Genomic DNA, 144,179 nt, shown 5'->3' with positions numbered 1-144,179 from the left:
ATATAGGTTTTCTGTTTCTGCCAATCTTCTGCATGAATATTAGCAAGACTGAAGAATGACCACAAGCAGACACCTAAAGAAAAACAAGAACAGAATAAACATGTGTGACACTTCCCCATCTTTTAACCATTTCTAGCTCTCAGAGTCTACTAAACCTGATGTGTTTTATTTAGTAATCTAAGATCACTCTTTTACTAGTGCTTATCAGGTCTCCCCTTATTTCCATGTAAATTTCTTGCCTCCTCACCATCCTTTGTCAATGAGCTCCCCAGTTCTGCTTCTCTTTGCATGAAGTACCACGTCCTTCTTTGTGTTTTGAACCTGGATCCCAACAGCCTCATTTGATTACTCCAAGTCTATTTACCGCAGAAGAAACAGGTAACTCTTAATCCCTAGTCAAGCTTTCCATGCCATTCATAATTAGACCTCTGTCATACTTTCCCCACTACCCATTGTCCCTTTTCCAGGTGGAAGAGCGCCAGCCCATTCAGTCACTCCTCAAACAGAGCTCTTGCTTACATTGATGATCCTCCTTGCCTTCTCCAAACATTTCCCAGTTATAGTCTGAAGATGAGGTACCAGGAATGCAGATGGTGCTCAAGCTCCTAGCAGAGCCTTACATTTGATTTGCTATTTAGACTGCTACTGAGCGCTGAGATGATTTTTCATGGAGATGTCTATCATAACCACATAGTCTCATTCCTGATCAGCAAGGACCAACTCAGTGCCTATCACTGTGAAGCTAGGATTATTTTTCCCCATACGCATCACTGTACATTTGCCTACACAGAATTTTATCTGCCTTTTCATTGCACTGTCAGTCAGTCTTGTAAGGTCCTTCTGCAACTCTTTACAATCAGTCCTTTTCCTTACTGCCCTGAAAAGCTTCGTATCATCGGCAAAGTTGATCACCTCACTGCTCACCCCCTCTGCCAGGTGATTTATGAGAGTGTGGAACAGCACAAGTCTCAGGACAGATCCCATCCAATAGTGACTTCTCTCCATTCTATCAGTTGGCCAGAGACTCTGCCCACTGTTTCCCATTTTTAACCATGCCAGGATCTTCCCTCTTATCCCGTGACTGTACAGTTCCCTCTAAAGCCTTCTGGAAATCTAACCTAACCAAATAGACTCACCATTATCATTGTGCTTGTTTACCCCTTCAAAGAAATTAGTTTTCTACGGCAAAACCTTTGTTAACAGGAACCATGTTGACTTTTCCCAAGGAAATTTTTTTGCATTTATCAGGCATTCATTGATTCAATTCTTTGTTACACTGTCTATTAATTTGCCTAGTACAAATGTCAAATTTACCAGACCACAGTTCCTTCGATACCCTTGTGGAAACTGTTTTAAAGAATGGCACCATGCTTGCTACTCTCCAGACTTCAGGTACCAATGGAAGTTTAAGTGAATTATACAGTGCCATAAGTAATTCCACTATTTCTCTTGAAAGTCATGAGTGAATACCACTCAATTCTGGTGATTTGTCAGCATTCATTCTGTATATCTGCAACACAATTTCTGCCAGTTATTTAATAGGAGAGATGCTAGTCTGTCTTTGATTTCATTTCTTCTAATTCAATGACTCTCCAAATTGTATTCTCTACTGGGATTGCTAATTCACTTCTAGGAAAATCATTATAATAGGCCAATTACAATAGCAAATATAAATGCTGTACTCAAAATTAATAAATTTATACTCCTTGCTGCTGCTCCTTCTTCCTGCTGTTTCTTTTGTACCTATATTACCCATGAATGCAGTTATGATCACATACTACATAGGGTCTATGGGCCTTTATGGCAGATGTAGATCAACTGATCAGTTAGCCTTGCACAACCTGTGCCTTCCTCAATCCTTCCTCCAAAAACAGCATCCCAAACTTACCCTAAACCTGATTGGATCACAAAACTCTTTGGCTCATCTGTCATACAGCAGTTACACTGCAGTAAGTCAGACTAAGAGGGTGTCACAGAACTTACCATCATGTTTGAGGAAATGTAGGAAGCCAGATTTCTGGGGTTCACAGACCCAGTCCTGGAGTAGCTGTATCTTTTGCCAGGACTCTCTGAATCCCAGATTTCAGAAGGAAGCCATGTAATAATGTGTTTTCCTCTCAGCATCACTGAAAATGAAAATGTGTCCTTCCCTTCTTTTTGTGCAACTAGACCACTAGCCTTGATTTCTGGCTGCTTCCCTTGTCACAGTAGCAAAGGTCAGATTGTGTCCATGGGCCAGGTTGCATGTCACGCTGTCCTGTTAAAAGAAGGCAGCTTGTCCTAATAGATAAGGATGCAGAATTAGGGATGGTGCTGGCATGCAGGGATAAAATGGCTAAGGGTCTCATAGGCATGAATGTGAAGTGTGCAGGAAATTGTGATCGTTGATAATACAGCATCACCCCACATCCGTGCAGTGTGGTTCTGTGTGAAATTATGGGTTTCTATGGGGTGACATTTTTATTCTGTAAGTATTTACAAGAGTGGAGGTCAGGGCTAAGCTTACAGCCTGACTAGAAATGCCTTTATCTCCATCATCCATTTACAGTGCTGATGAGTGACCACCTACATGCAGCCTAAGAAAGACAAGATGACAGCTCCTCCCTTGGCAGTACTTCAGATCTTTGTTGCCTGCTGGATAAAATGGGCATTTTCATAGGAAAAACATTTTTTTTTCCAGGAGCATTTTGAGTTTTACTTAATAAAGAGAAAAGTGGTGGTGATGGGGAGGTAAGGGGGTTTGCATCATTGGACATGACTAGATCTGAATTGTAACCCGAACCTGATTAATTATAATTGATTTTTTTTGACTGAACAGAAGATAATTTATCTGATACTATTGCCTATAACATATCTGGATATGATGCATACACCTGTAAAATGCTTTGGCAGTTGTGAGCAATCTCATTTCTACACGTTACTGCAGGTTTTGGCCACTGCTGATGCAGGGCTTGCAGTGATAGTGTCCGTAATGATGGGAACTAAGACGCGTTTTGCTTCCTCTGTGGCATTTGTGTTATTCACTTTAATGCAGAGTTTTTGGGACAGTAACTTTCCTCTTTCCTCCAAAAGAGGAGTCAAGAATCATCTGAACTGGAAGAAGAAGGGAAAGAGATGAAGCAAGTAGGCAAGTGGGGTCAGGCTGAGACTGTGGTTTGAAATAAGGCAGCTGAGAGAACAAAGGATTTGTAAGAAAGACAAACAAAAGATGGTGTGCACTCAAATTTGAAAGTGAGAGAGTCCAGGGCTCAAGGAACTAGAATGACAGCCAAGGACCTTACATAAGGGTGTGTGAAGCTGTGATTAGAGACAGGCAGGTCTTTGGATGAGTGACAGGGAGCAGATGAGCACATATATTCACTGGTAACAGTGATGTCACAGTGTCAAGACAGAAGAAAATAAATGCTGTGTGTGAACCATTGCCTTTGCTTCATTCAGCAAGATACAGACCACTGCATCTACTGAGGGAAACAGGGTCTGGCATTTTCCTTGACTGTTGTTTCACTGCCCTCTTTCAGTGTGATTGTAAGGCAGACAGAATGCCTCCTCGGTGGATAAATTCTGCATACAGGACTTGCCTTTGTGGCTGCCAAGTCAAGGAGCAAGCAAAAGATGTGAGGAGTAATTTGGAGATTACCATTGGGCATTCCCAGATGTGGTGATCTTGATGGAGCAAGCTAGCTCTCCTGGGAGGTGGCAACACTTAGAGAAGTGCCTGAGTCAGCTCGATTTTGCCTAGGTTTCCAACAAGACCCAGAATCTGGGAGATGCAAAAGGCCCTCAGAGGTACCTCCAAAAACATCTTTTCTTGGGCAAGGGCTGGAATGGAGCCAGACATCGCACAGAAAAGGAGAAAGTCCTTAAAATGCATCCATCCTTTGGTATCTGTAGGGCCATGAGGCAGCAGCAGCAGGTGTGATGAGACACACACTCTATAGACCCACACTATAGACCAGCACTATACTGATCTCTAGCCATGAGATCACTTCAATTTGATGTAAGCTTGAGCAGCCTTGGCTGCTCTGTCACAGAACAGAGGGACCACCCCTGCAGGACTAGGAGGAGGGCATGCCAAGTTACGTTCACATGTTTCCCTGTGGCAGGTGTTCAGTGCAGTACTGCAGTAATCACCTCTGAGGAGGAAAAGGTGCACTTCTGCAAGTGCCTGTAAGCTGTCCTAAGAAAGCTGCACAGCTGTATTAATTCCACATCAAATATTTCATATGAACATAATAAAGTCCAAGAGTGCAACCAGTCTTTTTGACATAAAAAACACACCACACTTTAAAAAATATTGAATTTATTCATATGTCTAGCCTATTTAACAGAGGATCACACTGGTAGGAACAATCACAAATATCTAGTTACACGGTTTCATCAGGTTGTGGCCTGTACAATGTTTGGTTTGAGTCAAGCACATACTATGGCATCACCAATAAGGACAATGATTGCTGTTCAAAGCTCAGTTGAGTCCCATCTCCTTGGTCAACTTTCAAGCCCAATAACTTCTTCTCCCACTGCGTGTGGGATTCTCTACAAAGAACTTGTATTCTCAAAGTCTGAATCCAGCAAACAGCCTGAAGCACATGCTCCATCTAAAAATTCCGTTTACCTCACGTACTTTATTTGAAAGGCTTCAGGTTTTCAGTGCAACAAACAAACAAAAACCCCTTACCATCCACAATTTCTCAGAAATGTTGGCCCAAACTTGTATAAATCAGCCTAGGTCCAATAAGGGAGCTGGAATTACTTATCTCACCACATGATCTGGCCTGTAATTCCCAACTGTCTTCCTTGAAATAACGCATCGGAGCAAGGTTTCACAGCAAAAGCAAACCAACCCTGTAACTAACAAACATCCCTGCTGTTTGTGCTGGCACACAGTATGGTCTAAAGTCTCTGACCTGCGTGCCATGTATCTGAAGGGTACCCATAGACTTCTGCAGCATATTCACACCTTTCTAAAGGCAGCCTGCACTTCAGTTGGCTCTGAAGACAACTGCCCTTGCAAGTAGGGTCCATGGCAGCTCTGGCTACCCATGGTCAGCCACATGGCCTTGCCACACAGATGAGGATAGACAGTGACTCAGAGAAGTCCCACATTGCAAGCTGATCTGCACTAAAACATAGAGTAGGTCTCTGTATTGTTTGCGCCCAAACAGTATGAACGTGGAGTGAATGTTGCCTCCTAAGAACTGCGGCCTCACATCCATGCTCAGGACTACTGAGCAGACCTGCTCCAAAAGCATCTTTGGATCTGGCACTTCACGGTTTCTTGAAGCCCAGTCCTACAAGCCTGTTTGAGTCACAGGTAGTCAGGAAGTCACAGCTCATCAGAGGATCAGACGCTCAGCCAGCAGCCATGAGGAGGTATTACAGTCCTAGCCTGTTACAGATGCCAAGAGCTGCCAAATTAGAGTGAGCTGCCTTCTACCTCTTTTCCCTCACACATTGACTGTGAGGACTGCCAGACAGGCTAAAAGTCACTCATGAAAATGTAGAGGGTGTTATTGATAAAGAGTCCTAGGAAAGCTGGATGCCCAGAATCCATCAGAGTACCTCCTGAAAATCCTAGTCGTCATGCTCAGGGTATCCTTTACTCCACTCTTCCTCTCAGTCTCTCCCTTCCCAGAATCAATTCTTTCTACCTACCCTCCGACTCTCCTATGCAGAGAGCTGGCAACACACACAGCGTGGAACCACCTTTGGTTGTGGACATTTGGCTGCACGACTGACCTTTGCTGCTGCCAAAGGGAGGGGATTCCAGGCCAGAGCATCCCTCTCTGCCCTTCACTTTTCAGTGCTAATTGGGTCTTCTATCAGTTTCAGCACGGCACAGCATGGACTTGTGGAGCTTGAAAAGCAACAGAGGTTTTTATCACAATGGTGCAACGGGAGAAGACTTCAGAGCATTTTCTGGGAATGCTGCATACAATTATATTACATTTTGAGAACTGTCTGGCTATTGTGCCTTCTAAATCACATGAAAGACTACAAACAGTGCTATTTCAGTGAAGCTCTCTACAGCCACTGAAACTAAGTCACTACCTCCTTTAGAGCAGGCAATGGACTCACATGTTCACAACAAGAATTGACTGTACATACGCTAAAGCAAGACACTTCATAGGTAAATGAGAAATACCTGTAGTTTGGGCCCATCCCTTAGATATCAGATATTATGCATGAACAGGATGATTACTACTTGTAGAGCTATGTGAAACATCTACCATTTATCATCTAAGTTATGAAAACACAGTTTTAAATAGCACAGTAATCCAAGGCCAAAAGACAGGCAGACAAATGGACAGACTTTGGCCACTTGTTCAATTCTCTAGAGAAAGCTATTTGCTCTTCTAAGGGCTGACCATATGCATTTGCCAAGACTGGATCCTCCATTTGAAAAAAGGTTTAAAATAAGTTTCAACAACAGAGTCTTTTGGAGGTGCCCTGTGTCAATTTCCAGCTTCCCACAGGACTTGGTGCTTGTCTGGGGCTTTTGATGAACAGCTCATAAATTGCTGCTATTTAGCCACAGGCAATTGAATCCTGCTTTAGTTTTCCCAGGAATGAGACACATTTGAATCTTGTATGGGATTCTCCCTGCCTCCTCCCTCCAACCCCTGTTCACATCTAGTTTCAGTTTCCTGGAACTAAGAGTGTTAAACCCTTTAAAAACAACAGCAGCAAGAAAACCGCAAAGCAAGGAAACCAGTTTCCTGTCCATAAATGTTGTATTCCCTGCACACAGGGAAACTTCACCAACTCTACAGTAAGAAGATGCAACAACCTCTTTTGCAGCATCCTGACATGACAGCCTTGCAGCATCCAGAATCCAGCCTAGCAAGAAAAAAAGTGTTACGTATTAACAAAATGCCCAAGACAAATGTGTTATTTTGCATGGATCACAGTTAAGACATGTCAACCTAAGGGTTCATTTCTTCATGAGAATGTTTGAAGGAACTGAATTTGAGGTATCTTGTCAATATAACTGCAGCTTGCTACAATTGGAAAGTGCTACATTTATTTGCTTACCTTGATGCCTAGTGGGATTTGATTTATGGGAGAGTTTTCCTTACAGCTGCTGGGAATTATACACATCTCTTCTTGCATGAGATGAAATATGCACATTAGAAGGTTGCAAAGTTTGGTAAGATGCATTGCAGTGCTGTGCTGCTCCAAGGACGGAGACCCAAGGTCTGACCTTTACTGTAACTGGGACTTTGTTAATTCCTGTCGTCATTTTCTTGGTGTCTAATTTTAAGTCCTTTTAAGATAGATCTATATTAACAATTTGGCTTATAACCCTCTTCCTCCATGTCAGGCTCAGGAAAGTCTATCAGAGCAAGAGAGGGAATTTTTTTAATTATTTTTTTTTTTAATCAGATCTGAAATGATTTATTGAGGCAACAAATGGAAAACATGTTGGGTCTGCAAGGATTTTTCTTCATTTAGAGACTTCTCCATTGCCACACTTTGATGCAGTCCATTCTAGCTGCATCTAGGTTCATCTGTGCTGGTGACATATGAAACCTAAAGGGCTATTCATAAGTTATTAAAAATATCTGCAGTCCTCCATGACAAAAGAGAGAGAAAGGGAAGACAGAAGTGACTGGAATAAATGTGGCACTTGGGGCTTCCTAAATTGGTCAAAGTCTGTTACAATCTGAAAAGTCACATAACAGTTCCTCATAACTCAAGCAATACTTTTACATTTCTTTTTCCGTCTGGATGTCAACAGCGCAAAGCCGCAATTCTGCTAGTCTAACATGCCCCTAAAAGTTACCTATTGCATTTTTCTTTACACAGGATGGCTTACTATGATACTGTACTGGGTTCGCATGGCAAGGTTTTGGTAGCAGGGGGGCTACAGGGGTGGCTTCTGTGAGAAGCTGCTAGAAGCTTCTTCTATGTCCAATAGAGCCAATGCCAGCCAGCTCCAAGACAGACCCACTGCTGGCCAAGGCTGAGCCCATCAGCGACGGTGGTAGCACCTCTGTGATAACATATTTAAGAAGGGGCAAAAAAACCCCTGTGCAACAGCAGCTGGCTGAGATGAGTGAGAATATGTGAGAGAAACAACTCTGCAGACACCAAGGTCAGTGAAGAAGGAGGGGGGGAGGAGGTGCTCCAGGCGCTGGAGCAGAGATTCCCCTGCAGCCCCTGGTGAAGACCATGGTGAGGCAGGCTGTCTCCCTGCAGCCCATGGAGGTCCACGGTGGAGCAGATATCCACCTGCAGCCCATGGAGGACTCCATGCCAGAGCAGGTGGATGCCCGAAGGAGGCTGTGACCCCATGGGAAGCCCATGCTGGAGCAGGCTCCTGGCAGGACCTGTGGACCCGTGGAGAGAGGAGCCCAAGCTGGAGCAGTCTGTTCCTGAAGGACTGCATCCTGTGGGAGGGACCCCACACTGGACCAGGGGAAGAGTGTGAGGAGTCCTCCCCCTGAGGAGGAAGGAGTGGCAGAAAAAACCTGTGATGAACTGACCGCAACCCCCATTCCCCATCCCCTTGTGCTGCTGGGGGGGAGGAGGTAGAGAAAATTGGGAGTAAAGTTAAGCCTGGGAAGAAGGGAGGGGTGGGGGGAAGGTGTTTTAAGATTTAGTCTTTATTTCTCATTATCCTACTCTGATTTGATTGGTAATAAATTGAACTAATTTCCCCAAGTCGAGTCTATTTTGCCCGTGACTGTAATTGGTGAATGATCTCTCCCTGTCCTTATCTTGACCCACGAGCCTTTTGTTATATTTTCTCTCCCCTGTCCAGCTGAGGAGGGGAGTGATAGAGTGGCTTTGGTGGGCACCTGGTGTCCAGCCAGGGTCAACCCACCACAGATACACGGTTAGAACATGATATTAAATTAATCATTTTAGGACTCCTGAATCCTAAACAAAACTCTGAGGTCCAGACTTAATTGTGTGAGTAGTTGACAGGGCTACTCATGAGCTTAAAGAAGCATGTGCCTGCCTAAATGCTCAAGCCTTGCATTGCAAGGAACTTACACCGTTTATATTTTCACACAGTGTTTTCTACCAAGACAATTCCATTTCCCACTTAGTACAGGAGTGTGAAAGCAGCTTATTCCACCATGAAGACCATACACTTTCTAGTTCTTGTGCTCCTGCAACTCCTGCTACTGCTCTACAATGACCCAAGTAGCCAGAAAAAGAAGAGTAAGACAAGGCTATAAAAAGAGTGTACCTGTGAGAAAGCCCTGGGCCAGAAGGTTGGTCGCAACATTGCCAAAGCCCGCAGGAGAAAGAAAGAAGTGGCAGAAACATCAGAGACAGGAGAAGTTGTCGTGGTTTAGGCCCAGCCAGCAACAAAGCACCACGCAGCCGCTCGCTCACTCCTCCCCCCAGTGGGCTGGGGAGGAGAAAATACAACAAAAGGCTCCTGAGTCGAGACAAAGATAGGGAGGGATCACTCACCAGTTATGGTCACAGGCAAAACAGACTCGATTTGGGGAAAAATAAACCAATTTAATTTGTTAACAACCAAATCAGAGTAGGATGATGAGAAATAGAACCATGTCTTTAAAACACACCTTCCACCCACCCTTCCCTTCTTCCCGGGCTCACCTTTGCTCCCGACTCCGCTACCTCCTCCCCCCCAGCGGCGCAGGGAGACAGGAATGGGGGTTGCAGTCAGTTCATCACACGCTGTTTGATGAACATCCGGGCCCAGCCACCTGCTCTGGCGTGGGGTCCTCCACGGGCTGCAGGGGAATCTCTGCTCTGCCATTAACCTCCATGGACTGCCGGGGGACAGCCTGCCGTCTCACCACGGGCTGCAGTGGAGTATCTGCTCCAGCACACCTCCTCCCTCTCCTTCTTCACTGACCTCAGTGTCTGCATGGTTGTTTCTCTCACATCCCACTCTTCTCTTCACTGTAGCTCTTCTTCTTCTTCTTCCTCCTCCTCCATCTTCTTCTTCCTCCACCCTTTTTCTCAGCAGTCCTTTTTCCCCTTCTTAAATATGCTATCCCAGAGGCGATACCACCGTCGCTGACTGGCTCGGCCTTGGCCAGAGGCAGGTCCAACTTGGAGCCGGGGAAGCTTCTAGCAGCTTCTCACAGGAGCCCTTCCCCCGCTACACAAACCCAACACAGAAGTCTACAAAGGGAACAAGATTTGTCAAGAGCTCTATTTAGATTCAGAAAGGATAAAATGGTAGTGGTCATAAAATATATAAATATAAATATGTATATGCATGCTAATACAAATACAAATACAAATATAAATATAAATATAAATATAAATATATATATATAAACACATTCACACTTACACAGAAACTACATATATAGGCAATGACTACAGACATATATAGATATGTAAAATATTACAAGTGAGAATTCATAAAATGCATTTGCCTTTCAAGAGGTTTTCTAGGAAAAAGCTGGCTCTACCAACAAAGTGCATGGCCCATTTGCTTTGAGTTCACCAAAATTGTGAGAAATCTCTGATTTGCAGGCTAAGTCTGTGCTGACCTTCAAAGCAAATTTCCCTCATGGAATTTTCTTTCATGTAAGCTTTTTCCTGCAGATTTATATCTCAGAGAGTGAAGTTTTCAATCCAGGGATTACAGAAAGTGAACAAGCCAGTAGAGATGCAAAGGCCGTCTCATAGTTTTCCAAATATTCAGAGGAACAATAACTATATACTAGTGATTGTTTGGAGTTTGATAAGTCAGAGACCGCATCAAGCAATTCACAGGCAGAGACAGATGTCCGCAACAGCTGCATTAAGTGAACCTCTGACAAATCACTGTATTTTCCTGCACAGTGAACAATCACAGTGGGGTTTGTTGTTCTGATTCTACTCTTAGTTTTATACTGATGTACCTGATGTGGATCCTCCCCAAAGTCAGTAGAGATGTTCCACTGGAAAAGAGTAGAGGATGAGAGTCTACATATTCAATACTTGATATCTAGGATCTCCTTTTATCCACCGTGTACATTAATAATCCAACAAATGCTTAGAAATTGTAAAATATACTTCCTTATAGCTTGTTTCCCTGATCTACAGGGAGAAAATCCATGCTCTTCCATCGTTTGTAAATCTATTTAGTAAGGCTCCTTAGCAGCAAGCAAGACTCCTCTTGCACTGGAAGTATTGCATGGTTAAGGTATGTAATGTCATCTGCCTGTCCAAGTGAGGATTATGCAAAACATAAAATCAGTAGCAATAGAAATGGTCCCAGTAAATAAAAAGAGATATGACATAATCATTCAACGTTGAAAATATGGTGAAAATCCCAAAGAGTATGGCCACGGGACAGCAAAACTGTCATTTTAAATCTTTCAAATAAGCAAGGGATTAGCTAGTATAATACAGCACTCAAGGACTGATATGAAACGAGGGGCCAGATCCAAGTCTATAATGGTGTTTGAAAGCACCATTTAAATAATGATTACTATCACTCACACAGAGAAAGTGATAGGAAAGATTTTGACTGGGCCAGAAGAATGCAGAGGGACCAAAGAGGATTCTTCTATGCCTGTAATTCTATAAATGTAAAAGTAATAAAGTTTCTAGAAGGAACTGACATGAAGTAAGGCAACTGTTGAAGCATAAGATAAATGAAATACTAAAGTACTCCTTGTCGGCCTATGACTTACTCATTACTCAGTCATTGCTTGCTTACTTTAAAGTACTATTTTAATATAAAGTATAAAACTAAATCAAGACTTTCCAAAGTGGCCAGTGAGGTTGGATGCTCAGCTTGACACTCTAAAGGGACTGAATTTCAGAAAGCAGAATGCAGGTCCTGTACAGGCATCCAGAAACAAAACCTACTACATTGATGCCATTTTTGAAAAAGTGGGCCTCATATATGTGTAGAGGGATGCAAAGGATTAATTTTGGGGACCCATTTCTCTATACCTTATTGCCTTTAACTTTGAGAGTCTGATACTGATGCCTAAGTTCATAGTAAATAGCTCCTAACTCCTCAGTGAGGCTTTCTGAAACCAATGACATGAAAAAATGGACTATGCTCTGGAATGGGATTTACACTCACCTGTGCAATTTTTCAACCCCATTTCATACACCTCCTACATTTATGACTTGAAAAGCTGCAACAATCCTCATATTTAAAAAAACCTGCTGCCTCCTGCTACCACACAAGATCCTTGAATCCTTCTCAATGATGGATGCAATCCCATTCAAATTATATGTGTAAGTAAGAGGGAGATCTACACATGGGAACAACTACTGGCAACTTAACTGAGAATACTTTAAGGCCTTGAGGGATTCTGTCATAGTTGAAAACACGGGGGATAGCAAAAATATGGGGAAAGTTACTTTGAGTGGATGTAACTCCACTGAAGCAAATTTTACTCGCTTCTGTTATAATAAAGAGACACAAATGTGGCAGCCAGGCTATTATACTGTGCAAGGATAAGGGACAGGTGATTAAACAGACCAGATCCAATACATTTATAGTGCCCATCTCAAAACAAAGCAACAGAATCGTAAAGCGAGCAACTCTGTTTCTAATGAGAGGATAAAGCTATGAAATCCTTCCAGTGTCCTGCTACAGCAAAGAAAAACTGAGGCAATGGACATATAAAATCAGATGATGTTATGGGTCAAGTGGAAAGACACAGCATTGCCTCACATGAGATTGGTAGTTTTAGCTTGACTAAGTGAATCAAAATAGTCAGGGAAATTCCCAATACTCCATTGTCCTTCCTCAAATTAAATTCCCAGTTTAACCCCACACAGTGCTGGCCATATGCAGCTCACACTTGTCTCCCTGGGAGCTATTTGGAACTCCCTTGAGGAATCTCAACTTTCAAGCAAATGTTCTGTTTAATTCTGACATTAAAAGTTAAAAGGACATTGTTGGATTTAATGTCCTTTATGACACTGTGCAAAAACTACATTAACTTGCTCCAGAAAATGGCTCACGTGGCCAAGTTCCATTTCCATTCCCTTCTACGTGCCTAAATCCAATGTGGCAAGGCTAAGTGCTTGTCCTCAGCTGCCACCAAACTCTGGAGACTCACAAACCATAGAAAACACTAAATTCCTCCACATGCCTACGGCAATTGACAGTGCCACTCAGGGCTCTCATGCTTCAGGCCTCCCCAGCACATACCACCAGCCCATACCTCACTACATGTATTGCTTAAAACCTTAAGCAAGAGGTCCAGCTTTGAGCATGCTGACAGGCCATGCTCCACACCTAGCATGCTGACCACTGCTACTTTCTCTCCCATCACACCAGAAGGGGAAGAGCCAGTGAGCGTTAGTTGCTTCCTTTTATAAAACAGCTCAGGGGTGAGGGCATTCATCCAGGATATCAGATACCTTGTTTCTGTGCTCTCCTCTATTGCAGCTGCCTCCAAAGAGAGCTCCAAAGCTCCAGGCATTAGCAATTTGGCCACGAGGTGCTCCCAGAGCTGCCTGTTTACATGGTCCTTGCAAAGTGTTATCATTTCAAGATCCACTGGCAGAATGACAAAACAAGGCAGATCTGCCAGGTTGCTGGTGGAAAAACTCTCACCCAGGAAAAAAGGAAGGAGCGAAGAGCAGGATGTCTCATTCCCTGCTCCAGGGACTGCTCTGGAGCCATACTTCCTCTTCCGCATCATTAATCCCATGTCCCACAAAGCTTCAGCAGCAAGGAGAACATCCTGCTGCACCCCTAAACCAGCCTCCTCTGCTGCCTGGTGGCCAAGGGGCTCTCCTAGCAGCGCGAGTCCTGCTCACTGCACAAAAAGAAGCTGCCCTCTCTCTCATGTCTTGAAAGCCAGTCCATGCTCAGCTAAAAAAAAAGGCTGTATATCAGGGGAGGTTTCTGCCCTGTGAGTCCTGCTTCTGCACAGCCAGGGTGTAGAGCTTCATGAACCTTGTGGAGTGTTCATGGCACACCCCGGCACTGGCTATCTAGACAGCTCTCCAGTAGCAAAGGAAACCGCTTAAATACTTTAAATGCCGAGGCAGGCAATTCTCCTTATGCAAATGGAGCCTTCATGGCCAAACTCACCTCTGCCACAAGCTGCCAACACCCTTTCACAGTGCAGGTCGCACATCCAAGTGTTGCCTTGTCAAGTACCTCCGTGGCCCACAGGATGGCACTGTGCCACCCCACAAAGTCGTCACTGGCTTTTGCTGGCGTTTCCTGACAGCCACAGTCAGTGTAAGGCAGACTTTTTCACATCACAGGCTTTTCCTTTGAATTTTCAGGCTTTCCAGAATTCAGCATAATTCTACAGATTCTCCCATGCCAGCACACCAGCTGATCCTGTGTGTCTTTGCTCAGAAAGATCACCATCTGCTTTCTGTGGGCATTTTGCTTGAATAAACAACAGTAAGCTTAACCCCAAAAAGGGTTAGCCTAGTAGCTACACAGCAACCTCCAGAACAACTGCTTCTTTTTGCTGCTGAGAAATTGTATTTGGTAAGCCTGAAACTAATTAATAACAGCTATTGCTTACAAGACACTTTATAAGTCCAAAGTACTGTACAAAACCAAATTCAGTTAACAGTCTTGCTAATTACCACATCATTTGCATTCTACTTAAGATCACCATAAAAGCTTAGTAACCTACAGCTACCAAACATGGACTGAAGGGGGCTCAAGCCTTTACATGCACATGCATGGACACACTTGACACATACGCTCCCGCTCAATTGATACAGCCTCCACAGTTTCGCGATCCCCTCCCATTTATGGGTCAAAGATGGAGCCAAACCACAGACATTAAAATTTGGACTGCGCATCAGATTTCAAAGCCTTCTCAACAGTGTTTGAGGATCCTAAGACACAGGGTTTAGATTTTTCCCTAGACTCACAAAGCATCCCTTCAAGAAAAATACTCTGGGAGAACAGCAGAGTCAACGACTTTAAATTAAAATTCAACAAGTTATGCTTGTCCTTATTAAAATTTTTGGAAAGGATCACCAAGGTCAATTATTTCAGCTTAAAGTAGCTGAGAAGATGAAGTAACTTGAGTTTTACTCAACTTGAGTCTTACTCAACTTGAGTCTAACCTTCCTTATCAGCTTGGACTTCAGTTGCTAGCCTTTGCTAAAGCCTTACCTGTTTTATCTTCATTGATGTTTTAAAAGCTTTTTTGCAGTATGCATATACCCAGGGAACCAGCACACAAATTCACAACAGAATATTAGAGCTGGGTCTACAGCAGAGGCAAAGACAACAGTTGCTAAGGACAACAGGCTGCTGGGGACAGCAAAACAGCCATGGTCCTGCCATCTGCTCTGCTCATACTTGAGCCCTGGGAAGCCAGGGTTGCAGCTGCTGATGAGAAGTGTGGAAAGGGGCTTGGGGACAAGGAAACTGCTGCCATGGTTGTGGCAGTGGTAACAGTCACCTCCACTCCTTACCTCTCCCCTCCTCCCAAGGGCCTCCAGGGCCCCTCTGGCTCAGCTCTCCCCTCTCTCTCTCGCTCTTCCTCCCCAAGGCTTAACTCTGGACCCACATATGCAGCAATATTCAGTTTTGCCTTCACAGCTGAGGCACATTGGGCTGGCATGGTAAAACCTTAATAAACTGAATGCAACTGCATTATTTTATAGGAAAGTTGCCACACTTTGATGAAGTCATGGAGTTAAAAGAAAGCACCATGAGGGAAGGCATTGCTTTGGTGGACTCCACACGTGGAGGTGTGGATGGAGGTGGCACGGTGCAGGTCATACACTCAAGGGATCACCAAAGCAACAATCACCTGGAGACAAGGAGTGTGATCAAAACCAGCATTGTAAATACAAGCAGCAAGTTCATTTACAGCTCACCAGTCCCTAAGAAGTGGGTGATTTGGGTTCAAAGGGTCCTTTGCTCCTGGTGCTCTTTCACTCTCAAGTACTAATCCACCTTAGAGCAAGAGGCAGGATTTTCAAACGTACTTGCTATTGGTCCAACTCTGTTTCACTAAAATCACTAGAAAAAATTCCCAATGACCATGGTGTGGTTAGGCTTTAAGAGGCATTTTTTTAAATGCTATCTTCTACCTAACTTCTGGGAGTGAGATTTACAGTATCTTCTGAGTGCCTGGCTGATTAGTTTAGTATTTATACTCCCACTATAGTTGCCTGAAGACCCAGTAGTCAGGTTTACAATTATTGATGGAAAGCATGGAAAGAGGTGTAGGGGCACAGGGAAATACTAACAGAGGCAATGTCACTGAAGCAAGTAAAGAGGCTCAACATTCCATTTATCCTGTTTCCAGCTGTGAAAATAATGATGCCCTTTATGGAAGTTACAACCATGTGAAATCAGACACAGGCTTACAGAGAAGCTGACTGAAGGTCCCACAGTAACCAGCTGCCCCAGCTGCAAACCTAAGTCCAACTTCCCAGCCCTGCCTCACACCATCTGCTTGTGCTTCCCTGTAGGAAAAAGGGTCATTTGCATTATCTGGAGAAAAATGAGTTTACCAATGGATACATTGATTGTTCCTATAGATTCTTATCACTGATAAACACCCAACTGCATGCTGAGGAGAGAAAGACTTTATTTCCCTTCTACAGTTGGGGAAATCGAGGCGCAGGAAAAATGAAATGTCAGATCAATACCAGGTCCAGACCCAGAATGTGCCTGTGAGCATCAGTCTGTCCACAGACTGGTATGGCGCTGTGGCAGATCTGACAGTCAAAACCCAAAAACATTCAAATGGGAACTTTAGTTATGCTTCAAGACACTGAATTTTCAAGACAACAGGTCTCATTTCCTAACCATACGGAAAATTGACCAGCTGAAAAACTAAAGACTTCTAAAACACCCTGTACCACCCTGCCTAGTTGGCATCAGAAGAAAAATGTGCTGATGTATGAATACCAGCTGAGAATTTGGCTCCACTTGCCTGAAACCAACTCTCTGCTTCAGCAGGGGTGTTAAAATATTTCGGCCATCAAGAAAACTCTTCATGCATCATGGTGGGCACAAAGACATGACAATGGGCCCTCTCCAAAAATGTAAGTGACTCAGGCACCTAAATATGCTATAGGACAGGAAGGAATTTGCAAGAGGATTCATCTGGGCCTTTTCGCGTATGCTTGCCTCTGAACCACGAGGAGCCGTAATTGCTATTCCTCGTACAATTGCTATTGTATCCTCGTATTCCTCTGAAAGACCATAAAGGAACAAAAACTAGCAAAACATTTAGGAGGATTAATTCTTAAAAATGCCAGTGGAAATCTGTAAAAAAATGATCTTGCCAGATTCAAAGTGCAGATTTGACTGCTCAGCACCAGTGAGCTGCTAGCATCCAAATCACCTTCGTGCTTGGAGAGCTAATACAAATCTATGAGAGAGATGATGAACTCCTCCCATCTCCAGTGTATGTTCTTCTGCTGCTTTAATACCTTGGTCCCTGATAGCAATTCAAGGGGTGAAAAAAGAAAAACCTGCATAAATTTACTTCTTTTGGACTTCTTTTTTCTTTTGGAAAAGTTGATGTCAGCCTCTTATCTCCATGGCGCATTCAACGGGCTTTCAATTTACCTTGCAGTAAGTCAGCTCTGAGCTTTGTCACATAGAAATATTTTGCACACCTTTAATTGTAAGGCAGCCTGCAAGGGAACAGAAAGTCACGAATAAGGGGGTTGCACTGAATATTTTGTGTCTGAGCCTGAAAAACAGAAATCAGATTAGCATGGCCAAAGCATTGGCCCAAAGCCAACACAGAGCTAGGTAACAGCAGGACTTGTTAGCATTTGGATATTCCATGAGTCTCATGTGCAGGGCCAAATGTTTTTCTGTGTTTGTTTGATCCTCACTGTCCATATGTTAGTTACTACTGTTATGACAGTAATATAACACAATGTGCTTAGGGAGTAGGGGTCCCCAACTGTGCCTGACATTATATAGGTATTAGGTAAGAGATGGGGCATACTCAAAAAGATCTCCCTGCCTAAATGGTTTAGGGAAAAGGAGCAACTAAATGGCATAATACTGTCCCATTTTATTGCCGAGGCACTGAGATATGTGGGACATCCAAAGGCCATGTGACAGTACTGGGGACTGTCTCCTTGACTCCAAGTCCAATATTTAATTACAAGACCTTCCTTATTAAGTGGTCTCTTAACTAATGAAAAAACTTACACAACCTTTTGATGCAACTTACTAATAAGCAGAAATACCAGGGTCAGAAGTACCAGTGGGTGTTTTTTCTGCTAGATAGGTTACATGATTGGGGGATGGAGGATGGAGAGGAAAGCTGCATCAGTCACCAAAACCCATCACAGCTATATCACAGCTGCAGCTGGCTTGATCAATATGTATTCAGACATCTTCTATGGAAATGTTGATTAATGGTTACTATGCAAAGAAGAGCTCGCTACTTATCTTCTCTGAAAACCACTTAGCTAAGTGTTAACGGCAGTTCACAAATCTGCGCAGTTTTTTTTAAAGAGCCAACGAAAAAAGGTAAGGAGGTGAGCTACAGCACACTGCAGATAGCACCTTCTACTTCCATTCTTCCCAATACACCCAGAAAATTATCAGTAATCTTTTTTTTTTTCTTTTCCTATTACATAATCTATGAGAAAAAAGATCCTAAAACATTACCTGCTGAGTGGAAACGGGGGGAGCTCAGAATTCGTAATGACATATTCTAGCAAGTCAGACTGTATTGTAAAAGCAGTCTGGACTCATTAAACACCTTTTTTACCTGTGCAGGTTTTCCAGTTGCAGAAAAGAACAACTGGCTTGCCTCTGCAATAGCCAAAGCACAGGAAGATCCTTTCTGTCCGTACTAATACATGCTGTAGTATCCATACCATTTGGTCTGTCATTTCATCTCTTTTGGAGCATCTGAATATCACCTAACTGAATTCAAGGAAGTATTGGAGCTGACACTGGAGCCACACTGCTAGTAATCAGGAACAACCAATGGCTACCACTACATTGCTTGGAAAAAAATTTTTCAAAAATAAACTCTCCTAAACCAAGGACAATCCCCTCCCTTCAAAAAAAAAAAACCAAAACCAAACCAAAACCAAAATCAAATTCACATTATATCTTTCATTACAGATCAAAGTAAAAAAGACATAAATGCAAGATTTTGTATTTTACCTTGTTTACATACGTTTCCTTAAAAAAAAAATTAAAAAGCAAAAACATTCAGAACATTAAGAAAATGATCACACACATTACAAAATTTTCCAAATATGCATTTTCTAAAGAATACCAAAATGAGCTGAAATGAAACTCCTCTTACAAATTTTGCTGATTTTGAGGAAGAAGCATCTTTTGATGGAAATATGTCTTACAGAAATGTTTGCAATCCACTGTAGAAAACTGTAATAGATCATCAAATAACAGACTAATGGATAAGCAATACTGAATACCTCCCAAAATGTTTCTGAAAGTCACTGTGCCATCTCCAAGGACAGACTACAAAGATCAATTGCTTTGTGGGTATTATTTCATAAGCATGAAAGCCCATAGTCTACAGTACTAAAAGGAATGTACCTGACTACTATTTCTGATACATTAAAATATGAGCATAATTCAGAGCTTGAGAAATATACAATATATTTTTGGTACTTATCTAAAGAAAAATTACAGTGATAAAGTAGATGTTCTAAGTTCGGCCATCTGACACCAAATGGGACCAACAGGTAAATATCTACTCTGTACCTTTCTATTTTATGTACTGATGATGAAGTGGGATTCAAACACAAAGCAGGTCTATTCCTCCATCACTGACAAGTGAGCTTGTGCATAGAGCTCCTTACTGTTTAATGACAGCACTACCCTTAAAAATATAAGCCCATTATGAGAATGCAGGTCTTGACTGAGGAAGGTTTAAAACTGAAGCATGGAAAGGGCAAATAGAGTCAGAACTTGGTCACAAGTTAAGAGCATGTTAGCATTTCACACACTGGATAGAGTGTTCTTGAGCTCTTTACTTTGCAATGCAAAGCCAAAAAAAAGAATATGTGTAAAAACTATTTATGCATAAATAAATCAGACTGGCTTGAAGATTCACTATAAATGCATCTCCCATGCTTCTTACATATCCTCATGAATCAAAATAATTTACTTGTAGGATTTGCTCCTGTGCTATTTAACTGTACTCCCTGTCAAAGTCAACACCTCCTTGCTAAAAGACATGTTTGCCAGGGCCAAGAATATGAAGATCTGTTCTGTAGCACTAAAGAAGGAGTCATGGGTTCTGCTCATTTAGACTTTTGCTTTCCCACTACTCTCCACAGCTAACTGTGCCTTATTCTGTTCCTACTATAAAATCACAATGTAATAATGCTTTCTCCCCATCAGAAAGTTCTTCACGCTCCAAAGAGGTATGTACAATTTTAACCACATAAGGCCTTTGACCAGCTTTTTGCTCTGTGTTTGTGTGGTGATTGCTGCAGTAGGATCTTCACCAGTAATATGTTACATGCCTCAAGACCAATGCTCTGTACACAACAGCAGTGCACATGATACAACAACAGTAAATTAAGAAGCACATAAACATATGCTGATGGTGGTTTCTTCCATCAATTTCAAAGTGAACTGAGCTCAGAAACAGATGCGACACTGTATTCATGGTTCAAATGAAACTCACTGGCTCACTCTATATTTGTTATAATTCCTTTCTAATTTGGCTTACTGCCATAATAAATCAAGAAATTATGCCAAGCACTTGGGGCAAGCCCTTAAAACAACTTATGGACAACCGGATTTGTGTGCACCATCCTACTAATGTCATTAATAAAGCTCAAGTGGTGTCCATATTTGCAGGCTTTCATAATGTGCATGGTTATTTGTAAAATTTCCTTCGCTTTGCTTTTTCTTTTTTTCTGCTTAAAGGAGAAAAAGCAGAGCTATTTCAGAGTTAAAGAGCAGAAATAGCTAGCCAAAATATAGATACAAATCACAAGATGATGGTTCCCTCACAGAAGTGAACAAAGAGCAGCAACAAGCTAGAAGGCTCAAGGACACAGTATAAGGACGGATTCTTCTTGGCACTTTTGTGACATGGAGCTGGATGGATGGGTGAAGCTCCCACCTTGGTCAATGTCTGTTCTATCTGCTGAGCTTAAGGGGATATTTTGTGACTTTTCCACAGGATGAAATGAACTGAAAGAGGTAAGAGAGGAAATGTGAAGCTTTATTCTGTCTCTGTCAGAACAGTGCCTGGAATAGGAAATTATTCTGCTAACCTCTTCAGGCCAGAGCGGCCATTGTTATCAACTGCTCTGACCTTCCATTCAACAAAAGTTGTTGAAGATCATGCATCGCTGTTGATTTCTGCATCCAAATCAGATAACCTGGCTGAGCTGCAGCAGAGCTGGCTCAAGGATTTTCTCAAAATTAGGTGCAATGCACTGTTCCAATGATTCCAGGGAGCTCACAGTAGTGAGGAATTACCAGAGACCCCGGGAAGGAGGAAGGTCAGCATAGAACTGGAGAGCTCTGGATAGGGAGAAAGGACCAAACAAGGTCAGCAGAGGTTCCAGGTTGAGGGGAAGAGCAGGGAACATAGATTGGTGGTTTTTTAAAGGGCATGAACTTCCCCTCTGCCTCCAGACTAGCTCCTAGAGTGATCTGGTATCCCCTGCCCCATCCTACCCCACTCCTAGGACTTCTTTCTCTTCCTCCAGTCCCATAGAGAAAAAACATCTCCCAAGACTCACAGGTCCTCCCCTAGTTTTCCCTCCTACCCACACACCCCAAGTATTAAATAATAAAATCACCAGCATTTGGTGTTTTGTAGCTAAATCAGTGCAGTATGGCAAATGAGCTGGAGGACACAAGAAATGAGGGAAGATCTTAAAACTTCTCATCTATTTGGCATCTCAAATACATCCCAGGTGTAGGAGAGGATTCTAGCAGACAAAGTCACTGAACTCAGGCTATTTCCATTGCATGTAACTACTTCCACATTATCTCTTTCATAAATTTAACAAAGTCCATCTGAAAAAAAAAAAATTGTTTTTTGCCTTCATTTCTCCTATTCAACCTGGAATGAGCTTTAATTTCTCCTTGTTTGTCTGTTATATTAGAAATCACCTTCTTCTTTCCAGGGTAAATTTATTCATAGCCAGTTTATGCTCTATTCTTCAAACACCAACATTGCCTTTTAGCTTAAATAGCTCTTATCTCTTTTGGCCACTCTGCCCCCAGTATTTTAGTAACTATAGGTCTTGTCAATCTTCTGCTGGCCTAGAAAAGTCAGGCTCTTCCAGCTTCCTCTTGCAAAGCAGTCTCCATTCACCTGATCATTCTTGCTGTTCTTCCGTGCATCCTTCCTGACCAAATTTAGGTCACCAAAAACGCACACAGCATTCCAGATGAGGCCTTACAGAATTAACATTTCCCAGGTGGTACTGAACGTGCTCCTTCTGAGACTTTCAAAGACTTAACACCTGCAATTTTTAAGGCTGCATTACTCTCGTGGCTCTGTAAGTGACACTGGCACTCTGGTTGATCTTAGCACCCCCAATCTTTCTTTTTGTCTGTCTTCCCCAACTGATAAGCTTGCCACCAAAATCCCTGTCACAACTTTAATTTCTGTGCTATTTAATATCTTTCCATTTCTTTAAGTCAATTATTCAGTCACGTAGTTCCGTGTCCTAATCCACAGTCTTGATGATGACGCTTAGGTTGCTTCATTGCTGAATTTCATAGTCTCAGCTCTACTGCTAATATTTTAAACAACCCAGGACTAATCCTTGAGGAACTCCTTTAAGAACTTCCCTCCTGTCTCACACTGCTTATTTACTCTGTTCTTTACTAACTCTATTTCTTCTAGTCACCCTCATCTGCCCCATCTCAAGTGGTATTTTTCCATGCAGCATGCTAATGGCTTTTACATGAAGCTTTTTGTCCAGTTTCAGGGAAGGCATGACTGAGATCAGCAGAGCTAGAGTAGGAAAGAAGTAGCCCAATTTGTTTAAATTTAGTATTGCCTGAAAATGGAGACTCTGAAGCCAGCAGATGCATAACCAACCTGCCAGGACTGCAACAATTTTCACATAGCCATAACAGCAAAAAACTGTAGGAGGGGTAGAGTTTGTCTCCATGTCTAACTCTGCTTCCCTTCTGTTATTATATTACTTAAGACTTGCAATTATATTTCTTTAGGTTAAAAAACTCTGTCTCCTTGGAAAACATATCCAAGCAAGAGGAAGCTGATAGAAATCGGAATGGGAAAGCAGTCAAGAATCTAGGACCAGCAACTGCTCCATTCAACATGGGGAATCTGGTGACCACACATGCCCCAGACCAGCTGACTTCTGCTCCAGCCAGGCACGGGGGTGTGATATCAAGGACACAAAAGAGCTGAGCATGGCACAGCAGACAGGCACTCGCCTTCCCCTTATGGTATGGTAATGGTGCACCTTCCTGAGAGCACCATAGCAGACAGGCAAACAGAAAGACTGTGGTCCAATTCTGCTTTCACCGGGGATAAATTTGGAGTCAATTCACTGACGTCAGTGGAGTTATTCCAGAATTGCACCAGTGTAAAAGAGGGCAGCATCTGCTTCCTGAAAATGGGTGCCATCAAGCTAATTGAAAACAACAGATGCATCAACGAGCAGCAAAAGGAGACAGTAATGTTCCAGTTTTCTTGTAAAATACCATTTAATTTCTCTCCAGAGAATGCAAAAGAATAAAACAATATGTACTCTAAAAGCTAAATCTTCTGTTGGTGTAAAATTGTATACAACCTTTCAGGTGAATGAACCAATGTGTATCTACAACACCTAAAGAGATCTATTCTAGACATCTGCATTTACAGCCCTCTTCTTTGGGCCTGATTCTTCTCTCACAGTTACTTAAACTAGGAGTCACACCATTCATATCCTTAAGGATACATTTATCTAACCTCAGGTAGAGAGCAGAATCGAGACCCCAGTTTTCTTTAAACAAACAATGGCTACATTACCAATTAAATTTAGTAATTTAATTGGTAAATTTGGTAATTAAATTGGTACATTTGTGATTTATAGCACTTTTTGACTAAAGGTCTTCCAAAACTTTACAGCACTGAGTAAATATCTTTATATCCATTTAGTGAAAGTGAAGCCAAAGAAGGACTTACTGAACTTTCAATGATATTTGGTACGAAGACGGAGGTTTCCCATGAGTCTTGTCTCTAATGAATAGGCAACATGGCTTCAGTATTTTAGGGTGACAATGGAAGTTGATGAGCACTTTCCCTCCTGTAAATCCTTCCCTTTCTTTCACTAAGAAAAAGTCATACACAGGAAAGTGCAATCTATTGCTTCAACCCCTCTTAATTTGCATTACAGACAACATGGATATTTCCTGCGGTGAATGTTTATCAATGAATGTTTATGCTTTAGGAACGTAAAACCCACACTGATCACAGTTATGTTTCCCAAAGTGTAAAACTATGCTATGATATTCAAGCTCTTGTGCCAGCCAACAAGCCCCAGACAGACTTCCCTGGAGCAAGTGAAAACCTAGCCAGTTAGGCAAGGCATATAGAATTGACATGTGCTAACAACATAAGCTACACTGAAAATCAAGGTTACTGCAGTCCGTGTCTGCTTTCCCCCAAAAACATTCTTCTGGGTTTATCTCCCTGACTAGGGTCTTGCCTTATTTAGGACCTGATGCTGCACAAGAAGAGCTCCTTCTTGTAATTAACGGGCAATTTCATCACCAACTGTGTTTGGTGGCAGCTAAGGACACTCAGCATTCACTGGCAGTTGCTCATTTTATCAGAGGATTAAGTCTTTTCATCCTGCAAGCACCTGCTCCCCTCCTTAACTTTATGTGTAAAGCAGATGACTGCAAGTCAGGGATTCGACTGTGAGCCTGCTGATAATATGGCTACAAATATCTTCAGAATATGATTTGTCTAGACTGCAAGGTCCAAAGGGCAAAGATGAAGAGCTCAGACTGTGCTTTTGGTTACAGAGATGGAAATAGAGCTATCTTGTGCTTACAGGGCTGCAGCTGAGGGCAGAATCTCGTTTAGTCTTAAACTTCTCTATGAATTCATCTGCACATTTCCACCATTGAGGAAAAAAAAATAAATAAAATGCTGCTGCTCTTATTTTTGTCAATATAAACTTAAAGAGAAGCTTAACTTTGCTGAGTTTCGAAGACTTACTTGGACTCAAGTCAGACGACAGCTTTTGGGAATGCTGTGGTTAACTGCTGCTGTAATCTGCAGGTCTTTCCCTGATGTAAACAGGACCTCAAAAAAAGAACAAACAAAAATAAGCATTTTAACAAATAGTACATATGTTTTGACTTGATGCAGAAGATTGACGTTGCAGCCCAATATAAACCAAGGTAGTTGTACTAAATGGAGTTTTGCCAACTTGAATCAGCAGATGGTGAGGACCTGGCTCATACTATATTTCTGTAGTTTATAATTATCTTTCTTTCTTCACCTAGAACCAGATTCTCCCTTTAGGCTGCAAATCTTAATTAGGAAATCCTTCCTCATTAATTGCAAGAAACTCTTAGTCATTAATTTCACAGATGAAAAAGAAACCTTACCTACTTCTGCTATAGCAGCAGACACTGAAGCTGTTTGTTCCGTTGCTTTTAGGGTTGATGCTGTTCTTTCCATCACAGTATGGAAGACACTTCAGTCCTTACCCTGTCTCTTGCTGCCCTGAATTTCCTTTATACTCATTCTTCTTTATCTCCATAGGGATCTCTGTAGGCTGAATGAGAGGGCCTAGGACAGAACACCAAGTCCAGTCACCTTCACCCCCACAGCTGCTGTAGCAGTGAATTTTTATGCATGAAAGCTGGATCAAAACAAACAGGGCCAAAACAGAAAATTGCTCAGAAATCCCAAATTGCAACTCTTCCAAACAGGAGCAGAATAGGAATTTCATCTTGGAGGTAAGTGCAGGAGTCCACCAGTAATGTAGACTTTGAAATATCACACAACAGCTCTTCATGCCTTTCACACTTACAGTCTTTTATGTGGTTGATAAGTTGCAGGTAAAAAAAGGTGTCCTCAGTAAAATTCTTCCTTTCCTTCCTTCCCCACCTGCAACAAGATGATTTCTGCCCTGTCCTGCTTTGATGCAAAACATCCTGTGGGAAAATTATCTGGGGAACAGATTGTCACAGAACAGCCAAGGGTTCAGGAAGGAGGAATAGTCTCTTCCACAGCAAAACTATTTCCTAGTGAGATTGTTGAAAGAGGAGTTCCTGGTTTTTTAATGTGATGCTTTAGCTTGTATTCCTTGTCACCAGGCACCCAGATGACTCCACATTCACAGGCCAGTTGCCTTTCAGCTCCTTTACTGTGAGTGCTCAGATTGTCCTTCACACACTCCCCACCTCTCTGTGTGCAAGGATATACAGATAAAATTCCTTCCCATCTCCTGGTTTGCACTCTCTGCTTTCAAATGATGATAACTGTCTGTCTGGAGTTGGACAGGACAGTTGTACATGATATAAGGTGATGGGATCATCTTCAGTAAGCAAAGAAAACAGCTGTAAAGATAAGGTACTAATATCTGAGAACTGAAAATATTCAATGAGTGCTTTTGCTTGTAGCCAAAGTCACCGGGTAGCGAGAAACAGTCTGGGAGGTTGTTATGGAAACAAGTCCCTGGAGGTACCTACTTTGCTTCATGAGGATGTGCTCTGCCTTCAGAAGGGAACAGCTAGACAGACAGACAGATTTGTATTTCAAACATCCAGGAGTGAGTGGTAAGAGCTGAGAATCTGAGGTAAGATTTTTGAAAGCATCTCTGTGATTTGGCGTCACGAGCCCTCTGTAAAGTCAACGGCATGCCTGCCACTATGTCACTTCAGTCACTTGAAAAAATTCTGCAGGCTCCTTAATAAAAATGTCAAATTCCAGAGGTTCTATAATATATAGTATAATTGATGACTCTGGGACTTCACTGCCTTGCTTTTCAGGAGATGCTTAGAGAAGGATTTACATGCCTAAACGTAAGTCCCTAGGTTACAGCTTCCAAGCTTCTGTTGGCTTTTTATATTTCTCTTAGCTCTAACACAGAAAACCCAGGGAGCAAACACCACTCTTGTTTTACACATTTTCATTTGCACTTTCTTTTCAGAACTGAAAAATGTGGATTGCAAAAAATGCACATAGCTGTCTGTTTGCAACAAAGTTCCTTCACACCAGTGTTTTGTGTATGCATGTGCATGCATGCATGTGCCTGTGTGCAGACAACACTCCAGCTAGAAACTCACTGCTGAATTTCACCTGAGCGCAGGAAATCTCTTTATAAGAGCATCTTTACAAGACACGCTGGGATTATGCTAACAGTAATTTGTCTCACATCTGTTTTTTTGCCAGAGTCTCCATGCCCAGCCGTCTGTCATGCTGGTCGGGAGAACAACCTGTTCTGAGCAGGGAGGGCTCCTGCCTGGCAGGGGCAACAGGGTCAGGCCCAAGGGAAGAAACGAGCACGGGAATTTTCTGACGTAGGCTCAGCGTGCCTCATGCCTCCTCCTGAACTTGTGTTTAACCTGAGTTTTTTATATCTTACTTTAGGGAAACTTTTATCAGCTGATACAGTCAGGCATAAAATAACCCCAAACATGGGCATTCTGCTAGGAGACAGCAGCAGCCTTGAAACATCCCTCTTAAATAGCAGGTTCTCTTGCCAGTTTCTAGTGCATCTGCTAGAGCAACACAAAATTTGAAGAGTCATTCTCTTACACTCACAGAAAAGATTTCATTATAGTGACCCTGAAACATAACTAAGAACAACAACAGCTTTTTACTGAATTAACTCAATGACCAAGACAACTTTTTACACAAAATCAACAGAGATGCCAACCACGCTGAAAGTTCCTCAGTCCCACTTATCCACCAGGATTACTTACCCACCAGCTGGTTACATGCTTCAAGGGATGCAGAATGGCTCCCAAAGCCCAGACCTTCACAGACATTTGCCTCAGCCCCGATGAACCAAAGAGGAATTAGGCACCTGTGTATTCAGGCAAACTCCTCTCAGCTATAGAGCCCTCACCACGTCACACTTGTGTCTCCCAGACTGACCTGCAGTAACCGAGACAAGTGGCATTTTGCTACTGATTTCAGCAAGAGAGAGAACAGAGGTTTTAATATAATGGTTGTGCGTTGACCCCGAGGGAGATCCCTGCACATTAAAAACCTTTAAGAAGACAATGGGACTCTGGAGAAATGCAGCAGTTAGGATTTACACAAACAACTTCTACCGTATGATCAGGGCCCAGATGAGGAGAGGCCACAATAAAAGCACTCAAGGCATGGAGCCAGATCTCAAGACAACAGAAAACAAGCAGGGTAACGAAGATGCAAACAGATCTCATCTCACAACCAGTTCTATAGCCAGTTCTGACTATGCCTTCAGCATTCTTAGCCTTATGGTTGAAAAGCATAATATATACATATACATAACATGTATTCTATATATTTTGCATCTAGATATTATGTCTGGTTTATGTATTACATGTGTCACATGCAATATGTAGTACATTCTGATATGCATATCATACCGTATGATGCAAGGCATTAATGGCTGCCTTTGCTTTCATACGCATGCACCCATGTGAATGCAGAATATACACTTAGATTTAAAACAAGAAAGTCTTTTCCTTGCAGGAAAATTTGCCAATAGAATCTGAAAGCATCCATTTCCCCTTCTCACCCACTGGCAGCATTTGAAACATTTTGAAGTTAGATGTAAGGCAGAGCTGATTAAAAAAATGAAATGATCTGGGAAGCAAAATGTGCATCTTACGATGCAGATCTCTGGTCCCTTGGCAAACCCAGCACTGCAGGCCCAGCTATGCATTTTGCATTGCTACCATAAGTTGCTCTCATAAAACCTAGTGCATGCAAAAGACATTGCTGTGCCTTCTATCCATGAAATACCAAGAACTGGCGAGATCAGTAATACAGCAAAAGCATCTCTTCAAGGCTAGCTGTTTCTCCCCTCATTTGAAAGGTCTGGGATATGCTGTTGGGTTTGTGCAGATGGCGTAGGGAAGTTTGTACCCATGCCAGTCTAAATCCTAAATGTTGACACACTTACCCTGGGGCAATTTATGCCTGTGACCCGCTAAATCAGTGCAATCTTCAGACAGCACAAGTGCAGCTGTCTGCGGTCAGGGTTTTTCAGCAATGTCAACAAAATACCAACATGCAAACTTCCCTCAGCTATACAAATGCTTCAATAAAAATGCAGTGGAGTCAATTGCTCTCACATGCCTGAATACAGAACTGGATATCTGAAGCATAAAGTACATCTCATTAAACGCTATTGTGTGGAGATAAACTGTGGAGATAACAAACGAATTTACTCAAATGTGCCTTGCATCAGAAGGCACTATGAAGATTAAGCTGGTACTATAAAAGCCAATTAACATCAGTGCACCGGCATAAATAAGGCTGAAATAAGCTCAAAACACAGAGAATCTTCACCAAGCCTGTTGATTTCTATAAGCCTGTTTTTGATAAATGGTATATGGTCACAAGTAGCAAAGAGCTTTTAGATCTATGCACCTTTTTTGAAACACAAACCAAGAGGATCTTTAGCATGCCAAGGGTTGCAAAGAAGGCAGGCATCTGCTTGCTGACTTTCCCCTACAGCTGCAGAACTCACTGTGATGCTGGCTACAGCATTTCCATTATTCAAAGGCAATGGCATGGCAGGCGTGACTGATCCCACAGCCAAGGGCACTGCGCTGGCACAGGAACTAAGGGCACAGCTTGAGCCAGATGTTTGTAGCCCCTTTAACTGTTTACTCCCTGCTGAAGCCTTCAGCTGAAGTAGTGGCAAGGGCTTCTCTGCTAGTGGAGTAGAAAGGCTAGGTTTCAGAGCGAATATTGGATTAAAGCAGTCCTCAAAAACAGAGAAAGAAATTCACGAGGGAGTGGGGGATGACAGCTAGCACTCCAAGGAATAAAGCAAGAACATTTCTGGCTGCACATGGTAATGAGAAACAGCAAATCAGGACAGAAGAGCCCATTATCACAATCATTCTGTTTACGGTATCACAATTCACAGTCTGGCATGTAAATGCTGAATAGATCCAGCTGCTAGTAGGAAGACGGCTGTGCAGCAGCTCGCAGCTCCATGTCTGGACCCAGGATAACAAAACTGATCACACCTCTGTCAGCATTTTCTTCTCTTTATAACCCTGGTTGTTGGGAGGAATGAAGTTGGAATATTTCATGGACTCCAGGTCTTCTGCTTCCAGGAATTCAGATTTGCTGAGAGACTGATTACTGTCCCCCTTCTTGGGCTCAGAGAAGGGTGACTGCTGCTGGCCACAGGTGACGTGGGTGTACTGGCACTGCTCTTCATGATCAGTCTCTCGGTGGTAGAAGTAGTTGAAGTTGGACACAATGACAGGGACAGGGAGGGCAATGGTGAGCACACCTGCGATGGCACACAAGGAGCCCACAATCTTGCCACCAATTGTCATGGGATACATGTCCCCATAGCCCACAGTGGTCATGGACACCACCGCCCACCAAAAAGCATCAGGGATGCTGGTGAACAGGGAGTCGGGGTCATCAGTCTCTGCAAAGTAGACAGCACTGGAGAAGAGGATCACCCCGATGAAGAGGAAGAAGATGAGGAGGCCCAGCTCCCTCATGCTGGCCTGGAGAGTCTTCCCCAAGATCTGCAGCCCCTTGGAGTGCCGGGAGAGCTTGAAGATCCTGAAAACTCTGACCAGGCGAATGACTCTGAGGATGGCCAGGGACATGGCTTGCTGCTGGCCCCCGTTGTTGCTGCTGCTGCCGGGCTGCTGCTTCTGCTGCTGCTGCTGGGCCAGCTCGGTGCCCAGGGTGATGAAGTAGGGAATGATGGCCACGATGTCGATGATGTTCATGATGTTGCGGGAGAACTCGGGCTTGCTGGGGCAGGCGAAGAAGCGGACGAGGAGCTCAAAGGAGAACCAGATGATGCACAGGGTCTCGATGAGGAAGAAGGGGTCGGTGAAGAAGGGGCCGGCGCCGGCGACGGGGCGCAGGGGCGGCGGAGTCCCGCTCGGCGGCGGCGGCGGCGGCAGCAGCAGCGCCTCGTCGCCGGGCGGCGCCGCCTCCCCAAAGGCGGGCTGGGCGCCCTTGGGCTCCTGGCGAAACTCGGGCAGGGTCTCCAGGCAGAAGATGACGATGGAGATGAGGATGACCAGCACGGAGACGATGGCGATGGCCCGGGCCGGCCCGGAGCTCTCGGGGTACTCAAAGAGCAGCCAGACCTGGCGCTGGAAGTGGTGCTGGGGCAGGGGCTTCTCCTCCTCTTGAATGAAGCCCTCGTCCTCCCGGAAGGTCTCGATGGCCTCCTGGCCCAGCTGGTAGAAGCGGATCTCCTCCAGGAAGATGTCGAGGGGCACATGGACCGGCCGGCGGAGCCGCCCCCCGGACTGGTAGTAGTAGAGGATGGCGTCGAAGCTGGGCCGGTTGCGGTCGAAGAAGTACTCGTTGCGGAGCGGGTCGAAGTAGCGCACCCGGCGGCTGGGGTCGCCCAGCAGCGTGTCGGGGAAGATGGAGAGGGTCCGCAGCTGCGTCTCGAACCGCAGCCCCGAGATGTTGATCACCAGCCGCTCGCTGCTGCAGCAGCTGCCGCCGCTCCGCTCCTCGCCCGGCGCCTCCGCCTCCGCCTCGCCGCCGCCCGCCCGCGGGGCCGCCAGCGCCAGCGGCTCCTCCGCCCGCATCCCGCCCGCTCTGCCCCGCGCCCCGCCGCCGCCGCCGCCGCCGCGACCGCCTCGCCCCCTCGCCTTCAGCGGGCGGCGCCGCCGCCTGCCGCCATCCGCCCGCCGCCGCCGCCGCCCCCCGCCCCGCGCCCCGCCTGTTGCGCCTCGGTGCGGCCGCGCTCGCCCGGTGGCTCCGCGGGGCTCCCGGTGCGGCGCAGCTCCTCCTTCGGCCCCGGCCCCGGCCCCGGCTCCGGCGTGCTCTGCCCCGCGCTGGGGCACCGCGCTGCTGCACGGCGCACCCGGCTCTGCCCTCCCCGCCGCGCACACACACACACACACACGGGAGGGGGGAGAGAGAGGAGGGGAGGGAGGTGTAGGAGCACGGACACACACGGTTACACGGAGGGAGAGGGAGAGAGGTACGCTCAGACACACACAGACGCGCGCAGAGACACGCACCCGTGAGCAGAGGCACGCACGGATACAGAAAGACAGAGACACACGCAGATACAGGCAGCGCCAGCACGGACACGCTCAGATACAGACAGATGCACGCACCCACACAGCGAGACACACGCACGCACCCGTGGACGTGCGCGGAGGCTGGTGCTCACCCCCTCTCGCCCCCCGCCGCGGCGGCCGCAGCAGCCCCAGCCCAGGGGCGTCCGGTTTTTTTTGGGGGGGGGGGGGGGGTATCCCCGAGGGGATCCCGCTGCGCGCTGCAGCTCTGCGGCCAGGCGCTTCGCAACAGCTTGCCCAAGGGGTGCCACCGCCCTTCTTTTCCCCCACCCCTCCACCATGAAAACCTGCCCCTGCCCCTGCCCCTTCAGTCAGAACCCTGACGGGGACTGTCAAACACCGCCGGCTCCGGCCAGCGCTCAGAGCTGAGCCGTGGGACCCGGGAGACCTCGGTGTTGTTCCTGTCCCTGCCGCAGGCTGGAGTTGACCTTGAGCCACTCACTCCATGCCTGTGGCTCGTAGTTGACCTTGAGCCAGTCACTCCATGCCTGTGGCTCGCGGGCCTCCTTTTATAAATGTCATTGCCATGATGCAAGCACGACAGTGGCATCGGACCATCCACAGATGGAGACAACCTGTCACACAGTGAACAGTGCAACTGGGGAAAGACACAGGTAAATACAGTTTCTCTCCTCTCGTTTGGGGTGGATAGAGTTTGCAGCTTCTCCCAGGTACCAAACAGGTGAGCTTGCTCATTTTTTTTGTTTACTGCCATACAGTCAGCACTTAGTCTCCCTGGGAGCCAAAACTGCATTTCGCAAGCAATCAGACTACCAGCTCTTTTGGCTTTAGAAACCTGTGGCTTGCTCCATCCATGTCACGCTTGCCATCTGAAAGCATAGAGAAACTCATGACAGTGTACTTTCTCCCTCCGAAAATGGGGCTAACAGGTGAGGCTGCTTCCATCCTTCCCAGGACAAAAGTCTGTCTTTCCCTTGAAAGCCCTTTGTCAGTGCTAAGTATTATTAACCAGGCTTTTATCATCATAGTATCTGATGCCTTTGCTGGCTGCGAGCCATATGCTTAGCCTACACTATCTCAGCAGCACAGATCCAGAAGAAAACATTCCCCTCTTTACCCCTCCTCCCAATTCCTCTCTAACTAGTTGGCAATATTCAGTTACTTCAGGCTCTGGACATTTTGACCGGCTGACTATGGCTGCCTTGTTTGGCTCTGTCCTCAGGAAGGAGGTGAATATTATTTAAATGTCGCTTAATCCTTTTTCCTTTCTCACTCATTAGCATTGAAGATGGCTGTTGCAAAAGGAAGCATATTTTTTCATTTATATGAAGATGGCTGTCGCACAAGGAAGCATATCTTTCTTCCATATTATACATAATTAGTGTATGGCAACCAGACGAAAAATACTTTGCTGGGGAATATACCTTTTCTTTTAAAAAAATGAATCAAAGTTTACCTTTGTAATAGTAAAATGCTTCTTACTGAGATTCTTTTTTCAATTATTACAATGAATTATTCATTCACAGGATTATTTGAATCATAATTATGATTTATTCATTCACATGGTTAACTATTGAGAAATCCTTAAAAAACAGCTTTTGGGAGGGATGGAAAAGCTCCTGAGGTTTATAAGAGGATACAGGGCATGTCTACATTGCAATCACTGCTGTGATTGATCTCATCCTGTACTGCGTTTAAACGAGCGAGCTTCAAGCAGCACAGCAGAGACAGCGTGGAGCTCCGCAACGGTTTGCAAGACGATTTTCCAGCCCACGCAGACATTTCATACTGCCACAGCTCTGGTCTTCACGTTACCTGAGCTAGCAGTGTTACAGATAGCTGAGGTGCCTCCACGCGAGCTGCAGTCCCATCCGGCCATGTCTACCCGCTCTGCTCACCTCCTACCACAGTCCATCTCTGAGTAGGCACCCAGGCTGCTATACACCACCTGTGCTTGCTCCTGAAAGCCCTTAAGAAGTCACTGTATTTCCCTCTGTGTACTTACGCTGCACCTCAGACTCAGTATTAAACCCATAAGCCTTTGCAATGTGCAACTAAACTCTTTTTAGCACACAGCCTGTTCCCGAACTGATCTGCACCACACTGCCTGTGCAGCCGCACCCCTCACTTCTATATTAAGAGGCGATGCCAGCTGCCATCGTTCAGCCTCCGTGCGGATCTTGCTGGGCCAGCATGTTGCAATGGTACACAATTTGCAAAGCTGGAGAATAACGGCAAGGGAGATCCAGAGATGTCAGGGAAGGGCAAGAGGCGAACCCCAAAGCAGCACTCCAGAAAGCCACACAGCAGTACCATAACACTCTCTGCAGAGTGATTTGGCTGCTAGGTCTGAAGCCAACACCACAAGACCAGTGCCACCTAAAGGTGCCACTAAGGTTCTCTTTGAGGTAGTGGCTATGTTCACATCTCCAAGCTCAGGTATGTCATGTTGCTATGGTTCAAGAGTTTAGGATGACCACATCCTCCCCCAGGCTATATCGATCACTAATGCCAAGGTGCACAAAAAGCCCTTCATAGATACATGGGAAAAATTGTTGCTGACTCTAGCACAGCAGGACACCTGATTCTGGGCTCTCATGCTACTCCAGAAGCTGGAGGGACATTGCCCCCCTGAGCCTGGCCCTTACAGGCTCCTGTCAATCTCCGGCACAGCTGTTCAAGAAGCCAAACAGTTCCTTGGATGTCTTACGCACCCCTGAATGTGGGTCAGCATTTTGGGTAACGACATTTGGGTAACACTGCCACCCTTTGGATTCCCTTTAGCTCCCTTTCACTGGATTTGATGTGCTCAGCACTGCAGCTGCCACAAAATTATGGGTATGTAGCTTTTTCTCAGGAAAGTCAAACTCAGAGACCCTCAAGGTAAGCACTCCAAAACTAAGATACCCCAAGTGGGTATCTAGATTTGTGTCTAGTGCATGCAGAACTTTGTATCCACTTCCTGCCTTTCTGGGTTTCCCACTCCATCTTCTTGTGAACTTTCCAGTTCTCTCCTCCATGGCTCCTGTGCTACCCCTATCTCCTGCTTCCCATGTTCAGGTGCTTTTCCCAGTTATGGAGCATGTCCTCCCTCTGACCCTACTAGTTTCTTCACTTATTTGCAGGCCAGTGGCCCCCGCTATCAAACTCAGTATACTTTTCATATCCCTTTTCCAAAAATCCTATTGGGACTGGACCCTGCCCAGTAAGCACTGAAGATAGTGGCTGACTGCCTGGCTTACTGGAAGGGGACACTGGGCAACCAGGAGAACAGCTAGAGATGCTTTGTTTATGTGATCTCTTGTAATACTCACCCATATCAAATGAAGAGACCAGAAGAAAAACAAACAATCCTTCATACCTGCAGTAACTTTAGTGAACTGTGGACCTCTGAAATCATGCATCAACACCTTAACATGCAGCCTAGGAGGTACAACATAACCTCCCACAGGCTTGAGGCCCTGAGGTAGAATTCATCTCCCAGGAGCCAAAATATTCCACAAGTAAAACAAATCCCAATGGTCTAAAAAGAGCGGGGAAATTATAAAAAAAGTAATAGCTGGCAGAGCATCCACATTTGAAATGGTCATTTACATTTATGCACAGTACCAATTACAGCCAACTTCATACCTCCCTACTTACTCAGAGTCATAAATCTAAAAATGGGAGTGCTAAACAGGAGAGGGAACCAGAATTAGCTTATGCCCTGAAGCTGTTTAGCCATACCACTCAGAAACAGAAGCTGTCCTGTTTTTTTCTCTTACCACAAACCAGGAACAAACCTATCTGTTTATTAACATCCTTCCAGGCATCAGAGCAGCCAACTGATATGGTATCAAATGTTAATGGCCAAATTCTTTAGTGCCTTCAGCCTCTTTATCCTAGTCTGAGTGAAGGCGTAGGTCTGAAACGTTACTCTCTTCATCTGGCAGAACGCTAGACACACTTATGCTAGGAAAGAGGAGTAACTTCACTGAATACGGGAAATGAAACATTGGCTTTCGTATTCACATTACACTGTAAGAGGGAAGAAAATATATGAAGAATTCTCAATTTGTGTAACTGCAGGTCTCAAAGCATCAGATGGCAACAGGGTGAGTAGGGTTTGGGCATCTAACAATACCCATGTATTCGTCATGCTGCAGTTTCCACCATTGCCACAATGCGAAGTAGGAAGACTTCCCAGTTTTCCCAAGATAGAAGCAACCCTGACTATTCTCTGATAGGAAAGCATCCATCCCAGTTGTCTGAGCTGCTGTCTCCTTTCATTTCTCCATATAAAATTCCCTCCTTTCCCCATTAGTTACGCATTTGAAGAAAAGCCAGCAAACTCAGTGGAGATGTTATTATAGAGGTATAACAACAGCCATAGCACAATGAATTCACATGTGTGCACACACACACGTGTTCACACATGCACACTTGAATGAACTGTCTACCTGTACCATCAAGATTACAGTTGTAATTTCATAACAAAACAGTGTATAGTTTCCAATGCTTTCACATTTACAAAATACTACACGGGCTGCCTCTACACTATGCTTTGAATAGGATACTTGTGCCACTGTTAACCGATGGAGGAAGAATTACACTTCCACGATAAGCTGAAGATGACAATCTCATTCACTATATCACCCAGGACTATTCCTGGAGCACTGTCTTTTCTGTGTGTTGAATGAGGACAGATTCTTGTACTGGCAAACATATACCACTGTGTAACTAAAAATGGTGTCACAATACTGGAATGAAGGGAGAAGGGGAAGGGAAATCAGGTTGTACCAGAAACTTTTGTGCAAGCATTTCCTAGCTTTCAAGTACTTACCTTTGTAAACCTAAAGTGCCTTTAATGCTGTGTTTGTCTTGGGCTTTCAAAAAACTAAAATTGAAAATAAGTTCTCCAAACTTTTATCCTACAGATGAGTGCCTTTTAAACCTCTTTTAAATCTCTGTTTCCAAATCCCTTAAGTATTTTCCATGTAAACCTGTTTTTTCTTAGATGTCTTTCATAGAGAGACCTCTTAGAAGTATTTCAGGGACTCCAGGGCTCTATTTATCACAGGATGAAAAAAGTGCTGGCCTGCCAGGCGGTCACAATTTTTAGGCTTACAACACAACCCTATGCTGTGTGAGCAAATGAATGAGTGGGACAGAAGATAACAATAGTATGCAGACCCATCACCAGAAAAAGATGGAGGATTTTGCAACTATTTGCTAGGCAGCTTAGAATTACTGAGGCGTACAAACCCTATGTCCAACTTCAGGTTCTGCAGTATCAGACGCAATTCCTTTGAGATGTCTGTCCAGCCTTCAGCTGGACTTTGTCCTCTTTTGGTTCTGTTCAACCCCTTTTGCTCCTGCTGTCCATAATTCAATTTCCATCCCTTAATTTATTTCTATCCTACAGTCCCTGAGCTGGTCCCAAATGTTTATCCTGTGATCCTGTGCCTTGGCTCCTGCCCGCGTCCCATCCTCCTGTTCCCATCTTCTATCCTCTCCCAGCCTTTTCAGTTCACTGTTCTACCCTTCCTCATTTCCCAGTCCCTTCTGCTCCTAATCCATCTATCTAAATTTGGCTCAGTTCCCCAAATCCCAAATATTTCAACAGACCCCCCCTTCCATGCAAGATAAGGGGCATTATTTCCAAAATGACAAGCAATTCTTTAAAATCCTGCTGTGGCATTTGGTACATCTGCATTTGTATGCAAGTGATACTTATAGCCCTCCTAGTTCTTTCAAATGCATAGTGAGGAAAATTATTTTAGCCCAGGTACAGAAAGCCCTTGCTGGGGGTCCCAGCTAAGATCAGATTGCACATGCTGCCAGTGGCACCTCTAATGCTTTTTAGCTGGTGGTGTTTGCAACAGAAAATTTCATAGTAGACTTGTGTTTGTACGCATATAATGAGAGAGCAGTATCATACAAAACACCACTATCGGTTATTCATTATTGAGCTGATATTAACAAAGTGAGAATATGTAGCTGTACATTGGAAAAAAGAAATAAGTGACATTACCTTGTAAGGGATCCTGTAACTTTCTCCTAAGTGGTCCAGTTAATGATGTGCCTCAGTGCCTTGTACCCAATGTAAGGGTATGTGGAAGGAGAAAGCATCTGCTTCATTAAGGTAATCCAATCAAGGACCCTTTCAATGCAAAGGTGATAATAAAGGGGAAGAGAGAAAGAAAAACACACAGAGACACAAATCTGATAGATAAGGAATAATGGAGGCAATGACAAACACCAAAAGTCTTCAGCCACTAATTGACGGGCCATTAAGAAACTCCAGGCACAGCTTTGGAGAGGGACACCCTGGGCTTTGTAACGGATAAGAAGGGGGCAACAAGAGGATCAAGAGGAGTTGGGATATTGGAGGGGGCCTGTGGGACTGTGCAAAACTTGTTGAGGAAAGTTTACGGGAAGGAGCGTGAACAGAGAGGAGAGGGTATAGCAAGGTGTGGGTCGTGTGTGAGGAGTTGCTGATGCCATGTAAGCACTTGTCTGACCCAGCCCTGCCCCTGATCACCGCAGTCTGTCCTGGCTTCTCATTAAACCCTTCCTTCACTGTCTCTCCCTGCAATCTCACTCCCTTCCCCGTGTGTGTCAGTGCTGTAAGGACGAGGTGCCAGCAACCAGGGGCACCCTGCAAGTGGATGTGGTGCTGGCTCTGAAGTCAGAGTGGGGTGCAGGACCCTGAGCGGTGGTGCCAGGCGCTGGGGCGGGTGAGGGTCTCAGCCCAGCCCCTGGGTCGGGATCGGCGTGTGTGTGTCCTGGGCACAGCTGCTGGGGGGATCGGGGCGATTGAGGGGCTCAGTGCTGGCAGCTGGAGCAGGACCGTGGGTCACAGCCCATGTGCTGGGTGCTGGGAGGAGGATGCTTGTGTCTTCCCCCAGCCTGGGGTGCGTGGGCTGTGCATCTGCAATTCCCTAGCAAGCCCTGAGCTGCACTAGCTGGTGAGGAGGCAGCCCTGGGTCTGGGCAGGGGTATCAGGTGGGCAGAGGGTCCGTGCTGGTATTTGGGGGTTCCTGCAAGTGTGGGGTGCCTGTGAGACGAGTGTGTGAGTGAGCTAGTGAGCTAGTGAGCACTGAGCTGGACTCGCTGGTGAGTAGGGGACCTGTGGGGCAGGTAAGAGGGGCTGGGATCTGGGCAGGGGTGTCAGATGAACAGAGGGGCAGTGCTGGTACTCAGGGAATCCATGAGCATGGGTGTGCGCGCTTCTGAACCTGGAGAGTGTTGTGTATGTGTCTTCACTAGCAAACTTCAATCCTGAGCAGCTGGAGAGGTGGAAGGGAACTTATCTGCCTGTAGCTGTGTTTTATGTGAGTCCTGGTAGTGTTACATACGGGTGCTGCAGAAGGCAGTGCCTTGTCTGTGGCAATCTATGTAGCTAGCTGTGTCAGTGTGTGTGTCTCTTGGGTACCCTCTCAGCCTCGCTACTGGTTCAACCTACAAATGGAAAAACAACAGTCATGTCCACTGGCCCGGGACGGAGATCCCTGGGTCTCTGGGCACATGGGCCTGGGCTCCAGCATCGAGGCAGGAGGAATCGCTGGGTCCTGGAGCTGCTGGAGATGGTGGCCGCTTATAGCATCCCTTAACATGCACTCCTGAGAGCTTGGGGCCAGCCACTGAGGGCATCTCTACAGATGTATGCACATGCAGCCTGTTTAAACATTATTAAAAAAAACCCCAAACCAGAAACAAACCCCCCAAAAACCTGTGGAAACTTGTTACATTTAAATTTGTTACTTGTTAGAAGTTATAAAAGGTTGTTGGATGTTGCCTGTATTGTAACATGTCACCTCCTTTATTTTATGCCACCACTGCATGTCACTATTGAGAGAGAATGATAAAGATTTTAGTGAGATTTGTATAGTTCTGATGTGAAGGGAACTCACTATCCCCAAGGTAAGCCCCCGTCCCGTGTCCCCCCCTACACACACGTACACAGTGCTGTGAGGAATCTGTCTCCACACAGATCTTCCACCATGGTTCCATACAACTCATTTGTCCCCCAAATAGCACATCTGTCTGTCCTCATCCTATTGACTGATAATCCCTCTGTACATGTAAATACTGTGTCTCAGCCCCACATCTGCCCTGACCTGTAAGGCGTCTTCACTATCCTCTCTTTGAGTGAAAGGTCTCTATAAATGTCATCTTTCCATTTTTCTCACTAGGCATCTTTAGGGTGAGTGTAGGCAGTAGACTGACCCTTTGCACACAAGAGGGAAAGTAGGAGGGAATATTGCTCCCTGGAGCCACACGGCTCTTTCTGCTTGCTCTTCCTGTCCATCCCAATCCCACGTGTGAAGAGGAGGGAAAGAACCCGGCCTTTCTGTAACTTCTAACTGCCCTTCACAGGGATTTCTGTTCACCCCTGGAATGGAAACGATGAGACTTCTAGAGCTCATCTGGCCAAAAAAGGGTCATGTCACTACCTGTGAAGCCAAAGCTGGCAGCACTGCGTTCCTCCTCTCATCTCAGGCTGCCTCTCCCTTCATCCCACTCCGTGCACTTCTACACCTGACACACGCACCTTCCCACTTCCCCAGTGTCCTGCCTGTGGGCATGGAGAGCACTGGAGAAACAGCTCTCAGGTCTGCTGCCTGCTATCCCATCCATCCTGCATGGACAGGAGCAGCAAGGTCTTGGTTAGCCAGTACAGCCCCTCCCACTGACGTGGAAAGATCTGGTCTTCTCGGTGCAAAGAAATCCTCAGGGATTTTGGTAGTAAACCTCTGACAAGTCTCTAAGGAAATACATATTAAAAAGGAATGTATTCAGCAAATTTCTTCAAGGATGGCAAAAAGCACATCATGACATCAGAACAGCCTCCCTGCCCACTTTTCCGTCTCTGCTCAAAAAGTAGTAGTGCTTTGCAGAAAAATGAGTGTAATAATTTTTGACAGGCAAAGCAAAACATTTTCCACCAGCTTTGTTTCAGAGGCAGCCAAATAATTTTTTTCCTTTGTTTGTTTTAGCAGAAGCTTTCCAAACAAAAACAAACAAGCAAATTAGCCCCGAGGTAGACAACCAACATGAAAAAATGTTATTTGAACAGTCTTAAGATCAACAAGAAACTCTCTAGCTGGAGCAGAGAGGGCTTTAGCAGACTCTTCTAAGATAACAGTAGTATGATCATTGTGCTTAGCAACAGTATTTTGGGACTGTTTTCACCAAATAGACACTAAACTCAATTAAAATCCAACAGAGGAACCTGATGTACAAAAACCAGTACATAGACTAATTCCATTCACACCGTCCTCCCATCTTAATCGCCGTAAAGAACAGAAATAACTTCCCCTCTTCTTGACCATTGGAACAATAAGATGATCTTCAAATATGAAGCAATAAGAAACAGATGTAAGCATGAGCCTTGTAACATGAGCCATCTCTTCCCCTGCTGAAAATCAGTGGGGCATTGCAGAGAAGCTGAATAAAAACCATAAGGGCCACTGATAAGGTGAGGATGAAATGTCTGGTAGGAATTACCCATGCAAAATCATCTCTGTTCACTCCTGGGCTTTCTGGAAACCACTGGAGAACCACAAGCTTTCAGTCTGAATCAGATTTCGGGGCAATGGGAATAGGCTCCGTAAGTAAACAGGCAGAAAAAGGAAGGCTAATAGATAAATGATCCCATTGCTCAGTGAAGCAGGGGAGGTAGGGACAAAGGACAAGAAAAAGACTGAGGTATTCATTGGGGTTTTTTTGCATTAGTTGTCACCAGCAAAGTTGGACCTCAGGCCTCTGAGGACACTGAACCTAATAGCAGAGTCTGTGGGAGTGAAGCATTATCCACAACAGAGGAAGATTGAGTTAGGGAGCACTTAAGCCAACTGGACATACACAAGTCTATGGGATCAGTCAGGATGCTTTTTATGGTGCTGATGGAGCCTGCCAATGTCATTCAAAGGCCAGTTTCTATCATCTTCAAAGGTCATGGTGACCAGGGAGAGGTTTCTGTTGTCTGAAAGGCAAATACAAACCCCATTTTCAAGAAGGGGGATCCAGGTAGCTACAGGCCAGTCAGCCTCACTGCTGTCCCTGCGAAGGTTAAAGAACAAAGCCTGCTTGAAGCAATTTCCAGCCACATGAAGGATGAGAAGGTGATTGGGAGAAGCCAGCATGAATTTATCAAAGGCAAATCATGTCTGACCAACTTTATTCCCTTTTATGATGAAAAGACTGCTTCACTGGAGGAGGAGAAAGCAGTGGATGTTGCCTACCTTGTTTTATCAGCAATACAGTGTTCCCTTGTGCTTAAATGTACATTATATAGGAAACAACAGCCATTACCCTTTCCTCGCTATATATACCACCACTGTACTACAACCTAATGAATCCTGAAAAATGCGTTAAACAGCAATGGAAATAGAGGGTTATACTGCAGAACTGTCTGATAAGAGCCCTCCAATTTTAGGATTTTTCAAGATTTGGAGCTTGGCAGAATCACAACTTCAAGCGTTAAATGCAGTTTAAAGCCTTGTGTGTCAATCTGGGAAGCAGATCTGCAACAACTTTGTTATAAAACTTCCTAGAGAGTAAGGAGTTTCAAGGAAAGGGTATATTCTCCAGTCTCCAGCTGCTCCTTGCACAGCATGTCTACAGCACTGATATCTAATTGTCTAACTGGAATGTCATCAACCTGAGACATTCAGGAAAGGCTCCTCAAAAGGGGAGGAAGAGTTTCAGGATCAGCAAGAGCAAAGGAAAAAAGCGATCTCTCCTAGTCCTGGTGTCAAACTATAGATATGTAGTTTGGCACCTAACACCAAATTAAACCAAGTATTTGAGCTCTGTGCACAGCTCAAAGCAATGAATCACACTCTTTCCATGACATCTCTCCTATTAGAGCTGTCTTATCCCCTTATATCCAACAGTTTCCTAATGGCTGCCAAACCAAGCCTCAGCTCTTGTGAGGAGGAATAACAGCAGCACCGCTCTTCTTTTAAAACCCCCTGAACAGGCAAAAGCTGCCTGCAAAATAAAACAGGGACCTTCCTGAATCACCCTTCTGAGTTTAATGAGATATACATACAGTTAACCTTGTCTATCCTTGTCAGGTCAAGGCTTGCTGTGAAGATGTCAACACCCAATGGATTATGATTGTAATGAACAAATATTACACAATCTTGTACTCATGAGAAGCCTTATATAGTAACTTAGGTACTGTTGTAGAGACAGGCACAGGAGCAACTTTCCTCCACTGGTGGAATCCTGCTAACATCTTTGGGATTGCTCATAGGGAGCCCAGCGTGTCAGTGTTTGTGGAGCTAGGTTCCAACTTTGCTGAGGGTTTTTCTGATGAGCAGTCTTGTAAAATGCTGTTCCAGAACAGGGGATGTGCCCATAAAGGTGTCAAACAACATTCCTTAATTATAATGTTGATGCTTGCTTCTTTAGAAGACAGGGGAGAGAAAGGAGGGGGAACATCTTCTTACAGCCTCTGTTCTCTCTCCCAAGACTGAATAGATTTTAATTTTTCACTCTAATAACCAGAACTATAAAAATCTTTTTCCTCTCAAAATATCGAACATCTTTTTAATAACATGTAATGAAGAGGCTGTGGTTAAATAATGCAGTTCTTTTGCCCCAGTTCTGATACTTTTTTTATAGTGCTCATCTAAGTCACTAAAAGAAATTAATATTTTATTGCTTTCTATGAAAAATGCATAATGCCTCTCCCATAGCTTTTCAGCAAGGTTTTAAACTCTAGTCGCTGCAGTTCAGAACAGAATTTCTTTCTGATTTTGCTCTCACTGGAGTCAATTAGCCCCTGTGGGAAAATCCCTAAATTATTTGTTAAAAAATTAAGAGGAGCCTTAAATTTGTCATGGAAACTGGTTTTGAACTTGCACGATTAAGCTACGGTCATGTTTCAGTTTCACGGCCCTGAAAAAACAGAAATTTCAGTTTCTGCTTGTATACATCATCATATACTGACCCTTTCTAGAACTCTGGATTGAGTAGCCCGTGATTTTTAGGAAGGAGGCTTTCTTTACAGAAGTATAATCTCCTAACCCTTTTCTGTTATATCCTGTCTGTGCAATAGGCCAGCCAAACCCTGAGAACTAAGTATTTGCAAACAAGACTTCGTCAGACTAACGCTGTCAATTAAGCCAACATAAAAGAACTGACAGGTCTATGTAATCAAAACTCTTGTTGACATCTTGACATTGGATGAAAAATAAGCAACCTCACTTGATTATATGAAGAGCTTAAGTATCCCTAAAGCAGCCAGATTAATTGCCGGGCATCTAAAAATAAATGAAATATTCCAGGCTTTTAAAAACAAACAAAACCCCTCTCATTTCCAGTAGGTTCTCAGGAGCAGATTCTCTAGGATTTTTCCCAAGGGAACCATTTCACATAACGATAGTGATCCTAATCCTGCAGTTTTTTACCTAGTTGAGAAGTGCTCCTTTAGCCTTTTTAGCATAAATAACACCTAACGTGAGAAATGGTTTGATGAAATGGTTGGTAAATGTGGAATTCTGGACTTTAGATCTTTTGTAGAGACATTGCTATTAATATTTAAGAATAATAAAAAAACCCCATAGATTAACTCAGGACAGAAATAGCATTAACTGTATTTCATTTTGTAAGGCATTTTGAGCTGTCATCAGAGCCAGCTATTGGAATGGAGCCTTAAGGATCCAATCTATTTTTGTGAGCCCAAAGTGACCAATAATTCTGCATTTGCTGAGGTAATTCTGCAAATGCTGAGGTATTTGCAATACCTGATGCCCAGGCTGTAGGGACCATTGTAGCCCAGTAAAATGCTTACTGTATGCTCCCCAAACAATGTACGAGGAAAGTTAAGCAAGAAAAATATTTCCCAAGCCTTCTGAGGAGGACTCTTGCACAGATTTGTTTTTCTACAGCCAACCAGTGCTCTCTACCAAGCAGGAGTACCCACATCCCACGTGAACATTGTAAGGAGCAGACTGCTTTCCACTCCAGTGGGCCTCCTTGGCAGACGTTTCTGCAAGGTAATGCAAGTACATGTTCTGAAACAGGACTGCTCCTCCTCCAATCTCCTTGACATCTTCTATGGGCAACATTGACCTGAGATTCATTCCTCTGCCTGTATTATTAGAAGAACATCAGTGCTACTGAAAACCCATTAAATGGATTTGCTTCCAGTGTTCCTTCAATTACATGTAAGCCTATCCAGGTTATACTGATAGATTCAGAGATATCCGTGGCCGTGCTATATACTGCTATGAGGAGATGTCTCATCTGCTATTTATTTCTGAGTTATGTGGAAAATTGCAGATGGATCTAGCTGAGGCAGAACAGTGTAGCAACAAAGCGATATCAAGCTGCACAGACTACTTCTGCCTCATGTCAAATGAATTCACCTGACCTCTTACACCCAACCAAATGATAACCTGAAGGAATACCATGTGCCTGTCTTCCACTTTTTCTTAGTTCTCTGCCTCAGAAATACACTAGTGGAAATTCTGACTTACTAGATGCATGCCATTAAGGGGTTCGGTGCCCTGTCTCTGCATTTATTTCTTCCCCCATTTTCCCTGGCCGCTTCTAAGGAGAAAGAGAATTTGAGAGTAGTTCTTTATAGGAATCATAAGGCTGAGCAACAAAGTCCTGTGTCTTTCTGCTTCTCCCCTTTCCCAGTGCCTGGCTGCCAGAGATGCTGCTGAGTGGGGCAGGCAGGGAGGTGGTTGCTATGCATCCCCACTTGAGAACTGCTCCTGAGTTTCGCTGTTCCTCTGAAGCTGGAACCTTGTGAGCAGAAAACCAAGGATCCCTCCCTCCAGTCATCCTGGGGGAGAGAAGGGAAAATAAAAAGCTTTCTCACCATAAAATCTCGGTGTCTGACAGCACACATTTTCCAGAAAACTGTTCTCACAGAAGATTCCCAGTCAGCCCCGGTTAAAATGTAATTCCCAAATCCTCGTAAATAAAGAAGGACTACCATCTTCATTGTTTGAAAGAAGGGATGTCTGATCCCCATTTTTTAATTCACAGGAAGGCACGTGAAGGAGGCTCCAGTAAAGAATCACTCAGTTTCTGAACCCAGAGTGTTATTGATTATCCCTGGGTAAACAAGCAGAAATTTGACTGCAGCCATCAGGATTACTGCAAGTCAACGTTAGTGTAACTGAGGTCCAACAGACCCACAGAGCACTGGGAAAGACTGCTCAGTCCCCGGATGATACCCATGTGCAGAATTTGATCCTAGATCAGAAGTGAAAATGAATGGACTAGGGCCTTCTAGCAGACACAGATTTAAATTAAAAATACAAACTAGATAGTTATTTAAAGCCTGGCAGGGGGCTTTCTCCAGAGCCCAGCCACAGTAGCTGTTCTTTTCAAGGGTGTTATAACAGGCAGAATTCGTGGTAAGGTTACTGAAAACCTAAACACTTCTGAGGGTCAGCATTTGTGTGCTCCAAAATCATAGCGGTGGGTGTACTGCACATAAAATCAGAGGCATAGACCAATATTGCAATAAAAAGTAGGGATCGTCATGAAATGCACTTCTTTCTCTGCTGTTCCCAAGTGATCACCATTAACGGCAAAAGTAGAACCACACCAGGGAATTCCATAAGGACTTCCAAGCACTACACGTTGCCAAAACATCTCATTGATTTCTTAGGAAGCATACCGATGTCTCCACAGGGAAAAAAAAGAGAGAGACTTACTTTTTTCCTTCTACGCTTATTACAGAGGCACTACACTCGGTCTCAAGTTCAAATTCTTACCCCAGACACAAAGAATGTTGCTTCCAGAGAAGACTGAACTTACGCATGAGCTCATTAGTACATTTCCACAAGGAACTGCTGTGTTTGTGTATTCTTGGTGCATGTTGAAAAAAGGAAGTCTGATTTTCAAAACAGCTTCTTACCACTTGTCAGGATCACACTCTTCAAGGTGCCTGACTTTAGACATTCAAAATGAATGCACTTCTGAATCATTAGTCCTTTTTTAAGAAAATGAGATTCACAAATCATCCCAACCTGACTGGCATTAAAGGGAACATTCTGCCCAGCACAAAGATCTTCTGATCAAGTTATAAAGGAGGTAAAACACTTTCCCAGTAAAGTGACAGGAGGTGAATACCTCAGGCTTCATGTAAAACAAAAGGTGTATTGAGCCTGAATGCTTCAGATGAAAGAATCCTTTCATTCCCGGGTAGTTTGGGTACAAATTAAGTGAGTAGGCTCTTTCTCAGAACATAACCATCTTTTCTCTCTCTGTTATATTCAGTCAGGTCAGATTCAGTATTGAAAGTTTGCTGGAACTGTCTGCAAGTCCCTATTTTTTAAGCGTCTTTTTAGAAATAATTATTCTGTGTTTCAGTAATGTCTTCCACCCAAACTTCTTGACTGACCTTTAGAATTGCTGTCAGATTCACCTTTACTCTGTCGAGATACGTGAGTAGTTATTAAAGCCAAATAACTGTAGGATTTGTACAAATGTTTAGGTGGGCATGTTTACATGCACATGTTTGGCTGAAGGGCTGTGCTTATTTGCAGAGTTATTCACTGGTTGTAGAAATATGTATCCTTGTAAATTTATGCATGAAAATGTTTTTGAATCATTTAGGGAGTTTTTTCACAACATATCTGAAAATGCACGTTAAGAAGTGTTGCATTCACTATACCCTCTTCATGGATTACTTTGCTGCTTTAGTGGTTTCAGACATGGGAGAGCAAACGACCAATGCACAGCAAGAATGGTGAAGGGTGGAAGGCTTACCTTAAAGCAAGCAGTTCGGAGACAGTCTGTAGAATAACATGACTTCACATCTGCTTTTCACTGCGAAGTTTCAAATATTTATTTCAAGAGAAATGAGGACTGGATGGCTCCAGCATCTGAGGTAGACTTGTTCTATAATTTACTCACAGAAAACAGCTCAGTGAGCTTTAAATCAAGGCTTTAGAAGATGAGCAGTTGTATTTTTGGTGCAGGGATACTCAGCACTCTCTGTAAGTTAGCCCCATTAGAATCTTCTCCAAACAAACTACCAAACCCCACATGTTTCTCTATGTCCCGGTTTTGGCTAGGATAGAGTTAATTTTCTTCCTAATAGCTGGTACAGTGCAGTGTTTTGGATTTAATAGGAAAATAATGTTTGATAACACACTGATGTTTTTAGTTGTTGCTAAGTAGTGTTTATACTAAGTCAAGGATTTTTCAGCTTCTCATGCCCAGCCAGCAAGAAGGCTGGAGGGGCACAAGAAGTTGTGAGGGGACACAGCCAGGACAGCTGACCCAAACTGGCCAAAGGGATATTCCATACCATATGACGTCATGCCCAGTATATAAACTGGGGGGAGCTGGCTGGGAGGGGCGGATTGCTGCTCAGGAACTAACTGGGCATCGGTCAGCAAGTGGTGAGCAACTGCATTGTGCATCACTTGTTTTGTATATTCTAATTCTTTTAGTATTATTATTGTCATATTATTATTATTGTTATTATCATTACCATTATTTTTCCTTCCTTTCTGTCCTATTGAACTATCTTTATCTCAACCCACGAGTTTTTGGGTTTTTTTTCCGATTCTCTCCCCCATTCCACTGAGTAGGGGGAGTGAGTGAGCGGCTGCATGGTGCTTAGTTGCCGGCTGGGGTTAAACCACAACACCCTAAAAAGTATATGGCTTTGGAACAGGCCAGCCTTAGTGATAGGCCCCTTTTTGTAGATGGGGAAAAGACCCAGCAAGCTGAGGGCCCAAGGATACAAAGCACGTCAGTGGCAGAGCGAGCCCCAGAGCTGAGGTTATCTTTGCCTCAGTCCAATGCTCTAATAAACCCATATCCATGTGTGGCAATGTACCATCACTCTCCTGTCACATAGAGCACATCTCAGCTGGCCGTTCTTGGATGCAACATTCAGCTAAGGGACCTATAGCTAGAGGGATGGAGGCAGATAGAGATTTGTGTCTTCAAAGTGGATTTGTTTCAGAGAAGATCTTATCCCAAAAAGCCTATCCCCAATCCTTGCCCCCCGCCCTAGATGCCCTATTCTCTTCCTGGAGATCCCCAATTTGCATGTGTCTTTCAGGCAAGGAGAACGGTAAAATACTATGAAACCACAGAAATCTTTCCCATCCATTAATGCAATCAGAAGGAAAGTCAAGAAATTAGATACTAAAAGCAAGGTTCTGCCTTCAGAGAAAGATGCAATGTTTTTCTCATATGACAGAGGACACCTGCTTGCACTTATACCAGCATCAGTCAGAAGTAATTCACCTGCAATGAGCAGAGCAGCATAAGTGCTGAACCCACTGAAAACAGGATCAGGCCCACAGGCTCTTTAAAGGACAAAGACAATAATATATTCTGAGACTCAGCTCCCATTTCACAACAGTCGGATGGAAAGAAAGCAAAGCCTCCAAGTCTGCCACACTTCTCAGAGCTTCAGAGACACTAAAGAGAGTGTGAGAGTACCAAGTATAGGTTTGTAATTTAATTTATGTTTATTTTGGTCCAAGGTTGAGGTCAATGCACAATGAGGAGGTTATCAGATGACTCATATTAGCCCGAGCGCTCTGTTGGGATAAAGTTAGTACTGTGCCTACTGGGAAGATGTAAGATTGTCAGATGGCCAGGGTGCAGCCTTATATAATTCATTTCTATTCCTGAAGTAATTTTCTTGACCAAGTCTGAGAAGGGAAGGAACATTCTTTTGTAGTGGTGTGGGGGGGAAGTCTGGGCTTTACACATAATGTGCTCAGCTGGATTGACAGGAATTAATGCAAATTACTTCACTGTTTAACACTTACCAGGATGATAAGACATATGCAGCGATATCTAGGGGGTTTTTTCCTACCTGACAAAACGCAGATGTACATTTCTAAGCGGCAGTTCCTTGCTGTTTTGCCTAATTAATGACACAAGCAGTAGGAATAGGACAAAAACTTGAAGAACCCAGTTTTTTGGCTTCATTTAAGTCCAAGGCAAAAACTCTGTGTTTTCTCCATGGAAACAGAATAGGACTCCTGGGTGTCATGGAGGAGACACAAAAAATAAAAAGGTGACCTAGACAGGATGTCAAGGAAATGTGAAACAGATGCTGTGCTCGTATATTTGAACATAGGTCTATAAGAAATCCAGTCAAAATGTTTTAGCCCTGATTATCCATGCTTTTAGATGAAATATAAAAAATTCCTGAAGCATAAACAGCTATTTCAGGGAATCTTTTAAAAATAGATTAATGTTCATCAGGAAGCAATACCTGTGGATATATTTTTTTATCAATTGGCCAGAAAGTGTGTTGCTCTGCTGCACTGTAGACAGGGTCATCCTACTACATGGACTGTATTTTTACTAACAGGTATTATGCCAGACTCACAGTAGCAAGAGATTGAAGTCCACAACACGGATTTCTCTTGTGTAATCAATCTGAAATGCCCCAGGTGGGGCTGCCTTTCAGAACTGGAAATGAGACAGGTCTGACATCTCTGTGAGGGGCTGCCCTCTCCAAAATTCCCTGACTAGACCCATGGAGAGCTTTCGAGTATTTGGAGATACTTCCCACTTCAACGCCATGCCCAAGTCTACCACATAATTGGTCTTTGTGTGTAGTATGTCACCTTACAGGCTTGCACAGGTGAGCATAAATAACAGTATTAGCATAGAGTGATGTTGCACCCAGCCAGTTCTCATGAGATTGACTTTGCTCATGGGGAATGCACTAAAATGCAGTGCATGGATTATTTCTTTCATTGCTTTCTATACCTGTTTCTGACCAGAAGCTTCACAACTTTTCACTTATGTCCCAACAGGAGCCTTCTGAGACCTCCACTATACTGGATGTTTTCCCCATGGTTTGATTTTCTCTAGTTGCACCTCCTGACCATGTCCAGTGTGAATAGTATCTCAAAGACTCTCACAGGGACGATGGGCAAGGTGTGGAAGGAAACTTAATCCATGCAGAGCTGAGGGCTCCTTGGCAGAAGCGTTAAATATGAATGAATGATCAAGTTTGCTCTGTTTTGGAAAAAAAAAAAAGCCTACAGTGAATCTGTTTCTGCTGTTTGTCTACACTACACCACCATATTAACTTTTTCTTAAGTTGTATGATTAAAGACTCATGTCCACAAACACAAAGGAGCACAGAGGAACAATGTCAGGTGGGGAAACCCCACTAACCTGAGCACAACCACCAGAGCACCCTGACGCAGCTCCCTCCAGGGCTGCCACTGGGCAGTGACCACCCCCATTTTGGGGGAGTGAGACCCACCAGATGAGTCAACTAGAGACAATCTCTGGGTCATCTTATAGATGAAGGGGAGTTACTGCTTATGGGGGTATGGGACTCTTTACGGGATGCTGTGAAGAGTATTTTGGGATTGTACAGGACTGGAGTGGGCCTGCAAGCCTCAGGGGTTCATATCCCCAGGTGCCAGCAACTGGGAAGACTTGGTGGTCCAGGGTCCAGCTCCTGGATAGACTGAGTGTCTCAAACCTGCTACTGGAGTGATCCATATTGTATATATATATTTATATGCATAGATATTATCCATTAATGGGCTTTCATCATGAACAGGGAATGAGGGGAGCAGGACGAAGCTGTGGATGTTTTTCGTGCTTGCATGAATGCTGTATTTTCCGCATGTGTTGATTTGTGTGGCCAGACATGTATATGTATATATGTATCGTGTACATGTATATGTGCTTCTGTGCCTCATACACACTCAGCCTTGCTACTGGCTGGACCTGGAGTTATGGAGCTGCTGTTGATGTGAGAGGATGTTACTCTCTGGCTCTTTTTTGATGAGTAAGTATCGCTGCCTGCGTCCAGAGATGGAATATGATTAGCTTCAGTCCAGCTGCAAGGAATGAAACGAAGTCCCTGTCCAGAAAATTGCTCTTCTTTGCTCTGCCTGTCCTCATCTTCACAATGCCTGGTCCCTCCACCCCAAGCTTCACAGCTGCTGAGATACAGTATGTCTTTTTTGTCTTGGTCTTCACCAACAAGGTCTTCCAGGCCTCTGTGCCTGGAGAGACAGGTCAGGAAGACACAAGTCATGGATCTTTTGAGAAATCTCAACCCATGCAAGTCCATGGGACCAGACTGGGTGGATCTGAAGGTGCTAAGAAAGCTGGATGATGTCATAATGGGGCCAGTCTCATCATGTCTGAAAGGCAGATTGGGGGTTTTCCTGGTGACTGGAGAAAGGCAAATATTGCACTTACTTACCTTCAAATATTGCAGTACAGGTCAGTCAGTCTCGTTCCAGTCCCTGGGAAAATCAAGGAGCAGGAATCCATTTCTGGGCTTATGAAGGAGAAGAAGGTGACTGGGAACAGTCAGCATGGATTTACCAAGGATAAATCAAACCTGAACAATCTGATTATGTTCTGTTGTGAAAAGACTAGATATACAGTGAGGGGAAGGCCAGGGATATCATTTATCTTCACTTCAGCAAAGCTTTCAATGTGTTCTTCCACAACATCCTTGTATCCAAGTTGGGAAGTTACAGTCTACATGAGCGGACAATTAGCTAGGTCAAAAACTGGCTATATTGTTGGGATCAAAAGGGGTCTACCTGGAGGCTGGTTACAAGCGGAGTGTTGCAGGAGCCTATTCTAGTCAAGAGGCCTGTCTGGTCGTGTTCAATGTCATCTTCATCAAATATGTGCAAGAGGAGACAGAGTGCACCCTCTTATAGTTTGGAAATTATACCAAACCAGGGATACACTTGTTGTTACACTCAAGGGCACAGCTGCTATTCAAAGAGACCTAGACAGGCTGGAGGAAGGACCTAGAGGAATCTCAAGAGATTTAACTTAATAAATGAAAAAAGTCTTGCACCTGAGCTGAACTCACTACCTGCTAAGGTTTGACTGGCTTTGAAAATGAACTGGAGGTCCTAGTGAACAATGGACTAAGCAGGAATCAGCAGTGCACCATGACCATGGTGAAGGCTAACAGCATACTATGCTGTATGAACAGGACGATAGCCAGTAGATAGAGGAAAGTTATTATTTCCTTTACTAGGTGCTCATGAGACCTCATCTGGAATATTGTTTCCAGGTTTGGATCCTTCAGTGCAAGAAAGATCATGACAAACTGGAATGAGTTCAGTGGAGGAGCACCAAGATTGTCCAGGGGCTAGAGGATTTGTCCTCTGAGGAGAGGCTGAGGGAATGGAGCTTGATTATACTGAAGAAGATAAAGCTTTGGAGATACCGTAAAGCCACCTTCCAATTCCTGACAGGCTGTTACTGAGAATAAGGAGCCAGGGTCTTAGGTGCCCAGCTACAGAACAATAGATAGTGGTCATAAATAGAAGCAAGAGAGGTTCTTACTAGATGTAAGGGTGGGAAAAAATGCACAGCAATATAACAAAGCACAGGAACACATTGCCCAGAGATGTTGTGCAGTCTATGTCCTTAAAGGTTTTCAAGACCCAACTTGACAGAGTTCTGCACAACCTGGTCTGCCTTCAGAGTCAATCCTGCTTTGAGCAGCAGGTTGGACTACTGACATCCAGAAATCCCTCCCAACCCGAATGATTCTGTGATTCTGAGCTACGGCCCTGAATCATGCCATAAAATGGTAGCTACTAATAAAGAACAGTATATGGCTCCCTGGCTTCTGAGGCTTCCCAAAACCATCACCTGGAAACACAGAGGACACAATAGGAGACCAAGGCCACAAGGCTTTTTCTTGAAACAATGCATCCATAGTGGAATATTCACATTTTCAGGCAAAACAGTTAGGTTTTAGGGCTTTCAAAAGACAGGAAAAAATCTGAGCCATTCAGTTTCTAAACAATAGTTAACTCCCCTAACCCATTCTGCATGTCCTGATCTCCAATTTGAAGCCTGATTATCCTAAGGATCAGTGGAACAAAAACCTTTTAATATTTGCTAGAAGTTTAGGTGCCAAATATAGATCTGGCTTAAACTATTAAAGTATAATATGCTAATTCATTTTAAAAGCAACAAACCAGTTAATCTTTATTTCTGCAGTTGTAGGCACATTCTCTTCTTTAGTTGTGGATTCCTGCAAAGCTACTTCACGCTATCTATTGTGGGATGATGAGTTAACACAGATGATGGTATAATTTTCAAGGGCTCCTGTGTCACAGAAACTCCATCTTCAGAGGTCTCCAAGATTCAGACAGGCAAAGCCATGACTGGTGTGACCTAGTGTTGGCTGGCAGTTTGCCCTTGCAGGAGGACAGACTAGAGATTTCCAGAGGCACCCTCCAGCCAACATTTCTATGATTTTTCAAAAGCCCCTCAACATAACTCTGGTAACTCACTGGTCATATAGAAGTGCATATAGAAGTCATATAGAATGGACCTTTTAAAAGTCTGCAACCACTCCACTTACCATCCTAATCACAAAAGTCCTTTTCTCCAACACATGCATTTTCCAGCAGTAAGATGGGGAATCAAATCTGCATGGACAAGAGTAAACTCTGGAGTCAAGGAACTGATATCTCCTCATGCAGTCTCTGTTAAAGAGTCAGATTGAAAAATTGCTGTGCATGTCAGCTTGAAAAAAGGTCTTTTTTTGCTAAGTTTCCTTGCCTTCAATGAAAAAAAAAATACAAGTTAAAAAAAAGTGCTATTTGAAAAGTCTCCTGAGTACATCTGTATAAAACAGATTATGCTTCTTTTTCATTAATTTGAGATCAAAGCTCTTCATTTTTTTAAGTAGGGAACCAAAGGGATCAGGTAAAGTAAATATCCTCTTCTCTCCAATTTCATGTGCAAACAACTGAGTTTTCAGGCAGGGAAGACATGATTTAGTAGTTTTACTGCAAAAGAAAAATCTGCATTTATATCCTGTTCTTCACATGGATGACTTTGCTCTTTCTCAGTATTTTTTTAGTGTGATGATTATGTCTAACCAGAGATGGCCTGGCTGACATTGTCACAGTCCTGGAGATCGCTGCCAGGGACAGACTGAATGGGAGAGAGGGGAATAGGCTTGTACCGTTGGAGCAGGTCTCATGTGATGCATTGTACTGGTCACTGCTAATGGGAGCAAAAAGTCCCATCCTTGCATGTAGGACATACCTGCACCTCCTCCCGCTCCATGTAGTCACCTGAATAATGCCTCATTAATTACAAAAGCATTCCTGGTTCTACTTTTCTATCTATAGTTCAATATCTTTTTTTTCTATTTTCTCTTCTGTCTCCTCCATCAGTCCATCCTGTAGAAGGCAGCCTGCCTTGCACATAGGACTTCACATGGTTGATCAAATCAAGTAATGTTAGAGAGGTTAGGAAATGCACAGCCATTTTGTACTGATAAGCTGTTATGGCCAGCTCAAAGGGGAATATATTGTGCTGTGTGGCAGTGTCCTTACAACTGTTTCCTCATGTCCTAGGAGACCGAGTCACAGCCTCTGCCAGAGCTCTGCTGGGACATTGTGATTCCACATCTGTTAGTACTCTGAGCTGTTTCTGTAAGACATCATCCTCTTCCAAAGTCTTAGTAACTTCCTAAGTACTCAGATATCCTAGAAAGGTTTAGGTTGGAAAGGACCTCTAGAAGTCTCTGTTCCAACCCACTGCTAACAGCAGGATCGATTTCAAAGCTAGAGCAGGTTGCTCAGGGCTGTGTCCAGTTGAATTTTCAGTATTTCCCAGCATGGAGATCCCACAGCTTCTCTGGGCACCTGTTCCAGTGCTGCGCCACTCCTGGGGTAGGGGGACAGGTGGAAGGAGGGTCCTTCTGTCTGGTGAGAATTTCCTTTATTGCAGCCTGTGCCCATTGCTTCTTTTCCTTTCACTGTGCACCTCTGCAGAAGCTGGCTCTGTCTTCTCTATAACTCCCCTCCCTTTCTATTTGGTAGAGGAGAACTGCAATTAGATCTCCCACAAACCTTCTCTACTTCAGGCTGAACAAGCCCACCACCCTCAGCCTCTCCTGGTACATCCTGTGCTCCAGCCCCCAACCATTTTAGTTGCTCTCCATTGGACTCACTCCAGTTAGTTGATACCTCTCTTGCACGGGGAGGCCCAAAACTGGGCACAGCACTCCAGAGGTGACTGAGTGCTGAGTAGAGGGGAATGATTATTTCCTCTGAGGTGCTGGCTATGCTTTTGATAACACATTTCAATATTCAGCTGGCCTTCCTCACCACAACTGCTGACTTACGTTCAACTTGTTGTCCAGCAGGAATCCCAGGCTTTTCCCTGCAGAGCTGCTCGCTAGCCAGTCAGTGTCCAGCTTGTACAGGCACATGAGGTCATTCCATCCTAGAGCTTCACATTTGTCTTTGTTGAACTTCATGAGGTTGTGGTTGACCCAATCCATCAGCTCATGAAAGTCTAAATTATGTTCATGGTTCAATAAGTTCCTAGGCTTAACACAGGAAGAACTAGATGAAATGTCATACCCACCATCATTAAACACGTTAGACTAGATGTACTATTCTATGACATCTGCGAAAATAAAGTGAGTAGATACTTGAAGTCCATATTAAAACATTGCCCAAAGGTCCCAGGAAACATACAGACTATATTATGCTCCACTGCTGTACAAAAACTGACAGCGATTGTTCCTGTCCAAATCAGTCACTCAGATTTAAATCCCATGCAGCTGAGGTCTATCATACTCCTATTTTGAAATTTGTCTGCTGATGAGAAGTGCACAACCAGTCAAGTTTTGCTTCCATCAGTTGTATCAAAAATAAAAGTTTGATCATGAGGTCAGATCAACATTTTTGTACCAGTTGCCAACCTTGAATGAACCTTCCTAACCAAGGCAGAAAACCTTAAGACCAAAGATTTATAATAAGAACACTATTATGAAATTTTACTCCACAAAAGCCTGGAGCTCTTCCCACCAAGAAGGGAACTATACAAGTGCATGTTTGCAGACTCATAGCTTCAATCTGAGCACTATCATTATGGAGCTGGATTTATTATTGCGGGTGGGAGAGAAATCCATTTCAGACATGTTATCTGTTATCCAAGTATCTATTCCTCAGCTTTTTACTATTTTGATAACAATTTGCTAATGTTACGTTTTTTTATGTTGGCTTCCAAAGTTGTCAAAAACTATTGTTTAATGCACAGATACGATCATGGCCTTGTACACAAAGTAACATACTCCACTGAGAGGCCCTCTGATTTATTTGGTAACTGAAATGTGGTAATCCTGGAAGTTACGCAGCAAGATTAAAGTGAAGATGATCCAATAAGCCACAGATTTTTCAAGTTAATTCTAAATAGCATAGCTTTAGGAGAAGATAGGTCCAACTTTCAATCTGGCATACTTTATGTTAGTACAAACTATATTTTACAATAATTGAGCTTGTCTACATTGACATTTTTAGACCAGTTTCCCAAACTTAATAGGAGCATATGTGAAGTTACCATTTGTCCGAGAATCTCAATGCACCAACCACTTACAGCCAAGCTCCAACAACTTTTTATATCTGTGAGATGAGAATGACTCCCCAGGAGCACTGATGGTCCCACACGGGATGCAAGGGGCTTCTATAAGACACTGAACAGCATCTGAACAAAATCAGCCTTAGAAACCCTCATTGGCTCACTTCCTGGTGGCTCTCATGCCAGCACGTCTACAAACAGGTCATAAAACATGGCCTTAGAGCAGGACCTGTGCTAAAAATGTCCAAGAACTGCGTTTTACTCAAGTGCCACCTGATTTCTCTCTGACAAAATGGCTGCCCTTGTCTTTCTAGCAGCCATCACTGCCACCACTGGCCAATTTCAACAAAACATAACAGAAAGGCATAGACCTCTGATACAGCAAGTTTCCACATTTTCCACAGAGGAGAGAAAACCTAGAAATTCCCCTTCTGAAGGAAAAAACCTCAACACTTATTAACACAGAAGAATCCTTACACAATTCATCCTTGAATGCATGCATAGGAAATAAGATTTGGTTGATTCCAGTGCTCTGATTGCTCCTGATGTGTGTAGTGGGGTGTTCGTATATGTGTTCTTTAGAAAAACATAAGGTTTGTAGTGGTTAGACAAGCGGCTAGTGAGCATGAAAAGCAACATACAGAGGCTGCATTTTGTTCTGTATTTAAGAAGTTCAGTAAAGGGTTTTCCTGCTGGATGGCCACATTTTAAGCCTGCTGTGAGCTTGTGTAAGTAAATGCTCTGTTAATATTTTCGAAAGCTAGGGAGATACATTTGGGGCTAAATCCCTGCCTGCCTGTTTCACTGCATATTCCTGGCTTTAGTCAGTGCGTGAATATAGACAGAACTGGGCGGGGGGAGGAGATACAACTCAACTATTTGGAAACCAGAACTCTTTTCTGATGAATTATGTAGCTTTCCTGTATCGTTTTCAAAAATACTTACAAGGAATGAGTGGGAGTTGCATTTCTCAACCTGAAAAGACCTAACGGTTTGGGAAGACCTTGTCCCAGAGAGGAAAGACAAGGTGAAATCCCCCCACACAGACAGACAGACAGACATTGATTTCAAAGCTGTAGGAATGATTCCTGAAGCACAGGGATATCACTTGGATAATTTAATTTTTATGTGGTAGTAGGCTTATTTTCTCATCTAAAGGGTTGGGGGGGGGGGGGGGAAGGGGAACCACTTTATTTTAAAATTGTCCAAGTGGGATTTGGAAAAGTTTAACAAAAAAAAGAAAACCACCACAAAACTTCCTGGAAAATTGAAAAAAAAAAAAAAATTGCCACTTCTGCATGGAAAAAGAAAACAACAAAAGCAACCCTGCCATCAATAAATTCTGAAGTTCATCTAGAATTTCTGGAGCAAGTGTATCCTTCAGTATCTACAATAAGCCATAGTGCTGGAACAAAGGAGATTTGTCAGCAAGTTCAGCCAGGTGCACTAAACTGCAGGGATAAAAAAGCACTTCAACACTGAGCACTTCTAATACTCAGCTGATCCCTCCGAAAATCTAAAGATAAGCAGCAGCCGAGGCAGAGCAGTCCCAGGGTGGTTTAAAGTGATTAAACAGGAGCACAAACAGCTAGGGAGAAAAGAAAATCTCTTAAATGAAAAGGACGGCTAGTGAGCTCCTGGTCTTCAGCAGATCTGTTTTCCCTTGGAGGGTGCTGGAGAGCCAGGGCAGAGTGCGGTGCCTGTCCCGGCCTCGGGGTGGCACAGCAGGTACGGGAACCCCGTCTCCCGGCTGCAGTCCAGCTCCCCGTACCCAAAAGCCAGGTTCCTGGGGCTGCGATTTCTTTGCGTGGTTTAGACTATTTAAACGTAAGCGGACAGCTGGCCGGCCTTGTTGCCTCTGCCCCACCGGAGGAAGCCTGGAGCTGGCTGTCACAACACTGCCCTGCAGCCAGGGATGGGTGGGCTGAGTCTGTCTGGTCTGGGGGGTGAAGAGCACCTCCAGCGCAAGCACGAACCTAGGCAGGTGCACAAGCAAGCTTCATGAAAGCTTGCTCAGTGAGAACTCATAACTGGCTGAGGAAGAGAAATTCACCGGGAGGTGGGAGGTGTCTTTTTTCCATTTCAGTTCTTCAGGACACTTCAGTTCTAACTCCATGCTGCCTCTCATAAAGAAGGGCATATGGCAGAGGTGCTTTGTCATCCAGTAGCAGCCTCCACCTGGAGAGTCTAAGACAAAAAATGGGTTCATGGAGCCCAGTTGCCTCGCTCAGGCAGCACCAGTGAAGAATTGTATTAGACCATCCTCCAATTTAAAGCCTTCATCAGCTCCTGCCCTCACTTGTTCAACTATCAGGCTGTCTTACAACTGTACACTGAAAACATGCAAAAGCTGTGTAAACTGTGGTCTAGAAATATCTTCAGGCTCTTTTTAGACTGTTAACAGTTCTGGGTGGCTACCATCCACTGCAAACACGGATGTAGATGCCATTGCTTGGTATGTAACTCCTTGGTTTCCCAGCATTCACAGTAACCACACCATCAGTCAATACATCACAGTGGTTTGATTCAAATTAAGCTTTTTCAAATGAAGAAAGTTAAGCAGGGTGGTACATTTCCTTCCTGTGCCCTGTAAGAGCACACTCTATGGGGCAGATCACAACACTGTCAAGGGAGAGGCCTGAGCAAGAGGCAGTGGCTATACAACAAAATCACTTAGTACTTCTGTGGGAATTAAGATGAGGGGGGACTTCTGGAGGTCATCTAGGCCAATTCCCTAGGCCATAACTTCAAAAATGGATCAGGTTGCTCAAAACTTACCTAGTTTGAAACTCTCCAGGGATGGCGATTTCACTGCCTCTTGGAGTCTTGCCAACATTGAACCACTCCCATGGTGAAAAAGTTTTTCCTTACATCACGTCAGAGAAGATACAGGAGTCAACATTACAAACCTGAAATTGCAGGCTCAGAACTTTTTACTTCCCACACAAGAAGATTTAGACTAGAGCTATGCACAGCTGCATACCTGGACAAAAATCTAAAATTAGTAATATCTTCTCTAGTTTCAAATCTACATTAAGGCCCTCTCCTGCAAATGTCTAAAGTATGCAGGTTTCTGCCTGAAGACAGCATGCTAGGGTTTGCAGATAAAAAATTTTAAAAAACAAGTAATCAAAACTTCCTGATCACAATCCATAAGAGAGAGAGAGAGTATCCACATGTAGTTTCCTTTGCTGACTACCTCTTAACATCCCATTCAGACCAAATAAAATCCCATCAGCTGTTCTTGGCCCTTAAGACAAACATGCTGCATTACTTCTACAGTTTCCCGTAACTTTAAAGTCCCCAGTGAGAAATATTATCAGAATTGATATGTTTTTGTTTCAACTCTGTATAATGCTGGCAATACTCTCAGGAGAAAAGGCTCTGCGCATTTATAAGCAGGGAATGCAAGTATTTACGCTGTAAAGCTAGATTGCAAGAAACTAGCAGTTTCCGTGTTGAGCCTTCGCAACCAGAAGGATAGATGTTCCTCTAGCAAGACAAAAGAGGAAAATGCATATCTAATTTCAGTGGAGTGTGTTAAGACAGCAGCAATGTTCCCCCAGTCAGCTCTGCCTGCTAGTATGTTAAATAACACTGGGTTGTGCGGTTCTACCACACTTCTAGCCTAAGCATATTCACCAGCCATTTCTGTGTGTTGTTATCGTCAAAAGGTATATCAATATCATGTGTCTTAGCCCCACAAACCTGCAGAATAGCTGCCTTACTTATTTTAAACTTGATTTTTAAACATGCTTTTCCTCTCTGCTAAGGCCGTGACTTATTTGCACACTGAAAATATATCTGCACACTGCATCCTAGTTGCAGACCTGCAAAGGCTCTCTCACACAGACACCTGGTGCAGTAATGCGGGGATCGTGACTGTGATGAGAAATTCTGGCTTTGCTCATAGCCTTGGGAAAGTCACCGTGCTTCTTTATTTTGGATCGGAACCGTGCTTTTGAACATAATCTCCTAATCATACCCACTTACTATACTTTGAGTCATATCATGGGACGGTCTTATGGAAGGTGAATCTAATTCCTTCCAGATGAGACTTAATGAATTCACCTGCTGTCAGGCTGCCTTCAACCCCCACATCCCCACCAAACCCTTCCTTCTTTGTGAGTATGAGGTCCAGTAGAGCACCTCTCCTCATTGTCTCTTCTACCACTTGGGTCAGGCAGTTGTCATTGGTGCTCTCCAGGAACCTCCTGGATTGCTTATGTTCTGCTGTGTTATCCCTTCAGCAAATATTGGGGTGGTTGAAGCACTCCATGAGGATCATGGCCTGGGAACGTGAGGCTGCTCCTATCTCTCTATAGAGGGCCTCATCCACTTGTTCTTCCTGGTCAGGTGGTCTATAGCAGATGCCCACTACACTGTCACCATTATCTGTCCTCTCTTTAATCCTTACCCATAAGGTCTCAGTTGACCCCTCATCCATCCCCAGGCAGAGCTCCAAGCACTCCAGCTGCTCTCTCACATAACGGGCAACTCCTGGTCTTCCTGGCCTGTCCTTCCTAAAGAGCCTGTATCCCTCCATTGCAACACTCCAGTCATGGGAGCCATCCCACCATACCTCCGTGATCCCAGCGGGGTCATAGTCCTGGAATTGCACACATATCTCTAACTCATCATGTTTATTCCCCAAGCTGCGTGCATTGGTGCACAGGCACTTCAGAGAGGCACCCTGGCATTTCCCAGAAAGAGTCTGTTTCCCTTCCCCGTCGCCTCAGTAGTGCCTTGTGGGAACTTCCTTGCTTACATGCAAATGTTGGAGGTGACCCCACTTAAGCCCTGATTTGTTGATTTTGTGTTCCCTTTTGTTCACCTCTCCCCAGCCTCTTTGCTCGTCAGCCCTGTCCATCACTCTCTCACAGGGCTGCTGTTAACTCTCTCTCCCACGTAATTCCTAATTTAAGACTTTCTTACCAAGTCAGCCATCCTGCTGGCAAAGATGCCTTTGTCCCACTTAGTGAGGTGGATCACATCTCTCCCAAGTAGATGTTGATCCTCAAACAGGGTTCCATGGTCCAAACCAAAACCCTGTCGCTGACACCAGCTCTGCAACTGGTTGTTGACACACAGTCCCCTCCTCTTCCCCTCACCAGCAGGACTGAAGAGAACACCACCTGGGCCCCCATGCCCCTGACTATCACCCCCATGCCCCTGACTCTCTCCCTTTCTCTCTCATCCTCTCTGATGCTGCACAGCCAGCTGATTTCCTCCCATCACTCCTCCACTTGGTGACACAGCTCTTCAACAACAGCAACACTTCCTGCAGGACAGAAGGCCATCTCTTCCAGCCTCAGAGAAGCTGCAGGCACTCCCTGCAGCCTGGGACTTGCAGGGCTGCATTCACCATCCAAAACTCCACCTGGGTAGAGGCCTCTGCCCTGGCAGGAACAGCTACTCCATCACCTGCTGGGGAAAGTGCCCTGTGGCACATCACCACCATACCTGCAAGGGCTTAAGCTGATCTGAACTCGGATGATGACCTCTTCTTTGCATCTTTCTGAGAAAGCTGCTCTCTGTTGTCTGTGCCCACTCCGACAATTCACTCTATACTTACTTGTGGCACCTCTTAGTGCTAAGGAATGGAATTACCTTCTTTTTCCATAGGATCTTTCACCACTGAGAGCTGGCTTGAGGCTGCTAATTCAGCTGTGCAGCATCCATCCGAGAGCACGCAGCTTTTCACCGTCTCCCTCCAGTGGCAGTGGTAGCTGACCCCGCAGCAAGGAGGAGTGGGTGGCAGCAGTACAGCAGGTGATTGTGTTAATAATGGAAGAAATAAGGAAGAGCTTTTTAAAGGATATGCAAAGTGAAGTCTCTAGGGAGCAGAATTCTTCACTGCAGTTTGTCACAACCCAAAATTCCCCAGCTGGAAAATGTTGCTGTTTTGTGCAGAATTTTTCATTTCAAAATTAAACATTTCAGTGACACAGTCTGAATCCTGAGCCTTACCCAGCTCTGAAGTGCCTCACATGCTCAAGCACAGCACAGATTTTCTGTACCATGAAGAACTGACGCAAAATCTCCTAGGGATCCTGCTGTGGAGAGTTGCCAGTAAGTAATCAGGAAACCCTCTGCCTTTCCCCTTGAGACAGGCCACAAAGTTTGCCCTAGACTGCAGGAGCCAGAGGGCTCCAAGCCTTGGGACTGAAAGCGAGGCCAACTTCTGCTTATGTTTTTGCAGAAGTTTTCTGACAGTAATATGCCATCGGACGCTGTATTTTCAAAGCCAATATTTTTCTGTGAAAGCGTGGTTCCTTGGAAAATACTAAGGCAGCTTTCTTCTTGCTATTTCTTCTACAGGGAAAGGTCAACCTTCCACCCCCTAAGAAACTCTAGCTACGCTGGCACAGGACTGACTGACAGGAATGCTGCAGGCTCAAGTGTTTACATGCGTAAAAACCAATTTTGGAAAAATCGATAATTCCTTCTAAGGTTTCTTAGCCCTATTGACAGTCGATTGTAATGTCCTTGCCTGTGGACTCAATAGGCATTTCATTCAACCTAGCAGAAACAAATTCTCCTTATACTCCAAAACTGGCTCAGGTAGGTGCTAGTTTGTACATTCTCCAACCTCTCTGCCTCCATAACCTTATTTTCAAAGCTGATGACCGCCCAATATTCCCACTTCAAAAGAAGCCAAACTTTTTCCTGCCCTTTTTCTTCTTTAAGCACTTCTGTACCTTTTCAGCTTTTTTACAGACAGTGTCTTGCATAAAACATTGTTTCTTTAGGTGAAGAGGACGAGGGGATCTGGTTGCTTTGTGGTTTGGTTTGGTTTGGTTTTTTCTCTTTGCCAAAAATATCTGGAGTTGAAACCAGAAACTGCGACTTCTAGAAGGAGTGCTTATTTGGCTATGATAATGAAGAGCCATATCATTCGTTCGTTAAACAGGCTTCTTCAGGAAGATTAGGAAATCAATCAAAAAATTGGGTGAACTGGAGGACTAGAATTATAGAAATGAGATTAAATAAATTAAGTATAAGAGTGTATATTTAGAGATCAATAAGAATTTCTCCTCTTTACTATGTGTTCATGGACTGGAAAAGAATGAAGATGAGGACTCCATATACTGTTTGATTACAGGATGATTATGAGACATCAATAGGACAAGACTATGAAAGCAGTTAAGAAAATCCTAGAAAGCATCAAGAAAGGTATTTGCAGCAAATAGTAAAATACAAGTTACTTCGCACGAGGTTTTGGTAAGTCTTCCTTTGCAATATTGTGTATATGAATCTAATCCCAGTGTTTGAAGAGGATGAATTATAACTGTAACAGATGCAGAGCAAACACAAGTAGGGTGATCCGGGAAGAAGATCATATGAAAAGAAACTAAAAAAAATGCTTACTTTATTTAGCCTAACAAAATGAAGTTGAAAATGGGATATGATTGCTTCTTTATTTTCCCAGGAGGGAAAACACAAAGGAGGAGGAATTTCTAAGCTAAAAGACAATATTGGCCAAAGAACATATGGTCTGTTTATTTATACTCCCCAAGGAAGGATGTGGGCTGAAAATTTGGGAGAAGTTTGTAATGATCAGAAATATGAAGTTCTGGAACAACCTTCCAGGAGTGGGAGGCAAAGGAGCTATTTTTGATACAGAGCTTGACCGGTTCTTCAACTGCAGGATTTGAGAGACCACTTGCAATACTGGGAACACAGATATGATGATTAAAGGAGTCATAGGAGGCCTTGTATTCCTGCTCAGACTCCTGGTCCTCAGCACTGCATTGCAGTTTTAAAAAGAGGATGGATGGGGACATGAGAGAAGAGAGGGGGGGGAGAGAGAATAGTGAATGCTTTAACTTTCAAAAAATGATGCTCTGAACACCACCAATGTTTCTTAGTGGCAAGTCCTTTCATAAATAACTTCGCTCATTAAGGTAAAATGAGTCAGAAAGCATAGATCAAGCTTTTTTATTATTGTTAATAATATGGGTCACCTGCGTATATTTTTCTAAGACTGTAGTTGAGAAAAATTCAGGCTGGTAAAGAGCAAATAAACCAACCAACTAAAACACTTGAAAACAGAGAAATTTAAGACAACCTGCAACAACAAATCTCAAGCATAATCATCTGATGTGCTTTTTCTGTACACTCCTAAGACAGCAAACACCACTCTGCATTCTAGCAGTAGACAGAGAATAGCAAGAGTGGTGGACAGCTATTGAATGTGGAATATCAGAGAGGCAGCACAAATATAACAGGACATTATTTTCAGAAGCAGGTTTCCTGTGAACTTTTGAATAATTATTTCTTTGGCTAGAGAACACAAAGGCTACTCTTCACATGAACTTAAATAACCCAAAGGACTGAGAAGTAATAACATTCAAGCAGCAATAGGAGTTCCCCAGGAGGAACTAAGACCCTGCTCATTGTAGAGAGGCTGCCAAGGCTTGTCCAGTCCTCAGACTATTACCCCCCCCGGCTCTTGCATGTGAGCACCAATGATACTACCAAGGGAGACCTGAAGCATCTCAAGCGTGACCACATGGCTCAGGGGGCAATGATCAAGGGCATGGGGGCCCAGGTGGTGTTCCCCTTGATCCTGCCAGTGAGATGGAAGGGCTTGATGAGGAGTAGATGGATCCTGCAGGTCAGCAACTGCTTGTACAGCTGGTGTTGGCAACAAGGTTTTGGCTTCTATGGCCATGGGACCCTCTCTGAAGATCAACAATAGCTTGGAAGGGACAAGATCCATGTGACCAAGTGGGGAAAAAGTATCTTTGCCAACAGACTGTCCAACCTGATAAGAGCTTTAAAGTAAGAACAATGAAGGAGGGAGAGAGTGACCAGCAATCAAGTGAAGAAGTGGTGGATGGGGTTAGCAAGCAAAGAGTCTGGGATGATGTAAACAGAAAGGACCTTGTAACCAACAAAACAGAGCTGAAGTGGGGTCACCTCAAGCATATACGCATAAATAAGGAAGTGTCTATGGAACAGCATTATGTGGAAACCTCCCATACCTTTTTTGGGAAACCAGCATGCCAGGGTGCCTCTCTGATGTGCCAGTACACCAATGCAAGCACCACAGGGCACAGCAGGAGGAATTAGAAGTCTCTGTACAGTTACTTGGCTACAGTCTCATTGATATCACAGAGACATGGGATAGCTCACACAACTGAAATGCTGCAAAAGAAGGACCCAGGCTCTTTAGGAAGGACAGGCCAGGAACATGAGGAGGAGGTACCCTTTATATGAGAGCACCATGGGGATGCATGGAGCTCTGTCTAGGAAAGGGTGATGAGCCAGCTGAGAGCTTATGGGTCAGGACTAGTGAGCAGACCAACACGGGTGACATTGTTGTGGGTGTCTGCTACAGACTGCCTGATCAAGCAGAAGGAGTATATGAGGCCTTCTTCAGACAAGTGGAAGAAGCCCCACATTCACAGTTTCTGGTCCTCATGGTGGGCTTTTACCACACCGACAGCTTCTGGAGGGACAACACAGCAGGGCATAAGCAAACCAGGTATCTGGTATGCATCAATGACAATTTCCTAACATAGGTGGTTGAGGAGAAAACAAGGAGAGGTACTGTGCTAGACTGTATGTACCAAAGAGGAAGGATTGATCAGGAATGTGAAGGTTGGGAGCAGTCTTGGCTGCTGTGACCATGAGAAGGTAGACTTCAGGATTTTGAGAGGAAGGAGCAGGGCAAAAAGTAGGATAAAAACCCTGGACATCGGGAGAGCAGACTTTGGCCTCTTCAGGTATCTACTTGGAAGAATCTCATGGGATGCAGCCCTGGAGAGAAGAGAGGTCCAAGAGATCTGGTTGATATTCAAGGATCACCTACTCCATATTCAGGAATGGTCCATCCCAACAAGCAGAAAATCAAGTGAAGGCAGCAAAATCCAGCTGGAGGCTAGTCGTTAGTGGTGTATCCTAGGGGTCAATACTGGCTCCAATACTGTTTAACATCTCCATTAATGACCTGGATGATAAAAAAGAGTGCACCCTCACCAAGTTTGCAGATAATACAGAACTGGGAGAGGATGATGTATTGGATGGTTGGGCTGCTATCCAGAGGGACATGGACAGACTGGAAAACTGGACAGAGAGGAACTTCATGAAGTTGAACAAAGGGAAATGCAAGGTCCTGCTCCTGGGGAGGATAACTCCATGGACCAACACACACTGTGGGTGGACCGGCTGGAAAGCAGATCTGCAGAGAGCATTCTGGGGTTCATGGTGGACAGCAGGTTGACCATGAGCCAGCAACGTGCCCTTGCGGCAGAGAAAGCCAACAGCATCTTGTGCTGCATTAGGAAGAACGTTGCCAGAAGTTTGAGGTAGGTCATCCTTCCTCTCTACTCACCACTGGTGTAGTGATCCTGACCAGGAGAACACTGTACATGAAGGAGTTAGTGATCCACATATCAGTTAACCTGAGCAGGCACAGGTCTGTGCTGCGCTGTGCTGTCCGTGCAGCATGGCCTTGAGGCCATGTCATGCTGCACAACCCCCTTGGCCTCAGGATGAGCCAACGAGGAGAAGTGCTATGCTGGACCTTGTTTTCACCAACAAGGAGGGGCTGGTGGGGAATGTGAAGCTCAAGGGCAGCCTTGGCCGCAGTGACCATGAAATGGTGGAGTTCAAGATCCTTAGGGCAACGAGAAAGGCGCACAGCAAGCTCACTACCCTGGACTTCAGGAGAGCAGACTTTGGCCTTTTCAGGGATCTGCTTGGTAGAGTACCATGGGATAAAGCCCTGGAGGAAAGAGGGGCCCAAGAAAGCTGATTAATATTCAAGGATCACCTCCTCCAAGCTCAGGAGTGATGCATCCCAACAAAGAGGAAGTCAGGCAAAAATGCCAGGAGGCCTGCATGGACGAGCAAGGAGCTCCTGGACAAACTTGAACACAAAAAGGAAGCCTACAGAGGATGGAAGCAAGGACAGGTAGCCTGGGAGGAACACAGAGAAATTGTCCAAGCAGCCAGGGATCAGGTTAGGAAAGCTAAAGCCCTGATAGAATTAAATCTGGCCAGGGACGTCAAGGGCAACAAGAAAAGCTTCTATAGGTACGTCAGTGATAAAAGGAAGACTAGGGAAAATGTGGGCACTCTCTGGAAGGAAATGGGAGACCTGGTTACTCGGGACATGGAGAAGGCTGAGGTACTCAACAACTTTTTTGCCTCAGTCTTCACCGGCAAGTGCTCCAGCCACACCACCCAAGATGCAGAAGGCGAAGGCAGGGACTGGGAGAATGAAGAACCACCCACCATAGGAGAAGATCAGGTTCAAGACCATCTAAGGAACCTGAAGGTGCACAAGTCCATGGGACCCGATGAGATGCATCCATGGGTCCTAAGGGAACTGGCAGATGAAGTTGCTAAGCCACTATCCATCATATTTGAGAAGTTGTGGCAGGCCGGGGAAGTTGCCACTGACTGGAAAAGGAGAAACATAACCGCCATTTTTAAATGGGGAAAAAGGAAGACCCAGGGATCTACATGCCAGTCAGTCTCACCTCTGTGCCTGGCAAGATCATGGAGTGGATCCTCCTGGAAACTATGCTAAGGCACATGGAAAATAAGGAGGTGATTGGTGACAGCCAACATGGCTTCACTAAGGGCAAATCGTGCCTGACAAATTTGGTGGCCTTCTATGACAGGGTTACAGCATTGGTGGATAAGGGAAGAGCAACTGACTTCATCCACCTGGACTTGTCCAAAGCATTTGACACTGTCCCGCATGACATCCTTGTCTCTAAATTGGAAAGACATGGATTTGATGGATGGACCACTCAGTGGATAAGGAATTGGCTGGATGGTTGCACTCAAAGAGTTGTAGTCAATGGCTTGATGTCCAAGTGGAGACCAGTGACAAGTAGTGTTCCTCAGAGGTCAGTATTGGGACTGGTGTTGTTTAACATCTCTGTCAGCGACATGGACAGTGGGATTGAGTGCACCCTCACCAAGTTTGCCGACGACACCGAGCTGTGTGGTGCACTCAACACACTGGAGGGAAGGGATGCCATGCAGAGGGACCTTGACAGGCTTGAGAGCTGGGCCCGTACGAACCTCATGAAGTTCAACAAGGCCAAGTGCAAGGTCCTGCACATGGGTCAGGGCAATCCCGAGCACAAATACAGGCTAGGCAATGAGTGGATTGAGAGCAGCCCTGAGGAGAAGGACTTGGGGGTGTTGGTTGACGAGAAGCTCAACATGACCCGGCAATGTGCATTTGCAGCCCAGAAAGCCAGCCGTATCCTGGGCAGCATCTAAAGAAGCATGACCAGCAGGTCCAGGGAGGTGATTCTCCCCCTCTACTCTGCTTTTGTGAGACCCCACCTGGAGTACTGCATTCAGCTCTGGGGCCCCCAACATAAGAAGGACATGGACCTGCTGGAGCGATTCCAAAGGATGGCCACGAAGATGATCAGAGGGCTGGAGCACCTCTCCTATGAAGACGGCTGAGAGAGTTGGGGTTGTTCAGCCTGGAGAAGAGAAGGCTCCGGGGAGACTTTATAGCGGCCTTCCAGTACCCAGAGGGGGCCTACAAGAAAGCTGGAGAGGGACTTTTTACAAGGGCAGGTAGTGATAGGACAAGGGGTAATGGCTTTAAACTGAAAGAGGGTAGATACAGATTAGATATAAGGAAGAAATTCTTCACTATGAGGGTAGTGAGGCACTGGAACAGGTTGCCAGAGAAGTTGTGGATGCCCCAACCCTGGAAGTGTTCAAGGCCAGGTTGGATGGGGCTTTGAGCAACCTGGCCTAGTGGAAGGTGTCCATGCCCATGGCAGGAGGGTTGGAACTACATGGTCTTTAATATCCCTTCCAAACCAAACAATTCTATGATTCTATGAAAAAATGTACTTAACTTCCCGGCAAGGTGAAACATGCCCTGGACTCCAGTGATTAAGAGTTGCATTTTAACTAGCAATTACAGTGTTAAAGTTTTACCTTGGTCTCCTGGAATAATTTAATAGGTCTCACTAAACAGCCCTTATTTCTTCAGCTGTCTGAACTGAATGGTTTAACTGCATCAGGAATAATTGTATGAGTCATGAAAGCAACTGCCCGAAGGCCCAACAAATGTCCAGCAAGTTCTACCTACCAAAGGTGTGTAAAGTCACAGAAATACGTCCCACTTCTCTTCAGAGCTACACCCATATTTCATACACAGCGAAGAGGTGTCACTGCCTCTTTCCCACCCCATGAAAGGCACAATCAATCAGCAGCTTTTGTGATCTGCAAACTAGCCATGGTTGGCATACTGGCAGAAGATGAAGGGTTGTGGCATTACACCACTGCCAGCTATAGCTTGAGATCCCTGCATTGGTCAAAGCCCTGGCTTAAGCTCTCTTCCCATCCACAATGCAACAAAGCAGCCCCTTTCCCCATCACAAGTCTCAACTTGCATATTGGGTCTCACGAGTCAAGCCAGAAGAAAGTCAGAAGACCCACCAAAGGCAGACCATGGAAAGGGGATTTTATTACAATACTCCAGTGTCTACAGTAACTGAGAACTACTGACAGGAGACAAAAAGTTGAGCAGCTGAGGGTTAAGCCTTGAGTTTCAAAAACCACAAGTCAGGCCCCAAAGAGAAGCAAACCTTGCGACTAGCTTAGGCAATTTAAGAGTCTTTCAAGGTCATATGTATCTGGACTCATTTTCCTTCTGGTTTCTGAACCTTTAATTCACACTAGCATCACCCTTTCCAGCATTTCACCTCATTTCTTTACTAGAACAAAAGTTTATACTTTTATTGCAAGGTCTAGTATTAGCCACAGAGCTGGGAAGAACAGCAACAATCGCATGATTCCTAATAAAATCAAGAGAGCTGGTCCAACATGCATTGACTTCCCTAATAGTCTGCCCCCCTGTCTGTCGGCAGACTGAACTGAAAAGTCTGTTTAGAAACATTTTTATTTTTGTTCAATTAAATCCACATTGCTGAAATATAAATGTAAGTTTGAAAAGAGCTGTCTAACAGCGGAAGTGTTGGACAGAAATTTGCATGGGAAATTAAAGAAATACTTTACAAAAAAAGAAAGAAAATGCATCAAAGATATAGCAATTTTTTTGGAGTAATTTCTTCAGAAAACAAGACTTACAGATGCACAGTCCACGTGCAGGTTAATGCAGGCATCTACATGTTCCATCATTCTTTCCAATTGCTTCTGGACCCATGGACAGCTCCAGCCTAGTCTGATACACGTTTAAAGGTTTCCATGATGATTAAATTCATGCATCCTTCCTGAAAATAATCAGGAAGAAAAGGGCTTTGTCAGGACACTCACTGAGAAAACAGACTCTATAATCTGTAAACATTAAAAAAAGAAAAGAACAGTTTCTGTTTCTTTCCTTGGGTTTATGCCTCTAAACACAGTGGTTACTGTTGGGAAATGTGTTTACATTGTCCTAAGCCAGAGTCATAACTATAATTAACATTTGAAGTCAATGTTAAAATACATAACAAAGCACATAAATATGTTCTTTTACACACAAAATCCTAACTTGAAAGAAACAAGATAAGCAACAATTCATCAAATCGTCAGTTTGCGGAATCAACTTTAAAGTTTAATACCTCCTTTATTAAAGTGTCATTTAATTGTCCTATTCCTTAACAAACTATGTAGAGTACATGTAGAGTATCCCCACCTTGGGATATACTCTTGTAATATATTCTGTTTGGCCTATATAACTTTGTTTGTACTTAGACCGCAATATCATTCATGCTCATGCTTACTCCATTGCTCTAGCAAGTCAAAAGAATTTTTCTTCACAAAATATGATCAGTAGATGATGTCAAAAAATGTTAATAGTCTAATATCATCCCAGTTAGAGTGAATGAGCATGTCAGAACTTTCTTCACCTTGTTACCTGAGTAGCCAGAAAAACACACACTTTGTATGTCATTGGAATTTCATGCCATCCCATCCTAGTCTAACGAAAATTGTCTGTCTTCAAACTAAATAAAACTCATCACAGCCCTCCAAGCCCTATTTTCCCATTTTTATATAGCTACATTTTTATATATATTTTCCCATTTATATATATAATTTCCCATTTTTATATAATAGGAACAGAAAATTAAAGCTCACGTCATCTTCAGCAACTAGAAACAGCTTTTTACAGTTCTCACAGAATGACTTCTTTTCCTTTTTAATGTATCTGAGAGTTCTGGGAATAATTACATGGAAAAGAGAATGGGGTAAAGAATTAAAGGATTAAGAGGTATATAAGCAGTCCACTTGATAAAAATAATCTTAAAGTTATTTCTCTAGACATTGGTTGCTGAAGCCAGTAGCTAAAATATTTAACAATTAGCTCAGTGCTGCCATGGAAGTTGATGTGATTAATGATTAAAAAACCTCCTTAGGAATAGATTTTTGTTAAAAATTCAAATGTTATACTTTTGTTTGTATAGCAGGATAAGATATGCAATCATACATAGTATTGAACCAACTAGTAATTTATCAGAAAAGATAATATTGTTTGTTGGATGAATCTTACCCAAGGCAGCAGAACTGGAATTCTAGCAAGAGTTCGGAAGGGATAAATGATAATAAATACCTAGAAAATAGAAGTGTCATAGAAATTACAGTCTGCCATTTACTGTACCACACTTAAGGAAGCTTCAATTATATTCCGCAAGGTAATATTCTATTTTGCGCTTGAGCTGGGTGGAAAAACTTTGTCAAATGTGTTGGTTTTGTGAGGGTTTTTTTTAAACAAAATATTCTGATCTGAAATTATACTGAAATAAGAAGACTTCTTGCAGTCAGCCATTTTTGTCTTCTTTTTTGGGAGAAAAAGAGAAGAGAATTCCAACAAAAAAATGCTTGATTTGACATATTAGAACAAAATGTTTCAGTTTTATTTTGAACTTTTAAAAATAGTTTTATTTTGTTTTATGTTAAATTTAGAGTGAAACATTTTGAATGAATGACACAATCCTTTTCAAAATTTTCTTTTGCAGAAAATCTTTAAATGCCAAGCTTGCAACAATTCTTTTTGCCATTTTTACCTTCTAATTCTCCTCTCAAGTTGGAAAAAAACCTGAAGTTTCTTAAAGTGAAAAATAACTGTTTTCTGCCCCCCACCAGTTGTGTCTAAGGCAGCTACAATTAGAAGCAGCCTATATATGTCACATAGGGCAGCGAATCTTCTCCAGTTTGTCCACTACATCTCTCTGAGTATTTCTCATTTTCACTGCTGTTGAATAATATTTTCTATTTTTTCTAATTTTTTTCCTCCCTCAATGTTCTTCGTAATGGTTTCTTAAAAAAAATGGTGTTATCCAGGATTTAATTAAAAGCATACAAACAGAGATGACCCTCAACTGAAAGCAGACCATCACCGAGTAATAAAGTCCCACAATTAAAGCATAAAAAGCCTGAGAAAGCTTAGAATGGATATGGATTTCAATCTATTTCAGCATAATGATGTATAAATAAATAAAAAGTGGTGTGAGTTAAAAATACAGAAGAGTGCCAAAATAAAAATAAGCAAACATTTCCATTAATATTAGCATGCAGAAACAGTGGCTTCCTATGGATTTAAATTTAACAGTAGGTTGACTTTTTAGCACTTGAGAGGTGTAAACCAGACTGAGGTTTTCCTTGTGGCGAGGTAACTTGTGCAAGTTCTCTCCCTTGTGTTGCTTCTGGTAGGTGAAACCTTCATTTGAGGTACATCTCTCCCTTGTTCTCTACCTGACTGTCTGCTTTCAGAAAACTTGAAGGCTCTTAACAGTAAGACCTCTGTTCCTCTAGGTTAGATATGCTGCAGGGTCAATGAACACTGAGGAGCAAAAGCACATACAGCCTGACTTTGTGAACTCTCTTTCCGCAAGAAACAAGGAAAATTGCATGGACTGACTGAAAAATTGTTTTTCTCCTGCAGGTATATTTACTTTTTAAATAAACAATTATTTTATTTCTTTCAAAATATTTTGTATTTTCCCAAAGAAAAAAAAAAAAACAACCCATGAGGAATAGGTACCATTCCCTGCGTTCACATGCACACATACAGACTTTTGTGAAACTTCTCACTGTTATTTTGGTTTGGAGGCAGGGAAAGAAGGTGAGGGAAGTGTTTCAATTAGAGTTCTGGGAACAGGTGTACTCATTTGTGATGGGCTGTCCCAAATCAGCACCCTCAAAACAAAGGTACACATGCAGGAAACAGCATGAAACTACCGCCTACTACAGCATGAAACTACTGCCTTATATATTTTCTTTCAGATGTGTTTCCACTACAGTTGGCCTGTCTTTATGAGATTTATGCTTTAAATCTATTATTTCCAAATACAATATCTGTCACATTATTTTAACAATGAACTCTGCTCTGCATAGGATTAGCCAGCCCCGTCGCTGAGATGATTCAACAAAAGAGAAAGTACATGTCGAGAAGGTTCCTTCCACAGTATCTTTTTCCTCCCCATGCCTGGCATCCAGGGAAAACATTTTACTTGTCTGAAAGTGATGTATAGCACTTTCTTGGTAACCTGGCTCTGTTCTATGCCCGAGCACACTCCCCTGCGGGACCAGCAGAGCAATCCCATGGCCAGGGCAGACCATGGCCTGCCTTCAGCATTAAGTAACTGCAGTCTATTAGACAAGTGATACCAGCAGCACCAGGCTCAGGGGTACCTAGGCTCTCAAAATAAACAGTTATTACACAATCAAGGGTCAGCATCAGCCTTTTGTAGTTCTGTTTTCAGCTCCATCTTGCCTCATTCACTTTTGTGCTTAGTGAAGTCTCATAACCCAAGAGTGTAACCAGATAGGGCCATTCCCCATACCTAATGGCACCCACCGCTCAGTTTCATTTAAGAGATGCTTTGATACAGGCTCCTGTCTGTCAGCTAGCTTCCCTCCTCCTTCCATTCTCTCCAGTTTTGCTCATTCCTCCGTTGAGACTTAGTGAAAAGTTGTAGATCATCCTCTCCTGACACAGTCACGTTGAGCAGCAGCACAGTTAACAACATGCACTCTTAAATATTGACATTTCTCAGCGAAACACGCAATACTCATCTTCACAGTATCGTAGCAGGGTCTGTACAAATGCGATCTGCCATATTTGCACCAGCAAGATGTTGTGAAGGATTCTTCCCTTACAGTGAGAAACACTGGCTTATGTTTCTGGTATGCTTAAAACTCTGGACAATTTGACAAGGTCCTTGAAATACTGCATATTACGGCGTCATGCTTTGGGAAACACCCCATCTGTGGAGGCTTCAAGCAGTCAGCCACTTTTACAGTTTCTATATAGGAAGGAAGCAGAAGAACAATATGAAAAAGAAAATTTTTATGCCCATTTGTTCATCTTGTTTTGAAGAGAAGGATGGAAGGATTTCTCTGTGAAGGATCAAAGGACAGAAGAATAGAAGGTGGAGGTTGGTTTGTGCCCTGCATCTCAGAGCACTATCAACTGCCCTGGTTGGAGTATTAAGTAAAACAGCAGTGGAACTGGTAGGACATTGTCTGCTGAGGCCTGGAGGGTGGGATGCTTGGGACAGTGGAAGGCAAGGGCAAGCTATGAATGTGGACTGGCTTCTTTTCCTTCATGACATACACATGCTGCTGGGTAGCCAAAGAAGCCACCTGAAAATGATGCTTCACCCCTGCACAATACCTTCTCTCTTTAAGAAATGTTAAGTTTGACTCCCTTCTGTCCACCTTATGCACCCTTTTGGTAACGTACTGAGCTCTTGGGACTTCCAGATGGATTGGAAAAAAGCATGAGTCACACCACAGGGTCTCAATATTACAGAGCTGGGATAATGAAGGCTGAGTAGCATATCTGCTTCTACTGTTCCTCACATTCAAGAATGCATGCTATGAGGCTGCAAGGTGTAAATCATGGCAAACTAAGCAGGTTCCCCTCTTCAAGTCCATCAGAATACATCAAAGCGTCCAACTTTCAGAATAATTTCAGTTCAGCATCTTCCTGATCACTAGGGGGGAAGGAAGAAATTATTGCTGTTCCGTTACCTCTCAGTTCCCTTGGATATTTGCAGCCCTCCACCAGAGCAAATAAAATTCATATTAACTAATTGTATAATCCCACTGCAACCCACTGCGACACACTTGTCTGATGATAATAGCTTGAGTTTGTCACAGGAGGGCTGGTCCAAGCTGGGCCTCTCTCAGAAAGTCTGCCCATTTGCAGTCTCTGAATCATGGCTGCTAACAACTGTATTGCTCATCCAAAAATGCTACTCAGATTTTTTATGTGGATGGGTCTCTATTCAAAGCAAATAGCTTGATTTGGTGACTCATTTTCTCTAGATAATCATGTATTTTCATATTTATCACACAATCACCAACTTCCTTACTGTACATGAACAAAAACTTATTTGAATTTCAAGCATTGGAGAACTGCCTAATTACAAAACTAATAGTTTATCTTTTGTCCAACATTACCAGACAAATAATGGCAATGAACATTCATATTGTCTTTACTTCCTTAAACTTCTACCTGTAGCTGCCAGCACAAGGTAAATGAACTATGGCAAATCTTGTTTCCTTATTCTAGAAAGCCCTGCCTTCTTTTGCACTCCTTTCGTAGGCTTTAAAGACCATCCAACAAGCACCAGTGAAAATAATTCTAAGGTTTGAGGAATCAATACTTCCATTCCAAAACATACTGCTGTTTTAGAAGAACAATGTTAAATTAAGGCTATTACATGTTTGCTTACACACACAAGCAGTACCCTTCGCACACACAGTTTTAAGACACATTTAAGGTACATAAGGAAGATACTTTGAAGTGAGGTATATTGTAGAATAGCAAGTAACAGCATATTTGCCCCATGTGAAGTAGGAGGCAATTCATCCCTCCAGATATAGGCTATCTTACAGCGTAGTGCAGGATCTCACAACCAGGCAGCTACCCCAGAACTCACACACTGAAATTTCCTCTCTTTGCTTATCCCACAGCAGCAAGTTGTGTGTGCCATCACCATCTTGTTCTCAGGGTGTCCTGGTTTCAGCTGGGATAGAGTTAATTTTCTTCCTCGTAGCTGGTACAGTGCAGTGTTTTGGATTTAGTGTGAGAATAATGTTGATAATACACTGATGTTTTAGTTGTTGCTAAGTAGCGCTTATTCTAAGTTAAGGACTTTTCAGTTTCCCATGCTCTGCCAGCAAGCAGGTGTACAAGAAGCTGGGAGGGAGCATAGCCGGGGCAGCTGACCTGAACTAGCCAAAGGGATATTCCATACCATAGAAGGTCATGCTCAGTACATAAACTGGGGGCAGTTGGCCGGGAGGGGCGGATCACTGCTCGGCCATTGGTCAGCGGGTGGTGAGCAATTGCATTGTGCATCACTGTTTTTTTCCCTTGAGTTTTATTTCTTTTTTTTCCCCTTTTTTCTTTTTTTTTTGTTCTATTCCTTTTCATTACAATTATTATTATTATTACATTTCATTGTTATTATTGTTATTATTATATTTTACTTTAGTTATTAAACTGTTCTTATCTCAACCCACGAGTTTTACCTTCTTTCCTGATTCTCCTCCCCATCCCACTGGGAGGGGGGAGGAGTGAGGGAGTGGCTGCATGGTGCTTAGTTGCTGACTGGGGTTAAACCATGACACAGGGCTTTTTCCTTGCAAGCCCAAAGGCATACTTTTAATTGGGGAGCGTTAACCACAGACATTTAATAAACAGTGATTACTTGAGCTTTAATCTGTTCTGCAGGTTCTTCTAAAAGGAACTCACACCTTCAGGGAGACAATCAATCAGCCCTCATGATGCTTTTCTAAGTTATAACCAGAATAATTTTTTTCCCTCCTAAAGAGCAACGAGCCCTGTCACAGTGTGACATAGGTAACAAACTGTGAATCTAATTAAGTGTGTAATTATACAGCAGATTGCAGCACAGTATGCTATTACTTAAATCAACTGACTTACATGCCAGAAGCATGGCAGTCCCAGAAACATGGCACTCGATGCAGACTGAGCTGAACACATTAGGGACCATTTCCAGTGGGGGTGAAGAATGAGCCAGGCTCAGTTCATCCAGGCTGATGGCACCTGTATGCATCCAACAAAAAAGACTGTAGACACGAATTCAAAGTCTAAAGGAGATGCAGAAGCAAACTTGTGCAACCCTGTGGTGTGGCAGCTATCACGCAGAGTTTCCTTGCATCATAGGTTTGTACATATTTTTCTCAGTCTTTTTTGTATATGGCTGTCAGTGTAGGACTCTAACGCTGCATCTCTTTTCCTTGAAGTATGGTGAACTGACAATACCTTTTCAAAGTTGTCTGTGTAAGACAAGTATTTCCCCTTTATCAAACTCCTCTTCATCAAAAAAGTAGCAGTTTCGGGATGTGTGCCATTACACCATGCAGTTCCTAGATTTGAATACTGACACTTGCATAAATAACATTTACAGTGAGAATTTCTGTTAAATTATCCACACAAAACTGACCTACATTTACAAATCTCCTTTGAACCACTGTAACAGAAATACACACGGCATTAAAAGCAAACAGCTATCATGATACTGAATTCAGAGCTCTTTGCATCCACCACAGTAGGGCTCAAGTAAGTGTGGTTTTGCTTCAAAGCTGCTGCCATTATCATTGTTGCTTTGGGCACTTAGCAACAGATGGCACATTGCTGGGGAATTTTGCAGGCAAACACACGCACTGTAAGGTACCATTTTGCCTTGTCTGGGAGGGGATTTTGGGAGGACTAGGGACTGCAAGTAAATTCACAGTGAACAGATGCAAAAACATGCTCTGAAGTAACAGCGAGTCTCCCAAAAATCAGAAAAAAACCAGCTTGAAATCTAATCTGAGATGACAAACATGACTGATAACTACCATATCTGAGTAGACAGAATTTACCAGTGTTGGGGAAGTATAAAACAATTGCTGAAATCACATTTGCTACAGGGAGTTGAACTGAATACTGAAGCGCCATTAGTGCATGGTTTCAAGCACGAAGCTTTATGCAAAGCCCCAGTGCCATACTTTCTAGGTATGAGGGACAGGACATGACCCTGATCTACCCGGTGTGATTGATGGACCCTCTATCTCATTGGCAGTCTTCAGGCTTGCACAGTTTACTGAGGGTTTCTGGGTGGCTGACTCTGAGCAGCTCTACCCTTCAGTCCTCTCAGTGCTAGCAATTGTCAAACTGGTGGATGTCCTCACCTCGCCTGGATCTCTCAGCAGAAGGGAAAAAGGTTCCTAGTCTGCTGAAGATTTCAAAAAACGTGCGTTCATAGGTTATGTAGCACAAAGAAAAATGAAAAACACACTGTGCTGGAAGATGTGTGCAGGAAAACAGGTATATAGAAGCTTAAATGGGTGAATAAAGCCAAGGAGTATTAAATCAAACCAGAGAACAAAGTAAGTGAGCTACTTTTGACTTGTGTGGGAACAGAAAAATTGTGCTGTGACAGGGACAGGCATACAGGCAAACAGGTGAAACCACTAGTAAATCATCTAACTTTCTGAAAATTGTAATTTTTCTGCCAAACTTTCCTATGCCTAATAAGCTACTCTCGCTTTTGACACAAGACAGATAAAATTTAAACAGTCATTTGGTTAAAGGTTGCCCTCTGATCCTGACTGGATTGCTCTCAATGCAAGCAGAGTGCTATACCCCACTGACAACACATACGCTTAATGCTTCAAAAGGGCTAGTTTCACAAAGAGGAAGGAAAATGAGGAGGTAAATCTAAATTTACCTCCTGACTTTAGAAAAGTCAGGCAAAAAAATGTGAATGAAAACAGTGGGGTTTATTATTATCTTATTATTGATTATTACAGTTCCACCATGCAATGGTTTGGTCAGAACTAAACAAAGCCCCCAGTGACAGATTAAATGGTTCTGTCTGTTCTCTGATTTAGTTTCCCCTTAAGGAGATTGACAATTAATATTCCCTTAAATAGTTCCTGTCTCCAGACTGGCTCTTCTCCCCATTCCACCAGACACTAAAGAAAAAAATCTTTTTTTCCTCTTCTAATTCTTCCTCCCGAGGTGCATTCCTGTTGCACATGCAGTAAAGCCAAGCTTGCTTGAGCACACAACCAAGGAGGAAAGCTTTACTGTTCTGCAGAGGCCACTAGGGCCTACCTGCACAGTAATATGCACCTTGGTCCTTTTGTTTATCTTTGTTCTGAGTTAAGCTGTCCCATTCCTTTGCAGCTGCACACCTATTAAAACTCCTGCCTATTATGTTATTATTTACTCCCTGTCTTCAGCATATGGTATTGCAGTACTCTCATGTCATTTTGCAGGAGCTGAGGTGATTTTCTGTATTTCTGAAAGTTTGGCTAATGACTGGTTTTCAGGTCAAGAAGAGATCCCACTCTGTGCTATGCCGCAGTCATAGCTGCCTTCTTGTGATACACCATGGCAGTAGAGTCCTACCTCTACTGCTGACTTGCTGAGGAATCACACATCAGTTGCTTCATCATGCAGTGAATTTCCAAGTTCAAAAGTATTACTAGCGAGAGCAATGTATTACTTCTGTAGCACCAAAAACATTGAGTTGTTATTTATGTCTTATCAAGCATCACCAGAAAGCCCTAGTCTGAAAGTTGACTTCTCTTATGGCTACTATCTTTCCTCATTACAAAATTAGCCAAAAAAAAGTCACATTTGTGGAGGGGCTTCAGGAAATTAAAAAACTCATACTTGAGATAAATCAAAATATTTGAAGCATTTTGTTTCAGTGTTGACCCCTGTGTATAACTAGAGGCCATACATTAAGAACCAGAAAATCGAGACATTCTGGAACATTTTCATGTTTTCCAAACTCTAAGTTCAAAACAAAATTGGTCGACTGTCCATTACATTCTATTGAAGTGGCATATTAAGATGGAAAAATGATTACGTAAACACTTTTTATTCATCATCACAAGTAGGCCAGATTATCATTTCAGTTGTACTGGCAAAATTCCCACTGTCTTCATTGTGCTTGCCAAAATGCTGGTCCTTTGACTTTGGTAAGACATACTGTTGAAGACATAGAAAACCGCCAAAGCATGTATTCCTCTTTCTTCAGTGTTTTTGGCTTTGACCCAGGACATGGGAATAAAAGTTGATTTTAGAAATTTAAATCCAATCTGGTTAAAACGTGGCATTTTTAAGAATCAGTTTCCAGAACAGAAAAATACAAACCCTAAGGACCAAAGACTGTCCTTTAAGAAGAGCTTGTCCAATTCCAATCCTGAGTATCAGGACCAGATTGTTCACATCAAGTTTACAGAGAAATTAGAAAGGAAAAAACAAATGCTATTGGATTATATTCAAACAAATATTCAAACAAACCCTGAATACACTTTCTATTCAGATAAAATGCTTGGCACTCTTGATAACAAAATTACTTCGGGCTGAAAATATAGTTTCAGTGAGTTTATTTTACAGGAGTTCCCTTTAACAAATAGGTGTAGGTCCTAGGACTGATTAGTCTAAGAAGCAGGACAGCCAGTTCCACCTAACCCTATTTCTACAAGAACTCATATCGTGTCTACCTGGAAGTTGCCTCCCGTTAGCAACTCATGCTAGTTTCTTCGACAGACATATGCTACTGCATTGGCCTTGTATTGGTTTGTGGAAACTATTAAGTTGAATCCCCTTGTTTCCAAGGGCTTGACTGGATTTTATCCATGCTGTCAGCTGGCTGGCACAAACCAACTTCACACAGGTAAACAAAAAACAGCCTCAGTGTGTCACACTGCTGAATCTAATAAACTTTACTGAGAAACTGAATCATGTCCAGGCAAATTATAGGGACAGAAGAACAAAGATGTATTTCATTTCACCCACTAGCATGAGCACATCTTGACAAGAAGTTTTGCATTATCTATATGACACAAGACAAGAAAAATGGTCTAATTCAGCCTGAGATAAACTCTGTGTACAAGAAGAAGTCAGACCCACTTTCATCTCTTCTGAATTTTCATATCTAACCAAAATACCAAAGTTAGAAAGTTAGAGACCTTACACCGGTCTTTCATTAATGAGCAGAGACAGACACTTCCAAAGGACAACATAAGGAACTCAGGTGGGTTGAAACACTCTTAGACATAACTGCTTCTCTCCAGTGATAATAAAAGAGAGCAAAGACAATTGCTCTCCTAATTGAGGAAACTCAGGGGGGTGATGCCCCAAGAATGCGAGAAGATGAACTTGCACCTTTGCACGAGTAGCTCATAGCTCCTGCAATAACTACCACATTGTAAAATCCCATGTAAACAAACTCTTGAAATCATTACTTTCAGTGCTGCGTTGTGAATGCAGCAATTTTCAAGGAAAAACACCCTCTAGTCAATGCTTTGAGTGCTGTGCCTTCTGTTCCAGGTCTTTTGTCTTTCCCCAGTCCTTAACCGTGTGTTGGATATTCCACCTTTGTCCTGTGCAGGTCTGCATTACAAGTCTGTATGAAACTGGATTGTTTGCTGTGATTTCAAGGCATCTTTTAGTGCTCCTGTTGATTACAGCTGATCCCTACAAAAGGAAAGGAAATAAGAGAGAAACTGAGGGCTTAAAAATTTAGTGCTTAGTCAGGAAGCAATTCTCTTGGCCTCTACAAATGTGTTTGAGAAACACTAGTAGGTCACAGACCTGAAAGAATAATGTTGCATTTTCCTCAGGCTAATGACACATGACAGCTCATGGAACTCTCCAAGGCATATTAAAATATATTTAGAGGTTTATTTTGTGTCTGCTTTTTGGAGTTAGGGGGGTGGGGTGTTTGTTTTTTGTGGGTTTGTGTTGTTTTACAGTTAAAAAAAAAATACTAGATTTTAATACTGTATCCTGTTTCGAAAGAAGAGAGCTAATAACAGGTAAGAATATTCATCTGTCATCTCTAAGTCAATATTTCAGTACCAACTATTGTGAATGGGGTGGGGTGTGATTAAGTCAACTCATCACACCAGAAATGGGGATTTTCCTAAGGGGCTGGGCTCCAGAGCAAACAAGATCTTACTCGGCTCCTTCAGGCAGCCGGTTGTTTCACTATGATAATGCTTGATGCACACAAGAAACTGCAAGTTTACTTTTAAGGTGGGTCTAAACCTTCCAGAAACACATCTGCACCTTTTTCTAAGTTTTGTGGTTACAGACCAGCCTAAAGATAAAGGAAATCTCATGTTAGCCGAATTTCTGGACACCATGTAGGTCTATATTATCTGGCGCACATCACTGAAACCTTTGTCTTGCACCAATTCAACTCCTCTGTTCTCTACCACTCTCTCACAAGATTTGTCTCCTGCTTAGTTTTTCACTGAGAGAGGGATACAGTAAACAGGCCCATACATTACATGTAAAATTTATTAATTATTAATTACATAAAGCTAACAAGGTTTGGACTGCCTGAGAAGGGAGAAGCTGCATGGTTTCCTTTCCCACCTCTCCCTCCATCATTATCTCTGCTGCCTGTTTATCCTGCCTCAGCAGCATGGCAGTATCTGTCTTAGACTAAGCCAGTATTATCATATTCTGTATTCAGAGGCATTGAATACAGAATATGAAAGTATCACTTGGGATCTTAAGCATGTCAGCATCGGCTGGCATAAATCCTGCACAAATGGAGACAAGTGAACATGGTGTGAAGGCTCTAGTCACCAGCTGTAACCTGAGCTCTGAGAGGATGAACCTAGCCTGATCTCCAACAAGGATTTCCATGCTCAGATGCTGTTACAGAAGATGGTGAGCAGAGAGTAAGCGGGACGAGGCATCAGCCCACTTTTTCCCTAAGACCAACAGGTGCCATGAGAAGGCTAGGAAGACAGATGATGGACAGTGGAGAGAGTTCACAATGTATAGTCAGACCATCAAAAGCAACAGAGGCACCTGGTCTTGCACATTCCCTGCCCATTAGCTGAACTGTGATAACTGAGCAAGTGAGTGTTTTTAGTCAGCCCAGCTAAAAATTAAAAGACTTAAACCTTTAAGTAAAAGGCTTAAACCAGCTGATTCTACCAAGACAGACAGTTGGACAAATAAGTGGCTATGGTTCAGATAACAACTGAGAACTGGTTAAATTCTGGTAACTCAGCTTCAGTTATGTGACCATCCCCTTGTTTTTAACATCACACTCCCCTGAAGACTCAGTCATCTTCACTGTAGCTCTTGCAGTGGCACCTGCAAGTCTTGAAATTGAGGCAACGTTATTCAGAAGCAAACTACTTTGCAAGGAAAGTGTCTAAGGAATCATTATAATGGGAAAGCTTATTGAAACGTGGGGATATAGAAATCTGCCTACCTGCTCAAAATCCCAGTGCAAGTTCAGGCCTTTATTCACAGCTGTGTCACATTGCTCTAAAACTGGCAGGTCCCCATTCCCAGGGTCTGTTAAGCATCTATCAACTGTATTCTGTCGGGCACGTAAACCTCCTACATACATTTCTCCAGTGCTGTGATAAAAGATGTGCTGAAAGAGAAGGTGACACCACTGTCAGTGAATTAAGATACCAGGGAAGTCTCATCAGCAGATGATAGCAGACAGTTCCAAAACTGAAATTGAGAGGTATCTGCTGTACAGCACCAGCATTTGCTGGTCTCTCAGTAATTAAACCAGGATGAATTTGACCCTATACAACATCTTTCTGCTTTCCAATGAAAAAAACCAAGTTGCCTACAATTGAATGGTAACCCTTAGCTTCCGTCCTACTGAGAGGACAGCTAGTGAGGTGTGAGGAAGAGCTCCATCTTCCTCCCATTCATCCCACTGATCTTCTGTTAATCAACAAGATCAATCAGTATCAACATGAGGTCTCACAATTTTTTGGCAAGGCTAAACCAAAAGCCTTAGTTCAATGCACTTAGATCTCCACAGGAACCTGCTCTGCTGCCAGTTGCATCGGGGAGCAGAATTTAATGAAATAAAGGTTAATATTCCCCTTTAGATAGCACAGAGATAGTAGTTTTGAAGTGCCTATTTCATGGCCCTGTGGAGGCTTGAAATGAACAGTTAGCAAGAGCTCATATGTGAAGATCTGATCGGTTGTTCGCATTACCTGTGGTGAGTATGCATGACAGGGATACATAATTGGCGTGTTTCCAGGCACAGGGCCTTGATCAATACAGATGTCTTCTTTCAATGTGTTTTTCATCTGCAGAACAAAACAGGAAATTTACCGTGAGGAACAGCAATCTTGTTTTCAACTCCTCATCACTAATTTTAGAAGCTGTCCTGAGAGCAAGGCTACTTTATTCATAGCTCTGCATCAAATCCTGAAATGGAAGATACAATATGGGTTTAGAAAACAAATCTCAAATCACCCATGTAGAAATGACTCATCTCAGCAAAAATCAAAAGCAAATCTAAGGTCCTTCAAGGACTCATCGACATCATGCCATGTAGCACCATGTCAGAAGTCACCAGGCAGCTCCAAACAGGTGAGTACCACTGCCCAGCTCCAGCAAGGTATGCAAGCTTGGGTCTAGAAAATGCCTACCTATATTAAGAAGCCACTGCAGCCTGGATGATTAGTTCTCTCTTTCGCAAATAGCGGCCTGACTCCCAGTGTATTGCATGCTATCTTGATTCATGTCTGCATGCTTTCCACATTATCCTGCTAATCTCTGCAGAAAAAAAATCCATACTATTCCATTGAAAAATTCAGGCCCTCACAAGAAGATATTGATCCATTCCTGTTGGTCAATAGATGGGTTTTGCATGCAGTAATAAAATGCATGTTAAGCACTTTCCCAGACTACTATTATGCTCCCACCAGTACATACACAATAAACACAGTTTAGAAATTCTAGACTGGCAACTAATATGAAAAAGACTTTAGAAAACTTTAGTGTCTAGAAAGACATGTAAAATTCTTTTTAAAGTTTCTAGGAAAATATATCATAATCAGCAAAACAGTATTCACAACGATTCTTCATAACAGTAGAGTTAATGAGTTGTTCCATATTTCAGATAAATAGACTCAGTACTTACTGTTCCATAGCCAACAATGTTGGGAAGCAATATTAAATTAGGGTAAATGTTTTTTATGTACCAGTCAAAGCCTTTACAGTTCAGTTTTTTCCTTAGCTCTTTTCTGGAAGAAACATCTCCAAAGTCTATTCCAGGATTCTGCAAGAACACCATATTTAATTTCAGAACATTAAGGTGGCCTGAGAAACTAGGGAAAATACAGACTTATTTCTCCATATTATCTATTCATAACATAAAAAATATATTTAAAAGTTCATTTAAAAAAAAAATGTACATTTTTTTAAACTTCAGAATTTCAGAATACGTTTTGCCTAGAAGCACCAATAAGTTACTGAAAAAATAACGTTATGAATTCATAAATATAAAGAATATTGAAGTTAGATATGGCTAGGAAGTAGTTTTCCTATTTCATACTGACAAAAAAATCTAGCTCAAAGTGAAAAACAAGACAGAGTTTGTTAACAACCTTAGTTTGATCAATAGTCTGTTGACTGTGACACTCATCTCATATGGGAGCAATCAAGATTCAAACTATTGTTTCCAAGACTATGTAACTTCTTATCTAAAGTGGAATAGCTCCAGCAGGAAAGTTTGATAGAGATCAGTCCAACAGGAGCTTACAACCTGTCTTTAAGCAGTTCTCTAAAATGCAGTGTGTGGCCTGAATAAGTTAGGTTAGGAGTTTCAAATAGACTTGAACCAGGGTTTGATGACTAGCATTTTCAGATGAAAAATTCCAAATATTTACAGTAAAAGTTAATTAATGGGGAAGTGGATTGTTCTGAAGTTTTAATCTATGCTATATCACTATATATTTTAATTTGTTTCTTTAATATCTATCCAAGAAAACACGAGGAGGTGGGAGGCTATTCTTCCTTCGTTAAAGATTCATAAATCCACTGAAGTGCAGGCTGGGAAAATTCAGGGGTTTTTATTAACTGAAGTTATCAATACTCAAAAGACTTGGTCTTGACACTTCCAGTATCTTCAACAGTTTGTGCAGGAGAAAAGTTAAAACCGTATTCAGAACTACTGAAGTTAATCAAAAGGAAAAAAAAACCTGTAATTTAAAGGACTTAGATTATTATTATTAAAGGAAAGTCCTTAATTTCCTGGTATTACCATTTTTCAACCTTCCAAGGATGCTATAAGACTTTCCCCTTTTTCTTCCAGGAAAACAAAAGTAGAACTTTGGGCTGCAGAGAGGAGAGCTCACTTAATAAAAGTTGTTGGATATGTGATGAAGAATAGTTGAATTCTCTGTTTAGAGTTCAATTTTGCTTATTTAAAAGATATTCAGGGACACCCAGATCACTAGAGACATGCTCTTTCATGCAAAATTATGACTATTCCAGGTAAAATATTCCCTACTTTCCCTAAAAAATACAAAATCTCATAATATAAAAATATATTTGTATATATAAAAATAAAATTTCATTTTATATTCTTTAAGCTAGGCATCAGCTCTTGGTCTGAGCCTAAGAGGAACACGTCTATGATCGTGGCTCTTGGATGTCATCCATATCAATAATTATTAACATATCAATTTTTTTTTTTTTTCCCCACAGTGACTCTTATAACCATACTATGCCTCTTTTTGTATGACCACATGCTCTTATTTGACCACTTTTAGACTTCAGATTCCAATTTGAAACACAGAGAAACACTGCCACCTCAATTGGAAGATTCCATGCAAAGTAGACCATGTACTTGTAGTCATCCATCCACACTTCAGCTACCCGCAAGGCATTGCGTTTCACTGCGATGCTCAAGTCGGGCAAGTAAGGCTTGTGAGCTCTTTCCAAATGAGCAGCTCTTGAACAGGGCAGCACTTCTACTTTACCTCCACACTGCCAGGCCTAGGTCAAGAAGAAAGAATTTGAGGTAAAGTTGCCTATTTATTCAAACTCTTTGCACTTTTTGTTAAAAAGTGCTCCCATTTCCGCTCCCCCCACTCCTTCACCAGATGAACTGGCATGCCCTCAACATTCAAAGCTCTATTTCCTGGCTTGAGTGAATGAAAAGAGTTTTTCAGTACCTTTCCTTTCTACTCTGTGTAGCCCTGTCACAGGTCCAGGAGAGTAAAAGCATGTTTGTTCTTCTTTTTCTTTGCCATCACCATTAACAAAACTACCCACCAGTTTCCTGTGACAAGGCACTCAGATCAATTGGCATAGATGCACTAAGGCAAACTGGTATATACCTCCAACTGATGTCACTAGGAGCTAGACTGCTAAATACTGTGGTGGTTATGGGCCTGAATCCTTCAGAAGCAGTGACATTGCCCGGGACATGCCAACAACAAAACTGGTCCTGCAAAATCTTACACACTAGGGAGAATTCAAGAGAAAGAAAAAATCCAGTGGATTCCTGGAAAATATCTACATGGAATCCAAAGAGATACCTAAGCAGGCCACAACCAATGCTTCAAAAGTACAGACGGTCCAGAACAAACACACCCAACCTGACTATACATGAACCAGTGTAAGTGTGGAAGCTCTTCAAAAGGCGAGCAGCTATGCAGAACTGAACTCAAGCTGGCAAGGCCACATGGCACTGCACAATGTAGATTTATTGTCCTAGTTTAGGGATCATCACACAATGCTCCATTATGTGGTATAGATTTCCTTCACATGTTCACATTAAATTTGCCAGGGCTGGCAGCTGGCTAAAGAAAAACATGAGAGGCTGCTTGCATGCTAACCAAACTTATATGACACAAGAAACCCTCAGGAGGGAAATAAACAGAGATCTTTAATACTATTTTTACAGTCAGTTTTCAGAGCAGCTTCTCCATTGTTTTCAGCTCCAGCATCTGTGTAAATGACTAACAGTGTAGAGATACATTGCCACCACTGTGAATGGTGCAGGGCAATAAAGAATAAAGTGTAAATGTTTTTTCAAGCAACAGAACTGAAATATTAATTCACAACCTGCCTCACAAGATATGAGGTGATGACATGTGACATTTCAGTCTCACAGACAGAATCTGAAGCATGGGGTCTTTGGCCATGTCCACCACGAGTAATGGAGATATGTGTCAACATCTCCAATATAGTATCAACCCAAGTTAGTACATCCACGTGACTCAGTGTGGTGCCTCACACAGGAGCTTTGTTTAACGTAGCATTTAGCATGTTTGGAAGACTGTTGCTATATTTCCTCTTGATCATCTCTTCTACAAATCCAGAGGAGGGCCATGAAGATGATCAGAGGGCTGGAGCATCTCTCATATGAGGAGAGGCTGAGAGAGTTGGGGTTGTTCAGCCTGGAGAAGAGAAGGCTCTGGGGAGACCTTACAGCAGCTTTCCAGTACCCAGAGGGGGCCTACAAGAAAGCTGGAGAGGGACTTTTTACAAGGGCAGGTAGTGATAGGACAAGGGGTAATGGCTTTAAACTGAAAGAGGGTAGATACAGATTAGATATAAGGAAGAAATTCTTCACTATGAGGGCAGTGAGGCACTGGAACACGTTGCCCAGAGAAGTTGTGGATGCCCCAACCCTGGAAGTGTTCAAGGCCAGGTTGGATGGGGCTTTGAGCAACCTGGCCTAGTGGAAGGTGTCCCTGCCCATGGCAGGGGGGTTGGAACTAGGTGATTTTTAAGGTCCCTTCCAAACCAAACAATTCTATGAAATAAAAAACAACTCATCTAGGCCTATTTCTGCTATAATGTCACATATTTCAGGAACTCTATTCGTTCTCTTTCCTTTCCTTCAGATTATTCAATTGCTCCACATATTTCTTGATGTATGGTCCCAGAACTCAAAACACAACTCCAGAAGAGAAATTAGCAGTAGAAGAGAAGGATCATCAATGCCATTATTTCCCATCCAGCTCCATGGTCATGTTGACTCATACAAAGTCTGTTACTCCCAATTCTTTTCTAGCTGGATGTTCCCCAGCCTACACCTCTGCGAAACATTCCTCATGTTTCTCCTAATTACTGCTGTTTCTTTTCTTTGCACAAAGCATGCTACCCTATTATAGAAAAAAAAACTAGACTTGTTTGACATGATTTGTTCACACAAATGTATATCGTTTGTATTATCTTTTATGTGCTTACTAATAGATACCAGAACAAAAAAGAATAAGCTGTAAGAACAGGAGAAAATGCCCACACTGGACCAACGGTCTATCTAGCCTAGTATTCTGTATCCCACAGTGACTGCAAACTTATTCCTGGGGAAGGTTAAGAACAAGACAAGTACATATGTTATCTCTCACAGCCCCCAATTATTTTCAGGTCAGGGGACTTTCTGCATACTCCTGTGATTCACTTTTTTTTACTAACTCTGAGTAGGTTTTTCTTCCATAACTGTTCAGTCTCCCCACAAATGACTGCAAGTTTTTAAGACCCACAATACCCTTTGGAAGGAGCTCTGCTCCTGGTCTGTTGGTCTGGTCTGCTACTGGAAGAATGAAGTACCTCCTCCTCATGTTCGTTTTGAAACTCGTTACTGACTTCTTTCAAAGCCCTCCAGTTTTCATATTTACAGAGAAAGAGAATAATCAGACCCTTTTTTCCTAGACATTTTAGTCTTGCTAATAGGTTTATAATTCTCACGTCCTACCATCCTTTCTCTCTTTTAGAGAGATAAGTGCTATGTTCATTTTTTTTCTTCTCTGGTCTTCTAGAATATCTCCAACTGCCATTACTTTTAAAAAATACTCATCAATAGAATTTTTAGTGCTCTCATGTTCCCTAATAACTAAAGACACTCCAGATAAAACTATTTTGGAAAAAAAAAAAGGCCTCCATTCTTGATTTGAAGACATCCAAAGTTGAAGAACACATTACTTTCTAGGACAGACAGACCTCTTTCTGGTTTTGTTTTGGTTTTTTTTTTTTCCTAATACATAACTTCGTTTAACTTGATCTTATTCTTCTGCTGAGCCAAGAGACATATATCTTAAATTTCTGCAGAGAACCACATCTTGCAAGATTCAGTATTTCCTTACTGAACTAGGTTTTTGTGTCAGGAGTCAAAATTCTTAAGAAGTATCAACAAAGGCCTGCTGATGACCCTTAAACACTTTTGGAAATCTATCGCTTCCCTTTGGTACCCAAAATAAAACAGAATTGTTCTGAAATATTAACCCATGCTTTGGACAATAACCAGCAGCCTGAGTGCTTTCAAAAAAATCACATACTAGTTTTCACTGTCTTTCAGAAAAAGATGAAAAAATGGGCTTACCCTCAGGCCAAGTTCCACATTTTCTCCTCCGTATATGTGCATTCCACTGTCCAGTACACCAATCTCACCCAGAAATTTCCTATCTGCAGCAAGAATCCCCATTACAGATGGGCTCCTGGAGAACCAAACAAGTAAAATTAAAAAGAAGCAACAATGATGGAAATAAAGTAAAGTCAATTAGCCATCAATCACATCTTGAACTTCCAGAAGGATTCCAGTTGTATCCAAGAGAGAGTAACAGATTTAATTCAGAACAACATGTGGATCAACATTAAGGAATCCAGAAGACAGCAAATAAACTTGATCAATAGTCTAAAAAGCATGATCTAGTGTTTTTAAAATAATTAGATCTATTTTGAGAGGAGATGTAACAACAATTTTCACATATTTAAAACAAGAAGAAAGAAATCAGATTAAACTGTAGCAAGGAGGAATTAGGCTGGACATTATGAAATTTTACCTAACATTAAGGAAACTTAAACACTAAAGCCCGTTGCCAAGGGGGATTGTGAAATCACTGTCAATTGAGGTTTTGAAAGAGAGATGAGACGATTGTCTGGCAGGACCAAATCAACTGTAGATGAATCCATCCTAGAGATGGGGGAAAGGGGACTGAAAGGGGATTTGGTACTCTTTTGATATGCCCATTCTCTACAACCAAACCCACTTCTATTTTCTCTGGTCTAAGAATTGTGGACACCCCCCAATGAAACATTCTTTAACCTACGTTTGGCTTGCTTCCATTCCATTCTCCAGCCCGAACGATTAATGCTCGCTCTATAATGTTTTTAACACATACAGGTGCCATTTTCACCTATAGTTCTTTATCTAGGTATCGGTGCAGCCTTATCTTCAATGCTGGGCTACCAGGTGTAGTAGTACACAAATGAAGAAATCTGCCATCTCATCTGACAAACACAGTACATTATTTTCAAATGTTTTCACGGTGCCTTTCTTCCTCAGGATCTACACAGTAAATTTTAAAGCCCTTTACATAAATAAGTATGGTGGGTTAACCTTGGCTGGCTGCCAACAGGTACCCATGAAGCCGCTCTCTCATTCGCCCTTCTCAGCAAGACAGGGGAAGATAATAAGATGAAAAAGCTCGTGGGTTCAGACAAGGATAGGGAAGTCGTTCACCAGTTACCATCAGCAGCAAAGTAGACTCAATTTGGGGAATACTCATTTATTTTATTGCCAATTAAAAAAAAAAAGGAGGATAGTGAGAGACACAAAACCAAAACTAAACCACCTTCCCTCCACCCCCCTTCTTTCCAGGCTCAGCTTCACTCCTGACTCTTCTACCTCCTCCCCCTGCCCTGAGCAGGGCATGGGAATAGAAAATGGGGGTTCTAGTCAGTTCATAACACTTCATCTCTGCCACTCTTTCCTCCTCACACTTTTCCCCTGCTCCAGCGTGATGTCCTCCCATGGGATACAGTCCTTCATGAGCTGCTCCAACATGGGTCCTTCCCATGGGCTGCAGTTCTTCAAGAACTGCTCCAGAATGGGTCCTTTTCCACAGAGTACAGTTACTCAGGAGAAGACTGCTCCAGCGTGGGTCCCACACAGGCTGCAGTTCTTGCCAGAAAACCTGCTCCTGCCTGAGCATTTCTCCACAGGCTGCAGCTCCTGCCAGAAGCCTGCTCCAGCGTGGGCTCTCCACAGGTTGCATCCTCCTTCAGGGCATATCCACTTGCTCTGGTGTGTGGTCCTCCACAGGCTGCCATGTGGATATCTGGCCGGCATGGTCCTCCACAGGCTTCCATGGGGATATCTGGCTGGCGTGATCCTCTGCACGCTGCAGGGGGGCAACCTGCTTCATCATGGTCTTCTCCATGGGCTGCAGGGGAATCTCTGCTCCGGCACCTGGAGCACCTCCTCCACTTCCTTCTTCACTAACTTCAGTGTCTGCAGGGCTGTTTCTCTCTTATTTCTTGCTCATTCCTCTCACTCATAGCCACTGCAAAGCATTTTTTACCCTATTTTAAATACATTATTGCAGAGGCACCACCAGTGTTGCTGATTGGCTCAGCTTTGGCCAGCTTCATGTCTGTTTTGGAGCCAGCTGGAACAAGCTGTGTCCAACATGGGGGGAGCCTCTCGCCTTTTCTCACAGAAGCCACCCCTGCAGTCTCCCCCACCACCAAAACTTTGCCACATAAACGCAATAAAACAATAAAGGACTAGAAAAATCTGATGGCTATATATCTTTTGTTAGTTTTTTTAATATTGTTTGATGGATGGCTGTTAATAGTTCAGGGACAGTCAACAACATCTGACTTCCTTGTAGAACAAGGAAACAAATGGGTTTATATATTCAGCATGAGATGGCTGCTGGTATCGTAGTGCCAGCAACCACCTTGTGTTGAATACATAAACTAATCTGAGCAGTTAAGGAAGATATCAGGAACAGAAGCAAATATATTGGATCCTAAGGCTAGCAGTAGGGGGTCACTTTAGGTATAACAGCTGGGTGTATTTTGTTCATATCTTTTTCTTGCTTTTGTGTGATACACAAATGATAAAGGTTGAAAAAGGCTGCCCATGTCACTCCAACATCTCCAAAGAAAGAACTGCACAACGTGAATCCATGTGAGTCCTCACAGCTCAGACATACAATTGTCCAGCAAAGTTGTGAGATTCACTCCATACTGTTGGGCAAGCATGGAGAAGGGCCGCAGTTCATCTTGTACAGTCAATAAATATTGCTACCACACTTCTAGCTAAGGAACATAAGACACAAAAATCAATGACTCGGGGATTGCCTGAAAATCTGACAGCAGGATCAGCACAGGGCAGATTCTGTAATACAACCCTGCAACTGGTGTACTGAGATGATCAGGGCTGTGAAAGAACCCACATTTCCAAACCAACTATCTAGATACAACGTGCTTCGTAGGTATCTATCCCACCACCTGTGAAACATCTTCTTCCCTCTGCTAGCTCTACACTGGATATCATGTATCTTGGCTCACTGTCGAATGCTATTCATACTTACCGGACTGGAGCTGTTTCATCTTTCAGAGCATACCATTCAGCTGGTAAAGGTTCATAAAGGCACCAGAGTGCCCAGTCAAATCCATCTGCAGCCACTGAATACTGAAGAAGCTCAAAGTCATCAAAATTAATATTGTCAAATACCGGTGATATTATCACAGTGCGATCTTCTTTTAGTCGAGACAAAATAGGTTCAGCCCTACCAAAATTAAAAACAGTCTATTCAGCTCGAAAAAGTGGAAATCTAATGAACAGTACTAAACTTTACCACCTGTTTCTAAAACTGGGTTAGCTACTTTCTTGGCTTCTACAAGAAGTTATATGCCAGTCTTGGAGTGCTAGTAACCCAAATTGCTAATGCCATGGCTCAATTCTCCCTTCCATTAGGCTGCTTCTGCATTTTGACTGTCACTAATCAAACTAACCATAAGTTCCACGCTTAACCTGCTGTGTTTATTGCTACCTGGGTCTGCTTCCTACAGGCTCCAGAGTGTCTTCACTATCTGCATGAAGAGACAAGAAGGGAAAAGCAAAGGAAGGAGACACTGAGGAGTGCTGTAAGCCCTGAGGTTTGTCATTCACTGTCTTCCCCCTGTGCCTTGATGGCACGGCTGCTGTATGAGGGAAAGGGTGTGGCCGATCAATGAACCCCTACGATGGAAGAAGGCTCAGAGAAGATAGGCAAGGATGATGTGCTCATAAAGCTCAGAGACGAACGTAGGGAGTGACCACAGCTATCATAAAGGAAGCTGAACTTATCCCAACACCAAGGGGACCAGAGAGCGGCCTTTGTTGCAGATAAATGGCAGTATCCGCTGAGTGGGTCAACTGGTCATGTACATGGCCTTCCTAAAATAATCAATAGAAAGTATTATCTTCCTGAGCCAGTCAGACCAACATGGGGGAAGTGTATATGTGGCTCAGCCCAACATAAAGCATAAAAATTGAACACCCAGAAAAATGAACTTTGAAGAGAGCAACGCGCTTGAATTGGCTTCAACCCATGTATTCCTTCCCAATAACTAGATCCCTAGTCCAGCATCTTGACGGTGAGCATATAGAGAGCAGTACTGTGAATCCCATTTGTATTGTGATTCAACTGTATATTGCAATTGCTATATTGTGCTTGTGTTGTGATTTCAGTATATTGCTGTTATCACTTTTCTAAACCAAAATGCCATGTATCTTCAAATAAGTAAATTTAGTATTAAAATACTAAACCCTCCTCATGTGGAATATCAAAAAGAACCTGGTCAGAGAGTATTGGACTCTGACAGAGGGAATCCTTTTGCTGGACCCCAGTCGTTGTTAGGCCTGAAAGAACTGACTTTATCTCTCCCTACATACTCTTGACAGCCCAACCTATCCCATTGACTCCTGAAAGCCATGACTAAAGGACTTCAGCATTACCTTTAAGACTGTAACAGCTAGGGAGTGTCAGTTACTGTGTTATCGAGAGAGAAAGAGAGATCTGGACCACACAGAGCCAGTTTGGACTGAGAAGGGCTGGGAGAAGAACCTTGCTCCCAGAAAGTGAGACAACATGGACAATAGTCAGCCAGTGAATTCAACAACCCAGAAGGGAGAGAATGTAAAGAGATTTCACACAAAACAGTACCACAGACATCACTACCTAACAGAATGTAAATATCCATCATCAGCCACTTGGTTTGTCTCTCTTTGCAAAAAAAGTCCTACAGAACTATGATGCAATATTAAACTAACAGGCAACAGCAAATAAACATTAGCCAAAGTTGGAATAAGAATCAAACCAATCTAAAGTCATTGGGTATTATGGCTGTCTAATACCAAGGGCCAAAGCTGCTGGCAGTGGAGCTGAAAAACCTGCATCATTCTGATGTTATTTCACTGTATGAAGTCTTTTTTCCTAGAAATGTAATAAATATACAGAGAAGGTAGGTATTTCTCTCTTCCTCTTCACTGAACAGCTTACTCTATTACCCTGTCTGCTTTGCTATTTATTTCAAACAATTGTATCCCTTTTCCTCTCAGAAATAAATGACTTTGTGGCCGTTAATTAACATGTAGCAGGCCAGAAAGGAGAACCATATAGACGCTTGTCCCAGCTACACAGTTATACTCTTTGTCCACCTCCCTCTCCCCACCCCGAGTCTTTATAGTCTTACCAGGCCATGTTCACTTCAATATGGGCATCCAAAATTGCAACAACATCTGCAGTTGATGCCTCCCAGCCAGAAATCCGGGCTTGTGTTAGGCCTTCTCTTTTCTGATGTCTGATGATCTTCAGCAGCCCAGGATGCTTTGCATTGTAATTTTTAACGTGTGTTTCCAAAGGTCCTTTCAGATCAGCTAAAACCAGCCCCCACATTTTAATGATTTAAAAAAAAAAAAAGTTAATCAATATTAAGAAATGGAAAAGTTTACGTAGGTAATGGCTTTCTAGCTTTTCCCAGTTCCAGACCGAAAACTGATTTGTTCTTTGCAATAGAACAGGTAGAATTATTCAGGTACTCATGAATTCAAGAAGCTTATTTTTAAAATCAGCTTCCATTCCAGGAGTTCAATTAAGTACCTAAATTTCATTTACATATAGTGCTATTGTATGGCTTCTAAATTGTACACAAATACATCAGTATGTAGAAACTTTAGACGTGTACCATAACAGCAACCAATTAGCTGTCTTAGTGCAGTAATTTCTGTGTGTATCTTCTACCATGTGGAAAGGAAAAGGGAAAATAAACAAGCCCTGAAAATGTGAAATGCTCCTGTAAGAGCTGTAGGCATGCCAACTCCCTCACCAAACTGAAAAATAGTGTCAGAGAAAAAGAATAGAAAGTTGAGACCTCTTAGCATCGTTTTGGAAATTCACTTAAACTCTTGCTCCACCCAAACTAACATGTTTTTCTAGCAGCTACAAAGCCTTAGAAAAATGAGAAATCAAACCCATCTCATCAGGCAAGGAAAAAAAAAGAGCACCCTTAAGATCAGGGGCATGACTATTTCTTACAGATGATTTTACAATGCTTTGTTCAGCTCAATTTTAAGAGCAACAGTGCACCCACTGCTTCCCCTAGGAGTGTTTTCCACAACCCAAGACATCACTCTTCAAGGAGTTATTTCAGATAACTACAGAGATAGTTTTCTTAGCATATCTTACTTTGGCACTGGGCCTGATGAGCCAGTGACGATAAATACTCTCCCACTTCATTTTTTAACCTTTTCAAATACTTGCATAGCATCATCCTATTCCTTATTAGCTGCCTTTTTCAGGCTATTAAGGTGTTTGGGGGGTTTTTCTGTACTCAATTTACTTCTTAATTTTGAGTGGTCTACTCTGTGTGCACCCAAAAGGCCACCAACATTCATTTAACACAATAGTGGCATAAATTAACAAGACTCCTGCCTTCCCTGGGTCACTTACCATTTGAACTGTAATCATCTACCAGGATGATTTCTTTCAACAAATGAGAAGGTGTTCGGTTAATTATACTAGTAATTGCACGTAAGATGATTGACAGTGCTTCATTCATAAATATAAGTACAACACTGAGTGTTGGAAGGTCTTTCGGATATGTTTTCATTTTACAGCTGTAATAGAAGACAAACAACTTCAGCACAGTTTCTAAAGAAAGTCAGAGAACAAGGCAGCTGCAAGAAGGCAGAATTGGGATGCTGGGCTTAAAAAAATCAGCATAAGAGTGGAAAAAAAGAAATTCCCAAATCTAAGTTTTATTATTCGAGTTGTGTTATGTATGTATATAAACCATTGGGGAAAAGTTAAAATTTCTATTAAAACAAAAAGAAAAATTACTGTTTCTCAATCCAAAACGGTTATAAAATATTGAGACTAAAGAATACAGTTAACTCAGCCAGCAGTGATTACCTTATGAGGCAGTGGACGTGTGAGTGAAATCTGGCTTTTTGCATTTACAGAAGGAGATGACAATGGCCAAACTTGACAGCAGACAAAAGCAAATTAGATAATAATCCCTTTGTATGTGAAATGAAGAAGAACAAGGTAGGTCTAGCTATACTTATAAACTGACATGTGAGAAGGATTCGCTTGGACGAGGGATCTCTTTAGAAATTCTTGAAAGAGCTTCAAAAAGCCTTCTTACAGAGTAAACCAGGCCTTGTGGAACTCCATGCTACCCCAGAATAAATTGTTCCCAGTACTGAAACAAAGATTTTTTTAATATTTATTTTTAAGTATATATTTGGGATATTTGTCAGCTCTGCTAATTAACATCCTGGCCACTGGGCAGATGGTGAGGACTGGGTCTTCTTCATAGTGCTAAGCACTAACTCTCTCTAGAGCAGATAACAGAGCATAGTTGGGTTCTCAGGCTGATCATTCCCTCCCCTTAGAAACATGCTCATGAAAGCAATACTCAGACTGCATGGGTTGCATAGCTACATAATGCAGCTCTCTGAGATACAGGCTCATGCTCCAGGTAGACCTCTACAGTGGCAACTGTGTACAAATGGAATGCATTTTTGTTGGAATTTCTCCATTAGCTTTATTACCCATTAGTGCAAGAGCCTGAGTGAATATCTGCAAAAGGCAGTCTCTGCAAATAGATCTTTATGATGTATTTGTATTTCTTTATGATGCCAAGCAGAAGAGCGCCAGGCACCGCACCCATTCTTTGGGACCATGTAGACTCATCACATGCTTCCTCCAGCCACCTCTGTGGTGGCTGCTCCAGATAGCTCTCCAAAACGATCTCCCAGCAGAGCGGGGATCATTCAGCTCAGGGCTGCCTCAGGAGGACCTGAGGCTCACCACTGCACAAGGCCCATCTCCCTTGACCTTCTCCTTCTCTGCAACGCTGCCGCACGGACACCCACAGTCAAGGGCAACTTATTACTGTCTGCCCTAGATGGAACCAGCTCCATCCAAGCAGTATGGTGAGGACCCAGTTGCATAACCTGCTCTTTACATCTTCCAGAGGGCTGCGAGTGAGGCAACTCCCCTTTTCCTAAGTAAGTACGACATTGTTAATTCACTCCCCGTTTGCAATCCTTTCTGCCCCCCACATCCTTTTCTGAAACGCTCCATCGGATTTAGTACAAGCAAGCATAGGTACAAAGGTGTAGGCTTGCAGTATATCTGTGATATTCTTCCATGTTTACACCAGCTAATTCCTGTAAAGCTTACTATTATCTTTTGCAATAAACTGTATACCTTATCATACTATACAGAAAAAAATGTGCTTGCTTTTTTAACAGATACTTGTTCCTAATGAGATTTTTAATGGTTACTTATGCCAGCTCCCATAGTATCACTGGTCTGCTTAAAAAATATTATCTATTGGCTTCAAGAACCAACGAATTCCTGGAAAAATCCCTTAAGCTTCCTCTTATGAAGTGGACTGCTTACCTACATCTTAATCCTTTAGATATTTACCCCACTATATTTTCCATGTAATTAATCTTCAGACTCTTTGATAACTTGAGAGGGAAACAGAGAGAGAAGATAAGGCTATAAGGAAACTCACACGGTCATCGGTCCATTATGGCTGTGCCTACAATACTAAAGATAAGAGTGTCAGGGATTCAGCTTAAGTGCTGAATCTTCCCTCACCCTTCATGGGACTCACTGGCCAATAATTAGTTTCAGCCACCTCTCCTGTTTGATTTCTAATCATCTTTTAATAAGCAGTATAGGTATTCCCCACTTACAGTCTGCAACATAGCAAGAAAAACAAGCATTTTGTTAAAAAGGACAGAATTTTACAATGTAGGGGTTTACTTCTTCATTGATTATATTTTGGGAGTTTTCCAAAGTGGGGGGTGGGGGGAGTTAAACACCACTTTGGATATCACAGCATATAAGAGCCTTACCTAAGACAATGTAAGGGACAAGAGAAAGCATGCTTCAGATGTCCTGCCTTTGGGGCTTAAATAGTCCAAAGCAATGCAGAACCCTTTCCCTTTAATTTCATGTCTCCTTGTGAATGTAGAGAGGGCTTATACTGCACCTGGGAGATCTGGTGTCTCTGATAGGTCGATCCAGAGGTAGATGATCACTGAGATAAACATTATACCCATAACTTAAGAACAGATTCTGTGCAACAGTTTGCTCCTCTTCCCTTAAATCTGCACCCCAACGTTTGAACAAAACTGAGTCTGGGTACAGCAAACGGTGTACAATCTTCTTTTCCTCCTTTGCATTATCAGCTTTGTGTACTTCAGTCTTGGAGTTATCTTGCAGCTTCAGACCATGTTCTATTTGTTTTATATTTTCACGGAATGCTTCCACTGATTTTGCTGATTGAAAATAAAAGAGGACTGATTATAACAGCAATTGAGAACACTCTCCATCATCATAACTGAGCCAAATTCTCCTTATAACACTGCAGGTCAAGAGATCCATGAAGTTACAGCTAAACTGATATTCACATGTAAGTGGCATCAGACCCTCCCTCCGACATGAGAGCATTTTTTAAACATCACATTTCACAATACCCTGCATCAGATTCTGCTCTCAATTGCACGAGCGCAGAGCAAGGGACTCTGCACTGGCATCAGTGGAGAAATCTGGGAGTAGAGGCAACACACAAATTGTTAAATTGGGCCCAAATCATTTCCATGATGTTATGCTTGAGTTACATTAATGTATTCATGATCCATAATGGGATTCCCATCTAAGTCAGGTTGTTGATACCATATTTATCTTGAAGGCAAATACAGTAAATAAGCCCTTTGCCGACTCCTTTAATAAGCTTACTGGAATCTTTTGACTTCTGTGCAGAAAAACTTGAACAGGGTGAACCTTTATCTCTCAAGGTTTTGTTAGGTTCACAACATTGTGCCACAAAGAAAAGGCACAGATAGCCTGTGTGACGTTGTTTAGGACATAGTGTTCTTGAAGGTAAATACAATAAACGTGCCCTTTTCAGTGTCTTTTGAAAAGCTTATTATCAGTGTTGACTTCCGCTCTATCAGAAACCTTTGAACAGGGTGAATCATCATAATCTTTGAAGATCTTGTTAAGTTTGCAGTGTTGGACCTTGCCTTATAAAAAAGGCACAGAGAACTTGTGTGAGTTAAAGCTTTCTACAGTTAAATTACTGTCTTGGTGAATGAGGGGAGAGGAGTGGATGTTATTTAAACTCAAGTAAGGCTTCTGACACTGCCTCTCACAACATCCACATGCACAAGATGAGGAAGTATGCACTAGAAAAGTGGATAGCAAGGGGGATTGAACTGCCAGGATCAGAAGGCTGTGATCAGTTGCACAAAGTCCAGATGGAGGCTAGTCACTAGTGGTGTACCCCAGGGGTCAACACTGGTTCCAATACTGTTTTAATACGGTCATTAATGACCTTGAAAATGGGGCAGAGTGCACCCTCATCGAGTCTGTGTGTGATACGAAACTGCGAGCAGTGGCTGATACACCAGAGAGTCCTGCTGCCATTCAGAGGGACCTGAAGAGGCTGGAGAAATAGGCCGACAGGAACCTCATGAAGTTCAACATGGGAAGGTGCAAAGTCCTGCAGCTGGGGAGGAACAAACCCATGGACCAGCACCAGCTGAAAAGCAGCTTTGCAGAAAAGGACCTGGGGGTCCTGGTGGACACTGAGTTGAACATGAGCCAACAGTGCGCCCTTGCGGCAAAGGCGGCCAACTGTGCCCTGTGCTGCATTAGGAAGAGCATTGCCAGCAGGTCGAGGGAGGTGATCCTGCCCCTCTACTCGGCGCTGGTGAGGCCACTCCTGGAGTACTGTGTCCGCTTCTGGGCTCCTCAGTACAAGACAGACATGGACATACTGGAGCAAATCCTACAAAGAGCCACTAAGATGATTACGAGGCTGAAGCATCTGTTATACAAGGAGAAGCTGAGAGAGCCTGAGGCAGCTTGGAAGCGGGGGGGAACTTATGCCTCTCATAAACTATGCCTCTCATAAATATCTTATAAGAGGGACTAACAAAGGCGGAAGAAGAGTCTCCTCCTGGTGTCCAGTGAAAGGACAAGAGGCAGTGGGCACAAACTGAAATACAGGGAATTCAATTTAAACGTAGGAAATTTTTTTTTTTTTTTTTAAATAAAAACTGTCACACTGCTGGAGTGACAAAAAAACAGAACAGGTAAACCAGATAGGTTATTAAGTCTCCATCCTTGGAGATACTGAAACCCCAACTGGACGATGTCCTGGACAACCTGCTCTAGCTGATCATGCTTCAAGCAGGGGAATTAGTAGAACAGACCATCTCCAGAGGCGCCTTCCAACCTCAACTATTAGGTGACACTGTGACTAAGTGTTGCAGTGAAGACTTCAGCTTTCTTTCAAATGGCTCTAAAATAACCTAGAAAAATATGCCCCACTATTGACGTCCATGAGAACGGGTGCCAGTGAAGACACTGTCGGCAATAACAGTGACATTATGGGATATTGGTGCTTGGGATAGGGGATATCAAACCTGACCAAGCTGTATGGGGAAAATTTCTCACCAAGTTCAAGGGTGCCCCAAGTGGCATTTCAAACAGCTAGTTTCAGGCTTGGATGACCGAGACATTCTAAGTTTCTTCTTCTGTTCTACATAGCATGCATCTAGCTCTATTGTGAGGAGATGAGGATAACATGACAGTTAAAGCAATGCCAGCCAGCAGAGTTCTGGCTGCTTTAGCCCTCCTACCACTGCCATGACATGATGAGATTCAAATGACATGAAAAAAGTGGGAAATCAAGGGGTCCAAAGGAAATAGAGAGGGGGATTCTTCAGCCCTTATTCAGATGGCTCTATTGTGCCCACTTCCCAACAGCCCAACCTACAACAGATACCTGAAAACAAGGTCAAAATTCACAAACCCCACTATGAGAAAGAAAAGGTCCTTTCTAAATTAATATTGCTCATATACAAGCACATTTGCTGGGATGCTGTTGGCCTTCCACTGTTGTGGGATGAGAGAGAAACAGTCCTGCCAGCAGATTTCAGCTAATGCTGCTTGGGAACCCAGTCCAATTGAGCAGGTGATGCAGAGTTCATCAATGTCTTTTCCCCACAGCAACTCCATTGTGTCTGTGCTCAAGGTACACAAAGGAAAAAGAGTGCGTCACAGTTCCCCTTGCTGCTCACCCACACAGCAAAGGCTGAGGAAATGGGGCATTTCCAGTTTCTCTCAAAAATAGCTTTTTATGGCAAACAAAATAACAACAGGAATAATAGCCACCTGAGATTAGTATGCTGGTACAGTCACCTTAAAATTGCTTAACACTTCTAAAAGAGTTCAGGGTCAGGAGCTGTCTAATATGTAAAAAACCACCATGATGACTGTGAAAGACTTTATTGTTTTGCATGTAAGTAGAGAAGCTATCAAATCTTTTTCAAAATTACAAGAAGAAAAAAAAAAAGATAAATCAAAAGTGTCCAGGGAAACCCAAACAAACATTACCACTGCTATCTATTATTCTATCCTTCAGGAAATCTAGATACCTAATCCTCAAAAAGTTACGCAGCATGGCATTTTACTTACAGAGGTTATGAATGTTCCAGTCCAAATGGTCCAGTCTCTGAAGGATGTTATTTTCTTGGTTCAGAAATCGATGATTAACTTGCAAGGAATCAGGTCTTCCCTTTCTTTGCTCTTGCAGTAAGTGCAGAAGATAACACACAAAACCAGCATTCATGATTAACAGTGCAACTTTACGTGGTCTCTTCCAGGGTGCCATTGTAAGCTTAAAGAAGCTCAGCGTTCTGCTGCTGGTTGGAGTTTGTCTGTGGTACTGGGTCTGCACTGAGTCTTCTTTCCAAATTCACTGTTTCAAATTGCCTCTACTTGACTGAGATCTAAGACTGCTCAGATGAAGTAATTAAGAGTCTAACGAGTCATAGAACTGATGACAATAAGGTACAGCTTACAGGTGTTTTCACTTGCATGCTTATATATATCTGTACAAATACATCAGTCTCAAAGAAAGCATGCAGCTCTCACTGGCTTGTGTAATGAGTCACATGAACTGAGTGTGCACCTGGGGTGATGCTGTAGGAAGTGCAGGGCTGTTGGGTACATGTCAGAAAGCCTGTCATGCAACAAATTATGTGCACACCCAAAGACAGTTGGAATAAACTGCAAGCCAATTCTATGTTTCCTGGTCATTAGCAATTGGGGAATTGTGAATCTAATTAAACAAAAATGTGAAAATACATTAAAATGGTTTTTCCATCGGTTTTTGAGCTGGCTGGAATAGGGTACTTCACAGCCCTCTCCCACACAGGCCATTCCTGCAGCTCACCACTACCAAAACTTTGCCAGTTATGCCTAGTACACATATGTGAATTTGAAGGAGCACTCACAACAATAACTAGGTATGGAGCTTTCCTTTCCATAAAAATACCAAGCTTCTTCACGCTTCCCAGCATTGCTGTCCCAGTGTGGGTCCTCTGCTGGCCACAGACCCTCAGGGCTGTCCCTGCCCCAGCATGTTCCCCCCATGGGCCACAGTCCCTTCAGAAGCATCTCCTTCCAAAAGCGCATCTGCAGCCCCATGTCTCCTCCTCAGTAGTCCCCTCTGGGTGTCTCCTGCCTTAAGGGCTGACGCTCTTTCTTATGTATATCAGTTCATGGCCTCTTCCACCACAGGGCAGCCCTGCAGCCCCCTGCTACAGAAACCCTAACAGTTATGCCAGGTACATGTTGCTGTAAACATTACTTCAAATTCACATCACTAGTGTGTAATACTTTTTTTTTCCCCTCAGTAAACATCTAACTTTGGCCTGATTCATATGAAAAGAGAAGAAACAAGACTACTGAAAAACAAATCAGTCATGTATGCCAAGATCCCTCCACTGTGTTAATTCCTGATGGAAATGAAAAGGGGGAGAAGGAGATAAAAAAAAAAGGACTGAGATCCTTTCTCAAGCAATAAAGGGCAGGACAGATGGATCTATGGATCTCCTTGCTATTCACTTGCATTCCTTTGTCCTCACATGTCTTCCCAAGACCTGGGTATTGCAAATGCTCTTAGGCAGCGTGACTATTCACCTGGCAAGCCCACCTGCACAGAATCACAGAAAGGCTGAAGTTGGAAGGCATCTCTGGAGGTCATCTTGTCCAATCCCCCTGCCAAAGCGGAGCCACCTAGAGCTGGTTGCCCAGGACCATGTCCAGACGGCTTTTGAATATCTCCAAAGATGGAGAATACACCACCTCTCTGGGCAAGTTGGGCGAACGAACAGTCACCCTCACAGTGTTTCCTGAAGTCCAGATGCTGTCCGAGTCGCAGGCGGGTTACTTCCTAGGGGTATGGGACATATTATGCGATACTAGAAAGAGCATTTGGGGATTGTACAAGACTTATGGGATGCTTAGGAAAGGAACTAAAGGCAGGAAAAAGAAGGGAACAAGGTGGTTTGGGGAGGAACAAACATGGAAGAATGAGTGGCTGGTCAGTATGCTTGTCTGGCCATGCCCTGCACCTGATCTGTCCTGTCTTCTTATTAAACTCCATTTCTAAGCATATTCCGGAGTGAGGGATTCTCTATTCTGTGTGCATTTGTGTGCTTGGAGGTCCAAGTGCCAGCCACTGTAGATCACAGGTCAGAGGGACCGTGTGCCTGTGGTGCCAGCAACTGGAGTGACCAGAGTGAGTGAAATCAAGTCTTGGCAATAGAACTGGTGACCTGGAGTTTATCACAAACTGATATCTACATCTCCCTTTCCTATTCAAAACCAACTTAAGGCTACAAAGCATAGGAGTGTACATATGAGAAACAAGTAAGGATCATGCCAGGTGTCCTGGTTTCAGCTGGGATAGAGTTAATTTTCTTCTTAGTAGCTGGTACAGTGCTGTGGTTTGGATTTAGTGTGAGAATAATGTTGATACGCTAATGTTTTAGTTGTTGCTAAATAGTGCCTATCCCAGCTGAAACCAGGACACCAGCAAAACTGGAAATAGGCAAACACCTTTTGTTTTCATTTTCACTCAGTTCTGTCACTACGCCAAGTTACTGCTCTGTTTAACACCTTCCTGGAACACAACCCTGCACTTTGCCCAGGATGGCCTCAGCTTTCAGAACCTCACCAAATGCAGTGGCAGCCTCAGCTTTATTTTAAGTGACAGCAATATCTGTTTGAGGTAGAGTTCCTAAGAAAATTGTATCTATACAATGCGTATGTGTTCCTATTTATCTGCCCTTCCCCTAACAAGTCCCAATCCTGTTGGCCAAAGACAGCAGGCAACTTCACAGAGAAGAGACCGTGCTATTTACCCACTTGCAGAAAGACTGCAGCGTAAGTTTAAGCCTTACACACCAGTTAATTCAATGGCAGAGAGACATCACAAACACCGTAACAGGGACGCAATGAAGTGTTGATGCCCTGTTAGACACCCGAGAAACCAAACACAAGACACAAATCCAGAAGCAACTAGATTTCTTTAGGTGAGAATCCTTCAGCTGCTCACTGAAGCTCCTGTTCACAAAACACTCCAGGCCAAGGAAGCTTGGACAATCTTCTTGATTCTGTAACACCCATCGCAAATTTTATATATAGCAAAAAGACTGACTTATCACCTGCACTGCTGGCTAAAGGGATGCAGGAGCTCCAGGAATAACTTGCAAACACAAGGTCACAGTAGATTCACAGAGCTCCCAACACTGTATTGCTAGAGAGCCAAGCTGTCTCCTCTCCATGCATCTAACTCCCTTACCACCAAGTAGAGCTCCTCTAAGTAGCTTGTAGTCACCTTTGCTCTCAACCTTCCTGACAGCCACACCTGACCGCACTTGAAAGGTGTCCTGGTTTCGGCTGGGACAGAGTTAACTTTCTTTTTAGTAGCTGGTACAGTGCTGTGTTTTGGGTTTAGTGTGAGAATGATGTTGATAACACTCTGATGTTTTAGTTGTTGCTAAGTAGCGCTTATCTTAAGCCAAGGACTTTTCAGTTTCCTGTGCTCTGCCAGCAAGCAGGTATGCAAGAAGCTGGGAGGGAGCATAGCCGGGGCAGCTGACCTGAACTAGCCAAAGGGGTATTCCATACCATGGAACGTCATGCCCAGTATATAAACAGGGGGGAGCTGCCCGGAAGGTGCGGATCGCGGTTCAGGAACTAACTGAGCATCGGTCAGCGGGTGGTGAGCAATTGCATTGTGCATCACTGTTTTTTTTTCCTTCCCCCCCCCCTTCTTTTTGTTGCATTCCTTTTTATTACTATTATTATTATATTTCATTATTACTATTGTTAGTATTATATTTTACTTTAGTTATTAAACTGTTCTTATCTCAACCCACGAGTTTTACTTTTTTTTTCCTTTGCTTTCCTCCTCCTCACCCCACTGGGAGGGGAGGGGGAAACGGCTGCGTGGTGCTGAGTTGCTGACTGGGGTTAAACCACGACAGCCTTTTTGGCGCCCAACATGGGGCACGAAGGGTTGAGATAACGACAGATCTGATCAGAGTGTGTTAAAACAAACTTGTTATAAGTATTCATTGTATTGGTTTGATAGTTACTGGTTACAATGTGGGTTCGTTTGCTCTCAAAGTTGGTGTTGTAGGTTTTTGGAGAATGCATATGCCAAATTATAGTCTGATTGTAAGCCCTCTCTATCAAGTGACCCGGAAGAAGAACGATTTTAAATGGGGCCCTGAGCAACAACAAGCCTTTGAACAGATTAAACGGGAGATAGTTCATGCAGTAGCCCTTGGGCCGGTCCGGGCAGGACCAGATGTTAAAAATGTGCTCTACACCGCAGCCGGGGAGAATGGCCCTACCTGGAGTCTCTGGCAGAAAGCACCTGGGGAGACCCGAGGTCGACCTCTAGGGTTTTGGAGTCGGGGATATCGAGGATCTGAGGCCCACTATACTCCAACTGAAAAGGAGATATTAGCAGCATATGAAGGAGTTCGAGCTGCTTCAGAAGTGGTTGGTACTGAAACACAGCTCCTATTAGCACCCCGACTGCCAGTGCTAGGCTGGATGTTCAAAGGGAAGGTCCCTTCTACACATCATGCAACTGATGCTACATGGAGTAAGTGGGTTGCACAGATCACACAATGAAGTCGAATAGGAAACCCCAGTCGCCCAGGAATTCTGGAAGTGATCACCGACTGGCCAGAAGGCAAAGATTTTGGAATATCACCAGAGGAGGAGGTAACGTGTGCTGAAGAGGCCCCACCGTATAATAAACTGCCAGAAAATGAGAGGCAATATGCCCTGTTCACTGATGGGTCCTGTCGCATTGTAGGAAAGCATCGGAGGTGGAAGGCGGCTGTATGGAGTCCTGTACAACAAGTTGCAGAACCTGCTGAAGGAGAAGGTGAATCAAGTCAGTTTGCAGAGGTGAAAGCCATCCAGCTGGCTTTAGATGTTGCTGAACGAGAAAAATGGCCAGTGCTCTATCTCTGTACTGACTCATGGATGGTGGCAAATGCTCTGTGGGGGTGGTTGCAGCAATGGAAGCGGAGTAATTGGCAACGCAGAGGTAAACCCATCTGGGCTGCCCCATTGTGGCAAGATATTGCTGCCCGGCTAGAGAATCTGGTTGTGAAAGTACGTCACGTAGATGCTCATGTACCTAAGAGCCGGGCCACTGAGGAACATCAAAACAATCAACAGATAGACAAGGCTGCTAGGATTGAAGTAGCTCAGGTAGATCTGGATTGGCAGCATAAGGGTGAATTATTCATGGCTCGGTGGGCCCACGACACCTCAGGCCATCAGGGAAGAGATGCAACATACAGATGGGCTTGCGATCGAGGGGTGGACCTGACCATGGACACTATCGCACAGGTTATCCATGAATGTGAAACATGCGCTGCAATTAAGCAAGCCAAGCGGTTAAAGCCTCTTTGGTATGGAGGATGATGGCTGAAATACAAATATGGGGAGGCCTGGCAGATGGACTATATCACACTCCCACAAACCCGCCAAGGCAAGCGCCATGTGCTTACAATGGTGGAAGCAACCACTGGCTGGCTGGAAACATATCCCGTGCCTCATGCCACCGCCCGGAACACTATCCTGGGCCTCAAGAAGCAAATCTTATGGCGACACGGTACCCCAGAAAGAATTGAGTCAGACAACGGGACTCATTTCCGGAACAAACTCATCGACACCTGGGCCAAAGAGTACAGCATTGAGTGGGTATATCACATCCCCTATCATGCACCAGCCTCCGGGAAAATCGAGCGATACAATGGGTTGTTAAAGACTACATTGAGAGCAATGGGTGGTGGGACCTTTAAACATTGGGATACACATTTAGCAAAGGCCACCTGGTTAGTCAACACTAGAGGATCTGCCAATCGGGCTGGCCCTGCCCAATCAGAACTTTTACATACTGTAGAAGGGGATAAAGTCCCTGTAGCGCACATAAAAAATATGCTAGGAAAAACAGTTTGGGTTACTCCTGCCTCAGGCAAAGGCAAACCCATTCATGGGATTGCTTTTGCTCAAGGGCCTGGGTGCACTTGGTGGGTGATGCAGAAGGACGGGGAAGTCCGATGTGTGCCTCAAGGGGATTTGATTTTAGGTGAGAACAGCCAATAGATTAAATTGTATGCTATTAATTGCTATATAATCCTGCCACTGTATGTCATCATTATTATAATTATTATGTGCTATATTAATGGTATTATAGTAAGAATTACTTAGATTAACGAAGAATGAACTTTGACAAAACCGAGTGAAGTGCAGTAGTGATGGAACCAGGACTGACTTCAGCATGCAACAATCCGACACCACACACCATCCTCCTGCTGCGCCCAATGTCACCCGCCTGCCACACCACACCGAAGCCCAATCCTGTTCTGCCGACTGAGTGGACTTTGCACCATCCCTCCTGCCCAGACAGACTGTTACGACAGATGGAGCTCAAAGTCATGGACTGAATGAACTTAATAGACATTTGGTAGAGATGGCCCATAGATCGCGGGAATGATATCTATACGTATATATTAAAAGACAGGAAAGGTGATGGTGATTAATTGGAAATGTATTGGAAAGTGTGGGATCTGGGCATAACGTAAATGGTATAGAATAAAAAAGGCCCAAGGGCTACTGCATGAACTATCTCCCGTTTAATCTGTTCAAAGGCTTGTTGTTGCTCAGGGCCCCATTTAAAATCGTTCTTCTTCCGGGTCACTTGATAGAGAGGGCTTACAATCAGACTATAATTTGGCATATGCATTCTCCAAAAACCTACAACACCAACTTTGAGAGCAAACGAACCCACATTGTAACCAGTAACTATCAAACCAATACAATGAATACTTATAACAAGTTTGTTTTAACACACTCTGATCAGATCTGTCGTTATCTCAACCCTTCGTGCCCCATGTTGGGCGCCAAAAAGGCTGTCGTGGTTTAACCCCAGTCAGCAACTCAGCACCACGCAGCCGTTTCCCCCTCCCCCTCCCAGTGGGGTGAGGAGGAGGAAAGCAAAGGAAAAAAAAAGTAAAACTCGTGGGTTGAGATAAGAACAGTTTAATAACTAAAGTAAAATATAATACTAACAATAGTAATAATGAAATATAATAATAATAGTAATAAAAAGGAATGCAACAAAAAGAAGGGGGGGGGGGAAGGAAAAAAAAACAGTGATGCACAATGCAATTGCTCACCACCCGCTGACCGATGCTCAGTTAGTTCCTGAACCGCGATCCGCACCTTCCGGGCAGCTCCCCCCTGTTTATATACTGGGCATGACGTTCCATGGTATGGAATACCCCTTTGGCTAGTTCAGGTCAGCTGCCCCGGCTATGCTCCCTCCCAGCTTCTTGCATACCTGCTTGCTGGCAGAGCACAGGAAACTGAAAAGTCCTTGGCTTAAGATAAGCGCTACTTAGCAACAACTAAAACATCAGAGTGTTATCAACATCATTCTCACACTAAACCCAAAACACAGCACTGTACCAGCTACTAAAAAGAAAGTTAACTCTGTCCCAGCCGAAACCAGGACAAAAGGCTCCTCAGCTGCAGGCAGCTGGACAAATCAAGCCAATTACAGGACTGGATTTCTGCTCTGTCTGACAGGTCTGGGTTCTCTATTTAATAGTACAGACTGCTTTGACCAGGGACCAGAAGCTGAGGGGTATCTCCTCCAAGCAGAGTCAGTTTGCATTACCCAGGTTCAGGGATAATCTTGAGACAAGGAAACTCAATAGTTTTAAAGCAAGTAACATGCACCCTCTATTGCCAAAAATCGACATGTTGCTGTTGTCAAAGTTTGCTGTTGGCTGAGACCAGTAAGTCCACGGAAGAGAAAAATCATGGGATACAACCACACCAGTAAATAAAACTTCATCAAGCAACAGGATCATTCATTTCCCAATCATTGCCAATGCTGTAATTGTTCATGTGCTCCTGCCCACACCATCTAGGACTTTCCCATAGAATACCTGCCACAATTTGCAGAGTAAGACTTACCAGAGGCGTTTCCCCATAGGAATAACTCAAGCTCAGTGAGCATGTTCAGGTCAGCATGCGGGAGAGAGGAGCTAGGTGTGTGTTGGGTTGACCCTGGCTGGATGCGAGGTGCCCACCAAAGCCATTCTGTCACTCCCCTCCTCAGCTGGACAGGGGAGAGAAAATATAATGAAAGGCTCATGGGTTGAGGTAAGGGCAGGGAGAGATCACTCACCAATTACCATTACGGGCAAAACAGACTCGACTCGGGGAAATTAGTTTAATTTATTACCAATCAAAAACAGAGTAGGATAATGAGAAAATAAAAACTAAATCTTAAAACACCTTCCCCCCACCCCTCCCTTCTTCTTGAGCTCAACTTCACTCCCAGTTTTCTCTACCTCCTCCCCCTGAGCAGCGCAGGGGGACGGGGAATGGGGGTTGCGGTCAGTTCATCACACGTTGTTTCTGCTGCTCCTTCCTCCTCAGGGGGAGGACTCCTCACACTCTTCCCCTGCTCCAGCGTGGGGTCCCACCCACGGGAGACAGTTCTCCACGAACTTCTCCAAAGTGGGTCCTTCCCATGGGCTACAGTTCTTCATGAACTGCTCCAGCGTGGGTCCTTTCCATGGGGTGCAGTCCTTCAGGAACAGACTGCTCCAGCCTGGGTCCCCCATGGGGTCACAAGCCCTGCCACCAAATCTGCTCCAGCGTGGGGTCCTCTCTCCATGGGTCCACAGGTCCTGCCAGCAGCCTGCTCCAGTGCAGGCTTCCCATGGGGTCACAGCCTGTTTCATGCATCCCCCTGCTCTGGCGTGGGGTCCTCCACAGGCTGCAGGTGGGTATCTGCTCCACTGTGGACCTCCATGGGCTGCAGGGGGACAGCCTGCCTCACCATGGTCTTCACCAGGGGCTGCAGGGGAATCTCCGCTCTGGCGCCTAGAGCACCTCCTCCTCCTCCTTCTTCACTGACCTTGGTGTCTGCAGAGTTGTTTCTCTCACATATTCTCACTCCTCTCTCCAGCTGCAGTTGCTGTTGTGCAGCAACTCTTCCCTTTTCTTATGTACGTTATCACAGAGGAGCTACCACCATCACTGATGGTCTCGGCCTTGGCCAGCAGCAGGTCCATCTTGGAGCTGGCTGGCATTGGCTCCATCGGACGGACATAGGGGAAGCTTCTAGCAGCTTCTCACAGAAGCCACCCCTGTAGCCCCTGCTCCGCTACCAAAACCTTACTGTGCAAACCCAATACAGTGTGCTACAAACAGCTTTGTCCTTTCACTTACTTCCAAGGCCCGAGAACAATCCCTCAACTGTTCATTCCTGGTAACACAGAGGTAACTCTGTACACAAAACACTGCACTTCCTTCTCATCAATGACACTGGCCAAGCCAGAAAATTAGATGCCCTATGTTTCATTAACGATACAAAGGAATCATGGAAAAAATATGCAAGGGAATAGTTTGCTTTGGTTAGGTTTTTGACAGCTCCAAGAGTACACAACTTAGATGTGCCAATAGGTTGTTTGATTCATACATGTTAAAAAGCTGACTTTCAAATGGAAAGGAATAATAGTAATTAATCTGATTTATTTTTGCTGATGTATAAATGAAAGTGTGCTTACCTGTGCTAAGATACTCCTGCTTTTTTTAGACTTTCAGAACCCTTTTTTTTGGGGGGGGGGGGGGGGGGGGGGGGGGGGGGGGGGGGGGGGGGGGGCGGGGAAGCAGAAATAAAAAGATGAATCCCAGTATCACATTAGGTTGGTTGTTTTGAAAAAAAAATCATTTCAATTTTACTTTTTTCATGAACACTTACAAAGAGAAGACAAAAGTATTTTCACAAAACATAAAGATTATGCTTTTGTTGAAATTTTATGGAAATCCAGGAAAGAGAAAAAAAAAGGACCTCTGGACAGAAACAGGGCTAGAAAAAAATGACAGAATGAGATTCATCTTGGGAAAGAAAAAACTAAGCTAGCAAGAACATAGCAGATTGTATTGTGAAATCCAGTAAACAGTGTAACAATAAATGAACAACTGCCATCAAATTAACTACAGTGTGAAATGTTAGGAAGAAAACGTAGAGCGGTTCAGGGTTCGCATGCTACCACACAGAGCAAGGTAAGTCTGTTGGCTGTAAACTCTGCTTAGACCACGGCTGAAATATTATGCTGATATTATTGCACAGCCCGTCTTAGAGACATAAAAAAATTTTAGAAAGAGAGCAAAGAGCACCTTGTACTGTTCATGTCATGGTTAAACCACAAGTACTGTACCATGCACTGTAAATGCATAGGAATACCTTAATAGTACAAGTGTAGTACAATAGTATTTAAATATTGTGTATTTTAAAATATTTATTTTTAAAATACTCAACGTTTGGTTAAAAGTACCAACAAAATACTTCTTTGGTAATAGGAATGTTTTCTGCATGGTTTGGGTATAGCGGGGTGAGTTGGTGGGTATAGGAGAGAGGAGATAAGCATGTCTACAAGAGCTGTACCATTCCACTCACTTTCAGGATCAAAGAATGATCCTTCACTGGTCTTGTGTCACAGCACAGATACCACTGTGACACACTGAAGAAAGGATGGAGGGGAAACGGTTTCCAAGATGCAGAATTTCTGGGGTTGCTGGTAAGCACACTCAGCACTCTCCACAGCTCACAAGGAAACACTGAGCAAAAGTCCCATACCAGCTGAAGTTGGTGGCATTTTTGCCAAACTGAAGAATTCTTACCCTCCATGGTAGAAACTAAGCCCTGCCCAGAGCAGGCTCCTAGGGACACCAGTTGCCTTCCAGTACAAGGAAGGACAGTGTGTTGGAACTGGAGTAGAAAGAGATGGTCCACACCAAGGAAAAATCCTGCACTAGCCAAGAAGGGATATTGTGAATCACTCTTTACATTCCTATGGGTTCTGAAATGATCCGAACCCCCAGGTCTCAGGAATGGTAACTCTGGAGGAAAGATCATGAACTGACATAATGGTCATTGCCATAAACAGAGTTAGGCCCTTCATCACTATCCCAAGACATGCTTCCAACTTTTACTCTGTGAAGCAGTCCTGTGTGCACCATGCACTACAACCTTCAGAGCTGTTCAGCATACTTCTTTCCAAGAAGCTCCCTCTCACTTGATGTCTGAGGATTTTCCTCCCAAAAATGCACTGGGCTGTGTTTTTTCCTGACTGACTATTTTTATTCTTTCCTGTGCACATTTATAACATCTTCAATCTTCATTCACTTGCCTTTATCCTCCCAGGTCTTTGCCAAACTTTCCAATGTAGAAATATCTACAAGTGTCCTTAATGCACCACCTGACTCCTCTTGCAAATCATAGGGAAAAACCGCATTAAGACAAAACTCTGCCAGGGGCTCCTTCCCTTTAAATCACCACACTACGGATGTGCACACTGTTGCCATTGCTGTATTTGGTTTGTAGTCCTTAAGGTTCTGCAGCTGCATCTAAATCCACATTAGCATTTAACCCCCATCAATCTGAATCACTTTTTCCTGTTGGAAGGAATACATACGGATATTCTGGAGACAAAGAGATGGAACACTGCCAGGATCCACTCATTTTGTAATTAAATTTGAGAATATTGACATATGTATTCCCCAAATGTTCTGCATTCATTGAGGTTCTTTCATCTTGCTTTTCATAATTATCTGTATTTATCCACCCAGGTTTTAAAGTAACACAAACTGAAAATTGCTTAAAATTAATGGAGTTAGTCTCCATAGCTAAAGATTGAAAAATGGGGTTTCCAGCTTATTCCCAACCATACAGGTTTCACCAGAGCTGATTCAAAAATTTTATTTAACTGTTTTTATGAAAGAAAACTTTTCAACTGGAATAGAAATATTTGGGTGCCCGTGATTTTCTTAACCTCCCTATTTTGCATCCTGGGCTGCATAAAAAGCTCTATCGTATAAAGAGCCCTACCGTATCCTGGGCTGCATAAAAAGTGTGACCCTTTACTGTCATGAGACCGCATCTGGAGTACTGCATCCAGCTTTGGGGGCCCCGGTACAAAAACGACATGGGCCTGTTAGAGCACATCCAGAGGGGGGCCACGAAAATGGTCAGAGGGCTGGAACAGCTCTCCTATGAAGAACGCTGAGAGAGTTGGGGTTGTTCAGCATGGAGAAGAGAAGGCTCCGGGGAGACCTTACTGCAGCCTTTCAATAAAGGGGGGTTATAAGAAAGACAGAGAGACACTTTTTACCAGGGCCTGTAGTGACAGCACAAGAGGCAACAGTTTTAAACTGAGAGAGGATAGGTTTGGATAAGACATAAGGAAAAAAAATTTTACGATGAGGGTGGTGAGACACTGGAGCAGGTTGCCTAGAGAAACTGTGGATGCCTCCTCCCTGGAAGTGTTCAAGACCACTGTTGGATGGGGCTTTGAACAACCTGATCTAGTGGTAGATGTCCCTGCCCACTGCAGGGGGGTTGGACTAGGTGATCTTTAAAGGTCCCTTCCAACCCAACCCATTCTGTGATTCCTCATGGGGTTTTTTATCCCCTCCACGTAGAGGAAAAAGTAGTGGCATAGAAGATGAACAACAGAGTAGAAATACAGCCATGATAAACCTTATCCCAAAAAATTACTTTCCTATTTTTCTAACTGTTCTGCAGAAGCCATCTCCTTCCTTCTTCCTTGTTGAGTTATACTTTCTTGTACTGCACCAGGAAAGCTAAAGTATTAAAAAATCCTATCATACATACACACAAAGCAGCAAACTTTGAAGGAAAGTATTTAATGCCTTTTTAATCAGTTTTATCAGCCCAGAGGATAAATGTTGGCCAAGAAAATTACAGAAGAGGTGGAAAGCCTACAAAAGCATTTGCTAAGCAGTACCTCTGACTACTGGCCAATTTAATTCTAATCAAGACTGTGGCAATACAGAGGGTAAACCAATGCACACATGTTGCTATATATGTTTCTCAAACTGGGCACTCTATGCCCTGCTCCAAATCAGAATCCCAACAACAAAATCCCTGGGATTAGATGAGATTCCCTAGTGACAATGAGAAAGGTAATTTCCATTTTCTAGTATTTACTTCTCCCTCCCCGCCCCCCCCCCCCAAAAAAAACCCAAAACAAAACACAATCAAACAAGCTTTGCCCATTAACATTAAATCACTCTCCAAAATCTTGGAAGTAGATCAGCTGTGATTTATTGTTGCTGATTTACATACAAGCCAAAATGGAAATATGTGTCAAAACAGGCCTAAGAAAGCACAAAGGAAAGCAAAAGTAGAGATTCACAGGAATCGAGAACTAGCTTCATTCAGAATCTTCTCCAAAAGTTCTCATTCGTTTATTACAAAAATTTTGATGCTACCACCTTTGTACGCTTTTTCAAGAAAGAATGGTGTTTAGGGTGAGTTGGTCCCAGCCTATAACTAGTCATTAAAAGGAAAGAAGCCATAGCAGCACATTGTCACTCTATTCTCAGCTCTGCCACCAACTTTCCTTTGCCATTTCGTCAGTGTCCTTCACCTTCTGCCTCCATACCTCAAAGAGGCTGCAGCAACACTATCATGAATTACTCATGAGTTCTAACACCACTTTGAATTACTTTAAATATAGCAGTCCTCTGATCTCCTCATTTCATATAATGCGTATCCACGCATATCACTTAGGGCAGGGGGAAAGGAAGAAGAGAAAAGAGCAGGGAGAGAGAGGTAACTACAGAATAATTACTGCCAGTGTGTATGTTCTTCTCGGTCGTTAACCATCTGCCCTCTAAGCAACTGAAGAAAGCTTTAAGGCTTTCCAAGTAAGTCATGAAAGAAAAACTGAGAGGTAAGAATAAAGCAACAGACAGGAAGGCTTAATTCTATGTAAGTCACCTGTTCCAACTTGGAGCGACACACTACGAACAGCGTAATTTCAGTGTTATCACATTTTCAGCATAAATATGCACATAATTAGCAGTAAGTCCAAAACAGAGCCCTAACTGCTTAGGATACATACAGTCTTTGAAGAAACATAAGGTCCAAATCCTTCTCTCCACCCTTAGATGCAGATACTATCCCCACCCACACAAGCTGTTCCTAAAATGCAAGTATCCTCCAGTCCTACTTGCAAGGGATCTCAAAAAGCAAAGTGGGTTAAGTTTTCTGCTTTTGCTCTCTCCTTCCTCCATATCTACCTCCTTTCATACTGAAAAATTACACTAGTGGTTACCTTCCCAATAAAGGATAAAGGCTATCAATATTTCCCATTTGAACTCAAACTATAGAGCTGCTCTAATTTATATGAAGACCATTACCATTAGAACAATCTCTCACATTATTCTCCTACTCCGTTGTCGTGGTTTAACCCCAGTCAGCAGCCAAGCACCACGCAGCCGCTCCCTCACTCCCCCCACCCCTGCTCCCAGTGGGATGGGGAGGAGAATCGGGAAAGAAGGTAGAACTCATGGGTTGAGATAAGAACAGTTTAATAACTAAAGTAAAATATAATACTAACAATAATAATATAGAATCATAATAATAATAGTAATGAAAAGGAATATAACAAAAAAAGAAGAGGGGAAAAAAGAGGAAAAAAAAAAAAAAACCAGTGATGCACAATGCAATTGCTCACCACCCGCTGACTGATGCCAGAGCCGTGATCCACCCCTCCCGGCCAGCTCTCCCCTGTTTATATACTGGGCATGATGTTCCATGGTATGGAATATCCCTTTGGCTAGTTCAGGTCAGCTGCCCCGGCTATGCTCCCTCCCAGCTTCTTGCACACCTGCTTGCTGGCAGAGCATGGGAAACTGAAAAATCCTTGGCTTAAGATAAGTGCTACTTAGCAACAACTAAAACATCAGTCATATTATCAACATTATTCTCACGCTAAATCAAAAACACAGCACTGTACCAGCTACTAAGAAAAGAGTTAACTCTGTCCCAGCTGGAACCAGGACATCCTTACAATTTCTCTTCACATCAGGCAAGATATACTTGTGCCCCAAGGCAGCATATGAACCAAGTTAACTACATTAAGCAGAAGTGCCACTTTTTCCTTTCAGGCTAGCTGAATGCCAAAAGTAAGAAGTGATGTTTTAGTGACACCTATGCACTGTTTCCTTTTTTCTTCTCAGTCCCAGGGAAATGCATATACTTTCTATCAGACCCTCCAAGGTTGGGTGGGGCGCATATACATACATAGCTATGTACATGCACACATGGACAGATATATACACACATATACCTAACACGACTGCAAGTATGATTGCCTTCACCAACTCTTCAGCCCTTATTGGTCCCTAACCATCTGTCTCCTAAGTGCACATACACACTCACACAGCCATGCAAATACTTCATCTGGCCCATAAACAGATGCTGCCAAGGGTCTACTTTCTCACAAGACCCTCTAGAGCAGCCTGAAGGTGGGCTATAGACTAGATTATTAGACTATGTGCTGGGAAAGGACCAAAGCAGGTTCCCTTTCAGCCAGCGATGGTACCAGTGCCATGGTATTGTTATGCCACTGTACCTAAATTTGTCGATGCACAGTTTTGGGCCTGACTTGAAAATCCCTTTCTGGACAGCCTTCTAGCTGCGTGCAGGCAAGGAACAGAGATGAGAAATGGCAAAGCCTAAGCAGGAGACAGGCTGCAAAAAGTAGAGGCACCCAGCGCGCTTAAAGACCATTGCCACTTTCCGCTCTACCAGTGACCTCTTGTGGGGAGGGCGGAAAACAGCAGCCCCTCTTTCCCTCTCCATACCGCTTTGAGCAACACCCCGCACAAAGGTGTTAAGCAGGAGCCTCGAGTCCACACATTTAAAGGACCTTCAGTACTTTGCAAACTGCAGATTGGCTGAAAAACTATTGCAAGCTGAGAAACTAGGGATAGGATAAGAAGTAAGATCCTCTCATTGATAAATGAGTAGGGATAAAAATCACTGATGAAACTGAATTATAGTAATTTTGTACTCTGGACTGTATTACAAAGTAAGTGAGGTTTTTTTTAACATTCAAGACCCCTAAAGAAATTGCTTTGGAAGGATAAATAATGAGAAATCACACTGTAGTTTCTACAAGGTAGGAAGCAGAAGTGCTATGTAAGGCAAAGTATTGTGGAAAATGAAACTTGCAGTAGCAGCAGCTGAGCACTAATGTGATACTCTGCTTTACCAGTATTCCTATCTGATGTGGAGCAGGCTACTTAAAGCAAACTCTTCAAACCTCCATGAACACTGCAGGTATTCATCACCTGCATGTTCTCTGTCTAACAGAGAATTCTTGTCTGAATTAAGACCCTGTAGGAGTGGTCTGTGGTGCAACTGAAGCCACTGGAAAACCTGTGCTCTGAATGGCAGGGGGCAGGGGGGGCGGAAATCACTGCATTATGGTAAGCCTTCCCAGAATTGGCACCTAACACTACAGCATTACCTTTGACAGTTTTTTCTGCCTCAGTTTGCCACCTGAAAATGGAAACTGCTTGTTAGCCATGCAGGACTATCATGATAATTGCGTATCTCTAATCTATGTGCACTTGTGAAACAGTTCAGAAATACTATCGTTTTCACTGCAAGATGTGAATAACATGCAATAAATCAAGATTAGGGCCACACATTAAATGAGCACTAATGAGGCTACTTATTTACAGCAGGGTCTTATGGAAAAAAGCTTGCAGTCAGAAAAATAATAAAAGTTAAGGATCAAATTATTACCAATACAGACTTCACTTCCAGTTTGTCCTAACTTTTGAATGTTTGAATTGGCAGATTTATTTTAAAACAACTTAACTTATGTTATTAACAGAAAAATAAACAATCCATGAGAGCCAAATTCAATATACAGTAGGCAGGATCAAAAAATTCATATTATCACAAGAGCCTACCTCTTCCTAACAGAGTAATCATTAGCAGCAATAGGTTTTATGTGGAAGAGGAAAATGTGGAAGCTGTTGAAATTTAAGAAACACTTTGCCCAGGACTTTCAGAGTAGTTTGGCACAATACAGGAATAGTGAGATTCTGATCTTTGGCTCCAGCAATCAGTGTGATTTAATCAAGAGACTTCTGTGCTGACCTTTTTGTTCTTTTCAATCCGTTTTCCACTCTTTTTTTCATCACCTATTCCATCCCATTCTCCACTTCAGATTTCCCCTCCATTAGGCTTCTACCTTTGATACCCATTTGTCAGCTTGTCCCAGATCCTTCCCTCCAATTTCACATTCAACAAAGGCAAGTAGTAGGAAGCTTGGAGGTGAAAACACAAAATGTTCTGTCACTCATTTTATCCCCTCTCAGCCCCAGTTTAAAACCAGTTTCCCCACCAATCTCAACTCATCCTAGTTAATGTGATTTGTCCTACTCCCAGAACTAGCAGCTCACTCCTTGATTCAAGAAATGTCTTCTGTCTCATCTTGAAGCCATCAGAACACTGCACTGCATATAGACGATCTAGATCTCTGCTCTCAGTTCTGTGCACAGACTTACTCAGCTCTAAGCCGCACTCTAGCAAAAAATGTCCCTGCTAAAATTTAACCAAAATCTTCCAGCAACATTTTGGATATGGAAACAGAAAGCACAGTTCTTGATCAAATTCAGGCACGGATCTTTCTTTGATCTTAAAACGACTGAAAATATTTAATCCTGAAACAAAGCTTATCCTTCTTACCAAAAGAAGGATGATGTCCCAAGCACATGAAAGCTTTGAGCATCTAAAAATAATTAGATTTTCTCATTTAAAAATGGAAGAAATAACATATTTCCTCATGTTTATGAGGCACAGCACACATAATTATCACAAGAGATCAGATGACACACAGTAACTTGTTTACATGTCTGACTGACACTCCTTAACCTTAGAAACAGCTTGTGACATTTTGGTTGGCATTTTCTGTAATAGTTGTGCTCAGGGCAGAAAACAAAGCTCAGAAGAGTCAAGAACTTAAAAACAGGACTTTATCTGAGACCTCATAATCTGAATAGGTGGCAGTACCAGCAATCGCTATCGGAAAGGACATGTTCTAGGCCACATAGTCCTGAACTGCAATGTTCTTCAAATCACTTGAGCACTTACTAATGCTCAGTGATAGGCTTGCTTTGAGAGCCAAGGGAGAAACTGAGTAGTGTTAATACACGTTCCCTCTAGTACCAACCTTCAAAATACTTTAATGCTCACCAGCTAAGCAACAATACGTAAATTTGCTTTTGTGACCTTTTAAAGAGAAAAACTGCATTTCAATGACTGTCTTCCATAATTAAAAAGACAACACTGGTGAAATATAGTTTACATGATTAATATACTTTACTCAGTATGTACACAATTCTCCAAACAAATTGGATCATACAAAGGCAGTTTAAGAAGCATTAAGTAACCACTTTATCAACTGTTACATGGGATATGTCTTAGCTGGTTTTGCTTCCTCCAGCTCAGCATCCAACCAGCGGTATCTGCGGTGACGGCGCAGAACTTCAATTGCTTTTTGTTCTAGAGATGTTGGTTGAATACCCAGGTCTTCCAAACCAGGAAGGTCAGGAAATGTCATATCCGTTGTGTGAAACTTCAAAAAGAAGGCAAAAGAAAGGAGGGGGGGGAAGGGGGAAATTCACTTGATAGAATGAACAGCATTACACCCAATGCAATCATTCACATACTAAAAAAAGTATTGTATACTTATACCTGAGGTCACCTTTTTTCTTTTACGGAAACAAACTAGCATAAATTCATAGTACTAGAAACATTTTAATATGTCTCAAAACAATCTTCTACAAATGGCAGCTCTTGGGAGATTCTACTACAATTTCAAGGCTGCTGACGTAAGACTGTTTCCCCCAAGAAACAATCCCGCAATACAATACACTGCTGCATCTTGTAGTAGATCTGAAGACCTATTCAAACACCAATTTGGACTCAGCCAACTGTGTGTCAGTCCCAGTTCCCTGACTGATTTTGGCTCAGTGTTCTTCCTTTGGAGGAAAAAAAGATTCAATGTAGCCCTACAGAACTATGGCGTAATTATACAAGGTATTGAGTACCCAGTATACTTTGACAGGAGAGACAGATGTTCTGCATCCGGCTAAAAGTCCTTCAGGCTTCAGATTTAGATTCAGAAATAAACAGCAGTGAGACATGCAGAAAGTGTCTTCATTTTCTCTCCATTAGGTATACATTATCAGGAAGATTACTGCATTGCAACCACAAAATTAGGCCAAACTTGTAAGGGCATATTTGAACTGCAATTATATATGTTTTGCTTTGTCAAGAAAATGTATGTTGAATTATTGCCTTTGGTAGGTTGGTTTTCTCTGTTCAGGGTTTAGAACAAGGTCCTGTACAGGACAAATATTTAATTCTATTACCATATTTGCAACACATATGACATATATCTTAGAAAATGGGGATTTCTCTTATGCTATTATACCTTGAAACGTCTTTAAGTCAACCACATCTAAGTCTGTGTAGATTACTTAAGGATGAAAATCTGGGAAAGAGGAACAATCAGACACAGAAGTAACATGGAGAAACTCCCCTCTTACACTACCCATGCTATAGCTGAATTGCAGTAGATTTAGTGATTTGGTGCAGGCTTATTTTATGAAATATAACTCTATAAACTACAAAGGCAGCTATAAGTAAGGTTTTCAGATGTTACATCTACATCCTGGGTCAATACAGCCAATAAGCCAATAAAACTACAATGCCAACTCTCTCTAGTATGGGGAATGAGTCAGTGGTTTGGGGGAAAAAAAAGAAAATTTTGCACTAGAACATGAATAAGCTTACCTCTTATTACACATACTGTCCACAGTTTTTCACAATTATTGCCAAACAGAATAGGAAACCAGTTTATTTCACAGATGGAGAAGTGTAAACACAGAAATTAATTGCTTACAGCTATTCAGTAAGCAGCTCTAAGTATAGGACCCAGTTCTCCCAGATTCATGGTAGTACCCTATCTCAAATTAATTTTGGGAAAATCAGGTCAAAATAGGCTATTGATACCACATCATAACAAAGGCATTAAAACTCCAGCTCTGCAAAATAGTTGGCAGAGTACCTGCAATCTTCAGAGAACAGCAAGCTTAGAGACTGTCAGAGTACATCACTATCTTTGCTAACCTACACATATGCCAACAGTTTTGAGATTAATACTTGCTAAATCCTACTTTTTCCTCACTTGCAGTTGGGTTTTTTGCAAGTTATTTCTCCACCCCCACTTAGACACTCTGAGAAGTTGGGAATAAACATGAAGTTGCAACATGTTCACGAGAAATGCACTCTAATGTTAAGTGAGAATTTGGGCTGTATCCAGCACTGTCAGTTCAACTTGAGTTGTTAAAATTGCCATTATCTGGATGGTATGTGATTTTAATGCATCTAGAGGTACATAAACTCACTAGTTTGCTAAAAGTGGGTAGCACCCCCCCCCCCCCCCATCACTTAGCTGCACATTGCACATCCAATCTCTACTTTAGCTTTGCTATTTTCAATAGCATGTGTTTTGGGGGAGGGGGGCAGAGGCATAGTGAAGCATGCAGCCCTGACCACTTTTAACACTTAAGAAGGCTGGGCCCTTTCCCTGCCCCCATCATGTTACTTCTTGCTATATAACCTTCTCACCAATTGTTTCAACCACTTTCTTAAACATATTTAGAGAAATATGTTAACTATTTTTCCTCCACCAATGCTAGTGGAAGACTACATCATAATGATGCCTTTTAAAAAAAATTTGTTAGTCCCTCTCTCTTACTAAGTCTTTGTAAGACTACACCAGAGGAATCTCCAGACTGCTTTGACAGTGTATCCCCTTGGCACTATAACAGGTCTGGACAAATAAGTTAAGAGTGAGATTGCAGAACAGTAGCTGCAGCAATTGTATGGCAGGAACCATAACCATTTTTGAGGAAGGTTATATATAGACACCTTTCGAAATTTAAATTTTTGCAGTATCTAATCAGTCTGAAAGCAATTCTTTATAACCAAGTTCTAGCCACTGAACTGACTGAAATGCTACACCACATGACGTACACACATTTCAGCACTCCTTGAATGCAAAACTACAAGTGCAACTTAAAAATACACAGTGAAACATTTCCCAAGAATTTGTGGATTGTACTACACTTACCCGGTCCACTTTGTCTCGTGTTAACCATGGCTCAAATGGATTCATCTCAAAGAATCTTGCAACTAAACTGTAATAAGAAAGAGTATTGCAAAAGTATAGTCATTATCCAGATACACAGAAGAAAATGAGAACTGGTAAAAATACTTCACACTTAATAGACAGTGAGCAAGAGCTTGTTCTGTAGCTGTTCTTGCAAGCTATGAATTCATTAAAGCAGTGAACATACCAGCCAGCAATTTCTTAGCTGTGTTTCTGGTAACTTTTGCTACTGAATTATTCGATCTCCTATTCTTTTACTTTGGAAGGGAATGGAGGAGCAGATATCTAGAAGTAAAAATGAGCGTTAGTGAGTGGGGAAAGTAAACCTCCACATCCAATTCCCCACACACCAAAAAGTTCAGTCTTGCCCCTGCCTTTCCTCCAGACTCTGTTCCCTAGTAGTGTAGGCAGTAATCCAATTAGTCATGAAGTTTGATTCAATGCCTCCATGAGAAAACATGCTTGCTGACAACTAAATGAGTTAACAGCCGTACAAACAAGATGATGGAATCTGGAGCAATCTGCATGTATGAAAAGGATGAGGATTAGTATATCTGCAGTTTCCAGAAATTAAGTTTCCCTTGAAAGAAAGAAAATCTGGCAGAGAAAAGAAAATAACGCTACAGCTCTTGCTCAGTGTCTTGGGCCCAACAGTATTCAAGGTAGAATCTCTTACTGAAGTGCTCACCTGGCAGACTAGGGTGTTACCAAGTTACTGCACATAAACAGAACTAGGCTTATCTGCCTTTTAGATGCAGTCTTTTCTTAAAAATATGAAATACCACTTAGTTTAGCCCATAAAGAAAAAAGCACAACATGGACTGCAGCAAATGTGAGTAAGACTAATAAGCACCCACATAGTTACTTTTTAACAAGCTGCTCTCTGTCAGCTGAGCCATGTTAACCTGATGCCTCTACAGCCAATTCAGAAACAGCCACAACAGTTTAAGATGATGTTCTAGCATTATTCATCATCAGTTACATGAATCCAATGTTGAGTCCTATTAGCAGATTGGTAGGAGGATTCTAACATGGGTGACTTTTTTAGCTTATTAGTTTCCATTGTACTAAAATTGAGAAGGACCAGCGCCCCAAACATTAACACATCTCAACCATGCTGAGGGCAACTTCTGAAACGGCATTTACTGTTTGAGGTAGGTCTTCAAAAGGATGTGATTACACCTTAAGGACTAGGCCCAGGCTCAGATTTATACTGTACTTTTTCATGCACTATTACTCAGTAGCTGCAATTCAGCAAATCAGCTTCTATCCTCAGTGGCCCCTGAGGCCAAAATGTACAGCTGCAGAAGCTCAGTGCATGCAAACACAGTCTTCACAGTCCATCCACTGTAGTCAACTGAAGTGATGCTACACCTTTCCCTTCTTATCTCCCAATTTATTACCATCTTCTAAAATGTTACTGCCCTCATATCGCAGACAAAGAAATGCTTGCTCATAACTGCACTGCTCAAATTCGCAGGCCAAGATCTCAGTACAACCTTACCTCCAACAACTGGCTCAAATCAATACAAAGGACTGAAACTAGAAAGTCAATCAATACCCACACCCACCCTTACCCCAACCCTGCTTCCAGGGCAGCAGCGCTCACCAGACTGGAAGGACAACTGACAGTAGCAATACCTTAAGCTGCTGCAGAAAAATCTGTCAGTGCCTACGGTCAGCAACATACACACAGATTTTCCCTGTGGTACTATTAAAAGTTTGTTTAGTTTGCTACTGATTGTGTCTACTAAGGACCTTCTGCTACTTCTTGACTCAGCAAAGCCATTCAATGACTCTGGAATAAACAGTTATGTTAAGTTCATTATAAGTACACCTTTCATACACTAGCTCATCAAATGCAGGCCTGTGCATGAGCAGAAGACTCAAAGCTAGCTAACGAGTACCTAGGGAAAGTCAGTTTCTACAATCCTACCACGTTAAATAACAACTGGCAATATTAAATAACGAATGCAACAGTTATTTATGCTTCTGTGCCGCCTAGTGGATCCCAAGTTCTTAGTGAAGGAAGGGTCCTACTTACTGGTAGAGAGGACGTGGAAATGGATAGGGAAGAAAGGTTCGAAAGGAAACTGCGTAGATGTATTCTACCATGTCATACAGGAGGTATCGGTTAGGTCTGAAAGAAAAAGCAACAAACATTATAGGTAAGTTAGGTATACTTAAATATTTGCAGCAAGAGACAAAAATTTTAAAGCCCTCCACCCCCAAGCCTACCAAGGGCCTGTTTTCTTCAATCTAAATGATTTGCCAGATTTGTCATTTTCCTCACAAGAGGGGAACAAATTTTGGCTCTCTAGATTCTGTACTGTTTGAAATAAAGAGGGATTAAGTTAGAAAAACATATCATCTGACATCAGCGATGGTAACAGTCTAAGTTACAAACTGCAAAATTGTTTCATCACTGCGGTGGGTGCCGGTGCCCCGACGCTGGTGGGAGGGTCTGCAGGGGCAGCCTATGTGGAGAGGTCGCGGCTGCCCCGTGCCAGGCACGGCCAGCTCCAACAGACCCACTGCAGGGCATGGCTGAGCCCCTCAGACAAGATGGTGGCACCCCTGGGAAAACATATTTAAGGAAGGGAAAAAATGCCACACAGGCAGAAAGGAGTGAGGAAAAAAGTGAGAGAAACAGCCCTGCAGACACCAAGGTGACAGCAGGAGGAGGCATTCCAGGCACTCGAGCAGAGATTCCCCTGTGGCTCATGGAGAGCCCACAGTGGAGCAGGTTTATCCTGAAGGACTGCAGCCCATGGAAGGGCCCATGCTGGAGCTGTGGAAAAGTGTGAAGAGGAAGGAGAGGCAGAGAGGAACTGTTATGGACTGACCCCATAACCTGCTGTTCCCCATACCCCTGCACTGCTCAGGAAGAGGGGGTAGCGGAGTCAGGAGTGAATGACTGAAGTTGAGCCTGGGAAAAGGGTGGAGGGGAGAAGGTGTTGTTTTATTCTTTTTGTCTTTATTTCACACTATTCAAATCTATTTTAATTGACAGTAAATTAAACTCATTTTTCCCCAAGTTGAGCCTGTTTGGCCCGTGACAGTAACTGGTAAGCAATCTGCCTGTCTTTATCTCAACCCATAAGCTTTTCGTACTATTTTCTCCCGCTGTCCTGTTGAGGAGGGGGGGTGAGCAGCTGGGTGGGCGTCTGGCTGCTGGCCAAGGCTAATCCACCACATTCATACTGAATGAAGTGTATTCCGTGTACCTTTAAAGCACACCTTTAATGTGCCTCCTCCATGCTGACTCAAATTCTGAATACAAGATTTTCAGTGCTTGGACAGGAATGAATTTGTACAAGCCCACTTGGCAGTTTGTTACAGAAGGAAGCCAGAAAGCAAATGGTAAAACTAAGAAAGGTTTGTTAACAAGACATCCCATCTTCAGTAGCAAATGGCTGCAAGGATATTGATTCACTTGCCTTTGCTCGACTAAGAACATACCGTTCTCTTCAAAAGCAAGAGGAAGAAACTAAGATAAATTCCCCCAAAAGAATGCATTCCCCTTCTCAAGATGGAGGGAAGGAAGCAGTTAGTTTCCTGCACACCTGCAGTAGTTTAAGAAAAACATATACCATTGGGAGTTCCCATTTCTTTCTTGTTCAGACTTTGCCTTAGCATTTTAATACTCTATAGATGGCTCAGACTGAAACAGATATCTCCCTTGGCTTTCAAGGCAACTTACTGGCATTCCAAAACATTCTGAAAATCTTCACGACAACACACAAGAGCACACTGCTGAGCAGTGGTGTGTCACTTGGTGTTTCAAACTTCACAATTACATCCTGCTGATCATGATCAAAGCAGCAATGAACACACTAAAGTGTGTGTCTCCTAACGATTTGCTATACTTTTCAGCTAACGCAGAGACCTCAGTGACATAGCAATCACCTTAAGACTGATTACTTCCCAGGTAGGGGCCCTCTAAAAATAAGACTCAGTAAGTTTTCTTCTGTTAATAGAACTTACAAGAGAAACACAGCAAACAGTGGTAATGTCAAGTTTACTTACTCAGGTGAGAAAAACAAACAAACAAACTTTGTCTTCATTAGTTATTAGGTTTTTTTCTACCAAATTTTTTGCCCTTTAACATCCCCATGCCTATCCAAACGTTTGGATAAGCCGATTTCTCTTTTATCCTGATACGTAAGAACCACGTAAAGATGTGTAGTACAGCCAAACTTAAAAATGTGAAAATAAAGATAAATACTGTTTGTTCCTTTATAAATTACCAAACATTAACAATACAACTTCACCAAGAATAGAATCACATTGAAGTGTCATTACATTAACCACAATATTAGCAGACAGCAAGCTCGAGAGAGCATTAGCATTCAAGACAGAAGATTTAACGAGTGGATGAATCAAAACCAAAGCCATGGGGGAAAGAGGGGAACAGGTAAAAAACCATACTAATTCTTCAGGCATTCAGAAATAGCAATGACACCACTAGCTGTCATAGTTAAAACTTTATTCCACCACATAGTACGAAGGAAGAAAAAAAAAAAACACCACACAAAAACCAAAGCCACAGAAATAGAATGATCTTTTACAAAATTAGTATTTTCAACTCAAACTGGTAACTCCTTTTAAAAAAATAAAAAAAGATCTCATACAGCTTTAGTCAAGGGTTACGCTGCAGAGTTCCTTTGTATTTCCAACACTGATTTGGATCTTCAGTTTAGACCATCATTTATTCAAAGTCTTTTCAGTCATTGTTATATGCCTGAAACTATTCCTTGCAGTGAGAGCCTGGCATCCTTGCTTGAACTCCTGCCTCTGAAACCTGGGCACTGAACTCCTGGCCTTCTGTAAATTGCAAAAAAATGAGACTTTGAAACTGTAAGAATACATTCAAAGTTTAGCCAATTGCCCTTTCATTTGGCTGCAAAGTGCTCTATTTAGTGTGCAATTCTCAATTACTCCTGCAGTTGGAGCAGTTGCTTCTGCTGAGACAGCAATGAACCTATACACAGGCGCCTCTCCTTCCTTTTGTGGCAGGCGGCTTTGGATACATATTGACCCATCTTCAAGGTTGCCCCCAAGAGATAAAATAGTCGCTCAAAGGGTTAATTTCATCGCATTTTGTGTTTTTGCATTAGCTGTGTCCATCTGACACCTACATATCTATTCTCTTTGATAAAAAAGTGGTTTTGAATGGCTGTCTAGCATTTGTTTGCACTTGTTCTTTAGTGTGACACTTCATATCATCCCAGTGATTTGAAAGCAACTTCAAGTTACTTAATAATCTTACTGTTGCTGTTAGTAGTCCTTTCAGACCATTGTTAGCTTCTTTCTCTTATTTTGCTAGTTTTGGAGCAGAAGTTCCTCAGCATGATCCAAAAGAAGTTGAAGACCTTGCTGCCTTTTCCAGAACACCAGCATACAACACAGCTAGCCTAGCTGCCAGGATAACATCTTCCTCAACAGCTCAGTTACAGCACTGAAGAAACTGACATCACACGAGTAAAAGACAAACCAGCAACAATCTCTGCGCTATCGGAATAAAGAGCTGTCACTGCAACAGCGTCACAAAACGAACATGGAAAAAACCCCGTAATTTCAGATAAGACTTTTGCAAAATCCAGATACTATGCAGTTTTTCAGTATATAAGGGGGGAAGACAGAGATATGCATGCAACAGAAAAAAAGAGAGCTGTTCAGCATCATTTGCATCTTGACTAATTAGCAACTGTTTTCTTTATCAATTAATCTAATGTTCCTTTTACCACATATATTGGATGAAGACCAGTTTCAGTGCTATGTTACAGTATCAAAACATGCACCCATTACCTTGGCATTTGCCACGTTGTTTATTCTTAATGCTAATGACCTATTCTGACTTGGAGCTTTTGTACAAAAAATATTCCAAGAGATGCAGTGTCTCTATCCATTCTAATTCCAGGTGGTTTCCACACAGCTTTAGCAGAATTTTCTCCAAATCTATGTTGTCTAGCGTGTTTCCCAAGACTCTCTATTTCTTTGTGTGCACGTACATAACATTAAATGCAACGGGGCCCAAACTAGGATTTTCAGAGCACTCACAATAACAGCTTGAGTCATTTTTCCTCCCAAAAAGGAGGTGGAATTTATTGCAGCTCAAACTGTGTGCATGGATGGAGAAATTAAATGTACTGTGCAGCATGCCAAAAAATGACACCAAAAAGAAGTACTTCAGCTAATTAGAATCAGAAAAGTAACCTACCCAGCCAAGGCGTATGTTTTTCCTTTAGTATCAGGATCCTTAATTGCATTAATAATTGCCTTTGCTACATCAACCACCTGTGAGAAACAAATTCAGACAATTACCAATAGAAAACAGGAATGCATGCACACACTCCTCTTTCAGAAGTGATTTACAGGGGGAAAAGAAAAAAACCCAACACACACACACACACACACAGAGGATTTGGGATTGTCTTGTTTTATTGAAAACTTACATATACCGGCTGCTTCACTGTTTTTTTGCCCAGAGAAATAAGAGGCACACCACCAAACCAGCGCATGTCTGATAGAAAGACACATACATAACTTGAGAATAAAACCTATGAATCCTTTCAGTAAGCAAATAACCAATACATTTTGCACTACACTGAGTGTCAATCTCTTCTGAAAACTGACTTGACTTTAAAAAAAAAAAAAAAGAACTGGGAAGAATTACCATCCAATTCCAGTAGCGCTGTTTTCAATACACATTTAGTTTTCTTATTGACAACAATGGGAAGGCTGTATTTACTGTCTACTTAGAGTGGTTCAGAGATACCTCAACTTTGTAAGACAGAAACAGATTCCACTCTATTCTGTCTAGCAATTTTGCTGGTGATACATCAGAGTCATTGCTGTTGCTTCTGAGCCCTGAACAACTCAGGTTGATTTTTACATTCGAGCGTTACCAACTTGAAAAACTACTTTCAGGGTAAATTACTTTGAGGGTTAAGATGATCAGATCTTAGCTCAGAACAATCTAAATAAAAACCAATAGTACACATTCCCCCCGCCCCTACCCCGCCCCCCCCCAAAAAAAAAAAAAAAAAAAAAAAAAAATCAAACAGCAAAGTCTAACTAGATTCAGAAAAAATTCAGTCATGAGATGAAAATTTATTATGTTTCCCACTACACACCTTCAGCTAACAAAATGCACTTCTGATAAAAACATACCTCTCTGCTTTTCAAAAGCAAATCACATTTTCCCTCTGTTCTCTACAGACCGGTATACAAATCATACATGGTTTTACTATTTCAAGAGTACATACTTGCATAATGATTGAGAAATCGGTCCTCTCTTCCAAACATCTCAGAGGGCTTCAAAATTATAGCATCTGGAAATTCTTCCCTCACTGCTTTCTCTCCAACAGCCTATCATTCAATTGAAATGAACACATTCATTAGATCCATTCTGAACAGACCAGAAGAGGATGCCTTTTCAGAACTTAATGCATCCTGACTACAGCACTGAAAGAAGTGACACCATCAGTAGCACAAAAATTATTTATATCTGAGCCATTTGATCTTTGAGATGCTATGCTAAGATAAAGGTCTCACAGAACATCCCAAAAGTCCCATAAATATGTAGATAATTTCTTCTATTTGAGATACAACACAGTCTCACTAGTAAAGTGACACAAATTTAAAGTGACAAAGTTCAAAAAGGAAGAAGCCTAATCTAAGTACTTCTCTTGCTTATGTCAGACCAGAGGTTGGAAGAAAACAGAAGGTTTACATAACCCCTACTATATTATCATAGTACTCCAAGAACTGCTTAAGTACAGTTAGAAATGTCAGTGGCAGCTATGTACTTCCCACATGGGACTGGTCAATACAATAAGGCCTAACTATCCTATAGAGTTTTTACACATTGAGAGCTACCAAATTTTAACCCTAGTTTTAAAAAATTTTTATACTAAAGACAAGGCACAGTACAGTGAGCTCAAACAAAACAAAAATAGCTGAAACTGGGACAATAGCTATATTAAAAAGAGAAAATCAGTAATAGAAAATTATACCTCCTAATAAGGAAAAAATAATAGGATACCAAAACCAGATTTTTTTATTTTTTTTTTTTTTTTTTTTTTTTTTTTTTTTTTACACAAGAGCAGGTAATGATCCCACTCCAAGGGCCTGTAATAGTGATACTCATCTGTCTTTGCAGCATTCATTTTGGCATCGACTACTTACTTTGCTAGGTCATTCCAGCCTTAGATGTTAGGCCTGATACCAGATCCCAAACCATCAAACTAGTTCCTCTTTCCTAATGACCGTAATTTTAGATGTAAAGGTATTCAAGGATAGGAGGAAGGAAGAGTTTTCAGGAATACAAGATCTATTTCCCTTCAAAGCACATGAAGTACTAAGGAGGATTTCTAGCTCCAATAAGCACAGTAACTCAAAAATTCCTCAGCTGCAGAAAACATTCCATAGTAAATTCATACACTGATTTCCTTTAAACAGACCCAGTTGGGTGAAAAAAAACAACAAAAAGAAGTAGGCTCTCGGAAAATATATTCAAAAGGATTCCAGACTTACTTTATTCCTGAGGTATTTGGAAGGACTCTTCATGCTAGCATTCAGGTGAGAGATATGAATGAGTGTTTCCACACCAGCTTCCCTAGTTATCTGTGCAATACTTTTAGGAATATTTACAAATACATCTTCAAAATTGAAGTTTCTAAAACAAGGCAAAAAACAAGTTTTACTTTAAGAGCAATCACCAGTGGCTGCCTACCAGCCTACCAACCAAATAGCAATCATTACGTATTACTTGAATATATTTCAAAAACGTATTTTGATGCTCTTTGTTAGAAACAAAGTTTCCTTTCATGAGGGACTCTTCATACAATAAAAACTAGACATAAGCGAAATGCAACAGTAAGCTTCAATTACAGCTTTAGTACTGTCTGCTTTTTCACCTGTTAAGATTAAATCAGTATGAAAAATCCTCTTGCCCACTTGTCTGTGACAAATAGAAAACTCTTCCCAAGTGAAAACAGATTTTTTTTTTATTTTTTTTTAAAGAGAAGTGCTGCATCTTGAAATCTGAACAAAGCTGTCTTTTTACAACACCTGCTCAAAATTTGACTTGATTTGATGCACTCAATTACACTACAAAGGAGCTCAAAAATTCTGAGCAGCCTAAGTTAGGGCAGATGCTAGGCATTGGGGAAGTGGACAAAAACAGACCAAAGAACACACAGGTGCTTATGCAAACGGAAAATTTTACATTGACAGAACAGTTAGAACCTTTTCATAGCAGCTGCGAGGGACTTCAAGGAGAAGCATGCAGAAAGAAGAACAGCTCCACTCACTTTATGGCATTCAAGGGGCCTAAATTAGGGGGTTCAACTGTAATCTAGTTTGGCATCTGATCAAGAACAACACAGAAGCTCTGTCTCCAAGCAGAACTGACACTATAGGCTGGCAACAATCCCAAAATTCTTTCCAACTATCCCAAGACTGCAAGTAAGAGAATTGGCTTCTCATGTCTTTATACTGTCCTTGTAAGCACCCTGCTCCATCTTTTCCATTGGGTAACAAACATCTTGTCCAAATGCCTCTCTCTCTGTCCTTATCTACTCCCACAGCTCTTCAGATCCCACTGGAGTCTAAAGAAAGCCTTAAAAATAAGAAGTTATTTTTGACCCTTCAATAACTAATCTGATCCTGGGAACCATCACTCCTGTTCTACTCACAAAAATAGATTTTAGAAACACACAAGAATGAACAACATCCCTCCTGTAACTATGGAGTTTTCAAACAACATCGTATACACAAATGAGACTGTACACTAATACTAGGCAAGGAGGAAAGTATTTAATGGCAGGCTTTACTTTTTTTGACTGATCTCTACTTCTAACCTTACTTTTTTCTTTTTCCTCCTTAAGTTTTTCATAGACTTTGGGATGATTACAATGGTTAGTTTGATGACGTGTTTAACAGACCATAGAATTTTATCTCAGGGTTCCAGCACCACCATTGATACCAATATGTATAAAGTACATAAGAACATTTGTGCAATACAGTGGTAAGTTTTGGAATATCCAGAAGTCTTTAACATACCAAGACTCCTCTGCTTTTGAGTCTGTTGAAACTGACCACAGTGACAAGGTTTGGGGGTTTTTAACTAGAATGAAACTTTTTGTTGTCATTGTCACACTTCCTTTCAATAACAAAGAAACCCTCCCTTATATAAATCATAGTTTTTACATGAGTTCAGAAATTTTAAAGGAGGAAGTACACATGAAATATATATCTGAAAGATAAATAGAGATTACATTGTCCTTGGGCCAGCTGTACAGACTTTCTTTTCTTCCCTCACTCCCACATTAAAAAGAAATTTCCTCTGTTTTGACAGCAATAAGTATTTGAACTCTTACGTTCATAATTTAGTAACAGCGCACAACAATCCTGACAGGTTCGTTTGTACCTTTTTACCTATATCCCAAAGTCTGAACAAGATATCAAAAGAACCCAAAACCTTGTCAGATGCACAAGACCGAATTTAATTTAGGTTTGGTAGGCTTTTCCCCAAATAAACTACGTTATAGATTCCAACAGTGGGACAAGGAGCTAAGTGACTATCAGAAAAAGCAAGCACCTCTACGAATTTGAATGTGAAATCAAAGTGTCTCCCAGAAGTTATGTATGATATTTGACTAGACAAGAAACAGCTGAAATAGTATGTCTGCTGGCAAGCATCTATTTTAGGAAAAAATAATTGTACAATGTGAGACTACTAATTCTATTCTATTAATATAATTTGACTACTAATTCTACCATTTGAGCATCAAATGGCTGTTCACAAAAAAGAGCAACAAAGGCATTAGGCTTGTAAACATAGATGAAACTGATATCTACATTTGTTTCCATCTACTATGATAGCAAAATTATGTACCGTATAAAGGCAAATCACACAACTAATGAGTTTTTGTCTGGCAGTTCTGCACAAGGCTTTATTTAAAGTGGACATAATTGCACACATGCAAAAGAACCCATGAGGCTATTACAGGTATTTTTAACCTAAAACAAATATGGGATTTTTTAAAATGGATTTCAAAAAGGAACTATTTTTTTAAATTATTACCAAAAAATGCTTATGTAGCTAATAGTGTCTGTCCCAAAAGTCTATCAAGGAATGATGTTATTAATCACAATCCTAGGGACTCTCCATTAGCTGTTCCTGTTTATTAACATTTACCAGAGAATAGGAAAAGCTTGATCATAGCTTATTCTAGTAGGCTACAATTCATCACTATGCTGAAGTGACAGGACAAAAGCCCACTTCTGTAATAATGTAAACACAAGCTCACAGAAACTGGTGAGACTGTCAGCTATACGAAGGCACCCATGAAACATCTGTAAGGCGTATGAAAGCAGCACATTGAACTCTCTGACAGAACAAGAGCTGTACACTAGAAACTTATTGAAAGAATGCACTTTTCAAGAGGAGATCATAACCAGGACTCTAGTTAACCATTTAAAGAAATGGAAGAACTTTTATATACAAAATTTCAGTTTTGCCTTTTCATAGAAGCCAAGAATAATGTCAGCATCACTGCATACTGTACACATGCTGTAAAACGTGGCTACAATGTCCAATACCTGGTGCAAATCTATCTATATAAAAAAAAAAAAAAAAAAAAGGAAAATTACTTTGTTTCCCATTCCTTTCCAACAAGATTAATGACCACATTGCTGTGTTCCACGGCTCTTCGGATAGAGTCTTTGTCCTTACAGTCCCACTCCTGTAACCAGAGCATCAAATGGGAAAAAGATGAGATAATGTGTAAATAGGCATAATCAAAGAAAGCTCTTTCACACCATTTCCATTTAGAGGCTAAACAATAGCTGGAGTTCTGACTTTGAGAATGATTAACAGACTTCCTTGTATAGCAATGGTATTATATTTGATCTAAAGCCAAAGCAAAAGACTTACTAAGAAGAGAAGTTGCCCCAGGTCACCCATCGGCCGCAGATACATGAGGTCATACTGATCACAGCGATAGGGTATGATTACTTGAGATCCAATGCGACCTAAGCGTTCAAAACAAAAAGTTTCATTTATCTCAAACTACTACATAACTTTGTAGATGAACTTCTGAATGTACAAAACTTCCTTTTTTCCCTGACATTAAAGCACAACAAATACACATAGATATCTTGGAATAGTTTTCTGCAAAGTTAGAAGTAGAATAGAAGTAAGTTTTTGAACCTACATCGTTGGAATTCTCAAGCAGGGACATAGTTGAGTATTTGGGCTTGTAAGACAAAATATAGAAGCTTGCAAAAAGCTTGTTAACAAACAACAAAAAAAATCACAGTGTGTGCTATAAACGTAGTACAATACCTAAAAATGTGTCACATCTAAGGATATTTGCATTTTTTTAAGTTGCACGGAAAGGAGAAGAAAAAAAAAGCAAGAGTTATTTTTTAAAACTTAAATTCAAAAGGGCAATTATAAGAATTCCAATCAAATTCCTACAAACATTTTAGTAAAATGTCCTAATAAGGCCAAAACCAGAAGAATCAAATATGTGCTGTACCTCTCCTCAGATCTGTATTTTACAGACTGAAAAACAGTACTTGAAGGAGAATGACTTATTTTAATGATTTTAACTATCTTCAAAAGCTTCTAAATTTCCTAGATTAAAACAGTTTTTACTAATTGTCACATCTTGGTACTTTAGCAGACCAAACACTATGAAAGTATCACACAAGACACTTTTAAGATCCAAAATGCCAGAGATTTCTAGATTATCCTGCAACCTGAAGAAAAACTAGAGTTTCGTTAAACACTTTTTTTTTTTTTTTTTTAAATTAGTACTCCTGGGGAACATTACCTAAACGGTTGACAACATATCGTCCTAGGAAACCTGTAGCCCCAAAGACAGTGGCCACGATGCCACTAACAGAGGATCGTCCACTTCTTCCATGAGGGATCACCGCATGATGAACTTGGCGGTGCTGCTGCAACACAGATGGTGCTGCAGCTAACACAGAAATGCCAGGGCCTACAACACAAAATGGGAGAGAGCATGTGATATAAGCTAGAAGTTAGCAGTGTCAAACCATAGTTAATGTTATTTTTCTCATTACAGATGCATTTTCTCTAATCTCCCTCAGCAGAATTTCCCATGTCAAGACTCCTGACAGGCTACTTCAGAGACATCTGGATAGGTCAGAGGACAGTAGGCTTGAGGGAGCTGTTGATAAAAGTCAAAGACCAAACTAAGACACAAAAGGAGCAGACTAAAAAAGGACCATCGGTTCCTAAACAGCAAGTAAAGCTTAACTGGCTAGCATTAGTACTTGATGTATAAGGTGAAGCACAGAGGTTAAGCAAATAAAGAATACTTGCTACAGGCAGGTCCCATCTGAGAACATCCACATCCTGCTCCCAGACCTGGGAACTGTGCGACAAAGACCTCCGAATCACTCTAGATGCAGTTAACCAGATTTTTACCTCAGTCTAAATATAGCAGACCCAAATGTTGGAAAAGGCAGCAATCCTCCTATACCATAGCTCTGGAGTGAAGGGAAATGAAGAGATGCAAAGAGCCAGATCCATGATGCATAGAATATTGCCTCAAAGCTGTTCCTTTTCTTAAGGAGCTATGAAAACCTGAAAGCCATGGAAATAGGACATCACTAGGATATTGATATAAATTGACAAGGTAGCTCCAATAGGGAGTCTGAAAAGAAGAAACATATGTCCTCTCCAACCAAGTTAGCCAAAAGCAAGAAATAAACTGCTTGTAAGAGATTTTTGGAATTAGAAGTGTTTACTATTACTACATGTCCATGCTCATAAACAGAAAGGAACAGATGAAATATAGAGTACATAAACACACTACAGACATCTGGCTGTTGACAAGAGCAGACCATAAGAGCTGTCATTGGAAAACTAGCTTGAGGATATAACAGAAATCCAGTAAGTGACCTTCCAACTTTTAGTACACCATGGCCATAAGCATTTTCTGGACAAGAATAAGCAAATTTAATCCTCCCCATATAAACCTAAGTAGCAAGAATCATAATGAAAACAAGATTAGTATTTAATATCAGAATGATGGATGCATTAGGAAACAACAAAAAAAAAATCCCACTTGTACACTGAAGGAGTACATTTTATCCTGATATGGTTAGGTATTACCAGTTACACAGTGGCACTGATGTTGTAGTTATGCATTATGTTAAGAAGATCAAAAGGACAGGGTATGTTTGGACATAAATTATATTTTGTTAGATCAGCTTATAGAATTCAAACTAGAAAACCCAGCAAGATTTCAGTGCCTGAAGGAGGTGTTTCTTTACCCTAAAGTTTGTCTATCCCTTCTCTCTCCATACCCCACGAATTGGAATAATAAAAGATACGACATCTCCAATTTTGTCCTGAAAGGTAGTTCGACACCCACTTAACTAAATAAAGCAATCACACATATAGACTTGACTTATCAAATTAATATACTATGCCTAGAAACTATACTCCAATTGGCTGATAGAAACAGGACAAAATAAGATATTACCTATGCAAACTTCAAGTAGGTATATGACTTCCTAAAAAGCAACTCTCCTACAAAATAGGTCCAAGCTCAGGAACAGTTAAACTGGGCTTGGTATCTGTCTTAAAGTGGCAGGTATGCAGGGCGTCTCCATTACTGAAGCAGAGACCTTGAGACTAACTATGAGAAAGAAGGAAAATACACTCTATGATAAGCACCCATTTAAAAAAACCAAAACAAACCCCAAAAACACACACACACACAAAAATCACAGTTTGTCAAAGATCTGCTGGAGTTTAATAGAAGTACACACTCCTGTGGCACCCAATTAATGTCTAAAAACCTGACATGCAGTTTTAAAAGTGACATAATATGTTCACATTAAAGCTTATAATACCTCAAACTGAAATTTTAAGGAACATGCCAACTCATCACTGCCATATTCACCACTTATCTTCACTCTCTCCTTTTTCTATCATCCAGTTAATTTAACATTGCCCTCTAAAATCTTTGTGTATACTTCTGCAGAATTACAGTGAATACCGTAATTTCAATGGTTTTCCAATACAGCACATCTTAAAACACATTACCACACTATCCTTACAATGTTATTTGACACAGACTACATAAACATACAGCCCATACCCTAGGTTTTTACATTCAAAACTCTTGGAGAGGGGGGTTGCTTTTTTGTCTTTATTCTTTTAAACGACAACAGAACAAAACTTGCAAATGAAATCAGTAGTGTACACTGAATACTCTGTACAGAATAAAGCCTGTAGCTATGTAATGGGTACCTGGAGAGTGGAGATTAACCAAGCTCAGTACAAGTGCAAGTGTAAAGGATAACACTGAGAGAGACAGTTGGATGATCTTGTTACCTTTATTCTTGTAGTATTCTAATAACTAGGGTTTTGTTATTTAATTTATTTTTTAGGAAAAGTAGACTCACAGAAAAATGACTGGGTTCTTTATAACCAGCAGGATTCCTTCAATTACGAAAAAAAGCTACATGGTATGCTGAGATGGTGAAAGAGAAAGCTTGATGACCTATACTCCTCAGTACTTTATTTACATACACTTCCCTTTCTAAAGATTTGTTAAAAAAAAAAAATTACACAATGTTCATATTTACAGAATTAACACTATCTCTGTTACTTTTAGATAGGAACACGTTTCAGTCCTTACAATATAAAACCTAAAAGCAACAAGATTTCAGTCCACTGTGAGCACCTGTTAAAAAACTATTATTAAAAAGATCAAACCATGTAAGAACGACAAGAAAGTTAATCTGAAAAAAAATTATACATGTCTTTCAACTACTTTGTGGCTTTTTTGCTGTTATTTCTGCAAAAATTATTGGTGACAGGCTCTTCATGATGCTATCACTGTCACACTAACAAATAACATCCAATTACTGTTTTGTATTCTCCCACCTTTGTGTATATACTTGTTGTTGCGTGCCTTACACCGTGGTGTACATCTTTTCTTGTTCCATAACTGAACAAGATCTGTCGCAGATTATCACCATCTACGGCTACGTGCCCAATTACTACCATGTTATAAAAAAAAAGGTTGAGATTTAAGGGTATCCAAGAGACTCAAAGAAAGCAAGCTAGAGATCCTCACACTGATTCACAACTAGTAAAGGATCTTCCATATGGTGTGGAGCCCTATCAAAATGCATCATTTAGTAACTCAGGACAACATAACTTAATAGAGCCATACAGCTTCCACAGCACATATTAATATCTCCAGACTGAGCAGCACTGCTTAAAGCTCTGTGCTCCTGTGTAACGCAGACTTGCACAGGGATTCTTTCCCAAAATAGTAGGATTTCACCTTTGTCACTAACCAAAACCTATTTGTCACTGAAAGTTTACTTTTACAATCCATATTTGAAGCAGTTTATGAACATTGGTTTGAATTAAACCTCAAATATCCACAGTAAACCAGAAACATCTTTTTCTTTAAAAGACATATTGCTCCAATTATGTTAAATTCCTTCCTCACCTTTACCAACCAACAAAACCTGTTTGCCATCTCCCACTTTACTCAACAGAGGAGCACGTACTGAATCAATTTAACTAAAAATCGGTTCTGTTTTGGCAGCAAAGGCCCAAATACAAGCTTTAAATATAATTTTGGTACTTGAACATGCTTATAGACCATAGCCAAAATGTCAAGGTCACCTAAGAAATCGTAAAAGGAACCCAAACTTTTAGCCTACAGGGCAGCATTTCATTTGCTGGGATTTTGACAGCCCCAGCGAGACAACCTACTGTACAGCTACACCGGTAGCCTGAGCCAATCCCATGCAGCCCTTCGGGCTACAAACCCCAGGTTCCTAAAGAAAAGGAAGGCAGAGAACCGGCCGTTTCTGCCGCAAACAGTTATTTTAGCCAGCTGCTTTCGAGACGCTGCCCTGTGAGCTCCCTCACCCAGCTCTACTCCGAGGGCGCCGCGGTGAGAGAAGGGAGGCCCGCGGGCAGGCGGCTGGCATAGCACCGTACAGGCTCGGGCACAGAGCGCAAGGGCAGCCTGGCTCCCCGCGGCGAGAAGCGGCGCCCCGGCACCAGCCCCTCGGCGGCGGTGACACTCACCTGCCCTTGGCAACAAGAGGCCGCGGGGAGCCCGATAGCACCGAGCCACGGCCGCCATCTTGCTTTACCCACCAACCCTCGCGCCGGACGGCATGCGGACAGGCTCAAACTTCTCCCCCGCTGCGTGCGCAAGAGCAACCCACTGGGCGGGGGGGGGAGAGAGGGGGAGTGCGCCTGCGCAGGCCCGTCTTCCGCAGCGCATGCGTGTAGAGGGGCCACGCTCCGTTTCCCCTCACCCGGGGGGGCGGAGCCGCGGCACGTGCGGCCCCCGCCCGACAATTGGGCCCCGCCCAACCTCCCGCTGACAGGAGGCGGCGCAGGGATGGGGCTTCTCTCAGCCGGCGTCGGGCCGCGGTCCTGCTGGAGGGCCTGCGGGCCCCGCCGAGCACCCCACCTGCCCCGGCCCCGGCCCCTGAGCAGAGCCGCGGGCAGTCGTAGCCCCTCGCAGCGGAGCAGCTCCCGAGCTGGTGGGCTGGAGGCAGGCCGGCCCGTGGGGGACGGGGAGGCCGGGCGGTGAGCTCCGTGGCAGGGTGTAGTGCACGGTCTGGGCCCGACTGGGGAAGGAGGCTTGAGGTCGTAGACTCGCAGCTCTGGAGGGTGGGATGGAAGTTTAGAAGCACCCGAGAGAGGAATTTCAGAGGGAGGATGACCCCCAACACTTGCAGGTGCATTTGAAAACCCCAAGCTTAAATATTTATTGATCTCTGTAGGGGAACTACTGTTTCACAGGTCCTTGCGCCTGCTTCCGAGTGCCTGTCTAGTGGGAAACGAGCCAAGTCCAACAATTAAATGACAGTAACTTTGGCCACTACTGAGCTGGACTGATTGAAAACATTTCAGTAACTCATTACTTACGCCTTGCATTACCTGGCCTCATTCAATTAGCCTTAAATGGGGATTAAACAATTTTATGATTACAGACATGCAACCACTCTAAAATTCCTAACTGCCTCTGTCATCCTAGGTCTTCAACATTTCACTGAGACTTTTTCCCCTAAGCTGCTGTGAATGTTGCATCACGATCACACACAGGGCACTCTAAATCTGCCACTAGCACTATTATAGCCTCATTTTTCCCATGGGTTCCCATTGCTTTTTGGTCTGCATTGAATACAAATGGCCATTCTTTTGTAACCTGGCTTACGCCACTGTAGCTGGTGCTCATATTCACCAAAAAGTTTTTAAAACGTCAGCGCAGTAAAAGGCCGAACAGTCAGGGAACATTTCTGGCAGTTTGGACAGATTCCAAAATACTTGATTTTAACTGAACTTCTGTTCTGACGCAAATCCAAATGGCAGTTCTGCCAGAGCTGTGGCATAGCAGGTGATTTGGGGTTTGGGGCAAAAATCTGGATGCTCTGTGAACTCTGGCCATCTCCAGTTCTCAGCCACAACACACTTTTTTTCTTTGATGTATGAGCCAGGTGCACACCGAACTAAACGTGCACATCTCTTTTTGCTGGTAGCCGGGAACCACAGCAGCAGGCCCCCTCCACCTCCCACCCCCAAACTACCTACCCACCACTGCTTTCTCCACCTTCATCATGCCTGACGGTCTCACCACAGCTTTTCTGAGCAGCCCAGCCTGCCTCAACGCCTTCGGGAAATCTAGTTTGTACGGTTGTGCTTAGATACGGTACAAGAAAGGCGATGCTCACAATCTGCAAATGTAATGAGTGCTCATGGAAAGTGGTGCGAATTTACCGAGCAGAACTGGGTACCTAGCCTCATTTCAGAAATGACGCACAGCTACTTGAAAGTGTCTGTCCAATTCCTGCATCTCACATGCGCATCTTGTTCTCGATCCAAGTCAGACCCTCTTGCTGTGGGGACTTGACCCTTAATTGCTCTGTACAGTGACATAAATGTCCATGGGAAGTGATTTTATAACAAATTCTAAGCTTGGACTAGAAGAAGGATGAATTAAGTCTAAGGCAAAGGACTATAAATCAGGAGATGTGTCTTCTGCTCCAGGCTTGCCACCCGCTGATTTTAGGAGAGATGAACCAGAGCTCTGTGGTTTCCACTCTCCATTTTTAAAAGATTTTTTTCCTGTTCTAGCAGAGCTAGTGTAGGG

General features: G+C 42.8%; 3 protein-coding genes across 3 annotated transcripts; all 3 read right to left on the bottom strand.

Annotated features, from left to right (window-relative positions):
• Window positions 1–30,052: 30,052 nt before the first annotated feature.
• On the bottom strand, window positions 30,053–31,612 carry KCNA6 (potassium voltage-gated channel subfamily A member 6). Its single transcript, XM_050894484.1, has one exon. It carries the CDS (start codon window positions 31,610–31,612, stop codon window positions 30,053–30,055), a length of 1,560 nt encoding a protein of 519 aa, XP_050750441.1.
• Window positions 31,613–82,697: 51,085 nt separating this feature from the next.
• GALNT8 (polypeptide N-acetylgalactosaminyltransferase 8) lies at window positions 82,698–114,605 on the bottom strand. Its single transcript, XM_050897788.1, has 11 exons — window positions 114,599–114,605; window positions 100,491–100,779; window positions 97,928–98,094; window positions 96,672–96,855; window positions 94,526–94,723; window positions 91,525–91,639; window positions 88,002–88,187; window positions 86,329–86,466; window positions 85,394–85,489; window positions 84,640–84,807; window positions 82,698–82,877 (listed from the first exon to the last, which is right to left on the bottom strand). The coding sequence occupies exons 1-11, from the start codon at window positions 114,603–114,605 to the stop codon at window positions 82,698–82,700; spliced, it is 1,728 nt and encodes a 575-aa protein (XP_050753745.1).
• A 7,497-nt stretch (window positions 114,606–122,102) lies between these two features.
• NDUFA9 (NADH:ubiquinone oxidoreductase subunit A9) lies at window positions 122,103–142,172 on the bottom strand. The gene is made up of 11 exons (XM_050915060.1): window positions 142,103–142,172; window positions 137,838–138,008; window positions 136,934–137,031; window positions 136,651–136,742; window positions 133,528–133,669; window positions 132,258–132,360; window positions 131,445–131,512; window positions 131,210–131,286; window positions 127,031–127,126; window positions 124,948–125,014; window positions 122,103–122,382 (listed from the first exon to the last, which is right to left on the bottom strand). Exons 1-11 carry the CDS (start codon window positions 142,158–142,160, stop codon window positions 122,212–122,214), a joined length of 1,143 nt encoding a protein of 380 aa, XP_050771017.1. The 5' UTR covers window positions 142,161–142,172; the 3' UTR covers window positions 122,103–122,211.
• Window positions 142,173–144,179: the final 2,007 nt, after the last annotated feature.

This window comes from Gymnogyps californianus, chromosome 1 (genome assembly GCF_018139145.2).
Source record: "Gymnogyps californianus isolate 813 chromosome 1, ASM1813914v2, whole genome shotgun sequence".
Classification (NCBI taxonomy): Eukaryota; Metazoa; Chordata; class Aves; order Accipitriformes; family Cathartidae; genus Gymnogyps; species Gymnogyps californianus.
This window is presented reverse-complemented; position numbering and strand designations above follow the sequence as displayed.

What these genes read in the sequence shown, in the direction of transcription:
- KCNA6 (XM_050894484.1), bottom strand. Translation starts at nt 31,612, where the DNA reads ATGCGGGCGGAGGAGCCGCTGGCGCTGGCGGCCCCGCGGGCGGGCGGC.
- GALNT8 (XM_050897788.1), bottom strand. An exon ending in AGATGATTACAGTTCAAATG is followed by an intron (nt 96,856 to 97,927) that starts GTAAGTGACCCA and finishes GGCTGGTTTTAG; the next exon opens with CTGATCTGAAAGGACCTTTG. An exon ending in CATGGAATCTTCCAATTGAG is followed by an intron (nt 86,467 to 88,001) that starts GTGGCAGTGTTT and finishes GTGTTCTTGCAG; the next exon opens with AATCCTGGAATAGACTTTGG.
- NDUFA9 (XM_050915060.1), bottom strand. Translation starts at nt 142,160, where the DNA reads ATGGCGGCCGTGGCTCGGTGCTATCGGGCTCCCCGCGGCCTCTTGTTG. An exon ending in CCTCTTGTTGCCAAGGGCAG is followed by an intron (nt 138,009 to 142,102) that starts GTGAGTGTCACC and finishes TTTGTGTTGTAG; the next exon opens with GCCCTGGCATTTCTGTGTTA. An exon ending in CCAAATACCTCAGGAATAAA is followed by an intron (nt 132,361 to 133,527) that starts GTAAGTCTGGAA and finishes ATTGAATGATAG; the next exon opens with GCTGTTGGAGAGAAAGCAGT.